Raw genomic sequence first — 133,486 nt, forward strand, 5'->3', positions numbered from 1 at the left:
CTGCCTGGGAAGAATAAACGGCTTGGAGAGCATCCCAGCAAAGACCTGCTTGCTGCTGCAACGTTTGCAAACACCGTGGAATAACCGGAAAGTGTCCTGGCCTGGAAAACACTCGCGATGGACCTGCGAGAACATTTGGAGAAAGAGGACACTGGACGCAGGTCCAGGCCGCATCCGTCCAAAGACCCTCAAAACCACAAGGCAGGTGCAGCTTAACTCACTGGGGTTTAGGAAGCACAGGAGGCTTGGGGCCACGGCCCCTCCCCCACACACCCCTGCCTGCTGGGGACCTGGTGGCAGAGCAGGCCTGCCCGAGACACGGAGGCAACAGAACACAGAACCCGGCAGCCCTTACTGCCACCAGGGCTCCTGGCCCAGCCAGGAGCCGCACAGTTCGCTCCCTCATTTCACCTGCCCAGCCAGGCCCACAGCAGCACCACGGCCACCAGGAAATGCCCGGAAGGAGGGAACGCTGGGGAGCCCTGCACAGCACCCCCCCCCCCGGCTCCTCATGGGGACCTCCAGGACTCTGCTGCCCGGGCAGAGAGGCCAGCCCCGTGAGGTCTGGACTCTGCACCACAGGGCTGCACAGCGTGGAAGAGGTGGGGCCCCCAGGGCCGCGGGTCCCACGAGCCCGGCCCAGGATGCCCACGTTCTGACCAGTAAGGAAACGGCGTGAAATCTTTTAAAAATTTTTTTTAAGTTTTATTTTTCAGACGGGGGAGGAGGGGCAGAGAAAGAGGGAGACAGAGGATCCAGAGCAGGCTCTGCGCTGACAGGAGTTAGAGCAGAGGCTCGAACCCACGAACTGTGAGATCATGACCTGAGCTGAAGTCAGAGCCACCCAGGCGCCCCAAGATCCTACTTTTTAAAAGAAAAAAGCATTTGAGGTCTTCAGGGTGAAAGGGAAAGTAAACAGCATCCTCCCTTGTGTCAAAATGAACCAAGCCCAGGAACAGCCTCACAGGACACCCCCCCAGGATGCGCTGGCCAGGCGGCACGCCCTGAGGGCAGACGGGCTGCTTTCTGGACGCAAGGACCCTTCTGCGGGTGAGAGGCTGAGCAGAGAAGGCTCCCAGAGGTGGAGGTGAGGGAGCCTTAAGGTTTTATCCTAAAGTCTGCACTCATTACAGCTGCATTTCCTGGTGTGGGCCGTTCTAAGCAGCGTTCTCAGATGGGTTCATAAGACGTCTTAAGACACGGATCCGTGAGACTTTCCATGAAAAGTAAAACACTCACTGGCTTGGGAATTCCGCCACCCTGCCCCCTTCTGGAGGGTCAGAGTTCATGCAGCCCATCAAAGCTCTGATAAGTCCTGCTGCAAGTCAATCTTCAACCTTGCCTATCTCCCCAGCTTCTTTGGCCAAAGAATCCCCTTCCCCTTTAGTAGCTATCATGCACCCAGAGCTCATAAGGCTGACTTTGGGTGGGGTAGCTGAAGAGTGTAACAGCACAGGGAGGGTCAGGCAGCATCTGGCCTCCTCATACCTTTGTCACCTTCCCACACGTAGTGCTGTGCCTTGGTGACGTCCCTTGGCTCCAGGCTGGACAGCACCCCCATTTCACCAGCGGAGGAGGGGTTAAGTGGCAGCGAATACCAAGCCCCGGAACGAAGTCTCGGGGGGGACAATCGGAGGTGGGATTCTCCCCAGCAGCGTGGACCGGATGCAGGAGGCAGGGGCCTCCAGGCGGGCTGCCTGGTGAAGGCGACAGAGCGCCACGGCCCCACCCCAGGCCGAGGGGACCCTGATGACGTGGCAGCTGTGAGGCCCATGGGGCCGGGCAGGCCCCACAGAGGACGCGACTCTCCCCACAGACAGGAGGGCAGAGGGAATGGATGGGGGCCCAATGGGGGGGCCCGCCGTGCCCAGGAGGGGCCCACCGTTGAGGGTCCTCTGACTGCCCGGCCGTCCTCAGATCAGGGGCTCAGTCTCCACCCAGGCATGACCCGCGGGCACCCCTGGAGCCCAAAGATGCCAGCAGCCAGAGCACCTCAAATTCTAGGAGGCTAACACCCTGTGACGGGCTCAGCTGTGTCCCCTCGAAGCACATGCTGAAGGCCCGACCCCCGAGCCCCAGAACATGACTACATCTGGAAATAGTGCCGTGAAAGAGATAATTAAGGCAAAGCAAGGTCACTAGAGCAACCCTGGGGCAAACTGACCGGTGTCCCTGTGAGAAGACGGGATGAGGACACACACACACACACACACACACACACACACACACACACAGACGGCCACGTGAGGTCACGAGGAGGACGGCGTCCACGCGCCCGGGAGAGGCCCCGGGAGGAGCCGGCCCCGCCCGCCGTGACCCGGGGGTGCAGCCTTTGGGGGGCACTGGCAGAATCGCACCTTTCCGTTGACTCGGCCGGTGGGAACCTGTTACGACGGCCCGAGCGGAGGCAGCCTGGGACCAGAACGGCAGGAGACCGGACTGTCATCATACTAAACGGGGAGAAACCCCCTGAGGTGCTGTTTCTTGCCCCATTTAGCGGCCGGCCACGTCCTCAGATGGCCCCTCGAATCCCACATTCGCGTCCCCGTTCCCTCGGGGGACAGTGTTGTGCAGGCACTAAACCCAACCCCTTCTCTGAGGAGCCCCCGGCCTCTTACAACCCAACACAGGAGCTGCACACCCCGATTCTGAGGCGGGAGCACCCCACCTCGGGCAGGAGGACCCAGCAAGGCCCTTGGGACATCGTAGACGGCAGAGCGTAGGTGCTGGGGAAGCTGCAGGGGCAAGTGGTCCAGCCACAGAGATTAGGGGCACTGAGGCCAGAGTGGGAGGGACGTCCCCAAACACTCCTTCCAGAGCGACCCGGCCCTCCTGAGTCCCCCTCAGCCCCTGCAGCTCCCACCCCTACAGAGGCTGAGGGGACCAGGCGAGGGGCAGCAGGAGGGACCAGCGGCCCCCACATCCTGAGAAGGCAAGAGGCTATCCAGGAGTCTTGAAAGACCGGGATGAGGTCAGGCCCTGCCCTGTCACGGCCCCGTCTCGGGGGGCTGTGCAGGAACAGGGCCCACCTACACCAGCCCCGGAGCCCCACTTCTCTCTGGAGGCCGGGCCCGCCCAGCTCGCGGGGAGATGCCCACCAGACAGGCCAGGCCCCTGCTGCCCGGCTGGAGCCGGGGCGTCTGCTACCCCGGCCACCCCTCCCGGGGGTGGCCCGGGTCCTGCAGGTGAGGACAGAGTACGGCAGGAGGGAGGTGCCCACGGCGGGCCAAGGCCAGTTCCTGACATCCCCAGCCCTGGGCGGGCAGCTAGGGTTGCTGGTGCCTCCTGTGGGAGCACCCCCACGGCCTCCCAGGGGCCACTGCTGAGCCAGGGGAGGCCTGCGGGACCAGGGCCCCGGGTCTCTCTGCGAGGTTTCGTCCATCCAGTTATCACCCCACTGCCTAGCCCGGGCTCGGCCAGCACTGCTCATGGCCCATCCCCTGCTCCTTGGTCCCTTGGGGAGCAGGTGGCCCCCTGGTTCCCAGGCCTGGGGGAGAAATGCAGGGAGGGAGGCTCCAGCAGCAGGCGCCTGGTGGGGTCCCCAACGTAGCTGAAATCGCACCCTGAAAATGACGGTGTTTCTCCAGCAGGCCCCAAGCTACACAGCAAGCCACCACCCGCGTCACAGACGGCGCCTGGCTGACAGGGCTCCAGCAAAGGCCGATGGATGAGGAAGCGGAGGGCTGACACAGGGGGTGGGGGGCACTGGCCACGGACCCCACCGCCCACGGGGGCCACCAGTACAGCCTGCCCCGGGAGCACAGCTTGGGGGCCCTTCCCTCCCCTGCACCTTGGCCAAGCAAGGTGTCTGTGACCCCCTGCATGTGAGAATCACCTGGAAGAGGGGTTCAGACCTGCATTTCTGCCCCACCCAAGCCCCAGAGGATCAGGACCTCAGGGCTGGGTGGCCTGCGTGCAGCTGGGGGCTGGGGCCCCGACCGTCCCCTCCTTCCCCACGGTATGGGACGGACTCAGCTCGAGGCTGGGGCAGGAAGGAGACGGGCTGATGCCCAGGCCCCTGCCCCCAGGCCTCTGCCCCGCAGAGCTGCTACCTGACTCCATGCAGGACAGACAGAGGCCCTGAAGGTCCAGGAAGAGCTGGGACGGCAGGGGTGGAGCCGGGGCCCCTCCTCAACTCTGGCTGTGTGCCGGCTCATCGGCCCCACAGCTCCTGTTCCACGGCGGGGAGCGCACACTCCCAGGAGCAGCAAAGCGGGGCACGGGCACAGAACCCCCCTGCCTCCTGCAGGGCCACCGTGTCCCACGTGAGTCCTGTCAGGGCTCGGGCCAGGACACTCCTGGAGGCCACCGGCCCTTCCCTGCCGCGAGGCCAGCTCTGGGGAGGAGGCCACAGACCCGTTTCTGAGGGACAAGGCCACCTCACCCCCACACCAGGGCCTGGGCCCGGAGGGACAATGGAGCAGAGTCTCCTTGAATGAGCTGCTTTGGGGCACAGATGCCTGAGGCGGAGGCCGAGCCTCGGGCAAGGGGAGCCCCGTCCCCACCAGAGCCTGCAGGGCCCTGGACACGCCCCATCCCCACCATGTGGCCCCGGCCCTGCCCAGGCTGAAGTCTATTTCCAGGGGACGGACTGGCCGAGCCCAGAGCCGAGCCCAACCCGGCCCCATCCCCACCTGACCCAGGCCCGGCCAGCTAGACCCCAGGCACCCACACGACAGCCCCCAGCGCTCAGGCTGCCACCCACGGGGCCTTTGCACGTGCAGAGCTGCTCCCCAACACGGCAGCTGCCGGGCTCGGGCCCCAGCACCTGGATGGCCTCCAGCAGCCTCCTGTTTCCCTTCCCTCCTGGGAGACGGGCTATTCCCGCTGCTTCCGGAAAGCCTGTTTGTTGTTTGGCTCACGGAAACACCATCTGATTAAACAGACTCCGCCCTGGGCTCCCAGTCTGAGGCTGCGGGCACCCAGGGCCCACCAGCAGGCAGGAAGCATGGTGGCTGCCTGGGTGTAGGCACCTGACATACTCACTGGGGCTGGGACAGGTGTCAGGGATGAGACAGGTGTGGGGACAAGATGGATGGGGGGGCAGGGCGGGGGGGCAGGGCGGGAGGGCGGGCGCTCACATAGCCCGCGCGGGTTCCAGGTAGGGCTAGGTTCCACGAAAACGTCCTTGAGTCCCAGGAGAGGTGCGGGGGCAGTTTGGGGGGGGGGGGTGGGGCAGGGGAACGAGCGAGGCCAGGATGAAGCCCCAGAGACATGGGTGAGGACCTCCGCGGGCTTGGGGAGGGAAAGAGATGGGGAGCGGCCGGACAGGGGACAGTGGTGACCAGGAGGGGCTGGCCAGGGGCGAGGGGTAACCAGGTGCTGCCGGGCCGCAGCCTGGCAGAGCTGGGGCTCAGGACAGGGGGTGGACAGCAGGCGGACAGCAGGCCGTGGGAAGCGTCTGGCTGGCCTCCACCGGGTGGGCCCAGGGCCTGTGTCTCAGAGAGCCACTGAGCCGGGTGGGAGGGGTGACACAGGGAGGTGGAGGTGAGGGGGCCATCTCACGCTGGCTCTGGGGAGCCGGTGACTCGGGCCTCGGGCTCTGCTCGCGGGTGAGGAGATCCAGCCTTGCCTGCCTCAGTTTCCCCCTCTGCGGTGCAGGGCCACAATGGCACCTACTTTGGGGGGGTTGGGAGGGCTCCGTGAGCTAACCCCTGCCCAGTCGAGGCCCGGAGCCTGGCACCCGCCCGGGGAGCGGACCGCCCTATCCCCCTTACCAACAGCCACGGCCACGGCTGGAAAGAGCGGCCAGGGATGATGGCCCCCTTCCCAGCTGACGGTAAGACCCCAAGACCCCAAGAGCGGGCGTAGCCGCGGCCTCCACTGCTCGGGGCCCAGGAGGCCTGCTTGAGAGCGGCAGCCGAGATGCTCGCAGAGGCCCGTGGAGCGCGCGGCGCGGCTGGCCCGAGGCCACGCTCACGTTTTCTTAGGTGAGCACAGTGGAGACAAAATGCAAATGTTATCACGAGGCCAAGTCCTGTTTCGCGGCCGTCTTGCTATTTCCACCCACACAGCTCTGCCTTCGTTCCGAGTGGCTGCTGGTCTTTCTGCTGACGGCCTCCAGCGGGGCAGAGTGAAGGCGGGCCTTGCTCGCGTCCGGCTGGGAGAGGGGCCACGTGCACGCACGGGGGTCCCTCCGCCAGCATCCCCCCGACAACTCCACAGGGCCCCTGCTTTCTCTCCAGGAAGGGGATGTGGCTGAGCAACCCAGCTCCGGGGGTTGGGCGGGAAGAGAGATGCGCTGTTTCCTTCGGCGTCGGGGGTCTTGGTCTAGGGGGCTGCTGTGTGGCCCACAGACTCCCGAGGCCCCTAGAGAGCTGTGTCTGTGATCAGTTCTCCTGGACAGGACTCCCCTGGCGTGGCTGAGCTGGGTGCTCTTGGGCACCAGGCCCTGGCCTCAGACCCCCACCCAGCTGGCCCTGAACAGGGGTGCAGAGGCACCTTCCTGGTCCACAGGCCCCACTCTGGCTCCTCTAACATTCCCACGCTCGGATGTCAGGGGCTCTGGCTGTCTTCCCAGGTCGCCATGAGATCACTTAGCCATGGAAGATGATCCCTTTGGGACAGCCAGGGCCCTTGACCTGCTGTACCACCCTGGGAGCCCAGCTCCCTGTGGCTCAGTTCGGAATCCTTCTCCTTGGTAGAAAGGGCAGAGGGCAAGAAACAAGTGCCCCACTGTCTGGCCCCAGCAGCATCTCAGGGACCAGAGAGGTCCCGGCTGGTGCACCCCCAGTCTCAGCGGAAGGGGGATGGGGGAGAGGGCAGCAGGGACAGGAGGGGGAGGGGAGAGGCAGGGCAGGGATGGAGGGGAAGGAGAGGAGGGGAAGGGGGGCCGCCAGAGTTCCTGAGGCCATCACACAGAGGCCACTGAGAGCAGTGTAACCAGGAAGGACCCCTGCAGGGCCTGTCACCACGGTAGTGGAGGCCGGAGGAGGGGGGAGGAGAGGGCTGAGTGAGGCACAGGCCGGGTCACCACGGTCACTGGAGGGGCTGACCTGACAGCACAGGAGGGGCTCACTTTCCTGACGGCCACTGGGCTCACAGAGGATCCCCGAGATTCCCCTCGGGGGTCGTTCTTGGACTCCGTCTCTCTGTCCTGTTGTTTCCCATTCAGCAGACCGGCCACTCCTGTTCTCATGGTTCCCGTGTCCCTCCTGCTTCCTCCCGCTCCGTCTTCCTTCCCTTCTCCACAGTCTGGAACTGAATGTTACTCCACGTATCGTTTTTTACCGGTCTCTCGATTGTGTTGAACCATTCAGGGCGGTCAGCTGTCCTCCGAGTGCACCTCTGGCTGCCTTCTGGAGGCTTCACTGTGTTCTGTGCGCCTCTTTTCCAGACGGGCGCTCAGGCGGTGTTGCCTGCTCTCGGGCTCCGAGGTCCGTCACGGCACAACTGGGCCGGTTCCCGCCGGCCCCGCTGCGCCTGAGAGAAGTGGCCGCGGGAGGGCTGGCTGTGTGCGCGTCTGGCCTGTCGTACACGGCTCGCTGCCACACACACCTGTCCTTTCCCGGCACTTGCGGCGTCGTCTCCCGACCCCAGGAGCCACCGAGCACCACTCCCCACGTCCCTTCCTCGGTCCTCTCGGCAGGACCCAGACGGCAGGCGTACCAGCCACAGGACAGAAGAGCCAGCGCCTTCCGCCACCATCGCGGGTCGGGCCCAGGGCTCCGGTCCCTGTGGCCTGTACACGGGGACCCAGGCTGCCGGACAGGCCCCCGTCTGCAGCCACGCCCGTCATACCGGAACGGCGCACCACGCGCGGACTCTGGGAGCGTCCCCCAAAGTCGTGTGCGCTCCCGACGCCACGTCGAGTCCCCGGCTGTGCCCAAGTCCAGGGGCAGGGGGCGCGGGCCCACCGCCAAGCTGGGGAGAGGCGGGACCGGGTTCGGACAGGGTGCGCCCGCCACAGTGCCCCAGGCTTTGGGCTGGGCCGTGCTCTTGCGGCAGGGGCGTCCCTGCAGGGGGGTGCTCCTGGCAGAGCCCACACGGCCAACGCGTGTGCCCAGGCTTCCTTCTGAGAGCCGGCCACCCACCTGGTCCCTGGGCCTCCCCCGAAAGAGGCCACGGGCACACACTCCTCCGTGGGCCCCTCAGCATCCCCGTCCCGGGGCTGCCCGCCCCCCACAACTCTCCCTCCCCGGCCCTTCTCTCCCGAGCACACCTTTTGAACACAGTTGACAGTCAAGGCTGAGGGAAGCACGAAGGACGCCAGGAGGGCTCTGAGCACGTGACAGATTAATGTCTGTCCCGGCGGGGGAGGGACACCTGGGCATCTGCCATCTGCCATAGTGGCGACACGCCCCCCCATGAAGCAGGTTTGCTCACAGAGGACGAGGAGACGCTGGCAGGCTTCAAGGGCCAGGTAGGAGGGGCGGGCCTGTCCGTTAGGGGCTGTGAAGGACACACCCACATCAGGACCCCAGACAGGGGTGGTGGCCTCAGCACAGCGCCTGCTCCTTCTGGAAGGTTGGGACCAGGACATCCGAGGGGCCGAACAGGCCGGGGTCCCGCTGGGCCCGACGTGGCCTCTGGCGCAGAACCTCAGGACCCCCTCCCCAGGAGGAGGGCGGGACCGGGCCGTCACCCAGGCTGCGGGAGCCCGGCGGGGACTGCAGGGAGCTGGGCACCGCTGGTGGGAGCAGGGCAGGCAGGGGGGGTCCGGCCTCGGGGGGCCACGGGCTCAGGCCAGGGCAAAGGCAGGGGGGTGGAGAGAACACACGTGCCTCCCCCGCTGCCACCCCTGCCCGGTCCAGAGAGCTGAAGCTAGGAGACCCCATGGAAACCTTCCTTGAGACCCGCGGGGAAACCTCACGGTTCAGAGGTCGCGCCGCCCCTCTCGCTCCCCGGCTGCTCAGTAAAACCCCAGCAACCAAAACACAGCCCGAGCCAAGCACGTGACCCCAGGAATGCAAAGCCGGCAGCATGAGGAAAATTAATCACTCTGCTCGCCACCACCCCCCCCCCCCCGCAGGAAAAATAACAACAAAATAACAAAACACATGACTTTCTCAACAGGAGCCAAGAAGGAATTCAGTGAAATTCACCTCTTTTTGATAAAAGTGTTCCAGAATTAGGAATGCTACGGCTCTTGAGCCCAGCCCAGGAAGTTACGCACATCACAGCGAACATATACAGACGAGCTCTGAGTTTGCGCCTAAAAGCATGTAATCCGCACACACATATACATGTGCGTATACACACACGTGCACACGTGAGCACGCGTGAACAGAGGCACCAGTCCTCACACATGCGCACACACGTGTGCACACAGTCCCACACACACCCCACAGCAGCTACGTTTTTCCAGACGATGGCCAGGCCCCCAAGTGGGGCTAGGGTCAGGACCTCCCCAGGTCTCGCAGGCCGATGCCCCTGCCCGGGTCGCCCACAGGACGTGTCCCTGGTCAGTAGCAGCAGCATCTCCTGGGTGGAAAGAGGTGTCCCAGTCCTGCCTGGGGTCCAAATCTGAACTTGCCTCCCTCCACCCCAGGGAGCACTGAGGAGTTCGGGGCACATGGCCCTGCAGCAGGGTCAGGGCCGTCAGGTCAGCACCGTGACTGCCCCTCAGCCCCAGCCAACGTCACGCACCAGTCAGGACCCTTGTCCGAGCGGGGCCAGAACCGCAGGGTCCTCCGACAGCTTCTGGCCCACACGCAGGAAGACAGCAGTGCCCTGACATCTAAAGCGGGAGCCTTGTAGCTGGGCGGTCCCCTAAGCAGCCCCCTGCTGGGGTCCTCCCCAGGCAGCCCTACTCTCTTCCAGAAAAGGGGATCCCACGTGCTCCCAGGGTTAGGCCTGCCCAATATGTGCGGCCCTAGCCCAGCCCTGTGTCCCAAGAGAAGCCCCCACCCAGGCCTGTGCTGTCAGGAAGGACAGCCACCTCCAGGTTCCAGCCAGCTCCAAGGAAGGAACAGGGGTGTGGAGAGAGGAGCTTGAGAGGACTGGACAGCTGGCCAACCACTCCTCCGGGCACTTACAACCATCCAGGGACGAGGTCTGACTGGTCCCGGCCTCCACTCCCCCCTTTCAATAGAAGTCCTCAAGTGTCCCAGGCCCGTCCCACCACCGCAGCCCAGGCCTTGGGACAGGTGAGGCAAGTGTCCCCAGGGCACAGGAGCTCCACTCAGTGCCCAGCCCGGGTCACGGCACTTAGGAGGGCTCAGCCTCTGGCTGGTGCTGCCCTGCAGTGGCCTCGTGGGTCTAGGGGCACAGGGGGACCTGGATCTTTGGGGACAGAGGGCAGACCGTAGCAAATTCTAGAACCTCAAGACAACCAACCCCTCCCAAACACATCCCTCCCCGGCACACCCCTCCCCTTCTCCCCAGATATCCTCCCCCCTGCACACCCCTCCCCTTCCCTACACGCCTCTCCCCAAGGCACTCACACAGGAGGAAGACTCCCCCCTCCTGTCACCCTCGAGCACAGAGGGGCCACCAAGCTAGTGGGCCCGGCACCTGTATCTTGACAGAGAGTGTCAGGAGGGTGTCAGCTCCCGCCAGCTGAACTCACATCCCCTCCTCACTCACACTTGCCACCGTCCCCTCCCCAAGTGCTCCCACTGCTTGGAAGGCAGCCAGCCCCTCCCCTGGAGACCTCCGGTGGCCCCAGGGACCCCACGGAGCTTACAGCGGACCATGCCCGTCCCCAGCAGACCAAGCTTCCTGTGTGCCGGTGTGTGGAACTGCCCACAGACTCGGGCAGAAGGGCTGGCGGGGTGAATGAGAGCTGGGGGTGAACCCCGCCAGGTGGCAGGCCAGAGGACACGGGGCTCATCAGTATGTTGGGTGGCACTTGGGTCAGCAGACCAGGGCCCTGGGGGCGTCTGCAGAAGGCAGTGGAAAGGCTGTTCACACAGGAGCCCAGAGCCCGAGAGCCGACCAGGGCAGATTCTCTAATCAAACACCGTTATGTAATTAGAGTCCGCTCCCAACGTAGGAGACCGGAGGTGGGACCAGAGGTGGGAATAATTACCGCTGTGTAAGAAACCCAGACACCAGAGCAGGGAGCAGGGCGCCGTCCCTCCCAGGGCACCCGAGCCCTGTGCTTGGGAACCGAACCCGAACTGAGGGCAGAGGTCAGAGGCAGGGGTGGGGTCCCGGGGTGGCAGGAGCTCTGCAGCGGATACCCCAGCTCCAGCTGCAGCCCCAACCACGGGGTCACTGCCCTCTCTGGGCCTCAGTTTCCCTCGGCAGAGGAGGTCCCGAGTCAGGGCTCAGCTTGCCTGTGACCAGAGGAACAAGAAGGGACAAGGCCTGGCAAGAGGCCCTGCAGACTCTTGGCCCAGGAGCAACCAAAAGACACATCTGAATTCAAAGACACCAGTAATCTCTGATTTTCTCCCAAGGACCCGGCAAATGACATTTCCCGATCTCAGCAGAGCCTCGAGAAACACAAGCCAACGTCAGGAACACGTGTCTAATTAGCACTTTACCCTACGTTATTTTAGGGCCTTTAGAAGAAAATGCAGTTGATGGAGTCTGACTTCAAAACAAGGACGCTGTTCACGTAGGCCGAGGGCCTGGGGTCCAGAAGCAGGAGACTCGCTGCCCCGGGGAACGCGACATCAGAGAAAGGGCCGGAAGGCTGGCGTCCTGCTATCTCCACAAGCCAGCCAGCTCTCCCGATAGCCTGGAGACACGCGGCGACGGCAGCACCCTGGAAAGCCCGGGTCACGGGGTGGCGGCCACCAACCCACTGGGGCCAAGCAGGGGCTGAGCCCCCACATCGCAGCACAGTGACATCAGCCCAGGCGGCCGTCACGGGTGCCATGGCTGCGCCAAGAACGTTCCAAAAGCAGTTTGCTAAACACCTGACTTCCAGGCAACACAGGACCCTGCCAGGCACGGCTGCCGGCGCCTGACTCACCACCCCGGCAGAGGCTGCCAGCACCAACGCCCTTCCGTGCCCAAGACAAAGGCCCCGAAGCACCACCGAGGCCTGCGACCGCACGCAAGCTGGCAGAGAGGCTTCGGGGCCGGTGTCAGGCACATGCGTCACCGTCTGCCCAGGACCAGACCCGGGCCCATCCTGGCGAGCTCCTTGCAGACGGCGCCCCGGCCCATCCTGACACACTCCCTGTAGACAGGGCCCAGCAATCTGCAGTCCAGCGATCCACGTACCCGAGAATGACCCGAGTAGGAGCTGGCCCTGGTGGCCTGCTTGCGGCGGTCTCACAGACCCTGGGGGCCACGCATTCACACCGACCCCTTCCTCCTCACCGCCCCCCGCCCCGGAGTAGGCCAGCAGGGTTGCAAAGAAGGCACAGTGAGGGACACGGAGGGGATGTGCTGCGGGCACTTGTGAGTCGGGGTCCTGAGGAAACCCGCCCCCCCCCCCGCAGCTGGACACCACGTGGAGACCCTGGGCTTAGTCACCTGGGCCCACACAGGCCCACCGCGTCCTGCCCCTCACACATCCACTCAGACATTCATTCACCCGATGTGCTGCCACTAGGCTGCACAGCCCCGGGTGACGCCGACCCAAGCGGTCAGGGCAAACGCTGCCCTGGAGTTTCGATCCCCGGGAAAGAAAGCACAGAGAACACGAGGGGGAAACACGGGGCAGAGCACGTGCAGGAAGGGAGAACACAGCGTGGCATGGGGTGGCGTGGCATGGAGGGGGACCCTCTCCACCACATAAGGAAGCCCAGCCCGCACGCAGCTCCTGCTCAGAGCTCTGCTGTCCCCTCTCCTGTGTCAACACCCCGCCCCAGTCTCCCCACGCCCAGCGCTCCCCCGCCCCACCTCACGAGCGGTGTTGGACTCTGGACGTGCACCCTCTATTCAGCTGGGGGTTCTGAGAACCCTGGTGCCCAGACCAGCCTCCTGGCCGAGTGCACCTCCACAGATTCACGTCTTCCTGGAGCCTCAGAACGTAACTGTATTTGGAAATGGAATCTGTGCAATGAGTTAATTAAGCTGAGATCATTCTGGAGGAGGGTGGGCCCCGACCCACGGTGCATGTGAAGGCAGAGACAAGGAGAGTCCCTGGGCGGCCACCAGCCTAGAGACGCCGGAGTCACTGGCAAACCGCAGATACTGGAAAAGGCAAAGAAGTCCCCCCACGTGGAGGTCTCTGGAGCAGCATGGCCCTGCCAGCACCGACCCGACTTCCAGCCTCCCAGGAGAGAATAGGCTTCTGGAGCTTGAAGTCACGTGTCTGGTAATCTGTTACCTAGGAAACAAATTCAGCGGGTGCTTCAGGCAAGAGTCCAGCCTGGCCCAGACTTGTGGGGAAAACACCCGGCTGTATGTGTTTGGGGAACGTTCGTTATTCGGCGATTACAGCAGTTGGTAACTGATACACATGTCCACCAAAAGAATGGGACAGCAACTGTAGCAACAAGAAGGGAAGAGAAAGAGGGGGGTGTTTAATGGGGAAGGCAGATCCAGGTGGGTCACGGGAGTGCAAAAGGGGGTCTTGAAGATTTCTGGCTGGGGGCCAGGGGAGGTAACGGTCCCTTGGCCTCCTCACCAGGGAAAGCTTCAGAGGTGAGCCTGGGGACAGGGCAGGCAGGGCCCATCAGGGAAAAGGGACAGTCAGGGGCTTGGAGAGGAGCCCTTGGACTCAGAGGGACAAGGCCTACAACGGGCTCACTGCTCCAGCCTGGCACTGTGCTTAGGCGGCATGTTCTCTGTCCCCTCCCCCACTGGTTCTGGTGCTGTGCACCTGGACAATAGGCACGGGGGGGTAGGGACACGGGCCAGCTCTGTGGGGCCCACGGTGCGCCTAGTTAAGGACACAGTCCCCAGCCAGCGCTCCGCGAGGGCCCTGAAGGCAGGTCCCAGAGCCGTCGGCCCAAGCGCCCGAAGCGCACAGGGTTTAAGATGCACAAACAGTACTGGTCTATTCCGTGTCTCCACCTAAACTCACCACCCAGTAACTCACGCCCGTTGCAACACATGGCAGAGCGGTGGCTGGAAGCTTCCCGTCCCGCTCAGGCCAGGCGTCCGGCCACACCCGGGGGGCCACACCCAGGGGGGCGCCTGCAGGACTGGAGCTCCCGTTTCCAACCCCACGAGCCCCAGATCATCTGAGCAGCAGCCGTCATTGGGGTCCGGTACTCTGCTCGGGAGGGGGGGTTGTCCCCACACGTTTGAGGTTTCTCAGCCCATTTCCTTGGGGTGAGTCCTGAGGTCGGCCGAAGGGGCAGCGTACGGACCTCACCTCCTCGCGGGGAGCCCACCCAGCCTCCCTCCGGCCTCTCCCTTACCCACAGCTCGTGCTCTCAGAGCGGCCGAGGGGGAGGGCCTGATAAGGGCACGAGGGGGCGAGCAGGCCCAGCCGTGGTCAGACGGGACTTGCTGCGGGACCAGGACGGAGATTTTCTCCTCAGACAACACGTAAGAAGAGCCTTGCGGCCACTGTCACCAAACGCAGACAACACAGAAAGGCGTGATGGGGAAACGCCCAGGCATCCGCGCCATCTCCCGGGCGGCCAGTGCCCCACTCTTTTTCCCAGCAGTGATTTTATTGCAGAAACGAGTTTGTCACAAATACCACTTTGTAAACAGCTTGTCTCACTTACGGAGAATTGGTTTCTGTGCTGAGAACAAGACCGTACCGTCCCTTAGGGCCTGGCGGTCCTGGCGACATGACCACGCTGACCTCTGGCTGAGGGGACTCGGCTGCCACCTGCAGCCTCTGTGGTCTTATCTGTCCCTTCTGTGTCCCATCCCTGTGATGTGTCCACACCGTGTGCTCTTGTGCAGAGAAGGGGTCCAGGATCCGATTCCATTCAGCCATCCGTTCCTGGACAGGCTCGGCGGACACTGCTGAGGTGTCTGTGTGTCGTGAGCACGGCGGCCACGCCACTAGAGGTCAGGGACAGATCAGCCACAGGGCCCAGACTGGCCTGGCGCCCGGACGCAGAGGCAGCACGCCCAGGCTGTCGCCCGCCTGTGAGGGGCACTGGTACCCAGGCCCCGTCCTGGGCCCAGAGCTGCCGCCGCGGGGGCCCAGGCCTCTGAGCCGCACATCCACGAGCTCGGGCCCTCTGGCCAGAAGAGCAGCCCCCTCCACATCCTCGAATCAAGGGTTTAAGTCTGATTTCCCACAGTCCGGCCTCCAAACCCCAGGCTTCTCACAATAAATACCCATCCTGCTCTCGGGTCAGCCGCCACAGGGCGGGACCAGGCCTGTGCCCCATGTCCAGGCTGACGGACAGCAGCGGCCCTGCTCCCCTTAACCACAAGAGCAGGTGGAGGGGAGCAACCTGGGCTCGGGGCCACAGCGGGGAGAGGGCCGGGGGAGCGGCACGGAGACAAAACGGGAGAAGCAGACGGGAGATGTTCCATCCGAGCCCCCGGAAACCGGGAGGGCGGCAAGCGCCCCCGAAGCACGGAGCAACGTGGCCGCGTCTCGGGATCCTGACGCCTGCCGGGCGGTAGGTCGTGCCATCCCAGTCGGCCGGCCCAGAAAAGCCCAAGAGCAGCCTGGAAGGAAGCCCACAGGCCCACTGCCCGAGGTCACGCCACAGCTCATCCTCACGGTGGGCACTGCCGCCGGGTTCAAGGCGATGACGGCAGGGGCGGGTCCTCGGGGCTCACGGCACGCCTCCAGACCGGTCAGAGCTGGCCGCCGCCGTGCAGCTGCATCTGCTGGGCCAGCTGCTGCCCGATGGCCAGCAGGGGGCTGGCCCTGTAGGACGGACTGGCCAGCAGCTCCCGAAACCGGGCCCTTTCTTCCTCGCTGAAAGAACGGAGATCAGAGCGGGTCAGCGAACCCCCACACACCTCGGTGTGGGGTGCTAGGGACGGGCGCCGGCACCGCCTCCCCTCAGCCACTCCATACTCAGGCACCTCGGGCGGGGCTGGACACTGGAGCGGGCGGGCCAGGCCAGGGGTTACCCCGGGACAGAGCACCTGGGGCCTAAGGGTCACCACGGGGAGGTGGCGGGGGGGGGGGGGGGGGGGTGGCGGCACTAGGAGGGACTGTACGTGCCCATGGGTCCGGGACACCGGCCCCTCCTCCAGGGAGTGGGCTCTGGGCCCCCATCCCAGCCTTCGTGGGGAGCTGTGACTCAAAGCAGGAGGAAGCTGACAAACGTGGGGAGGCAGAGCCTGCCCGCGGCCTGCACAGGCGGCCTTACATAAGAGGCGCCCTCCCCCTCCCCGCAGCTCTGCTGAATCCGCAGTCACGGAGGAGCGGGAGCTCCACACCCGCCAGCCCGAGACCGGCCCTTCTCGCAGAGGGCGCCGTGGCGACAGAGGTGCGATGGGAGACGGGACGGCTTCCTCCGGGGGTGGGGGTCCGGGGCCCCCCCGAGTCCAGGTGGTGGCTGCCGCCCTCCCCCCCGCCGGTCTCTGAGCCCAGCCAGCCCCTCTCAGATGCGCCAGGGCCAGCTCGAGTCTGGTGGGCATCCTTGGGGGACGTCACCTCTGCACGGAAACTAAGGGGACCCGGTCCGAAACCTCAGGATGGCAGTTCCAGAAACAGTCTGGGCGGGGGGGGATGTGTCGCAGCAGGGGCCGCCCGGCCTGGGGCAGGTGGGGGCACAGGACAGGCAAGGCCAAACCTCAAGGTGCCTTCCTGGCTGTCGTCAGGGAGACCGCCCCCTCTGGACCGACTGCCCAAGCCAGGTGTCCGCTCCCGATGCCCGGGATGGCCGGGGGCCCTGGGCTCCAACGGGGACCCCCTAAGGGCTGGCAGCGCTGGTTCTGGTAGCTTCCGCTCCCTTTGCTGCCCACGGAAGGGGCTCCCAGCCCAGCTGGAAACAGGCTGCTGCACGCCAAGCAGTCCGCGGTGCCCGAGCGGACCCGGGCCGGACACCGGACAGCACGGGGGGCATGACGGGAGGAGGGGGTGGGAGCGGCGGGGCCCCATTTGGGGGTGGGCCCTACTCACAGGAGCTGGAGCCTCTGCGCGGCACTCATGCGGCTCAACTCGGCGGGCCGGGGCCTCCTGCTCACCCTCACCCTGTTGGGGACACAGAGAAGCAGGTCAGCGTGGGGACCCTGGACCCCTTCTCACCGTGGGACTCCCCACAGGACCCAGCGCAGCCCACCTCCCTGGAGAGCCGGTACCAAGAGACACGTCTACGTGGCGGGCGGCAAGAAGGGCGAGAAAACCAGAGCCCGGGAGCCAACACCTAAATTTAGCCTCTAGACCAGAAGGCCTCATTCCTTATTCATGTTTTCTGATAAAATATGAATGAAAGACCTGTCTCCTGAGCCTAAGAGAGCACCTGCACCCGCCTCTCCTCTCACTCACGCTGACTCGAGTGCCCGCTCTCAGGCAGGGCCGCCAAGACGGCCACGTGCATCCCCAAGGGCCCGTCCCAGACTCCGAGCCTACGGCCAGGCTTTCCCGAGTCACCCTCTGCCCCAGGCCACCTCGGTTCTGCTCCTCTCGCTGCTGACCCTGCATTCACCCGGGAGCAGACCCCTCGCAGAACAGGCTGGCATCCCAGGCCTTGGGCCACCCAAGGTCTGTAAAATGGTAAAATCCACTGATGCTTCCCACAGCCCTCCAGCTCTGCCAGCAGAGACACATCTGGGAGTCCCCTCGGTGTCCGTGGGCCAGGTGACCCCCCTAGCAAGGTGGGAGGCCAAGACGGTCACCGAGCCTCAGGGCACGGCTAGGACCCCGGTAAGCAGCTCCCGGGGGGAGGCTCCCGTCCTGCGGACAAAGGCAGACAGGGTGAATCCCCAAGGCCATCGGGGTGAGCAGAGCCAACACCCCAGCACAAACCCAGCCAACCCCCCAGTCCTGTCCCCTCTGTCCAGACAGGTCCCGGCCTTGGTCTGCTTTGAAATGACCAAGGCAGAGAGCTCGTAGAAGGGCAGACACTCACTCGTGGCCTCCGAGCTTGGTTCTGGCTGCAGACCGAGCACGGCAGATGGTGGCTGGACTGAGACCACCCCCACCCCCGGCGGGAATGCCGTGCGGCTCAGAGCACACAGCCTGGCTCGCTGCTCAGGTACCCGCACAGGTGACCCCAGCCTCACCAGCACTGGAGGCAGTGGCTCTGGACATCGGCTGACCCAGCATAAACCTTGGGAAAACCACTGTAGCCCTGAAGCCTCAGTTTCCCTGTCGAACAGGCAAATGCTTTCCTGGCAAACTCCGGGTAGCCAGGCCCGCAGTCCCAAGGCGGGTGACCCCCGGCACGTCCACCCTCACCGCTGTCACTCCCCTGCCACGGGTGAGCCCACAGGGCACGCCCGGCCCCCAGGGGCCTCGGAAACCAAGTGTGTGGAAGAAACACCAAACGACACCGGTGGGAACACGCAGACTCCTGCGTAAACCCACAGCCCGGCGAGCGAACCCGAATCCACCCGGCGGGGCGGGGGGGGGGGGGGGGGGGGGCCAGTGGAGCCGTGCTGCCACCTCTAGCCAGCTCTCCAGCAGCAGCCACCAGCCGGGGGCCGCTCCAGGGTAGCGGCGGCAGCAGCCTCAAGACGTGGCCAAGGCCACCCGGACCCGACGGGAGTCCCGCGGATGGGCAGCCTCGCCCCTGTGCCCGCTGGCCCAGTGGCTCGGCTGCATGGGGCTCCCCACCCGGTTCGTCAGAACGGAAAAGACGACCTTCACCTGACACTCTCTTGCCCAGAGAACTGATTTCTAGAGAAGCTAACCTTCCCAAGGAGCAGCAGGACTGTCGACCGTCCGTGTGCTGGAGCCCTCTGTGGTGCCCACGCGGATGGAGGCTGGGACACGGCCAGGGATAGGCATGCTCCAAAAGCCCCGAGCCCCGGGCTCCCTGCCGCCATCGCCCCGGGAGGCCACATCACGGATGTGGAACAAGCTTGGAGTGGCCCGGGGCCTCGGTCAGGGTGTCCCAGTGGGTGCCTGGGGACCCCTGCGTTCAGGTCTGGGTGTCCAGGGTGCCAAGGCCATCCCCACACCACGTCCTGTCCGACCCAGACTCTGGGACTTGCCCAGAGAGTGGGGACAAGAGCAGTCACGGAGCCATCTGTGCCGTCCACACCCTCTGAAGTCACCCACCGGGGGGACCTAACCCCAGCAGCACGGCCTCCTCCCGGGCTCCGAGGAATCCGGCCACAGAAGGCCAGGAAGAGGCCCGGACACTTCCTGTGATGAATGCGGATGGGCTGGGCCTGCTCTTGGCGAGATGGGGCTGGGGGCTCCCGGCCAGGCACAACCGGGCGGGAGGGAGTACAGGGACCCAAGGCAAAGCTTGCGGCTGCGGGGGTGATGGCCACCCGACTCCTTGCCGGACCGAATGCTCTAGGTGCTTCCATCCCAGGAGGTGGCCTGGGAGCTTCCGGCTCTACAGCCAAGTGGCCCTGAGCACACGGCCTGACGCCCCCCGCCCTCAAGCCTGTGAGCGGGGAGGGGACAGCAGAGGGACCGGCTTCTCTAGAGCACGCAGAGCAGGGCAGCAGGAAGCGCTACCGGGACGTGTGCGTCTCGGACGGGGTACCAGAGGCAGGGGGCACGGTGCCAGGCTGCGTCTCTGGGGAGTGAAGCAGAGGGCACACGGGGAACAGAGCCCAGCAGCGGTACAGGAGGGACACCCCGCCCCCCATGCAGCAGCCCTCCTGGCGAAGCCGTTGAGACCTAAACGGCCGGCAGGCGCCCCTCCTCGACATGCTGGCCAAGGGAGGCCCCACCACCTGCTGACCTCACGGCTGGGTCCGTGGAAGCAAGCGTTTCTGCATCAACAACCGGGCCAGGCCTCTCTGGGGCCTTTGCCTGCCTACCCCTCCCCTCCACCATTTCTTCTCCCGCTCTGGCCCCCGGCCCGGCCTCGCAGCCTCAAGCTCCCGAGGCAGCCGCACACAGACACTCACCCTGCAGAATGCGGCCGCCGGCCACCGGCCTCCAGCTCCAGCAGCTCAGGGAGGGCGTCCTTCAGGGGCTGCAGGTCCCCCACCACCACCGTGGCCCTCCGTCTCCGCTCTGCCTTGCGCTTCTGCTCGGCCAGCTTTGTGGCTTCGATCTCTGGGGAAGAGGAGACGTGAGGTCAGTGAGAGAAGCAGAGAATGAAGGCTGGGCAGCTTCCTTCCTGCCGGCACCCCGGGAGCCCGGGGGCAGGCCGGCACCCCGTCACAGAGGCACAATTCCTGATGGCAGAATGACGAGACTGAGCTGCAGGCACGGAGGCCTTCTCCTTCTGAAAAGGGACACTAGCACGGCGGCCTGTGCCTTTTGGGGGCAGGAGCAGGGATGTGCGGTCAGAAGCGGGCAAACGGACAAGGATTTAAACAGTGAGTCACCTACGGCAGGGCCACATCTCCTGTGCTCTCCAAGTGCCTCTCGGGACCAGGAGGGAGGAAGTGCGTCCCCATGTAGGGGAGTTGATATAGTGGGGCCCCAGGAAGCCTCTGCACAGAAGTCGTTTCTAGAAACTGCAAGCACCCTCCTGCCAGGGACAAGCACTAAGGGAGGCTCCGTCCACAGACACAGGAGCCGGCCCCCTCCGAGCCCACGGCACCAGGGCAGCGCCTCGCACCCCAAAGTCCCTCGGCTGTCCGGGGCCAGCTCTGAAGAGCCCACCCCGCCTGCTCCAAAGTCAGAGACACGCAAGCTGCCCCCAACCGGGGTCCCAGAGAGCCCAGGGGGCCCTGGGGAGTGAGGCTGCTCTCCCTGCCCCGAAGAGCTGGGCTCCGGGGGACAAGGATGGCCGCCCCTCAACGCTCCGGACCGTCAGGATCACAAGGGGACAGGTCGGTACTTCCCATCCTGCCAGGGAGAGGATAAACAATTTACTGAGGTCCCATCTAACCAGGCGCCGCTTCTCTGGGAGGCAAACATCCTAGGACGGCTGCAAAGGCCAGGGCGGGCGTGCTGACAGACCGGTGCCGGGACCGAGGGCAGCAGGGCACAGGCCCGAGGCTCCGGGGAAGACACCTACACACGGCTGCGCAGACGTTAGCAAATCCAAGCGGAAGTGCTTTAAATTAGTAACACGTGTTAACTAGCTGGAGCGTGTCCGAGGCGCACAAGGGTGATTCGACGCAGGGACGTCTGCCAGGGGGTCTGCAGCGGTCTGCTTCAACAGAAAGGCCACCATCGCTATAAGAAATGCCAAAAGGAAGATGCAAGAATTTACTATCCTGGGGACACCTGGGCGGCTCAGTCGGTTAAGCGTCCGACTTCAGCTCAGGTCACGATCTCGCAGTGTGTGGGTTCAAGCCCCGCGTCGGGCTCTGTGCGGGCAGCTAGGAGCCTGGAGCCCGCTTCCGATTCTGTGTCTCCCTCTCTCTCTCTGCTCCTCCTCCGCTCACTCTCTCCCTTTTTCTCAAAAATAAACATTAAAAAGTTTTTATTAAATTAAACAAAAAAGAACTCACTATCCACTCACCGTAAAAGTTATAATACAGCCATGAACGGAAGGACATTCTCTAATTTGGCAGGAGATTATCTACCAGAAACCTCATATTCTCTGGCAAAACATCAGAAGCCCCACACCAATCCGTCATGGGCAGTTCAGCACCTAGGGAGGGTGGGCGGCAGTGAGAACCCATAGGGCAGAGCTCGGCGGGCCCAATCAACCCACCAAACTAATTCCAAATCTTATTTTTTAAAAAAAATTTTTTTTAATGTTTATTTTTTTTTTGAGACAGACAGAGGCAGAATGCAAGTGGGTTAGGGGCAGAGAGAGAGGGAGACACAGAATCCAAAGCAGGCTCCAGGCCCCAAGCTGTCAGCACAGAGCCCGACATGGGGCTTGAACTCACGAGCCATGAGCCGAAGTCGGACCTGAGCCGAAGTCGGATGCCCAACCAACTGAGCCACTCAGGCGTCCCCTAGATTTTTTTTTTTTTTTTTTTTTTTTAATTTTAAGAGAGACAGAGAGAGAGCAGGTGTGCACACTCACACAAACAGTTGAGGGGCAGAGAGAGACAGACAGAAAATCCCAAGCAGGCTCAGCGTGGAGCCCAATGCAGGGCTTGATCTCAACCAGGAGATCATGACCTGAGCCAAAATCAGGAGTCGGATGCTCAACCAACTGAGCAACCCAAGCACCCCCAAATCTCGTTTTTAAAAGAACTGAATGGTAAGAGTAGCCAAACGTTTTTTAAAAGAACAAGCAACAAGACAGTGGGCCTCCCGGACACTGAAGCAAACTGTGAAGTGACAGAAATCCCAACAGTGTGGCGTCACCGGGCAGGTGTGAAGGGGCAGCCTTCCACCTGCTGTCCCAAAAACTAAGCAACAACGAAACACGACAAATAAAACAGAAACGTAAAGCCAGAAAACACAGGCGCCAGGCACTGATGTACACGCGTGCACACACATACACACGCACGAACACACACACACACACCCCAGGTAAATACAAAAATGTGTGCGACTTTAATCTTGCACCACCAGCCGGCGATTACCCCCGTATGGAACTTGGCAGTGAATGCGGTCTTCGGCTTTGCCCGTGTTACCTAAACAGCTCTGTAACTTTTCCACGTGGGGCTGAAACATTACCTTATCCTCAGATTTGGGTGCCCTTTCATTCCAGCCCAGGGGCTCAGGGAGTGAGAACAGTGAATTTAAGGGGGTGTCAGTTCCGTGCCAACCGGCTCAGCACAGGCGCTCCAGGCCGGCAGCTCTCGGCAGGGGCGACCTCGCCGCCGTCCCCACGGTCCCCGCCCAGCCGGCTCTCCCCTGCTTCTGCGCTGAGCCCCAGGGTCGCTCCCGTCTCCCAGCCAGAGACGGGGCCGCACAGGGAGGGAGGCAGAGGTGCCCCCCCGGAGTGTCCTCCGAGGCCTGGACCCTGCCATGCCCTCTTCTGGCGTCGAAGCCACCCTTCTCCCTTCCAGGCAGGCGGGTCGGGGCCTCCCCTCCCCTCACGGGCTCCGACATCTTTGTACCTAGGCTGGAGATAGCCCCCTTGGCGGACTTCTCTCCAAGTAAACCCTTCTGGGGGTGCTGGGCCTGACAGACCACACGCTGATGCCTGTCCCCCAGGAACAGTCTCACAGCCGGCCCACTCATAAGCAAAGACGGACAGGGAAAGGTCCATTCTACCAACTATGTGGTCTAGAGCAGCAAGTTGTGAGTGTTTTGGGGGTAGGTAGGAGGCTCCTCCTGCCCCTACCGCTCCCCCCTGGCTGGCTCTGGAAGGTTCCCAGAGACTGTCACTCCTTTATCCTAAATGGTTTAATTGAAAACTAGCCTGATGGGGCACCTGGGTGGCTCAGTCGGTTGAGCATCCGACTCTTGGTTTTGGCTCAGATCACTCAGGGTCATGGGATGGAGCTCCGCACTGGGCTCCGCGCCGAGTGGAGCCTGCTTGAGATTCCCTCTCTCTGCCCCTCGCATGCACGCTCTCTAAAATAAAAATTTTTAAATCATTGGGGCGCCTGGGTGGCTCAGTCGGTTAAGTGTCCGACTCGATTTTGGCTCAGGTCACGACCTCACAGTTTGGTGGGTTCGAGTAACGTGGAGCCTGCGTGGGATTCATTCTCTCTCTCTCTCTCTCTCTCTCTCTCTCTCTCTCTGCCCCTCCCCCACTCGCGCGGTCTGTCTCTCAAATCAATAAACTTGTCAGGAGAATGAACAGGAAAGTCACAGTCTGGAAGAAAATCCGCAACACGTGTACCTGACCCAGGGCTGGCCTCCCGGACGTAAGAACAATTCTTGGAGCTCAGGAACAGAAGGCAAAGAGCCTCACGAAACCACACACGACCGGACATGCCGTGCAAGCGGGAGCGGCCGGTGAAACGCCCGGTGGCGGTAAGGCGCGCCAACGCCACGAGGAGCGGCTGACACCCTGCCTGGCACTCGGACGCCGCTGCGCCCTGGCAGAGCCGTGGCGCAGGCGGAACGCGCCTCCGCGGCCGGTGGGAGCGTAAGTGTACAACCACTCTAGGAAACGTCTGGCAGCTGCTTATTAAACTAAACATACACCTGCCCTATGACCCCGCGTTCCATTCCCAACTACTCATCCCAGAGAAACGAAAACATATTCCACAAAAAGACCTGTGAAGAATGTTCACAGCCTTTTTCACGGTAGCTAAAAAGAGAAAAAGACCAGGTGTCCGTCTGTAGGAAAGTGGGTAGCAAAGAGTACATCCAGATAAAGAAATCCTTCTCGGCGACAGAAGGGCACGGGCCATAGCTGTGCTCAGCAGAGAGGACTCTCAAAAACACCACGTGAAGCAAAGAAATCCAGACACGAAGAGAGTATCCTGTATTCGCTTGTTACTTCTACGAGATTCCACGTACGTGACGTCTAGAGCAGTAAAATCTAGTGAGACTCCAAAGAAATGAGACAGGGGTCACCTGCAGGGTAGTCGAGAATGCGGAGCGAGGGGACTGCGTGGGAAGGCGCACGGGGACTCGCCGGTGACGGTGGCCTTCTGTGTCTCAAAGGGACTCTGGTTGCACACGTGTGCGCAGTGGTCACAAATCGCTGCCTGGCACTTCACTGCACCCAATTTCACCTCAAAATAAAAATGAAAAACCATCAACAGACGCTGAACCGTAGAACTATTTGGGAGAAAGCGTGCTGACGTCTGCCACTCAGGAATGTGCACAGAATGAGGGTGGTGGACAGACGAGCAGACGTGGGAAAAAAGAAGTGTCCACGTAAAACCGAGGTGGTGGTTTCAGGTTTCCCCGAAACATTCCCCCTGCTCTTGCGTGACATTTTTCATGACAGAATACTAGGTAAGACCGAGTGGGGTGACGTGGGCACCACCACAGCCCGCCGTTCCTGAACAAAACTGTAAGACAAACGAGCTAAGTAACTCAAACTCAAAGAAAGAAAGAACAGTGTGTTAAAACAACAGAAACTGAGAATTCAGACCCAGAGAAAGTAGAAGTAACACGCGAATACAGGAACTGACTCCCGGGACGGAAGAGATGGAAGACGGGTGCAAACACAGGACAGCGAACAGGGGCTCTGATGACGAGGGGCCTGCAGCCCTTTGCTAGTGAGGGCAGAGATCGGATTAGAGAAGATGTTTTACGGGAAACTACAGGTGGCCAAGACTGACCCAAGCAGTGAGACAAAGACACCGACCAGCACGGGAAGAAAATTTTAAACATCAGCTCAACGCTGCAGCCCAGACACGTGCAGGGTCCCAGTGGCCACCGTCTAACAGTTTTCCAAATCTGGTACGCAGAGGATATCTGTACGTCTCCGTGCCAAGAACCGTGACAAAGAAAATCAATGAATGAATCGCTTCCTTAAGGAACTTCCCCAAAGTGACCAAAAAGTAAAATAACTGTGGGAGAAACAGGCAAATTTCTCTAGAAAATTTAAGAAGTATATTTTCTTTAAAACCTTCAAGGAGGGGCGCCTGTATGGCTCAGGCTGTTAAGCATCCAACTCTTGATTTCGGCTCAAGCCCTGATCCCAGGGTCAAGGGTCCAAGCCCCACTTCAGGGTCCCGGTGACAGCACAGAGCCTGCTCCGCCCTGCTCTGCTTCTATCTCTCTGCCCCTCCCCCACACACGTGTGTGTCCAGACACATGCGCTCTCTCTCTCTCAAAATAAACAAAAGATACTTCCAACGAAAACTAACTTTAACCACGAGAGAATACACAGGGTATCACAAATTATTTTCAAAAGTCAACAGAATCATACTCAAAAGGTGCGATAAGAAACAAATTGCAAAGCAATCCTCACAAGAAAACCTTCAGAAGAGCATCAGTGAGCACTCGGCATCACGAAAAATAACCCCGTCTTCCAAAAGGCGACTGGTGGGCAGAGAGGCACCGGGTGCGGCGAGGCGGCCGCTGGAGGCCCTCAGAGAGAAGGACCGCGCGGCCGCGGCCCGCAGAAAAGTCCGGAAGGTCACCACTGGCAGGAAGGTGACCTCACGGACACCCTGAGTGGCTCTGAGGTGACACACTCACGACACGCAGGATCGCTTGCGTGCTGACGAGCCGACGCCGCGAGGAGCCCAGAGCGGCAGGTGCAGGGAGGACGGGGACCGTCTGGGGGAGGGCATCAAGCCGGGAGGCGAGGGAGGTACTTACTCTGCAGCCACCTCTCACGCCTCAGCTTCAGTTTCTCCTTCTTGGGCAAAATGGCCCGGGCGTCCGCACCTGGGACAGAGCACATGGGGTGAGTGGAGCGCGTGTCGGGAGGGAGCCCTGCAGCAGTGTCCCTCTGAGGCCCGCAGGCGGGCCTCAGCAGCAAACCCTCCCGCCCTGACTCCGGGATGGCCTCCAGGACGGGCCACCATGTGGCCGTGAGGCCCAGAGATGCCACACAGCTCACGAGCAGACACGCACTTTCTGGCCAGGCAGAAGCCTGTGCCCCCGAGCCGCACAGGCCCCACTGTCTGGAATTTCTCTGCACAGGCGCTGCTCAAAGCCAAGGGGTCTCAGGGGAGTCCAGTCTAGGCAAGAGGTGGTCCCACATCTTGTCACCAAATCCAGCCACCGTAGTGAGAAAAACCCACTTCTCTTCACACAGCGCCTCCTCTGGGGGCCAGCTGTCCCCTCCCCTGCACTCGCTCCTGCTCCCCCAGCTCCGGGCCTGCCGGCTGTCCCACCGCATGAAGACTTCGCCCAGCCTGGCCTCCCCTCCCTCGTCCCCCAGGAGGGCCTGCACATCCCCTTTCTGTGGGCTACACTGTGTCCCCCAAATTCACGTGTTCAAGTCTTAATCCCCAGGACCTCAGAACGCACCCGTATTTGAAGACACATCTTCAATGAGGCGACTGAGGGAGAAGGTAGGGTGACCCCAGTCCAACGTGCCTGGTGTCCTCCTAGGAGATCAGGACACAGACAAGCACAGGGACGATGACGAGAAGACTCGAGAAAGATGGCCATCTGTGCGCCCAGGAGAGGGGTCCCAGGGGGAGCCAGCCAGCCCTCCCAGCATCTCAACCTCCACACCGCGAGGGAGTAGATGCTCGGCGTCTGGGCGGCCTGGGTGCGGTGTCTGCTCCAGCCGTCGGAGCCACACGCGCGGCCTCCTTCCCGGGAACAACGCAAAGCACCGCGTTGCCACCACCAGCCGTGCGGGAGGCCCGCCTGCCCACGCCCCCCAGGAGCTGCGAAGCCAGCCCTGGAGTTGCCAGGCGCCGAGGCGGTGGCAGGACGGCCCACGAAGGAAGGGGGCAGAGCTGTGACACTCCCTCACTAATTGCCTGAAGAAACCTGCTGCCCTTTAGGGCACATCTCTGGCAACAACCCTACGAACTGGCCCCGTTTCACAGGACAGAAAACCCAGGCTCAGAGGAACGCTCACAGAACTATGAGTGCGACCGGAAGGGAGCGTGACAGCTGAGCCCATCGGGCCAGCACCCTGGGGACCACAGTCCTGGAGGGTCCCGGAGACACAAGACTGGAATAAACCCTGAGCCACATGGGCACAGGTGAAGCTTCGCAGAGAGCTCAGAAATCACACACGGCCCTGGCTGCAGGACACAAGGCTTCCCGGGTCCGTCTTGCTGACCCCAGGGAGGCCCTCTCCTCCTCGGCAGGTGGACGGGATGGGGGCAAGACAGAGGAGCCCCTGCCCCCAAAGCTACATGCGGGGGCGGGGGGGGGGGGCGGGTGGTGGCAGAGCTGACACCACTGGGGCCTGTGCCACGCTGACCAGACGTGAACTCCCAGCTAGACGAAGATGGCCAGCCCGTGTCGGCAGAAGCCACGTGTAGCCCCGAGGATGTGCCTGCTGGCGCGTCACGCGGGGCTGGGACTCCCCTTCTCCAGGCCCTTCCTCCTCTAAGGGCAGGAAATGGGCGGGGCCGGGACTTCACCCGGGCCACAGGACACCCCCCAGAGGAGGGACCTCTCACTGGGTACCGAGCCCCTCAGCCTCCGCATCCTCGAGTGAACAGTGGGGCGGAGAGCAGGTAACTCTCGGCACGATCCGTAGATTTACGACACAAAGCCCGAGAGATCGTTGTCGCCCTTTTGAAACTCTTCCGACCAGGGAGAGGAGGGCTGCCTGACCTGGGGGCAGCAGCAAAGCGCCACTGCCAGGCTCCGGGAGCAGAGAGGACACGGTCTGCCGGCTCTCTGCCCCACGGCAGGGCTGCGGCGTGTGGAAACGTGGGCTGGAGGGCGCCGGGCCAGACAACGCCCCACGCTGCAGCCAGGGTCTCTGCCTCGGGCCTGCTCTAAACACAGAGCGGCCTCCAGGCTGGCTCCACTGCCTTGGCCTCAACGGGCCTCCCCAGGGACAACGCGGCGGAGCCCGGGGCCTGCTCCACACGGGGCCAGTGCTGTGGGACACGCACATCTCCCAATTTATCTCCACTCCACGCAGATTTTCCTGCTATGACAGCAGATCCCTGATGCCACTGCCACAACAGTCCAGAAACAAGCTCTGTCTGGAGGAAGGAGGTGCACCGGTCAGACAGACTTGTCACCTCAGGAACGTGCACAAACCCCGTAGCCCGAGACTCCCGGGAGAATTTAATCCCTTCTCCAAGACTAAGACCCTGCACGCCGTGGCCTTGTGTCGAAACTCCCGGACGTGCTGGAGCTGACCTACTTTTCTCTTCACCGCCCTGACCCCTCACTCCCCTGGGGAGCAGAGGCCCTGTGACTTGTCAGTCACCCTCAGCAGCTCAGAATGGGGTGGGTGTGAGAGGGTGAACAGAGGGGCTGCACGGTGTGGACGCCCAGGACCAACACTGCTCCAACCAGCAGCCCCCATCCGTGTTGCGCCCGGCACCGTACCCACCATGGGGTCCGGCCGCCAGGCGCGAGCCTGATGCGAGGCAGGGAGGGCATCTGTGCAGCCTCGTGCAGGCGTCAGGGGCCTCTGAGGGTGGGGGGTAAGAGGTCCACACGTCCCACTGCCATGTCAAGCCACAAACGGGGTAATGACGGTGCCCACTGTGGGGTCAGGGGGCATCTGTTTGGGGCAGGAGCCTGGGCAGCGGAGGCCAAGTGACCCGCACATCCAACAGGCGAAGGCAAGAGGGTGGCCTCCCAGGGAAGCATCTGACGGCGGGGCATGTAGGCAGCTCGCCCTCAAAGGCTCAGGGAGACACCTTCCCCGCACTCCTACAACTTGCCGTAATTTGAAATAACTTGGAAATAAAAACAAGTCTATGACCAGGGAGGACTGACTGACTCGTGGCCACGCTGCATCGGGGCCCCCACCCTGCTCTGCCCCAGGAGCCTCCGCCCGGCAGCCCCTCCCCGTGCACCGGAGAAACGGGAACCAGACACACGGGCCCTGTGAGATGGCCGAGCGTGTGGGCAGTGAGGTCCCACAGAAGCCATCCGGAAGCACTGGCAGAGGGCCCCACGCGCCCAGGAGGGACACAGATGCTGCCGCACTGGGCACGGGCGGCAGGCACCGGGACAGGCGCCACAAGCCCTGCTCACCTCAGTGTCCCTGCCGGGCCCCCCCACCCAGGGCATCCAGAGGGTTCCAGAAGCCCAAACCCCCAAGGACCGGACGAAGTCCGCGTTCTGCACTGAGGCTACAGCCTGGAAAGAGACCGATAAGAGGGCGGGCGCAGGGGCCGGTGGGCCAGGTGGACGGGCCCTGAGGAGAAGCCGCGAAAGCACAGGCTTCACAGAGAAGGTGGGATCTGGGGCGTCAGGGCTGCCTGCGCAGCCAGAGCCCGAGACCAGGCGAGGCAAGACGGCTGCCCAGGTGCACCTCGGGGTCCCTGGACGCAGTCGGAGCTGGAGCAGAGGCCACCTTGGAGGGTGTCTCTCGGGACTGTAGGAAGAGAGGTCCTGGCAGGGGCGGGGGACCTGGCTCCGTGCCAGCCTTGTTAACGGAGATTCTCAAACACACGCAGAGGAGGGACACTGCGGAGAACCACGAGCGCTCCAGCTGCCCCCACTCCCACCCACCTCGGTCACTTATGGCAAACCCCAGACACACCCTCTCCGGCACCGGCTCTGACCCCTGCGCCCAGGTCCCTGCGGTTGGTGTCTGCCCATCAGAGTGTCCCCGGGGCCTGAGCCAACAGCTGTGAAAGGGGACGCCCCTGAACGCTGGCACCACGGTCCGTGGGGGACGCACCCCAGGAGGACAGGCTGAGATGGGTCAGAGGATGCCCAGGGGGACACAGAGGTGGCCTGTCCGGTCCACTAACCCCTGAAGCCCTCACCTCTCTCCATTCCTAGCACCAAGCCCCTGCCACGGCCCCACACCGGGATCCCCTGGGCTCAACGCTGGACAGGCCGCCCTCACCCCTCTGGGTAAGGACACCTCTTCCAGGCGGACGGGAATCCCAGTCAGGCCAACGGTGGCCCCACGGCATTGCTGAACTGGGTTCTCCTCAAGGACACACTGACAAGGCCTCTGCCACAGGGGCCAGCGACCCAGGGCACCAGTTCACACCCCCTAGGAACTCCTGCTCCAGATAGAGCCCCAGAGAGCCCCCCGAGGTCTGCTCTGCTATGGCTCACGGTTACCCCCACCTCACCTCTGTCAGCCTCACTCCTGTGCCGGCGGAGGTTAGAGGGTGAGGCCCTATGGCTGTGCTGTTTCACTGAGGGAGACGCTGAGGCCCAGGGGCAGAGCCTGCCCTGAACCACGCGAAGAGAGGCCAACGAGCACGTGCCGTACCAAGGCCAACAGGCCCGAGTGCGGCGTGGGCGTGGGTGGCCCCGGTTCTGATCCTCGTGGCGGGTTAAGCAGACCAAACCTCCAGTCGCCTTCTCCGTGCAGAAGCTCTGTGTGACCCACGACGGCACAAACACCAGCCTCAGGAAAATGGGGCTGGGTGAGATCACGCCGGCCTCTCTGGTGTCCAGTAGGGGGGTTAAAAGTACCGTATGCAAACCTGGGCCCCAGTCCCTTCCAGAGCCACGATCCTGGGTGTGCCCTGACCTCCAGAAGCACCCCCGCCAGAGTCAATGCTACAGCTGCCTGTCCGAGGGGGAGAGGTGTCCAGCAGCATTTCTGACGCATGACAAAGGGACGGCAACTGTGCACTCTGGGGCACGTCGCCCCAGCCCGGGTGCCCACCCGAGCTCACTCCGGCAGGTGCTGGGAACACCAAGGCTTGGGAGGCCTGGCTGGCCCAGGGCGTCCTCGGGACCCAGTGAGCAGTTCACACCCATCCCAAGGCTCGGAGCAATTCTCCGGAACCTAAAAACAATACTTACAACAACCAACCCACCGACCATGCTGAGCACAGGAGGCCTCCTGGCCAGGGGGGTCGCCTCCCCAGCCTCAAGGCAGCAAGCTCAGGCACAGACACCACGACTGCGGGCGTCCCGGAGAGAAAGCGCGGGCACAAACGCAGGGACGGGCTGCTCTGACGGGAAAGGCTGACGGTAAGACGCACCCTCCTCTGGCGAGACACGGCTCTTCGGGGGAGCGGCACAGCAGTCTCCTCGTCTGTAAGAGGGGCACCGCCTCTGCGGCACACCGGCCTCGTGGGGCCAAGTGCAAAGTCACCAGGGCTCAGCGAGGAGCCCGTGTGGCCAGCCCAGCCACGCCCACATGCCTGCACCCCAGTGGCCCGCCTCCGACACAGCCTGCTGCCCGTGCGGGACATGCGGAAGACGGGCCCTGGGCTCCTGGTGTTGAGTCCGGGGAGGACACGGTTGATGCGTTCTCACAGGGCTTCTGCTCTCATGGAATTGGGAGGAGAGTCAATACATAACTAGTTTTCCTGTAAACGACATCAGGAAGCTATTGTCACGGCACCAATGAACGTGCGCAAACGCTCGGGCACAGGCAGCTGCAGGTGTCAGAACCGCTTCTGAGGCAGGTCGGTGAGACTAACCCCGTGGACAAGGCCATCTCGGGACACCGACACTCCCACACCTAAGACACAGATTTGGGGGAAAAACAGGGGAATCAGTCCCGTCCTTCCGTACATCAAAATAAGGTCCCAACTGATTAGATACATAAATAAAAAACAAAACCATAAAAGTACTGCAAAAACACAAATGAGTACAAAACACAAAGAAAACACCGATTTGACTATGCACAAATTAAAAACTTCTGCAACAAGTTATGTGAACAAACTCAAAAAGCATGAGTGACAGGGGACACCTATACATAACAAAACAGGCCTCTTCCTTCCTATGTAAATAGCTCTCCTGAATCAATAAAAAAAACAAACAGCCTAAAAAATAAGGTGCAGGAAAAGGCTGCTTATACGGAAACATGGTTAATGGAACTTCTAAGGAAGCGCACGGTTTACAAACCTGCCCCCACTGCTCCCCCTTCACGTGAGCAGAGACTTAGGTCAGCACCAGCCGGCTCCAACCGGAGGCAGAGGCCCACTCAGGTGCCAAGCAGGAGCTCCCACGGGGCAGCGTCTTGAGAAAGCCATGAGGCGACGTCTATTGACGTTCATTGTTTTATAGGCTCCTTGTGTCCAATCCCCAGTCACCCCAGTCCGAGGCAGCACCAACACCTGGGGCCACACGCAGGGCCTTGGGATGCAGACCCGGGAGCAAAGGGGCCATCTAGCTCCCAAAACTGTTCACTGGTTTTTTAAATGTCTGTGCATCTGACTCAGCAATTCCACTGCTACATTTTTGTCTACAAAGACATTCACCGGCATCCACAAAGATGGGGGACCCGACATCCCCTCACATGACAACCCCAATAGCCTTGCAGAGGAACGAGGTCGCCTCGTGCTGATGGGCAACCATGCCCGGCACTCAGGGAAGTGAGGGGCCAGGGCCGGCCATGAGCGCACACGGGGTGGGAACAAAGCCTGCGGTGCGGACGGCTGCGAGGAGTCCCCGCACTGAGTCTCCACACTAGCATGTGCCACGCTCCCAACCCACTAGGGAGGGCAGTGGCATGACACCTACTCTAGGAAGGGAGCCACTGGTGGGCGAGCGCCGTGGGCTCTCCCAGAGGGAGGGGACTGGCCCAGCACCAGGCGGCCAGAGATGCAGCCACGCAGGGAAGGCCCGTGCTCCGAACCACGGCAAGGCTGGGGCAGGTGGTCACCTATGGATGGTGCAGCTAGATTTCTTCCCCTTCCTTTCTCTCTCTTCTTCGTGACTTACACTGCACCCCCATAAGGAGACAGACTTAAAAAAAAAAAAAAAAAAAAAAGCAAAGATACCAAAAAAAATTGGGGACAAATTGCTCTAATCAGAGACAACGTGTGGGGAGAAGAGTGGCAAGATTATTAACCAAAGAGGCCGCGTCAACATATTTACAAAAACACACCCACCAAGTTTTACTGCTAAAGCACCCTTTTTGTTAATGAAAAACCTCTCCAGTGATGAACTCCCAGAGGCCACAAACCGTTGTGTGCGTCAAAAGGGCAGATTCAACACCCTTAGGACCAACTTCTAACGTGAAGACGCAGGATAACCCGGCTGTCCCTGCTTTCAGAACTGAAGACCGATGGGCAGCCGCTGGTTTCGGTTCTGCAGCCGCAAAGGGGGCCCCGCCAGACCACCGGGCGGGACCGGGACCCAGGGGCAGAGGGGCTGGGGCTGTCTTGACGTGCTCTCCTCGGGGCAGACTGTCCCACCCCCGGCATGACCAGAGTACCTCCTGGCTGCTCTCCCGCAACCCCTCACCTCTGCCAAGCTGGCCCATGTCCATCACGAACTCCAAGCCACTGGCAGGAGGAACCAGGTGGGGGAAACCCTCCAGATAACAAGGCGCCAGAGGGACAGTGAGCAGGACGGCTGGATTCCAAGTATGGAGGCAAACAGCTCACAGCCACGAGCCCCTTTCTCTCAGGGAAGGAGGCCTACAGACAGCACCCCTACAGTCCAACCTGCGCCAGGCGGTGCCTCCGCCCTGGGACGCTCAGGCCGAGGTCAGTCTCCCTCGGGCAGGGGCTGAAGAAAGGGGACATCGGGCGAGCTGCCCCGAGGGCCACCCAAGCAGCATGCACACAACATGCTCTGGCCTCCCCTCCACGGTGTACCAGGCACCGGCATGATCCTGAAGTGGGGCAAGGACAGGCCCTGCTGGGGGCTCCCCGCCAGAGACCACACGCGCCCTCCCTGACCGCGGCCACCACCGAGCCCGCACAGCGGTCGGGGGGAAAGTCACGGGCAGACAGACAAGCGCAGGCCACACTCAGGTTCAGCCGTCCCACGTTTATGTGACAGGGCCTCCCTCTGAGCGGTAGGGACGTGAGGACCCATCAACTGGGAAGAGGCCAGGAGGCCCCACCTCACAGATTTTGCCGAGCACCCTGCGGTGGGCCATGGAAAACAGCAGACAGGGTGCAGGTGCCCAAAGGGAGGCGGCTGCCGGGCCCGCGGGCACTGAGCCCCGATAGCGCAGGACCATGTGAAGGAATGGCCTCCTCGCAGCCACCAAGGACACGAGTGACAGCACACGGCCACGGCGGGGGCTGCTGTCGGGCTCCACGTGCAGCAGAAAGGCACCGAGAACCTTAAATAGCTCCCTGCCACCGCGTCCAGAGGGCCGGGGTTAGAAACAGCAGCCACGTGCTCAGCAGCATCTCCCAACCCGTCCTCTCCAGCCCGACACAGCTGTAGCCCAGGGGGAGCGGCACCCTTCGTGACCCAATGACCCCCACACGGCCATACAACCCCACGCGCCCAATCGGGTCCAAAGACCACCGCTGGTGGACAGCGCTGGAAAGACAGCGGCCCTCCTCGGAAGGAAGGTTCTGGAGTGGCGGGAGAGGAGCGAAGGCTCTCAGGAGCACCCAAGGACCTGCCTGCAACTGGGCCCAACTCTTCTGACAAAGAGCCCCAGGACACAATTCCAGAAATCCCCACGCCCACGGCAGACAGCCCTGAGGGGCACCATCCCTCCACACAGGCTGGCCGCCTCTCTGCATGGCCAGGAAGGCCTCCCGCTTGTGTGCGGACGACCGGACAAAGGCATCCCGCCAACCTCACGGGGGGCACCCAGGACCATCCCCAGATGGACATTCCCCCAGGAAGCCCGCCCCGCAAGGTGGGGACCCTGTCCGGACAAAGAGCGGCGAGGCAAGCTCGGCCGAGGGGCCCGCTGGCCCCTTCCTGAAATGGGCCAGGCAACATCAGCTCTAACCAAGTCAGTCCGTGTGCACGGGGAGGACACTCAGGGAGGTCACAAATGCAACACCCCACACGGGGACAGAGGGACAGCGGTCCCTGGCGGCAGATATAGACTTGAGTCTTTCCTGTAATACACAGTACTTTTCCGATCACGAAGCACTACCTTTCACAAAAGCAGTTTCGGGGGAAGCCAGCCCCTACCTTCCAACCCTCGGCCAGGGCTCGGCGCGGACGCTCGGTGTGGACTCGGGGCGTCTGTTCACGCGTCGGCCCGGCCTCCGTGGAGCCAACGGCTCGAAGAACAGGACGAAGGAGCGCCATCCACAGCCCGGCCCTTCCTGCTCCCCTCAGATCCCAGAGCAGGCCCAGATCTGCTTTCTCCCCCCACCTCTCATTGCCCCCGCCTCCGGTGCATGGAGAGGTCCGCTGCAGCAAGATGATGGCCCCCGAAACGGCTGCACCCCACCACCCGCCCACACGTCTAAGAAGTCCTAAGAAGGTTCAATCCAACAAGCTACTTCGGTCTGATGAACCCTCAGCCCGCCATGCTGCCAACGGGCGCCACCACCACAGGCTCCAGGAGAGAGGAGGCGGGGTCGCCATGAGCCTCCTTGTCACCTGCGGGGGCCACGCTCTGCCATCAGAGCTCTGCAAGGATGAACTCACAGGGTCCCCCAGCAGCCCTCTTGCAGATGAGGGAGCCAGTCACAGACGGCCTCCGGCCACCAGCGACAAAGCGGCAGGCAGGATGTGACCGGGCAGACTGGCTCCTGACCACCTGCCAAGACAGCAGAGGGAGTTTCTGAAGCACGTGCTGCCCGGGACAAACGCTCCGGCGCTACAGACGGCTCACTAGACGGAGAAAACCGCCAACACCGACCGGAGGCCGTGCGGAAACGCTCCCGGGCAGGGCCGGCCGTGGGCCACAGCAGGCCAACCCCGCAGCACGCCCACCGCACGCCCACCCACGAGAACGCCAGGCTAAGAGGACAGCAATCCACAGCTCCCCGACTGGAAGAGCTCAGCCCCCAGATCCCCCAGGACGACCAAGAGCATCCGACACGGGCGGGTCCTCACGCCAGCACTGCTCCTTCCACAGGAAGCAGCTCGGTGCCGGTCGGGGCGGGACGAGTACAGAGCTATCGAGGGTCCCAGGCAAGTGCAGGCACCGCCCCTCACCAGTGCCGTGTGCAAGCGCCCCCGGGGCTTGCGGCTGTCCCAGACTAGACCTGGGCCCTCAGCCAGCAGGCACACCAAGGCCCTGCAGCGTGGCTCCTCGTGGCCTGGCTGTGGAGTGGGGTGTGGCCCCTCGGTCCTGGTCCTCCTTCCCACAGACAGGCGGGACCTCGGACCTCAGTCCTGCAGGGTGGCTGCCCGGTTCACTGCCAACGGTCCCCCTTCGTTGTGCTGGGGGTGGACACAGCTGCGCGCTGACTTACCTGAGTCTACCCCGAGCCAAGCCAGAGACCGCTCATGGGAGGGTGGAGGGGCTCCTCGCTCAGAGGGGCTGTGACCATCCTCGGGGCCCTGGACCCGGTGAGAGTTGTGACCAGCGGGGCCTATACCCTGCCGCGGCTCACGCTGACCCTTGGAGCCCAGGCATGCCGGGGGTGCCCCACGTGGGCTGGGCAGCCCTGCTGGCATTTGGATCACCAGTGCTGGGCAACATCAGGAGGAAGGGCTCAGGCTGAGGCTCTGAGAGAGGGACCCCAAGAGACGGCCTGGAGCTGGGCAGGGAGAACCCTGGCAGGAGGGTCGCTCCAGCCTCCCAGGGTCTGGCCGGGGCCTGCCCGCTGCTCACTGAGCCCGTGCCTGGCGGGCTTCGGCGTTCAGCAGACGCTCACCACACTACACCTACCCTGCTCTGGCCCAACAGAGACACCTCCAAGCACCAGGCCCCCCACCTGCACGGATCTCAGCCCCCACGGTGCTCAGGGTGGGTGGGACGGGCACGGAGGCTCTCGCTGCTCAGCCTGACACAGCCGCGTTCCCCAAGCACAGGAGCTGGATGGGCGGAGGACGAGCTGCAGCCACTCTGGGGTGCTGCTGTGCCCCCCCTCCTCGGCACCTCATCCCTCTCAGCACACACTGCGCACACAAGTCCTCGCACGGCCAGGCCACGCCGCCCACGGGCATCGGCCACGTCCTCCCGTGGCTGGCCTCCCACGAAGAGCCAGTCCAGAGACGGGAAGAAGGTACCAGAAATGAAGTGGCCTTGGCTTGTCCCAAAGTGGGGAAGAAGGACAAAGTACACCCACGCTCCTCCTCCCAAATCCCTGACGACAGAGGGAGCAGGAAGCAGGCCCCGTGCCCCAAGGCCTCGCACCCAGGCCCTCTCAAGACCATCCGGGGAGGGCCCTTCCAGGCCACCTCCTTGACCTCGCCCTTCCCTGCTTCCTGTTGTTAAAAAGAACAGGCTGGAGGCAGACGGAGGCGAGAACAGCCGACAGGGGGCCCCTTCCTGCCCTACCACGTGAGACTGCGGGCCAGCCACCCTCCAGCAGCCAGCAGGCCCAGAGCAGAAGACCGTGCCTCCCAGTCGTCCACCTGCTCCTGCTCCGTGCACAGACCTTCGGGCCCTGCAGGTCAGGACGCCCCTGAAGGCAGTGGGCGCACTCCCTGGGGTGGGTGGAGGCGCTCCCGCCCAGGGCCTACACCCCCAACAAGGAACCAAAGAAAGGCCTAGGCGACAGCAAAGGGGCTCACAGCCAGCAGCCTGCAGCCACCTCCAACGGGCGGACAGCATGCACCGCCTACTGAAGAGCTCCGGGGTGCCTCCACTGTGGGCTTCAAGATGGCACGAAGGCCACGGGGGAACCAGACACCCCCTCAGCCAAAGCAGTCCCCAGGAGGCCACCAGCAAGGCCCCCACGTTCCTGGCCTGGGCCCAGGCCCAGAGAGCAAGAACCCCCTCTCCTTGCACGTTTCACATTCGAGGTGGCACGGGGAGAAGCAATGAAACTTTCTGGGTGGGTTTTGTCACACCCTCCCTCACACTAGAGGAGGAGGGAAAAGTCTTCGGAGGGGGAGCTTTACAAACTCCCTGAAGACGGCCCCTGGAAAGCCCTGGGAATCCGTGCTGGGAGCTCCTCACCCCCGCGGCAGGACCGGCCTCTCGGAATCGGGCTTGGCCTGAAAAGAGACGCAGCTCTGCCGCCCTCTGGTGAACAGGCTTCACGCCTGCACCTGCTCCCAACTGAAAGCCAAGGTCACAGCACTGCAGCCACGGAGGCGGAAGATGAAGAGGACGGGCACACGTGCTCCGTGTGGGCTTCCCCTGCTCCGGGGGTCCCCGCAGCAACGTCCCTCCACCGCAGCCCGGGGCCGGCCTGGTCCCAGCGCCACCTCCCTACCCTCTCCCGCCACAGCCTCGTCAGCCCCCAGAGTGCCTCCTGGCAGCCTGCGCGCCGGCCCAGCGTGTCCACCGTGCTCGGCAGTGATGCTGACATTCTCCCCTCCCACAGCCCTGGCCAGGCCCATCCTCCTCCAGGCCTGCCCCAGCCTGCCTGCCTCGCTGGGCTTGAGTCCCGGGGCCGGCACTGCCCGGCTCAGGCCCCGGACCGAGTACTGGCCCGACACCCTGGGTGCTTGTGTGAGAACACACTGCACTTGTCTCCTGCGACTTTGCAGCACAGAGAACGACACAGCTAGAAACAGGAAGGGCACAGGGTGTCCCGTGCCAGGGAAGGACGCGGGAGCTGGACGCTCACCCCAGACCTGCCCTGGGCCCTCAAAGATGGATGCAGAGGAGCTTCGAAGCCACTTCACACCCAGACCCACGAGCCCACAGACCCCGACCCCCAGGGCAGAGCCAAGTTCCCCCGGGGATGGGGGGGCTGTCTGCAGCAGGAACTAGGGGTGGCCTGTGGCTCTACACCACATCCTCCTGCCCCCATGGGGCGCCACAGGGGCCACAGGCCACCACACAGAGCCCAGGGGGTCCCCCACAGGGAGCTCAGCACCCCTGCCTGGAATGGAAGGTGGGCCCAAGGAGGGACAGACTCGGCTCCCCGGCCAGCAGGGCTCCCAAAGGCTCTACGTACAAACAGGAAAGACGCCACCAGCAAAGCACCCACGGGGCCAAACAGGCCCCTTGTGTGTGAGCACAAGTCCGCACAAGGGGAGGAGGAGCACGGGTGTGCACGTGGGGCAAGGGGGGCCACAGGCGTGCACGTGGTGGGGACGTACAACAGGCATCTGTCCGCGCAAGGGGATGGACCTACAAGCAGGCCAGAGCTCCTCCCCGAGCAGGCTCGGCCACCTCCGGACCACACACCCCTGCACGGGGTGGCCTCATGGCCAGAGGCAGACAGCAGTTCTATTTGTGACTCAGCTCAGGGTGAGGACTCGTGGGAGAGACGCGTCTGCGCTAATCCAGGCCGACAGACACCCTGGGCCTCACGACCCAGCAGGTGACTGAGCCGCAGCTGAGTCCTCAGATGCCACCTTCCACAGGACCTGCACCTGCCCTGGGCCAGCAGCCCCAGCTCACACCAGGGGAGCCACACGGCCCATCGTCTCCCCGTGGGACCCAGGGCACCGGCCGGTGGGGAGGCGAGGTGACCCAGGCCAAGATGGAAGAGCCGCTGGCAAAGAGGGAGGCGCGGTGGGGAGAGGCTGGAACACTGCCACCTGTCACCAGAGGCGGCCGGACACCGCGGGCCAACAGGGAGGAGCTGTGCCTTCTGCAGCGTTGAGCCGGGCACGGACTAAAACCAAGCAGGGTGTCCGGGCTGCTAACACCTCCCGCCTGCTAACCCACCTTCACCAAAACAGGCCAAACAGGACAAAAACAGTACTACATGTACCGTCTGCAGATAAGCAACCGAGGCCCAGAGCAGACCCAGTGCCCCCGCTGAGAGCTGCCAGCTCTCCAGGCTCCGGTGCCCACGCTCGGAACCCTCAGCAGCCCCGCCCCAGGCTACCTGCCCATCTCAGGGTCCCCAGGACCCCTGCCTCCCCCGGAGGCCCTCACGGCTCTGCCCAACACACCCCATGCTCTGAGCTCCACACCCACAGTCCAGGCCCTCTCCTTCTGTAAATGTTTAATTTTCTGTATATTTTTAGGACATTTTGATATCCTAAAAAAACACCTTTCCGGCTGGGGGGTAGCCAATTCCCATCTTCAGCCTCCTAACCACACTGGCGCGTCTGCCCACGTGGCCCTGGGTGCTGTGTCCCCGTCTCCAGGACCTGAGAGTACAGCACACTCTTTCCTGAGCTGCTCTCGTCTCTTCTTGTGACCACAACTGACTGCCCAGCTCATAAAGAAAACAAAGTACTTTCCTTCCTTCTCTCCTCCCCTCCTCCTGGCCACCTCCCTTATGGTTTTCAGGTCTCCATCACCCAGACTTTTAGCGTTCCCTTTGCTGAAAGTAACATCTTGCTCTTTCTGGGTGGCCGTGCTCCCTGAGCAGCCAATGCCACCTACGGTGGTCCGGAATGTTCTAAAAAGCCCTCAGACTCAGTGCAAAGGCAAGAAGTAACCGAGTTCTGTCTGCTGAGCAGAAGACTTGCTCAGTGAGTGCAAGGTCCCAGATCTGCCGGCAGGTCAGCTAACACACCAAGGTGCTGCCGCGGCAGGGGCTCCCAGGGAGGCCCCCACAGGACTGCAGTGGCTGCTAGGACCCAATCAGGAGATGGCAGGGACTTGGCCATACATAGCCAGTAACCGGGAGGACCAGTCTGGGATCCAGGATCTTCAAGAGGAGACCAGAAAAGATGGGAGGGGCTTCTGAGCTCCTATAAAGGCCAAGCGGGAGCCACTAGGCTACTGGCCGGTATGCACTGGAGAGTGATGAAAACCAGGTTCAACAGGGCTGGGTGGGGTCCCAGGGCCGCTGGTGCTGGCTGCGGATACCCCTAAGGTGGGAACTCAGCCTCAGCCGGTCTCCCTGTGCAGGAGAGGCGGAGAGGCGAGGGAGGAGAGAAGTGGGGAGAGAGGGGAGCAGACCGTGCCCTGCAGGGAACCGGGCCAGCAGTGCCAGAGGGAGGCCCTGCCGTCACCCCACTCCCAGGTGGGGCCACATCATCTGAGCTCAGCAAAGGGAGAGTCCAGCCCCTACACTGTCACACCCCCCAACCCTGCACCATCCGTGAAGGGGACAAGGTGCGCCGGCCCCTCAGACACGGGAGCGCTGCCTGGCCGGCACGGCTAACGGAGCCCCACGCGACTCCTAGGCAGGCCGCGGGGCACACCTGCCCGGCAAATGCCACGCTCACCTGACAGACCAAGTGAACAGATGCTCCAAAATCCAGCAGCCAACGATGCGGATCATCAGGGTCCCATGCCGGTCTACACCTGCACTAACGCTCCGTCCCCACTACTCCCTCTGAACCTTCAGGGCACAGGCGTACGGACGGCTTCTCCCACTCTCTGCCCTGGGTCTCCACCTGGGGCCGGCCCCTCACAGAGATCCCGCTACAGGCAGGCCGGGAGCAGGCACAGGACTCAGGGTCCCCGTGCCCACAGACAGCCCGGCTGACCTCTCCCCTGCAGCGCCCACCTCTCAGGGAAGTAGGAATCTGTGTGCCCTGCGCTTCAGTGGACACGGCTCCCACTGAGATGTCGGTCAGCTGCCACAGGAACAAAAGCCACACATTCCACGGCTACTTTTCGCCACGCCTCTGGGTGGAGGGGAGACGTCAAAGGGCCACGGCAAGTGGCAAGAGCCTGGCGCTCATCATCAGACAACAGATCTGTCCGGGTTCGGCCACTCCAGGCTGAGCCTCTGCTACCTTGGGCTGCACACAGCCACAGCTATGCAGCCACAAACACGACACTCACTCACAAGGACCACCGGGTGGAGCAAACGAGAAGGTGAGAGCGTGGGCCAAGCAGCCCCGTCCCCCGCCTGGCCGCCTGCCCACTCGGCAGAGCGCTTGGCCTGTGCAGGGAGAGACCCGGTGCCCCAAGAGGCAGGCGGCATGCCGGCCCAGACCAATACGACCAAACAGGCAGAGCCCATCCCAGGGCAGAAGGCCAACAGCTTCACAACCACTGGGGGAGGTGGGACAGGCTGGAGGAGAGGCCACAGGGTGGCATGCGGGGGAAGACATCTGTCAGCTCTGGAAGAGTAACGTCAATTTAAAAAAACTCCTGAAGACGGGGCACCTGGATGGCTCAGCCAGTCAAGCATCCGACGCCTGACCTTGGCTCGAATCATGATTTCACGGTTCCGGAGTTCGAGCTCCACGATGACAGTGTGGAGCCTGCTTGGGATCCGCTCTCTCTCCCTCTCTTTCCGCCCCTTCTCTGCTCACGCTCTCTCTCTCAAAAGTAAACAAACATTAAAAAAAAATTTTAGGGGCGCCTGGGTGGCTCAGTCGGTTGAGCGTCCGACTTCAGCTGGGGTCATGATTTCGCAGCTAGTGAGTTCGAGTCCCACGTCGGGCTCTGTGCTGACAGCTCAGAGCCTGGAGCCTGTTTCGGATTCTGTGTCTCCCTCTCTCTCTGTCCCAACCCACTCGCATTCTGTCTCTCTCAAAAATAAACGTTAAAAAAAATAAAAGTTTAAAAATAAAAAAAAATAAAAAAAATTTTAATAAAAAATAATAAATATATAAATAAAAAACAAGCAACGTATAGGTTAACCTGAAATTTGCCCCAGCCCACACGTGAGCACATTAAACCCAGCCTGGCACGGTGCTACAAACACCCAGACCTTAGCCGCACATTCTCACCTCTCCTGATGGAAGCAACGCTCCTTGTGTCTGGGTTCAGCTTCTGCACCAAGGCACTGGGGTCTATCTTGGTCCCGGCAAAAACATCAGTGTTCATGAAAGCCCATTCCTAAGAAGGAAAGAAGACGTGAGACTTCCCTGTGGCTCCAGAATGCAAACGTAAGGCCGGACACAAAGCAGGGGGAGCCCTCTGGGGGCCTTCAGAAGAGCAAGGCTGGGCCAGCTCCTGCTCAGAGGGCCTAGGAGAGGTAACCCTCGCCCCCCCCCCCCCGAAGCTGAGCCCGGGGGCCAGTGGGAGCTCAGACCCTGGGGCCCTAAGGCAGCACGTCTTCCCGCCCCCCTCAAACCACCAAATGGGCTTGGCTCTTGGCGTGCAGACCGTCTCAGACTCGGGACTGGCAGCGACTAGAAACACGAGCTCCACATTCAGAAGCACTGGGACAGGAAGCAGATTCCCTTCCGAACCTGCACCACCTCATTCTTCCATAGCACTCTCCCCCATTTCACAGCCACTGCTCCCCCTCAATCGTCTCCCCCCAGGTCAGCTTCCGACACAAGATCAGCCCCACACGGAGACTTCAAAACCCTCCCAGTCACTGCCAGTCACACTCTGCTGAGCCCACCTCCCAGGCCCACCTGACTCATTTCGGGTCCAGCTCCAGGACAGGGACCCCAGAGGGACTGGAGCACTGACCCCCAGGGGAGCCACAGACCAAGACAGGACTGGGGTGAAGCAGAAACTGGCCCAAGGTGTGGGCTTGGCCTGCAGCCCGGAGCTCGCACAGAACACCTGCGAGAGAAGCCCAGACTCGCTCCTCGGGAGTTCGCAGGGTGGGAGGGAAAGTCAGTAAATAAGAGACAGAAAACTCACAGGGGCAATGCTGGAGCCTAGGAGCGGCTGGGAGCACCACGCAGGGAAGGCCAGCGCGGCAGAGTCCTCCCGCCAAGGAGGAGCCACAGGAGACTAGGGGCAGGGTGCACACGGCCAATCCCCGCTTCTTTCTGCACAGCCATTCAGACCCCGTTCACAGTGGTACTCCACATCCAACTGCTTCAAGGTTTCGGAACTCAACACGACAGGCGTCGATGCTGCGTTGTTAAACGTCTTCGGAGGACCACAGTGTCGTTACGTGGCTAGGAACTAGTAGTCCACCTACTCCGTGTTAGAGCTCAACAGCTATACCCTTCGTTCTACAAGTTCCATCTGTTGCTTTTTTCTTCTCGTCTGCCTAGTCTCAACGTTTTCTTTCCTCACTTCTCTTACTTCTACACTTTGAACGTACTTATTTCACAGTCTCCATCTGATAATTCCATTTTCTGCCCTCACGGCCTCTAATTCTGATGCAGACTCTCACTCACGGTGGGCTGTTTCCCTTGAACTTTGGCTGTGTCCTGAGCTCAGGAGGATTTTGCCCACCGTGAGAATCCCACCTGGCCTGGCTGGCACAGGGATTAAGAGCCAGGGCTATATGGAACCTCTGCCAGATGGGCAGGGAGAGGGGTGTGGCAGACTGTCTCCCAACAACCATTTAACTGAAGAAAACTAAAAGTCTCATCAAGAACAGAAAGAATTTATTGGGGCGCCCGGGTGGCTCAGTGACTTAGGCACCCAGCTCTTGATTTCGGCTCAGGTCATGATCTCAGGGTCGTGGGATCGAGCCCCATGTCAGGCTCTGTGCTGAGCATGGAGTCTGCCTGTGACTCTCTCTCTCTCTCTCTCTCTCTCTACCCCGCCTCCCCCCATACCCCCCATCCTGCTCTCTCTCAAAATAAATAAACATTAAAAAAAAAAAAAAAAAAGAACAGAATCTATGGCTTAAGAGCTATGCCCTGTTATCCACCCCCACCTTACAGAAACTCCCTTGGGAGCTCTACTCCTGGCTCCCCAGCTCCCAGCTGCCAACGAAGCCCCCACCTTGTGCCACAGGCACTAGTCCAAGAAGGTGAGCCAGACGGTGGGGATCCCTTCTCCCACCCCGCCCCCACCTGTTGGACAGAAGCACCACCTGAGGCCGGGGAGGCTGAGAACAGCGATTCTCACCCCTCATCCCAGCTTCTCTAGGCCACAGGTACTAGCAAGCCAAGAAGATGACGCGGGACCACCCCCAGCGCCCGCTTGTAGAGAGGGGTGTCAACAGGGAGAAGCTGAGGCTGTCCCTGCCCCCCTCCTCGTGTGGGCACAGAGGTCCTGCCAGAGGCGGGACTTTATCTGGAATGCACTGTGGGGACTCACAAGTCTAGGGCGTCGTTGAAAACACTGGAGATCCAGGCAGACGGTGGGGGCGCTCCGTAGCTCCAAAACACCAGCAGCAACAAGGTAAGCACATAGCAGAGCAAGCGGAAGTTTAGCAGAGGCCACATCAGAAAGAGAGGCAAGTGCCCTGTGGGTGACGGTCAACGCTGGAGGTCTAGGCTGCCCCTCAAGGGCAATCAGAACCGTATGGGGCACACGAGAAAGTGTTCCCCAAACCAAACACAACACGGGGCAGAGGCCGACCGGCACAGGGACCTAGGCGCAGCCTCCGAGCAGACGCTGGCTCAGCAACAAGCCGCTGTGGCCCTGGGGCAACTCCCAGCGGCAGCAGCTGGAGGCTGCATGAAGCTCAAGGCTGTGCGGGGCCAGGAGTATCACAGCGAGTCTCCAAGCTGCTAGTCCCTGCTGGGAAGCAGATCAAAAATGTAAACTCCCTGAACTGTGACCGCAGCCCGGAGCCACACACGTACATCCAGTGGTAAGAAGCAAACACCTAATGGGACACAGGGGCTCAAGCACAATCTTGACCAGTAAGTGGCTCAGACAAACCCACCTGGTCAGGCTAAAAGACAAAAACAAAAGAGCATAAGCAGGGAGATGAGAGGCTGCACGCAGACCTCACATAGTTCAGAGCCAGGCCAATAAACAAGTAAAACGACCAGGCAACACCCCCCTCCCCCCGCCCAGTGCTACCATACATCACTAGGAAGATTAATAAAGGGAGTCAGGGGACCAGCAGGGGGAGCTGCAGCCCTCCTCAAAGTCAACTTGCAGGCCCAATGGGAAGAGACACACTTGACCTTAGACCTTGCAGGTGGATAGCCTCTCCTATCCCAGCTGGAGGAAGAAAGGCTTTCTGTACCCCCACCCCGCCCCCACCACAACTCAGCCAACAAGAAGCGGAAGGACACAGAGAAAAAGAACAGAGCCCTACGAAAGGAAATACGAAAGAAGAGGCCTTACAGAAAAATGAAGAGAAACAGCCTCGCAGGAAAACGAATGGTCTTAGAGCACCATACTCATGCCTACGGGTGTCCCCGGTAAGTACCAGAGAGACAGAGAGGCAGAAAAATATCCAAAGAAATAATAGCTGAAAACTTGCTGAATTTGAGGAAAACACTAACTGATACGTGCAAGAAGCTCAAAGACTCCAAGTAGGATAAAGAAACTCCACACAGAGTAAGTACAAAGAGAACTACACTGAGACACGACAGAGTCATGTTTACAGGCAACGAGAACCACCTGAAAGGAGTAAGATGAACAAGGACCCCCGACCTACAGGGAACCCCAATACGACGGACAGCTGACCTCACACACAATGGAGACCAGAACATGTGGGATCACATTTCAATGTGCGGAAAGACAAAGTCAGCCAAGAATCTTACATCCAGCAAAACCATCTTTCAAAGATGAACGTAAAATAAAGAGAATCCCACATAAACTGAAGCCGAGACCATCTGTCGCTAGCGGACCTGCCTTCTGAGAAACATTAAGGAAGTGTTTTAGGCTGAAAAGGAATGTTACCAGACAATAATCCAAAACAAAACAAGAAGCCTGTTACAGGTAAACATACAGCTAATTACAAAAGATAATTGTAAGAACCTAAGGTCGGGTTGTAACACGTACAGACACAGCCTGCAGAACAGTAACAGCACAGCAAGGGGATGAGAGGGAGGGAGTTACACAGCACAAAGGTCCTACCTTTCTCTGCACCGAAGAGACAGAAACACCTATATCATAAGCCCCACATCAATTGCTAAAGGACATGAAGTGACAAAGGTTCTCTTCATGACCAAACTCTGCTTAACCTCCCTCAGTCCCCATGCAATCTTGTCTGCCGTGCTCCGCGAGCCCCTCAGTTGACTTTTCACATTACCAAAAGCACGAGCAACCAAGGAAAAGAAGCTGGACCTTATAAAAAATGAAAACTTGTGCTTCCAAGGATATCAAAAAAAAGAAAATAAAAAAAGACACCACCTCACAGAACTAGAAAAAAAAAATATGCAAACCACGTATATCTGGTAGGTGTTTAGCATCCAGGATATAGAAAGAACTCTCACAACTCAACAACAAAACACACAATTTCAAAATGGGCAAAGGACTTGAACGGACATTTCTCCAAAAAAAGATCTACAAATAGACAACAAGCTCATGAAAAGATGATCCACATTATTGGCCCTCAGGGAAATGCAAGTCAAAGCCATGAAATACCACCTCGCGTCCATCAGAATGGCCGTAATCAAAAACATGGCCAATAACAAGTATTGGTAAGGATTCAGAGAAAGTGAAACCCTCATATGTTACCGAAGAGAATGTAAAACGGCGCGGCCACCGTGTTAAACACAAAGTTCCATACGACCCGGCAACTCCACTCCCAAAGTCCACACCAGTATCGTCCACGATGGCCCAAAATTAGAAACCACCTTTCCACCAACTTGGGAACGATGAAGATAACGTGGTGTGGCAGAGTAGCAACCACACAGTGGAGTGTTTCCACCCATAAGAAAAATGAAACCAACACACTGCTCTAGAAACAAGGATGAGCCTCAGAAAAAACTACCTGAAAGAAGCCAGACACACAAGGCCACAGCCGGTACTGCACCATATCCGAAAAGTCAGCGCGGTCAAACCTGCACACAACGGATGCCACCCGCAGCGGCCGCTCAGGAGTCCAGACTTAGCCAGGGCAGCGGCCACATTCTCCTCCCCGACACCGGCCCTGGGCGCCAGCATTTGCGTGTCAACCCCGCCCAGGAGCCCCGTGGACACCCACGCACACAAAACGGATTTTGGACACAAACAGCCGCACGCAAACAGGAAGTGGACTCCTCGTGGCCAGAACGATTGATAGTAAGTAAGGATTTCTAGGGGCGCCTGGGGGGCTCCATCGGTCCAGCCTGAGACTTCGGCACAGGTCTCGAGGTCACGGTTCCAGTTGGAGCCCCGCATGGGGCTCTGTGCTGACAATGCAGAGCCTGCTTGAGAGTCTCTCTCTGCCCCTCCCCCACTGGCCCTTTTTCTCTCTCTCTCAAAAATAAACTTAAAATAACTACACAAACATTAAAAAAATAAGTACAGGGTTTCTTTTTGGGGTGATGAAAATGTTCTGAAATGTGTAGGGACCACCGAACTACGTTGTGAACCTAACACTAAAGAACGCCCACTGAACGGGACACTTCACAGGAACGAGTTTTGGGACACGTGAATGACACGGGGTTATTCCAACACGGTGTTCGTAAGGGCCAGATCGCGTGTTAAAACGGCAGCTCCGTCCTCAGCAGCTGAGCGTCCCTGGTCGGAACGGAGGTCAGGGCCGTAGGGAAGAACAAACCAGGCTGTTCGCGCTCGCATTCCGCTCCCCGGGGCCCCGCCAGCCCCCCATTGCCAGGCGGCGGGCTAAGCGCGTGCACGCGCCCGCGGGCCCGCCCACGTTACAACACGTGGTCGGCCGGCCCACCACCACCGGCAGGAGGAAGCGCCGAGGCGAGCGGGCTAGAACCCGGACGAACCCCGAAAATATCACTGAGCGAGGGAGGGGGCCGCGCAGGGCCGGGTGCGATGGGCGTGCCCGCCGCAGGGTCCCCTCGGACCTCGGTGCTCAGCCACACCGCCCCGGGGTCCGCGGAGGCCACTCACCTTCGCCCCGACTCCGCCGGCCGAAGCCTGCGCGGGGGCCGCCTCCCGGGCCGGGGGCGCGGGGCCGGGCGCCACCGGCCCCGCGGGCCTCACCGCCGCCTGGTGCACCCGGGCCCGCAGCCCCCTCACTTTCCCCATGCTCCCGCGACACCCCCGGCCGGCCGGAAACCGTCTGCGCGCGCCGCACCGCCGGCCGGAAGCTGGTCCCGCGCGCCCCCGACCGGGCGGAAACCAGAGCCGGGAGGCGGAGATCCGCGCTCTCCCCGCCGGCGCCGCGCATGCGCCCGGGGCAGGTGTGGGCATTCGCGGGAATCCAGGCGGCCTCGCTAGCACCTGGGAGAATGACGGGTACCGCCGGGTCGGGGACCAAGCACGTTGAAAATACACCAGTGTGTTGGGGTGCCTGACCCAGTCTGTTCAGTGTGGGACTCTTGCTTTCTGCTCAGGTCATGATCTCCCGGTTTGTGGGATCGAGCCCCAGGCTTTGTACTGACAGCTGCTTGGGATTCTCTCTCCCTCTCTCTGCCCACGCTCTCTCTCAAAAATAAGTAAATAAACATTTAAAAAAAAAATACATGAGTATGTTTGCTACACAGCCCTTGTGCCCTCCAAAGGCACCGTGGGAGCAAAACGAGAGTCAGGACAGGGCGAGGGGAGGGAGGGGGGACTAAAGTCGGGAACTGAGAGGGAATATGGTTGAATCTAAGGGCACCCCAACAACCCTTGATTTAGCTAGTCCATTTGTCTTAATTAACTTTGATTAACTTAATTAAGTTAATTAACTCTAATTGAACATTTATTTCGTGTTCACCTTTTTCTACATGGTTTCGTTTACTCCCCAGAACGATTCCTTGAGACTGGTGTAACTCGACCATTTAAATGCAAAGCGATGCCAGATCGCAGGCTGGGAAGCTCCGGGACCAGGACCTGAGTGAGTCCTGCCCTTCTGACAGGCACCATCTGCTTTCTGAGCTCAGGGGCTCCCACGTATCCAACCCGGACGGTGCATTCAGGAAAACAACCTCTGGGTGGGTGTGACGCCCATCCTCAAGGAGCCCACTGTGCTGTTGGAGACACAAAGCCGACGAATCTAGAGCAAAGTATAGCACAAACCAGGCTACGGATGGGGCCACACAGGAGTCCAGACTCAGCCAGAGCAGTGGCCACACTCTGTTTCCCCCTTTTTCCCCCCCAACACTGAGAAGGTCCTGGGTGCTCACACTCACCACTCAACCCTGTCCAGGAGCCCGGTGGAAATCCACCCACACGAAATGGATTTCGGAGAGGATTTTGCTGTAGGCAAAGCTAGGTGCCATTTCTCAGGAAGGACACAGAGGTACTCACGCAGCGAGGGTTGGACACATGACCACATGGGCCGCTTAAGGCCAAGATGACAGGATCTGTGATTTACTCAAGGCCACATAACCAGCTGGAATTCATATCCACTTATATATTCCAGGCTTTACTGAGGATATGATACTCTAGAAAAGGCAAAACCGTGGCAAGTGGACACGTCCTACTTGGGTTGATAGCAGGTCCCGTTCAGGGTGGTCTCTGGCCATGCCATGCGGGAGCCAACCTATCCAATTCCAGAACGTTCCAACAGTGAATGAGGCCATTTGTAGATGAAGAAGGCACCTCAGAGACATCAGACCAGAACACACAGGGGTGACTTCACAGCACGGACCCAGTCTGAAGCCACAGAGAAATGTGTCACTGGAAGAAACCCCAGAAGCCCTTCTCAGGCTTGGCGTTCCCCACTCTGTAAAAGCCGTCCTGCTATTACCTGCCCGGTGGCCAGCGTGGATGTCTGACCAGCATCCGCCAGACCAGGCTGGTCTAAAGGAGAACCCAGCTTCCTTTAGCTAGAACCTCTTGCCCGGCTGTGAACAGCACTGGTTGTACTTCTGGATGCAGTGGGTGTCAGTCAGCCCCGCAGATGGCTTTCCAGAATGTGGAGAAGGTGGCACCCACAACCCAGTCCATACCCATCCAGCAGCACCTACGACTTCTTTCAGAGGGTGTCACGAGAGAAGCCTTGTTCTCTGGTGCCGTGCCACAGTGCAGGTCCACAGCTGTGCCATGACATAATACGAGAGTGCAGAGGTGATTACTGAGGTCGTGCGAATGCAAAGATGAGCTCATTGATAAGAGTGCATCGGCACAGATGAAACTCAGCGGGCACCCGGAGGATCGTGCCGCTTGGCAGTCCGTGCAGGGAGGGAGGGAACGTTGCAGCAGGAGCTCCGTTCTAAGGGTTCCGGCATTGATGACCGAATCGCTAACCCACCGGTATCCTCTACATCCAACCCGCCTCCTCTCCTGAGCCGTTGGGAGGCAGGGAGGCCAAGGTTGGGCTCCCGTCTCCAGGGACACAGTCCCTTGTCTAACCCAGTGGTGATCTTAGCACCCGGCCAGCTCAAGGCCTGAGGGACAGCTTCAATTTTAGGGTTTGCTTTTTGCCTCTTCTGTGCAATGCAAGCGTTCTCGATAAAGGGAAAACAAAGTCCAACAAAATGAATCAGTTGGGAGTCTTTGAAAGTCCTGGGGCCCCTTCTCTCTCCGTCTGTCCCATGGTCCCTCTGGATGCCCTCGTCCTATTCGTGCTTTCCACACCCTATCCTGCTATCCTGACATTGCCATCTGCAGCTGGATCTCTCCATCTCCACCTGAAAATGTAGTGAAAATCTCAAAACCGAATTCTTGCTTCTGATCCCAATCTGTCCCTGCCCCAGCAGTATGTCTGCCTTCCAACGAACGCTACCCACGCAGCTGCCCGAGCCAAAAAGCGAGGTGTCATCTTCTCTGGCTCCCCCTCTCCCTGCCACATTCAACCCAACAGCCCCCTTCTCTCTACCCCAAGTCCCCCACCCCCTCCCCGGGGCTCCTGCCTCTAGCCCTGCTCTCCGTCTCTGCTTGCAGCACCCCTACCTCCCCAGAGGGGCCCCCAGGCCGCGACCTCCGCTCAAAGGCCACCCTGGCCCGCCCTCCCCGCCGCTCCGCCCTTCCCACGGCTCAGCCGCGTCTCCGCCCGCCCCCTCCCTGCGGGACCCGGAGTCTCTGCTTTCTCGCCGACTCGTTCTTTCGTCGCCTGAGGGCGCTCGCGGGGCGTCGGGGTTTCCGGGCGGAGCCGGGCTGGCCGCCGGGCGCAGACGCGGGGCTGCGGGGACGCGCTTCCCCAGGACCCGCCCTTGGGCAGCGGCCTCAAGACCTCGGGGCGCCGGGGCCGGTGGGGGGGGGGGCCTCGGGAGGTGCAGGCGGCCCCGCCGCTCCTCGGTGTCCCCCGGGCCCTCGCGGAGGGACTTCCTGGCGAAGCAGCCGGTTTCCCAGACCCCCGGAAGCTGCGCTGAGAGCGGCCCCTTGCAGCTTGGCGCGCGCAGTCACGGCCCTGGGACATGGACTCCAAACCCTGCCCTCGCCACGTGCCCAGGGTCAGGACGTCCTTCCTGGGGTGGTCACGGGGGTGGCCACCAGCCTCCCGGCGGCAGCGCCCCGCCCCGCCAACCAGGTCCTCCAGCTCCTCTCCCCATGCACTCGTCTCCCTTCAGCCCTGCCTGGCTGGATTGGGGAGGGGGGTGTCTCAGGATGCTGGGGCCTCACTCAGGGAAGGAAGATCCGGGTCGCACGCACCCAGGGAGGTGGCCAGGCATCGGAGTGACTTAGGCAAGGTAGGCACTGATGTGGAGAACAAAGGCTAAAGAAGAAAATTAAACTGCCTTATAACTTCGAGCCATTGACAAGTACTTGGGACGGGCAGAGTGACCTCCCTCTGGGAGCTTAGATGCCTCTATGTTAATTCTTTGCTGGGGTAAAAGGCAACCTTAGTTTGACATTAGCCCAACCTCCAGGATCCTGTAAAAACCCCTTGGAAACTTCCTTTATCTCTAACACACACACACACACACACACACACACACACGCACACACACACACCTACCAAAGGTATAGGTTAGCCATCTTCCTCCAAGCATATGGCCCCTGGTATACATCTGAAAGGTCTCCTGAGTAAGGTTTTACTAGACAGTAAATGACCTTTTCCTAACAGCAGCAAGCCCCTCAAGGTCCTGAAACCTTGCTTCCAAATCCGTAGAGACTACCCTGTCCCTGACCCCCTCCCAACTTGAAAGTATATGATCAGTCACCCCTCACAGCCCCAGTGCAGCTCTTCCTGCCCACGGGTCCTGTCCCCGTGCTTTAAAAAAACTACCTTTTTTGCACCGAAGACACCTCAAGAATTCTTCCTTGACCCCAACATTTTCTTTTTTTTTTTAATGTTTTATTTCTTTTTGAGAGTGCGCATGAGTGGGGGAGGGGCAGAGAGAAGGGGACAGAGGATCTGAAGCGGGCTCTGCGCTGACAGCAGGGGGCCCAATGTGGGGCTTGAACTCACGACCCATGAGATCATGACCTGCACCGAAGTCAGACACTCAACAACTGAGCCACCCAGGCGACCACCCCCCCCCCCCGACAGTTTCGCATCAGGAACGTCTGAGCCTGTTTACCCATCTCTACAATGGGGCTGCCAGCATAGGGTTCTTGAGGAGACCGGCAGAGCCCCAGGAAGCACCTGCCCGCAGCGCACTCCGTAGATTCCAGTGGCCCATAGAAGATAGGCTGCAAACGCGTCCTGCTTCTCAGCTCAGGTTGGGGCGTGGGGACTCTTGGTGTCGGGGGTGGGCTTGGCAGGGGCAAAACCCTGCGTCTGACCCCAGCCCTTCCTGCCCGACCTGGGTGCTTGGGGTGACAGGCTGAGAGGGCAGCTCCCTTTCCCCCTCCTCCATCTTCGGGACCCTTCCTAGCATCCGGGACTAGCATGGGACACCCTGCTACAGGGCGGGCGGCTGAGACGTACCCCGCTCTGCACACGGTGGGCTGGATCCTCCAGCTACAAATTGGAAGACTAAGGCAGGCTCCGAGTCCCGCCGTCCTCTGCCTGGCCTGGTTCCCCGAGAGGCCTTTCCTGGAGACCCAGGGGGCACGGCCGGAGGGTGGCTGCGTCAGGGCGATGGGGGTCACGTCGGCACTCGTGCACAGCTGCCCCTCGGTCGTACTGCCCGACAGAGGTGACTCCGTCCTGGCGACCCTGGCCCCAGGCGGGTGGGCACCTGACACACTGGGCGGAGAGCAGAGAGCTGGGTTCCTGGTGGCCTCCACCCCGTGACCTTTGGCTTTGCTTCAGGGACCTCTGGAGTTAAAATGGCCGGTTTGAATCTGCAGGGCCTTTGTCGTCTGAGCATCTCCATAACCAGACGAATTTCCAGGAGTGGGGCACTGGCGCCTCCTCTTGGCTCCTGGACGGCGCGGCAGGTCCCTGACCTGGGCGCCTGTGGGCGCAGCTTCCCGGGGTGGGAACCGTGCCCAGGAACGCCACAGGAAGCTCAAACAGGCTGGGGCCGTGGAGTTCCCGAATTTGGAAACTCTTTGGGCAAAAATGTGTCCGACTCACTGCGTGATGCCGGGGTCGAGTGCAGGAAGTGGTGACGGAGGGGGCGGGAGGAAGAGGCCCAGGGAAGGCGCGATTTCCAGGCCCGCTCTGCTCTGCTCTGCTCTGCTCTGCTCTGCCCCGAGGGGAAGCAGTGCCGCCCAGGCCCTCCGGGGGCGGCCCCAGGGCCCCGCGCCCCAAACCCTCCAGCTCCGGTTCTGGCTTCTCCTTCCACCCTCTCTCCTTCCCCCTCCCTGGCCTAGGCAGCCGCTAGGTTCTCTGCCTTTGTTTCATGGTCTGAGTAACGTAATTTACACTTAATAGTCTTTTCTGGTTGTAAAATTAATACATGGCTGTTGTAAACAATTTAGAAAATAGAGAAAACTATTTTAAACAGTTAAAATCCCTTTGATCCCCTTGCCCAGAGGTGCCTCCTGCCGCCTTTTCCGGCGGCTCTCCGGGTCTTGCCTTTTTTGACTTGGAATTTTCTTTTTTTTTTTTAATTTTTTTTTAACGTTTTATTTATTTTTTTGAGACAGAGAGAGACAGAGCATGAACGGGGGAGGGTCAGAGAGAGAGAAACACAGAATCCGAAACAGGCTCCAGGCTCTGAGCTGTCAGCACAGAGCCCGACGCGGGGCTCGAACTCATGGACCGCGAGATCATGACCTGAGCTCAAGTCAGCCGCCCAAACGACTGAGCCACCCAGGCGCCCCTGACTTGGAATTTTCATTGTTGCTCAAGTGCGGAAAGGGTTAGGTCTCCCTGGTGCCATGCAGCACACAGCCTAGGGGCTCCGCCCGGCCCGGCCTGCAGCCCATGTGACCTTCAGCGGGCAATTCCCCTCGGGGATGGGGTCACACCTGGGTCAGGGCCAGTGTTCCCTCCCCCTGCTCCACCTCACTGTCACCCCACTCAGCCAGCTCCTGGGTGCCTTGCCAGAATGAGATCTCCCTCTCTCCTACTGTCTGTCATTCATCAGCCCCCAGTGGGCTGGGCACCTGGCCCTGACACCTGCCCTGCCCCCATCTTTCCAGGCTCTTCTGAGAGCTTCAGGTACTTCATCTCAGCGTCCTGAGAGGCGGACCCTTCACCCCCACTGTACAGATAGAAAAGACACCTTTCAGGAACTGGGCGACGGCCATGCAGCCACCAGCCCCGCGGGGACCCGGGACTGCAGCCCAGGCTTCCCAGAGCCCAGACATGTGGGCCACAACTGCTCCCCTGCCCGGCGGCCTCCAGAAGCAAGACTGACCCGGGGGCCCCACGAGGGAGAGGTGCCACTATTCCCTTGAGGGACAGAACAGGAAGGAGGAAGAAGACTGCTCCCCAGCCTGCAAGGTCTCCCCAGGTGAAGAAGGGTGAGATCTTTCCGGACAGGTCCTTCTGGGCTCTCGACTGGGGCCCACAACCAAAGGGGAGGGACAGGAAGCAGGTGGACAGAAATGGAGCACTTCATTGGAGTGCTCCCAATGGAGACTGGGAAAGAGGCTCCCAGCCCCAGCCGGATGCCCACAAGGGTGATGTGGACCCAGGTGGGGCAGGCACACAATGGATCACCACCTCTGGGGCGTGGGGGGAGTTGGGGAGCCACTTGAGATGCCTCATTCTCCCCTGTGGAAGAGGAGGAAACTGGAAACCGGTGGGAGAGGCCAGGGGAGAAGCTTTCTTCGGAGAGAAAAAGGGCCCCTAGGGTTCACTTCAGCTTCAGGTGCTCCCGGTTCTGTCCCCCACCCCCCCACCCCCCCCACCCCCGCTCTGATGTTCTCGTCAGCCTCCTCCCCAGCACCAAGTGCCTTCTGGGTGCAGGCCTGGTGGGGGCCTGAGGCTCAGAGTCCGGTCTGGGCTGTGTCCCCTGCTGATGATCACACCACCACAGTGTGTGTTAGTGGGACACGCAGGCCCCACCCCAGGCCAGGATCTGGATCCAGCAGGCTGGGCGCGGACCAGTGGGTCTGCATTCCTGACAGGCACCCAGCCGAGCACCTAGGCCGGGATTTCCAGGTCCTGGGTGTAGTCCCTCCTCTCCCACCCACTGTCCTCTGTCCCCAGAGAGTCACTGGTCTAGAGCAGGGTTCTGCCTGTTTTTGGGTGCAGCTAAGCTCATTTACATACAGATGGTCTGTGGCTGCTCAGATGCCACAGGGGTCGAGCTTCTGCTGCAGCCGTGCGACCAGCAAAACCAAAGTCATGCAGGACCTGCTCCTCAGTCACCTTCTCGGGGCCAGGCGCTGTTCTGTGTCCCCACTGGCCTGGAACTCACCCAGGGATGTAAGGCCAGTGATCACCGTCCTCACTGGCCAGCAAGGGGCCTAGGGCCAGAAGGGGCCGCTTGTCACCCAGCCACACAGCTAGGCAGCCACCGGGTCCTTGTCCCTCACCTCTACACAACTGACATGACACATTTGTGGGGGAGACGGCATTCGGGTTGGACCCTTTAGGATGGGAAATGCAGGGGCAGGTAGGGAGGGCTTCAGAACTGACCATTCAGGAGAGATAACACAGGTGAGTTCAGGGATGAGACAGGTCATTACACTTGGCTAACGCATGAAGTCCTGGTGGCGGAGGGAAATGGAAGCTTTCTGGTGTGCCGTGCCTGGGTGGCTCAGTCAGTTGAGCCTTCGTGGTTCATGAGTTCAAGCCCCGCGTTGGGTTCTGCACTGACAGTGCGGAGCCTGCTTGCGTTTCTTTCTCTCTCTCTCTCTCTCTCTCTCTCTCTCTCTCTCTCTCTCTCTCCCCCCAAAATAAATAAATAAGCTTTTAGAAAAAAATAAAAGAAAGTGAGCCTGCTAGAAATCTTCCCAGGGAGCCTGGCTGGAAAGAGGTGTGAGAAAGTTTCTCACATGTTCCTCCAAAATCTCAGCCTGCCCTGAAAGCCATCTTCTGGGGCAGGGCAGGGGCAGGGGCAGGTGCTGCCATGCCCAGTGGCCCTGGAGGCCTCGGTGGCCGTGCCTTTCTCTGTATCCTTCCTTCATGCTCTCAACATTCAGGGAAGCCAGGTTCTCATTTGCACTGCATTTCCAGGAGGAAATGGAGGAAAGAATTTAATTCCTATCTATTACATGCAAAGAAACCAATGCAGAAAAAGCAAATTGTTTCCCCCCAGGTTCAAAAGTTAAAAGGTAGAAGCAGAAAATTCAACAAGAAAAAATTTCAGATATAGACACTCCCCTCAAAAAAAAACACCAAAAACCAAAACAAAAAAAACAACAAAAACCCCTGCTATAATTGTATTGGAAGCTCCATATCGCTGGGAACTTGTCTCTGTCATCTTTTTATGATTTGCTACTTTACATTTATTGGGCACCTGCTGTGTGTGCCTGGCCCTTTGTGGGATGCTTTCACATGTCTTCATTTGTCCTCACAATGAAGGGAAGGGGTGAGGGAAACTGAGACCCAGAGAAGGAAAGGGATTGAGTGTCGAGAGACTACTACCACTCCCAGTGGCTTGTCTGTTGGACCCCAAGTGAAAACTGCTCTCTTAGCTCAGCATCCATGCCCCCAAACTAGGCCCCTGGGGCAAGAGGAGCTTAGAAGGCAATCATGAAAACTGAGTCAATTAACATAGGGTCAGAAGGTGCAAAGTTGCTTTGACAAAGGCAGCACAGACTTTTGGTGGGCACACGCTACTAAAGATGTCCACAACTGGCTATATTTGGCATTGGTAGAAACCATAAACTGAACAGGAAATGGCAATTTGATAAGCATCATAAGGAGAGGAATGACCCTGGGACCTGGGTTAGGGCTAGGTGGCCCTTTGACCTGGAGCCCCATAGGTCAGCCTGGTATTCGTAGCGAAAGGAGAAATTAGATTCTAGGGGCCTGGGAAGGCATTATGGCCTGTTGTGGTGATGAGGATGTTAGCTCCTCACACCCCTGCCCATCCCTCACATCTCTGTAGAACAATAAACAGTTTCATTTTTCATCCAGGCTCAGTACTTTTATTATTCTAACCATGTAAATGTGCACTGCTGAGCCAAGTGGACATTCTATAATTACATCTTCTTCTTTATGCAACTTTCTGGTTTTCCCCCAGCGTTGATCATTGCTTAACTTTTTCTGGCTCAATTTCCTTTGAATTTAGAGCCAAACTCTTCTGCCCTCCAACAGGTTCTCGGCGTCAAGCCTGTTGGTTAATCTTTCTGTTCTGATGAGTGTTGAGCAGCCCCCTCAAGCTGTCCTTCTTTTAGGTGAGTTAGGAAACCAGGAATGCTTCCCCATGGAGGGAAGCTTGACATGAAGGTAGTAGTTGGGTGGTAAGTGGGGATGAGGGTACCTAGGCCAGCATTCAGGACAGTAGGTGGCTAGAAATGACTCTAACCTCTCAAATACCTTCCTACTTTCTATGCTCACCTGGCTGCCCCAGCACCTATGTGGCCTGGATTACAGTAAGTATCTCCATTGCCCTGGCAGAGTGACTTTTTGCCCGTTTGTAAGGATCTGTGGGAGATCCAGTGAGAGAACTATCTGGAGCACTTATGAGGGCAAACACTGTTTTCCGCTCTGTTCTGCCCACCCCCACTGGAGCGTGCTTGCCTCCAGCCTCTGCAGCTGTCTCTGCTGGCTCCTCCACCCCCTGCCTTCCCCACAAAAGGAGCAACAGCTGAATCAACATTGCAGAAGGAAGTTACTGGTGGGAAGAAATTAAAAAGAAAACAAAAGCAAGGATGGGGGAAAGGTCAGGAAAAGGCAAGAGCTGGGCCAGAAGGAAGTTGGCAAAGGAGTGCAAGATAGGGGGGTGTGAGCTGGGAAAGAGTCATCACAATCATGCTGTTGACCCGAGTGCCATCATGACACCCTCCGAGGGCCAAGCTTGCTTTCTGCCTTTTGAGTGCTGGGCGGTTCTTTCTCTGGTGCCTCCTCTGATGGGTGGGCCCCAGTTCTCACATCTTGCTCATCACACCCACACAGCATCATAGGCTGTGGTGCCTGAGCCTCCAACCTTCTCCCAGCATCAGCTAAAATGCTGCAGCCCTGCCTGGGATTCACCATAAAAGGAGCCCGGAACCCTTTGCCTCACATTCTCCATCAATAAAACATTTCTTAATCTTCAAACTCTCAAAAAGGAGCCCCCTCTGGTCCTCTTGGTGCTGTGTATCGTGGGGATGCTGCTGGGTGGGAAGTGGGGCTGGGGGTGCCCAGGCCAGTAAGGGGATGGAAACATCCTTCCTCTCATCTCTCCCTCCTTTCTACATCACTTGACTGTCCCCTGCCCCCAACCCCATGCCAGGACCACTTTGGCAGATCCCTACTCGTTCTGCCTTATACCACTGTGACATGCTTGTCCCTGTCATTCTGGAGGGCACAGGCTGTGTGCTCAGTGTTAGGCCAGCCACCACGTCCTCAAAGAGCACCTGAGGAGAAAAAGTTGACTTACTGGAAGGTTTGGTGAAAGTGACTGCAAGTGGAATGTATTGGCTGACTTAGGGGAGAAGATTATTCCCAGAATTCTGTTGTCTCATCCCTGGCTTCAGCTTTCTCCGAAATACAAAGCCTCATCTCCTCTCTTGTGCTCGCGCCCCGCAAAGGCCTCCAGGGTTTAGGTCATCAAGTCCTTGGTTTCACACTGTTATTCTTTTTTTTTTTTTTAACGTTTATTTCTGAAAGAGAGAGAGACAGAGGGCAAGTAGGGGAGGGGCGGAGAGAGGGAGACACAGAATCCGAAACAGGCTCCGTGCTGTTGGCACAGAGCCCGATGCGGGACTTGAACTCACGACCCGAGCTGAAGTCAGACGCTTAACCGACCGAGCCACCCCGGTGCCCCTTACACTGTTATTCCTGAATGGAGAAACTCCTTCACACGAACCCCAGGACTCCCCGTCTGCCGCTTTCCTGCCGGAGTCGCTGGCACCAGGCCCTGCTCTCAAATGCTCTGCGGTGCTGGAGACTGGACGCGCCATGGTTTATGTAGCCACTTCCCCGTCACCAGATGTAACTCAATTACATTTTATACCGATCATGTCCCCATAAAGACACGAACACCTTGTAGTCCCGGTTGTGGCTGTCAGGAAAGGGTGCTTCTGAGATGAGCACGTTACATGTACGTTATACATGTAAATACGTCGTGCCATTGCCTCTCATTACCTCACCATCTTTAATCAGTTTTTGCAAATTTGCCCTTGTGGGAAATAGTATCTCGTTATCTTCGCAGTGCCCGCTGAGTCTCTGTTTTGCTGGCTTTCTGTACCTCCCCCTGGCTTTCTTCGCTTGGCAAAATGCTTGGGATTCGTTCATGTCATTGAATTTCTTTTTTTTTTCTTTTTTTAATTTGAAAGAGACAGAGCATGAATGGGGGAGAGGAGCAAAGACAGAGGAAGAGAGAGAATCTTAAGCAGGCTCCACACCCAGTGCAGAGCCCAACGCAGGGCCCCATCTCACAATGCTGGGATCATGACCTGAGCCACAATCAAGGATTGGTTGCTCAACCGACTGAGCCACCCAGGCGCCCATGTCATTGAATTTCTAACATGTGCATCAAATACCATAAATTTCCCTCAAGGCACTGCTGTACCTACATTCTGTGGATATGATATGTGGTATTTCATTTGATTCCATTCAAAATATTTTCCAATTTTTTTGAAAAAAATTTTTTAACGTTTATTTATTATTGAGAGACAGAGAGAGACAGAGCATGACTGGGGGAGGGGCAGAGAGAGAGGGAGACACAGAATCCCAAGCAGGCTCCAGGCTCTGAGCTGTCAGCACAGAGCCCGACGTGGGGCTCGAACTCACAAACTGCGAGACCGTGACCTGAGCCGAAGTCGGAAGCTTAACTGACTGAGCCACCCAGGTGCCCCAAAATATTTTCTAACTTACCTTGAGGCTTCCATTTCACCCACAGATTAGTCAGGAGTCTGTTGTTTCTGGGCACCTGGGTGGCTCGGTCGGTAAGCATCCAACTCTTGATTTCAGCTCAGGTCATGATCACAGGGTCATGGGATTGACCCCATGTTGGGCTCCATGCTGAGCGTGGAACCTGCTTGGGATTCTCTCTCTCTCCCTCTGCCCCTCTCCCCAACTTGTGTTCTCTCTCTTAAAAAGAAAAGAAAAAGAAGTGTGTTGTTTCTTTGGAGATTTTTCTAAATCTTTCTGGTGCTTATTTTCTGGTTTAATTCCAGTAAAGCTAGAGAACATACTGGGCACGATTTCACTTCTCTTCAATGTGTTCACATCTCTCTTATGGCCCAGGAGACAGTTTTCCTGGGTGAATATGACACACATACATCCGCGACTGCTGGCTGGAACGTCTTCGGTCCTGGCTGATGGTGTTCTCAGATCTGTGTGCTCGCTGCACTTATCTGCACCCATCGTGGAGCCCAATGCAGGGCTTGAACTTGCAACCCTAAGATCAAGACCTGAGCTGAGGTCAAATGCTGGATGCTTCACTGACTGAGCCACCCAGGCGCCCCTGTCTGCTTTTTATAACTGAGCGCTGAGAGGGGCATTGAAAGCTCCAGCTGTAAGTGGGCGATCACCTCTTTCCTCTCAGCTCTCTAACGTTTCTTCGTGTATTGTGAGCCCTGGTGTTAGATGTGTGCCTGTTTACAATCCTTACATCTCACTGGGTTGACCCTTTATCGTTAAGTAAAGCCCCACCGCACAACTGGTGGTTTTCTACTTTGCTTGACAGGCACATCGTCCTTCCCGTTTTCTTCCGATTCGCATTTCCATGGTACAGCTCCCCCTCCCTTCTTCTCTCCCCACCCACAGCATCACACTCAGAGTGCGTTTCTTACAGCCGGCAGAGCTGGGACGTGTTTCAGAAACCCTATCTGCTGCTGTTGGCCTTGTCATCATTATATTTAGGCCATTTACGCTTAATGTAATTATTGGAATGGTTGGATTTGGATCCATTGTTTACATTTTTGTTTTGTTTGTTCTCTTTGTTTTCCACTTTCCTTTCCTTCTCCTGCTTTCTTTTGGATCGTAGGAGTGTTTCTAGCTTTGCATTTTAATTTATCAGCTGGCTTCCTAAGTATTCCACTGGCTGCTCTAGAACTTATAATATGTGCCTTATACACTGCATTATCTACTCAAAAATTAGTATTTTACCACATCTGGGGGAATGTGGTAGAACTTAAAAACCATGCAGATTCCTTTACTGCCCTCCTTTTGCTGGTGTGTCACATATTTTGTATCTTACACGCATGGAACCCTCACCAGACAATGTTATACAGCTGGCCACTGAATAACACAAATGTGAATGGTGTGAGTCCATCTATGTGCAGATTTTTTTTTCAACGTTTATTTATTTTTTGGGGGACAGAGAGAGACGGAGCATGAACGGAGGAGGGGCAGAGAGAGAGGGAGACACAGAATCGGAAACAGGCTCCAGGCTCTGAGCCATCAGCCCAGAGCCTGACGCGGGGCTCGAACTCACGGACCACGAGATCGTGACCTGGCTGAAGTCGGACGCTTAACCGACTGCGCCACCCAGGCGCCCCTAGATTTTAAGAATAAATACAGTATAGCACTGTAAATGCATTTCCTCTTCCTGATGATTTTCTTAATAACATTGTCTTTTCTCTGGCTTACTTTATTGTAAGAATACAGTATATGAAACATATAACCTACAAATATGTGTTAATCGACTTGATCGACTAAGTCAAAAGTCATACATGGATTTTTACTTTTGGGGTGGCAGTCAGCACCCCGAACCCCTGCATTTTTCAGGAGTCAACTGTAATTTTTTTTCTTTCTTTCTTTCTTTCTTTCTTTCTTTCTTTCTTTCTTTCTTTCTTTCTTTCTTTCTTTCTTTCCTTTTTAGAGAGAGAGGGAGACCCAGAATCCAAAGCAGGCACCAGGCTCTGAGCTATCAGCACAGAGCCTGACGTGAACTTCAAACCCATGAACTGCAAGTCAGATGCTCAACCAACTGAGCCACCCAGGCGCCCCGAGGAGTCAACTGTAATTTTTATCAACATATTTTAAAGACCTTAAGAAGAGAAAAGTAACCTCCAAATACAAAAATTGTATTTACACAGATATTTCCCATTTCTGTTGCTCTGTCTTTATTCCTAAATGTCCACATTTCTGGTACCATTTCCCTCTGAAGTCTTAAGATTGCTTTTAGAGCTTACCTGCTGGGGACTAATTTTCTTGCTTTGCCTCTGTATGACAATGTCCTTACCTCTCCCTCTTTCGTGGGGAATGTGCTGCCGTGGAATCCAAGGCTAACAGCCCTCTCCTTTGAGCTCTGTGCCACTGTCTTCTGCCTCTGTGGTTTCTGGTGAGAAATTTATGGCTACTCAATACTTGTTCCCCTGCGTGTAATGTGTCATTTTTCTCTGCATGGTTTTGAGAATTTTCTCTTTATCTTTGGTTTTCCGCAGTTTGAGTGTGATGTGTTTAGGCTTGATTTTCTTTGAGTTTATCCTGTTTGAGGTTTACTGGACTTCTTGAATCTGTAAACTTATATTTTTCAGCAAATTTGGGAAGTTTTCAGCCATTATTTCCTCAAATGCTCTTTCTGTCAACTTTTCACTCCTGTCCCTCTGGGACCCCAACAATGCAGATGTTGGAACTCTCGATGGCATCCTGCAGGCGTCTGGTCTCTGTCTTTGCCAATCTCTTTTTTCCTCTTTGTCATTCATACTGGTCTTCAAGTTCACTCTCCTTCTGTCCGGTACCATTTTCCTAGCAAGCTCATTCGGTGAATTTTTATATCTGTTATTGTGTTTCTAAACGTAAATACCCATTTTACTCTTTTTCATAGTTTTTAAATCTCTGCTGAAAAATTTTCACCTTTGTTTTTGTTTCCAGAGTGCTTTCCTTACTTAATGGAGCATATTTATGGTAGTTGACTTCAATGCTTTATTTGATCATTTCAATATGGTGGTCATCTCAGAGTTGGCATTGTTTACTATCTTTCACCTTACAAGTTCTTGCAGTTTTCTTTGGTATTATTGTTGTTTGAGTACTTTCGGATTGTATTTTACACATTTTCAATATTGCTTAATTCTGGATCCTATGACAATCTTCTCCAACATTGCTCATTTTGTTTTTGCTGGCAGGTCAGCTTGATTAGGGCAGAGCACAAATTCAGACCCACTTCCTGTGGGCTCTGCTTCCCGCATGAGTTTAGTTCTCAGGCTTTGTAGTGCTATTTGGACCCATCTCACACTTGCATGCCCCTGGGTCCAGTCTTCGACCTTGGGAGTGGTCTGCACCATGACTCAATTCTCAAAGCCTTTCCACACATGTCCAACCGAGGGGTGAGTCTGGAACTTGATACAAAGCTTTATGGGATCTCTTTCTTGACCTCCTTCTTATCGCCCACGTGCTCTGGCCTCCAGAGGCCTCCTTCCCTGCTCCTCTGGCCGTCAAGCAGGAGTTGTGACCCTCACCCCCTGCCTCGTATGTCCTGTGCCTGCGTCACTCTGGGCCACAGTGAGGACAGCAGTAGCTTCTGCTGTTATAGCTGATGCTCCCACCTTCCTGGGAGCCCAGGTTTCGGGCAGGAGTTTGCCTCTGGGGCGAGACCGAGATGAAGAAAATGAAGCGGGACATCTTCCCCTCCTCTCTGCACCCATCAAGGCACTGCTTTCCCAGTCCAGGGGCCAGAGAGGAGGGCTTCTCTTGGCCACGCGCACCGTGTTGTTCTGGGGTGCAGAACACCTTGAGCTAAGCCAGGGGTCCTGGGCGGGGGGCAGGACATTCCCCTCCTATCAGCCTTTCATCAGGTTTTGATTTCTCACCCCAATCTGTCGGAAAATTGCTCTATTTTACCCTGTGTGATAGCGTTAGCTGCGACGAGTGGTAGAGACGGGGTGGAGCGTGCCTGCTTTGTCTCAGCCGGGGCTGGAAGCCGCTGGTGGCTTTTTTCTCCTAAATACTCTCCATTTTGTTTTATTTCCTACAGCTTCATTAGGGTAGAATTTACATACCAATATTCACTAATCGTAAGTGTAAACTGTGATGATTTTAGCAACTTTACGGGGTTGTGAAATCATCACCACAGCTCAATTTTAGCACATTTCCATTACCCCACAGGCTCCTCTAGCTCATGGGTAACCACTCCCTGTCAGTTCCTTTTTAAGAAAATGAAATATCTCAAGACTACAGAAAAGCGTGAAGACCGGCATCACCAACACCCACGTACCCACCATCTGAGTCTGTCAGATCTTAACATTTGGCCTTACTTTGCCCAGTAGTTTTTCTTCTCAAAAATATAAAACTGGGGCACCTGGGTGGCTGAGTCGGTGAAGCGTCTGACTTTGGCTTGGGTCATGATCTTGCGGTCTGTGGGTTCGAGCCCCGCATTGGGCTCCGTGCTGCCAGCTCAGAGCCTGGAGCCTGTTTCTAATTCTGTCTGTCTGTCTCTCTCCCTTTCTCTCTGCCCCTCCCCCCACTTGCACTCCGTCTCTCTTTCTCTCTCAAAAATAAACATTAAACAATTAAAAGCAAAAAAAAAAAAAAACTATATAAAACTGAAAGCCTCCGCACTCCGTTCCAGGACCACTGCCCCCTGGGCCCTCAGAGGGGCTGGTGAGCAGGTGTATTGCATCCCACCACACACATCCTTCTGCAACTCGTGCGTTAAAGAACCTCAGTGTCAAGGTTTTGAATGGCGTCCTGTGGATACATACAGCTCCAGATTAATAGTTACCTCGCTGCTTATTCTCTCCCTGCGTGAGCCCGCCACAGCGTGCTGCCGATTCCACACCAGATTTGCCTCCAGTTTCTCAGGGGGCGGCGTTTTCCATCGATGCTGTCCTCTGGTTAGCATCTTCTTATACTGTGTCCCTGAACTTGGCCCCCTGTGACTTCTGTGCTTTAGAACATGTTGAGATTTGGGGCGCCTGGGTGGCTCGTCGGTTAAGCATCCAACTCTTGGTTTCAGTTCAGGTCATGATCTCGAGGTTCGTGGGTTCGAGCCCCACCTCTGGCTCTGCGCTGCTGGTGTGGAGCCTGCTTGGGCTTCTCTCCCTCTCTGCCTCTCTCTCTGCCCCTCCCCTGCTATCTCTCTCTCTCTCTCTCTCTCAAAATTAAAAAGAAAATGTTGAGATTTCCTTTGTGGCTTAATACACGATGTGTTTGTCAATTAGGGAGAAGGGCTTCCATTCCCCAAATCCTCCGTAGGCCTGACTTGCATTTCTGTTTCATGTGTTCATTTCTGAGACAGGTGTGTTCAAGATGTTCACTGCATCTGCTTATGTATCTGTCAGTTTCGTTCTATGTATTTCGCAGCTATTTTGTTCAGCCCAGGAAGACCTGCGACTGCTTTCTACGTGCATTACAAACTCCGTGCCCCCATCGTTCCTTAAGCACTGAATGCTTTTGGCCTTGAGTTGTATCTCTTGAGACCATTTAAAAAGATTTTTTTTGACACTTATTTAGTTTTGAGAGACAGAGAGAGACAGAACGTGAGCGGAGGAGGGGCAGAGAGAGAGGGAGACACAGAATCGGAAGCAGCTCCAGGGCTCAAAGTCACCGAGCGTGAGATCACGACCTGAGCCGAAGTTGGACACGCAGACTGAGCCTCCCCAGTGCCCCTTAAGAAGGCTTTTGGATGGCTCTCAGATATGACATGAAATATTTCTTATCAAACTGTCCATTGACGAGTGTGAGAAGCGGCAGTGGCCCCCCCGATCTCCCGTTCCGGTCCCGTAGGATTTTTGTTTCGGATCGTCGATACTTTCACCACTGTTTATAAAACCAATAGTTATGTAGGCTTCATCATTTCTGCGAATTTCTTTGCTCACTTCTGTGGGCTCACCGCGTACCCCTGCCGGGTTTATTCGACGGAGAGCGTCTTCTGCGCAGAGCGTAGGGAGCTAGGTGTCGGAGTCCTGGCTCATCTGAACATGCCTGGTTTCGTTTCTTTGGGGACCTAATCCGTTCGTGTCTCTTCTCCTCCCCGCCGTCCCCCCTCCCAGCCCCCCACCTCGTGGTATTTTCTTGCCCTCTGTTCTGTCCTTCGAGGGCATCAGAAGCCTCCTAGGGCACGCAGCGGCCTCTCGCCCGGCCGGTCGGGACCCGGAGCCCCTGTCACTGGCACGTGTCCCTCTCTGTCCACGGGCCGCCGCTCCTGGGCTCTGGGGCTCCGATGGGTGTGGGCATCGGCACCGCGTGTCTCCGTCTTCCAGCCTCCGTGCCGACGCCGGTCCTGCACTGCCCACCGGCTCACTCTCACCCTGTCATTCTGCTCCTCGGTCCCTGTCGTGCTTTTTATTTCCACGACCGAGGTCTGGGTCCCCGGCACCTCTCCCTCTCGCCTCTCCTATGAGTGCAGTCTGCGGGCCGGGCCCCTGCCCCTGGGTGCGAGTCCGAGGTCCTCCGTCCCTGCAGGGCACGGCCACGGCCTCGCCCAGGGGCGGACCCTCGGGGCCACCACACTGGTCCGCGGTGTGCTCCCCCCTCTCGCTGCCCCTCGCCGGTGGTGCGTGTGCAGGGCAGGGCGAGTGGGCTTGGGCCGGCTTCCTGGGACACCCCCACAGGGAGCCCGTGCAGAGCTCGAGGGCTGGGGTCTGATGGGCCACCTGTGGTGCAATCAGCCACTTGCAACTACTTCCTCCAAAGCAGTGGGAACAGGAAGCACTGTGCCCTCACCGCCGTCGGGGCTCGCGGGCCGTCTTCGCCGCGCGACAGCCCAGCCCGGTAAAGAGCGGAGCCCCCTCCCTGCCCAGCCGGGACACCCCACCGAGATCGCCAGGGCATCAGCGAGGTGAGGGGACGGGGGACAGGGGTCGCTTTCCTAAAGGGGGACCGGTTGGGCCCCGCGGCTCTTCCCCGGAGGAGCGGCCCAGCCCTGCGGGGAGGCCCTGGTCCCCGCCACCCACCCTGGGCTCGTCCACTCCAGCCAGGGGGAGCGCTGTGCCCCCCGTGGTCAGAGCCACAGAGAGGCGGGGATGGCTGTAACTGGGGACAGGACCCAGGCGGGAGGACGGGGCACAGCTCTGGGCCTCGGTCGCTGGGTCTAGGGGCTCTCGATAAACCACACGCACTTCCTGAGCCCCCGACACGGGGGCTGCGAGGCGGTGGAGCCTGGAGGAGGCTGGGGGGCAGGCGAGACCCCCCCCCGGAGGGGCCGGGCCGCGGGAGTGCTGGCGGGCCTCTGCTCGCCTCCCTTTTCCTGCCCGAGACCCTCCTCTCCACGCCTCTGAGGCTGGCTGTGGTGGTCTCTCCTCCCCCGGTGTGTGCGATGAGTGTGGGCGAGAGCAGGGGTGCCTGTGGGTGAGAGGGGGCACACGTGTGTGCGTGTGTGAGAGCATTGTATGAGCAAATGTGTGTGTTTATATAAGTATTTGAGTGTGAGGCGTGTATGTGTTGCACGTGAGGTATGTGAGAGTGTGTTGTGTGTCAGGTGTGTGGAGGTGTGGGGGATGTGGGTGCGCGTTGTGTGTATACTTGTGTGTGAGTGCATATGTGTACGGGCGTGTGTAGGTGTGTGGGTGTGTGCAGGTGTGCGTTGTGTGTGTACTTGTGTGTGAGTGTGCGTGTGTGTATGAAGGTGTGTATGGGTGTGGGGGTGCATGTAGGTGTGCGTTGTGTGTACCTGTGTGTGAGTGTGCGTGTGTGTCTGGGCATGTGTAGGTGTGCATGGTGTGTACTTATGTGTGAGTGTGCAGTGTGTATGGGGGTGTGTAGGTGGTGTGTGTGTGTGTAGGTGTGCATTACGTGTGTACTTGTGTGTGTGTGTACGTGTGTATGGGTGTGGGGGTGCATGTAGGTGTGCGTTGTGTGTACTTGTGTGTGAGTGTGCATGTGTGTATGGGCGTGTGTGGGTGTATAGGTGTGCATTGTGTGTGTGCTTGCGTGTGAGTGTGCATGTGTGTATGGGCGTGTGTGGGTGTATAGGTGTGCATTGTGTGTGTGCTTGCGTGTGAGTGTGCATGTGTGTATGGGCGTGTGTGGGTGTATAGGTGTGCATTGTGTGTGTGCTTGCGTGTGAGTGTGCATGTGTGTATGGGCGTGTGTGGGTGTGTAGGTGTGCATTGTGTGCGTGCTTGCGTGTGAGTGTGCATGTGTGTGTGAGTGTGTAGGTGTGTGTGGACGTGGGGGTGCGTGGGGGTGTGCACCGTGTGTGTGCTTGTAAGCGTGCATGTGTGTAGGTGTGCATGGGTGTGGGGGGGTGTAGGTGTGTGTAGGTGTGCATGTGGTGCGTGTGCATTTTCCTGCTGAGGGGTCCACCGCTTCTCTCGGACCGTCAGAGGTCTGCGAGCTCGGGCCGAATGCTGTGAAGGTGTCGTGTGAGAGCTGAGTTTTGGAGGACAGACATAGGTGTGTGACTAAACCTCCCACAGCCGGGCTCCTAGGGGCCTCTCCAGAGGCCTCCTGGGAGTGGGGGGCCTGGAGCCGCGTCTGGACCCCGGGGTCCCCCTGGATCCCGGCCGACACCGCCCTTCGGTCCCCTGGTCTCACCTCGTCCTGGCTCCCGTCCTCTTCCCCCAACCCAGGGCTGGGGTCCTGCTCTGCCATCCCCGGCTGGGCTCCCCTCCTTTGGGGGCACCTGGGACCCCGAGTGGGCGAGGAGGAGGGGCAGCCAGGGGCGGGGTGGGAGGCGGGGGGACCCCAGGCTCTGGTGGCAGCAGCCGAGCCCACACCTCAGTGCTACATCCCAGGCAGGCACAGGGTCTCCCTCTGTGGGCACCTGATGTCCAGGTGACTGAGGGTTGTGCTGACTCCAGTGGCCCATGTGGGGTTTCTGTGAGGTTAGGGATCAGCTCCGCCGGGGAGAGGACCGGGTGGGAGGGCTGGGGGAGGGGGCGGCTCAGGATGCGAGAAGGTAGAGTAAAGCATTTCCCGAAGGCTCAGCCTCTGGCCTCTGTAGAAACCTGGGTGGGGCTCCCTGCCCTACAGTCGTGGCCGTGGCCGTGGCCGTGGCCGGCCTGCCCTGTACGGCAGCAGGAGGCCCAGGGCAAATTACGGTCATCACCTGGGGGTTTCACGAGAGACAGGAACACTGACCACGGGCCTTGCAGACTGTTCCGAGGATGCCGCCTGCTCTCCGGGGATGGGAGGGACCCGTGTGCACCCTGGAGGAGGCCCCCCACCCGTGACAAGGGCCACCGGTGGTTCAGACTCCAACTGACTCCACAATCGAATGTATAATTCAAACCCCACTTCCCGGGGGGGTCAGGGAGCCCGCAGAGCCCGGCTTCTGCGTGAGCCCCCGGCCCGGGTCCCCGGCGCGGCACAGACGGACAGAAACGTGGCCCGTTGGGATATATCCACTTTTTCTTTTTTCCACGAACCTTGAGTTGCCCTGAACAGGCGCTTGCCCACTTTCGCCGCTGTGCGGGGCCCACAGGGTGGCCTTCATGGGCCGTTGTCCAGCTGCACAGGTGGACGGGAAGCCCGGCTCTTTGGGTTGGCTGCTTGGCTGCTAGCCAGCCGCACGTTGTCAAATGTTTGTCATCCGGCTGTGACGACTGCCCACCACCTTTCTTGGGACATTTGCCTCTTTATCACCGACTTTTTAAGTTTATTTATCTTGAGAGAGAGAGGGAGAGAGAGAAAATCCCACGTGGGCTCCACATGGTCAGTTCAGAACCCGACGCGGGGCCTGATCTCATGAACCGTGAGATCATGACCCGTTTTGAGTCTGTCTTCTTGGTATTTCCTTCCTTAGTTTTATGCTCAGAAGGTTTCCTGACTCAGAGATACACTCTTCTGGTTCTGTTATCATTTTATGTCCCCAAATTCCACGGAGTTTACACAGCCTCTGGTGTGAAGGAGGCCCCTTCCTGGGGAACCCCCACCTCTGCTCATCCCCTTTGAAGGCTGGGGTGCAACCCACTCCCTGTCTCTGACTCAGCCCCGGGCCACGGGCCAAGGTCACCCCGCCCCCCCCAGCAGCACCGCTGCCATCTTGACCCTTCTTCCCCAAGCTGCTTGGCGATCATCATACCAAGGTCGTTGCCTTTTCCCAGGAAGCAGGTCCGATCTGTCGATTTTCGCTTTTTTGTTCGCTTTTCCCATTCATGACTTCGGCCCTCATCTGTGTATGTCCTGCCTCCCTTACCAAAGCTTTCCTGCTCTTTCCCCCGCCGCTGCATTTCCGTCCCCGTACGTGCACCTGTCCTCACCTGCAACCAAAGCACATCGGGCAACTGTTTTCATGTCCCATCCTGCACAGAGGGTTTTCACCGCACAGAGGTGGGATTGCACAGAGGATGTTGTCTGTAAATATAATTTTGACTTCTTCTCTGACCTGAGAGGTGTTTAGCGCATTGTTTCAAAATTTCTTTTTTTAATGGTTTTTTATTTATTTTTAATGTTTATTTATTTTTGAGAGAAAGAGAGAGAGAGAGAGAGAGAGCACAAGAGCAGGGGAGGGGCAGAGAGAGAGGGAGACACAGAATCCGAAGCAGGCTCCAGGCTCTGAGCTGTCAGCACAGAGCTCGATGCAGGGCAGGAACCCACGAACCGTGAGATCACGTCCTGAGCCGGAGTCGGACGCTCAACCGACAGCCATCCAGGTGCCCAAAGTTTTATTTATTTAAGTAATCTCTGCAGCCAGCGTGGGGCTGGAACTCACGACCCTGAGGTCAAGAGTCGCATGCTCTCCTGACTGAGCCAGCCAGGCGCCCCTGAGCTCTTTAAAATGTCTAGTTGATACGTGGGAGGGTGTCTCGTCTTCTTCCACATGCTGAGAAACTGGCCCTTGCAATGTGTGCCGTCAGACTTCGCGGGATGAGGTGGGCAACGGTCGACGTGCCTCGCGGACACTTTTGTAGGGCTGGGGGTCCAGGGAGCATATGGGCCCTGCGTCCTCTGGCCTCACTGCCCTTTCTGTGCCCTGGGTCTGTCGGGAGCCTCCGTGTTCAGCAGGTGGTGGCTCCAGCCGCCCCCGCGGAAGCCAGCTTCTGTCCATTCTGTGTTTTTATAGAACGCAGAAACGACTCCATATCCACACTCTGCCTTTTGGTTTAAAAAGGCTGGTGCCTGTTTCAGATCCCTGGTAGACATGGGCTTTTTCACCATGAAACAGCTTTGAGTCCGCAGGCTCCGGGGGTGAGTACTGCGTGAGGGCGGGGGGGGGGGGGGGGGGGCTGCCTCCCATCTTTGAACTTCCTCGCCAGAGCCTTCCCCCTCGCCTGCCCTCCGTCACCTGATTCGGGCCCGTAAACCCAGGTCAGTGGGTTTTGTGACCCCACAGGCCTGAGCCGTTCTGATGGCTAGTGAGCCCTGGGGACCTAGAGTGGCCTAATGTGAGGGTTTGCACTTTTGCAAAACCTCCATCTTTTGATGTGATGTGGGCCGGGAGGGAACGGTCAAGAAAGAATTCTTAAGAAGTTTTCTGTGCAAGAAGGTGGTTTTATTAAAGCATGGGCACAGGGGCACCTGGGTGGCGCAGTCGGTTAAGCGTCCGACTTCAGCCAGGTCACGATCTCGCGGTCCGTGAGTTCGAGCCCCGCGTCAGGCTCTGGGCTGATGGCTCAGAGCCTGGAGCCTGTTTCCGACTCTGTGTCTCCCTCTCTCTCTGCCCCTCCCCCGTTCATGCTCTGTCTCTCTCTGTCCCAAAAATAAACATTGAAAAGAAAAAAAAAAAAAAAGCACGGGCACAGGACCGTGGGCAGAAAGAGGGGTACTGGGGGCGTCAGGAACAATTGGTTATATACTTTTAAGTTGGGTGGGTAGAGATAGAGGAAGTTTCCGAAGGGATTTTCTTCTTCATTTTTTAAGTGCTTATTTATTTTTGAGAGAGAAACAGTGTACGAGTAGGAGAGGGGCAGGGAGAGAGGGAGACACAAAATCCAAAGCAGGCTCCAGGTTCCAGACTGTCAGCACAGAGCCCGATGGGGGGCTCGAACCCACGGACCGTGAGATGATGACCTGAGCCGAAGTCGGGACGCTCAACCGACCGAGCCACACAGGCACCCCCACACTTTTTTTGCCTTGTTTTCCGCCTCCTCTTTGACGGGAAACCTGATCTGACACCAGCTTACTGTCCTGAGTCAGACACTGTGCACTCCCTCGGCATGCTGCCCGAAGTTTTTTTCTTTCTAATGTTTCTGCTTTTTCTTGTCTTTTACCAAATATGGGTTATGTTTGTGTGTGAGAGATTGGGGAGGAATGTATCGTGTTGTTCTTCTGATGCTCCCTGCCCTCTCACCTGGCGGTTAAGGGCTTTACTCTTGCCAAAGGAGACCCTGGTCAGCTGCGTCCACTGGGTGCCTCGGGGCCCGGGTCTCTGGGTCTGGGGGCGGCTGACCCTGCCCGTGACTCGGGAGTCACCACTTCCTGCAGTTTGGACCCAGGCTGTGCCAGCAGCCTCCTCGAGGGCAGAGTCCTCACAGCCGTGGAGGGCCTGGGGTAGCTCAAGCTGCCTAGACTTCGGGTTTTGCACCGGAGGGGCCGCGCTCGGGTCCGGGTCCGGGGAGGTGAGGCCTGGGGGCTGCTGGAGCAGGGTGCCCACGCCTCAGGACTCCTGGCTGGGCCCTGGAGCCTGGGGTCCCCCTCCTTGCCCTGCTCAGCCGGGGCCTCCCACTTGCCCTCCAGCTTCCGAGCCAGGGTCCTTACGAGTCGGGTGCCCATGGGTGCCGGGTGCTGGGGTGCACTGGAGTGCTCTCCAAGCCTGCCCCCACCCAGAGCTGCGGTCTCACAGGAAGCCGAGGCAGTGTGCCAGGGCGGCCATCAGGGCTCGGGCACCCACACCCTGGGCTGTAGCGGGAGCCGGGCTGCAGGACTGCGCTCAGAGGGGGCCCGGTCTGTGTGGTTCCAGGATGCTGGTCTCAGGCGAGGCCCGGCCTCTGAGGGCCAGTCCTGCCTGCCGGGCAGGTGCACCGCCGCCCCGCCCCCTGAGGCCCAGGGAGGAGGGGGCTCCACCCGCCGCCACCCGCCCCCACCCGCCCGAGGCTGAGAGGAGGGCTGGCTGCAGTCCAGAGCCACCCTGTGTCTGGGGGACACGCGGGTCCTCCGTGGCCGCCCCCATCTCCTGCAGGCCAGGATCGCGTGGAGAGAGGGCAGCCACGGCCCCCACCCGGCTTCCTGTGGTCACCGTCAGGACATCACAGCCTGTGGGCCGTCTTACCGTAATCAAGGCTCCCTCCCTCTCTGTGGGAGGAGTGTGTGGGGAAAACGGGAACCCAGGTTTACATCCTGCCGCTGCTCGGGTCTCCGTTTCCCACGCGAGGACCCCAGGAGCTGTCGTGCTGGTTGTTGTGAATGTTTGGGGTCCAGTCTGTGGCCACAGGAGAGCACGTGCCCCTTCCCCGGGGCTGTGGCACGGGCTTGCCCTGCGGGAGCGCAGGCATGGTTGGGCACTTGGGGAGGGCCTCCACCCTCCGCTTGGAGCGGCCTCTTTAGGGGGCCGCTACCCACAGGCCGAATGTGCCTGGGGCGGTGGCCAGGTCAGCCCCGGGCTGGTCTGCACCGGCGGTCAGCTGTGGAATTTTGGAGGGGCCAGATGGAAACTGGGACCGGCCTCGCCTGAGCCCCACGCACCCACAGTGGGAGACAAGGGGCTTTCTTGCGTGAACGGGCTTGGCCGGAGTGAACTGAAAACTGCCGCCCGGGCCCATGTGGCCACTGCTATGACCCAGGAAGCCACAGGGCCACGTGGCTTCTGCAATTTGACCCTGAACAGGAAGGATGGAGTGTTCTGTTTTGACACTTATGGGTCCTGATCATAATATTGGTGGGGACCAGGGAGCAGGGGCACCTCCAAAAAGATGGGAACTTGAGACTGGACGAGGCTAATACACACAGGAACCCCACCACGGGAGCAGGGGAGCCCCGGCTGGTTCTCCTTCACCCAGAGCCTCTAGGTGCAGAGACACAGGTTACAGGGGTGCAAACGGGGGCCCACCTACAGGCCGCATCTGAGCCCAGCAGGCAAGGCAGGGGCCTCTGCTGGCCCCGAGGTCGCCCTCCTGGCCGGCCACCACCAGGCAGTGTCAGGGGGCAGGGAGCCCCAGGGCCTCAGAGGCCTGCCCTCGGGAGACGAGCTGGCCTTCACGTGACGTTCTGGGTGGGGAGTATTGATCTTTTAATGTTTATTCATTTTTGAGAGACAGAGCGTGAGCCGGGGAGGGGCAGAGAGAGAAGGAGACACAGAATCCGAGGCAGGCTCTAGGCACTGAACCGTCAGCACAGAGCCCGACGCGGGGCTCGAACTCACTCACAGACTGTGAGATCATGACCTGAGCTGAAGTCGGACGCCCGACCGAGCCATCCAGGCGCCCCTGGATATTTGCTTCTGGCAGAATGCGACCCCCTTCTTGCCTGCTACCTCCGGATTCCTGGCTCCCCTACACCTTGTTTGCCTTCTTGGTCTGGTGGAAAGACCACAGCCAGCTGAGGATTTCGGAGACCTGGGGGCATCGGTGCTTTGGGCCCAGCCGGGATCCGGCAGCCCCCAACCCGGGGCGCCTTCAGGGGAGGGTGGCATCCTGGCGAGGGAGGTGTTGCCCATCGGGCGGTGGGTTAGAAGGCGCCGGGTCCGCCTTGAGGAACCAGAATGAGAACCTGAACACCCGTCCTCAGCCTTGCCCCAACGACCTTGCATCTGGGAACATCAGGTGCTGGGTGTTTAAGGACGGCAGGTGTGCGTCAGGAAACACGGAATGCTGGCGGCCTAGGGCTGTGGACTCGGACAAGGCAGCAGTGGGCTCCGTAGCACCCACTTCCCCTCCCGCAGGGGTGTCTGAGCAGGGCGGCTGGCTAGGCTGGCTCCCGGCAGGTGCTCCCATCATACTGGTTCTGCAGCTGCCAGGAGGCCCCGGGCCAGCCCAGGCTCTGCTCTGAGATCGGCACTCAGTTCACTGAGGACTCGGGCACACGATGGCCGCAGCCCCCATCCACAGGTGCAGCCTCACACATGCAGTGTGCAGTGTGTGTGTGTGTGTGTGTGTGTGTGTGTGTGATGTGTGCAGCGGGGGGGGGGGGGGTCCCGGGTGTGCGCCTGCGTGCACTCATGTCCCTGGAGGGAGGCCCACTCCCTGCTCCTCCCTGGAGGCTGGTGGGCTCAGCAGTGAGCCCCACGCCGCTCAGGCCTCCTTTCCTGCTGCCAGCACAGCCCACCTCGGGCACTCAGCAGGCGCGGCCCGCGTCGGCCTCTCCCGGGGGCTGGCCACCCCGGGGCAGCGGGCACAGGGCCCTCGGGCGCCGCGTCTGTGGGCCAGCCAGCCAGAGAGTCTGGAGAGTCTGGGGTCCGAGGCCCCGTCACTGAGACCCCTTCCCTCCCCAGGACATGCTGCCCCAGCACTTGCCGCTCCTCACCCTGGTGGGTCTGCTCGCCCTCTGGTCCGGTGAGTTCCGCACAGGCAGGGCCATGCGGTCCGTGCTGGGGGGGGGGGGGGGGAGGGGGGGAGAAGAAAGGGGCCCCCCCCTGCATCCTCCAGGGCCGAGTTCCAGCCTTGGAGGGGCGGCGCCCCTGGGAAAAAGTCCCAGGAACGGGCCTCAGTCTCCCCGCACTCCCCCTCCCGCGAAGCCTGGTTTCCTCCCACGCCCCTGGTGCTCCGGCTGCCCCTCCTCCCCCACCCACCCCCTGACCCGCACCCTTCTCCGCCGCCCCGAGTGCCCGTGGCTCCGTGCGGGGTTGGCCAGCGCAGGCCACCGCCGCTCACGGAGCCGCCTCATCTTGCCCCCAGCCCTCGGCCAGAAGTGTCCCAAGTTCAAGGTCAGCAACTGCCGGGACTGTGTGGAGTCGGGCCCCGGCTGCGCCTGGTGCCAGAAGCTGGTAAGAGCTGCCTCAGGCTGCGCCTGCCGAGGGCCCCCGCGCCTGGCCTGCCCTTCCCGCCTTCCCCCCCCCAACCCCCCGCCGGGCGCCCTCTCTCTGCCTCTGGAGCTGCCGGCACCCAGGGGCGCCCACCCCTCTGTTTCCTGGGGGACGTGGGGGGGGGGGCAGGCGCAGCCCAGGGGCACGGGACTGTCAGAGGGACACGCAGACTTGGCCCCACCCCGGGGCAGCCCCAGGGGAGGCGGGCCCCTGCTCTGTGCCCCCTGCCCGGGCATGAGCCCTGACCACAGACCACAGACCACGAGGAGACACACGGGGAAGTGGACACAGCCTTCAGGGGAGAAGTTGTGGGCGGTTCTGTGTCGGGACCTTAACTCCTCCGCTGCGTTTTTTTGTTTTTATGTTTTACCCATGACAAGACCTCCAGGGCACAGTCCCTAAATTGACAGCTCCTGTCCCAAGCCCACCCTCCTCCTAGAGAGAACCCCTCCCTTGAGGGACCCTCAGCTCCTGACCACATCCTCCTCCCCTGGGACGCCCCCAGCTCCTGACCGTGCCCTCCCGCCCTGGGGGACCCCCGGATCCCGACCATGCCCTCCCGCCCTGGGGGACCCCTAGACCCTGACCGTGCCCTCCCGCCCTGGGGGACCCCTAGACCCTGACCGTGCCCTCCCGCCCTGGGGGACCCCTAGACTCTGACCGTGCCCTCCCGCCCTGGGGGACCCCTAGACTCTGACCGTGTCCTCCCGCCCTGGGGGACCCCCAGCTCCTGACCGTGCCCTCCCGCCCTGGGGGACCCCTAGACTCTGACCGTGCCCTCCCGCCCTGGGGGACCCCTAGACTCTGACCGTGCCCTCCCGCCCTGGGGGACCCCCGGATCCTGACCGTCTCCTCCCGCCCTGGGGGACCCCTGGATCCTGACCGTGCCCTCCCACCTCGGGGGACCCCCGGATCCTGACCGTGCCCTCCCACCCTGGGGGACCCTTAATTCTTCATACTTCAAGGGTCCTTAACCACGATGCATCCCCCTAGAGAACCACAAAACTCTTTTCCAAGGCTCCACACTGCCCGTGGCACCTCATCACCTCTGCACACTCTACACAAAGTTTGCCAGTTGTTCCAATAATGCCTTCGATGGCATCTCCCTCTGTCTGTGTGGTGACCCAGGGTCACGCTCTGCACATAGGCGTTCTGTCCCCCTAGTTGCCTCCAATCCAGGGCGCCCCTCGCTCTGCGTCATCACGTCATTGACATTTCTCCGGAGTTCAGGGGAGCAGGTGTGTGCAAGCCCTCAGCGTGGGCTTGCCCGGCCTCCCCTCCGATTGGGCCCAGAGCGTGCGTTTTGGCCGGAGCCCTGCCCGGGACTCGTGCCGTCACCGCGTCCCAACACTGGTGATGCCAGTGTGGACCGCCCAGCCGAGGGGGCGACTGCCCGGCGTCTCTGCCATGATGTCATTATTCACTCCTTGCGGTTAGTAAGTAATTGTGGGGAGATGCACCGAGGCCAGGAGACATTCTGCTCCCCGTCAGGCTCACACCCGCTCAGGCTGGCACCCGTAGGTGATTCGGGCACGAATCACTTATCACTTGGAGGGCTGCCAAGTGGTGGCGTCCACTTCACGGACTCCCGCAATGGCTCCTACAGTCTCTTCTCTCTCATCAGTGTGGACCCCGTAGATTTTTATTTTATTCAATAGCTTTACAATCTATCGCCGTCATTCTGAGGCTCACATGGTTTCACGTTTGGCCGCTGGGACCCTCCCCCCCCCCCCCCCCCCCCCCCCGCCTTGGCCTGTGCCCTCTCACTTTTTTGAGCACTTTCTTACTCCAGAACAGCCAGACGCTCCAGGCCCAGCCGCACTGCCCGGGCCCCAAGGGTGGGATCAGACATTGCTCCGAAGGTTCTGGTTCCCTTTCTCGAGAAGCCTCCGGACAGCTGCAGGCCCTGTCCTCCTTTTCTCAGCCCTACGAGGCGGGGGCAGCGGCTTCAGAGTTGCCAGCCCGCAGCTCGGCCACCAGCAGCCTACAGAGAAGTGGGGTGTGGTGGGGTCTCTCTGCTCGGATGCGGCACGGCCACAGCCCGGGGGCGAAACCTCTGCCAGCCAGTTGGATTTCTCCCTTCCCTTTCGTGGGCTCGTTCCGTTCCTTGGGGATACAGCCGGCCTCGCTTCCTTCCACGGGGACCACGTTTGGGACTCTGTCTGTTCCCGTGGATTTCGCTTTGTGTCTCAAGTACTTCACGCACCGACAGAGCTCCAAAGGGACAGACGGGCAGCCCAGGAAGCGCCAGCCCTCGTGGCCCCTCCGTGGCCCCGGCTGTACCGGGCCGGCCTCCCGCGTGGCCGCCTTACCCTTCCTGAGCCTCCTTCTGTGAAAGGAGCAGAGAGCCGCACACGTGTCTTTAGCGTGTCCTCCCTTGGTGCCACCAAACGCGGGCCCTTCTCCTGCCCCGTGCTGTCAGAACCCAGGGGTCTTCGTGGGGTCATGAGGACACTGCCCTGGACCCAGGGCTCCCCGGGTGCCACGTGCCTTTTCTCAGGGCAGAGCCTCCGATGAAGGCTGCTGAAGGGCGTGGACACCCCTGGCCGGGTGCTCCCGGCTCTGGGGCTGCTGAGGGACCCCGCCATGGGCCAGCCTGGGGCTGGAGACATCGGTCTTTCCGTCATCTCTGCTGCCGGAGGCAGTGGAAGGCAGACGGCTGGTTCCCAGACCGGGGGGACGTAGGAGCCCCACGGAGAGGCCACTGGAAGGCAGGTGTCCCCGGCTGCCCAGCCTCCCGCCCACCCCACCCCCACAAGGACACCTGTCTTGAATCCCAGGTGGGAATAAGGCAGGTCAGCCTCCTCCAGTGACCCCGAGGGCCAGTCTCATGCAGCACCCACAGTGTGGCCCCCACATTTTCTCCACCCTCCTCCTGACTCCTGACCCCCGGTCCCACCCCCAGAACTTCACCGGGCTGGGAGAGCCAGACTCCGTTCGCTGCGACACCCGGGAGCAGCTGCTATTGAAAGGATGTGCAGCTGACGACATCATAGACCCCGGGAGCCTGGCCGAGACCCACGACGACCAGGAGGGCGTCCAGAAGCAGCTGTCCCCACAGAAAGTGACACTCTACCTGAGACCAGGTAGGCGTGGCCTCGGCCACAGATGAGCAGCATGTGTGTCGGTTGCTCTGGGTGCCAGGGCCGACCGATGGCACAAGTGTCCATGTGCCAGGTCAGACAGCAAGGTGGGCAGGAATCCAAGGACGGTTGGAAACCCCAAGGATGGAGTCTGAGCACCCCCGTGGCCCCATTCCCTCTGCCTGCAGGAGGGCGCCCCCACACCCACCACCTGTGGCTATGTGCCTCTGCTCTGCATCCTTTCCAAAAGGGAGAAGCAACCATCTGGGAAACACTCTTCTGTCCCACTCTCAGAATGCCAGGTGCTCTTGGCAGAGCAAAGGCTCTGATAAGTCCTGTAGCCAAGGAACTCGAGTGACTGTTTAAATCAGTGTTGCTCAAACTGACTTGACCGCAGAACCCTGTCAGTGCCCTTTGGGAAGGTGGCTGTGGTGGAAGGAGCAGGACCATGCAGTGGACAGGCCAGGGCAGGACGGGGTGGAGTCTGTCCCTCAGCCTCACCTCTGTGATGGCAGTCCTGCAGGGAGCTGGGGGCTGGAAGCGGGACAGAGAGACAACTCAGTCACTCCGTCCCTGATCTTTGGTGATTTATTGAGCATCTGCTATGTGACAGGGCGCCCTAGGTCTGGGACAAATAAGCCAGCAATTACATGAGAACGTGTTGTGACTCAGACAGGGGCCAGAGGGGACGTGATCGGGAAGGGGGCCTGCACCGGGATGGCTGGGTTTGCCCCGTGCTGGGGGTGCAGAGCGTGGCTTGCAGGGACAGCCAGGTAGACGTGCATCTCGACAGCGCCTGATGAACGAGCGCTCAGCGGTGTGCGTGTGTCCGAATGCCCCATCTAGCTGGGCGCCCTGTGACTCGTCCACGGGCCACGGAGAAGGGGGCAATAGTGAACATTTCGGGACCTGCGGGGGGCAGGTCAGTGCCCCTGAGATGCCTTCTCTCTGCCCCGTCCCTACCGACAGGTCAGGCGGCTGCCTTCAACGTGACCTTCCGGCGGGCCAAGGGCTACCCCATCGACCTGTACTACCTGATGGACCTCTCCTACTCCATGCTGGACGACCTCATCAACGTCAAGAAGCTGGGGGGTGATCTGCTCCGGGCTCTCAACGAAATCACCGAGTCGGGCCGCATCGGTGAGGCTCCCCCCCCTCAGTCCTGGCTGGCCCTTGCTGCCCCAGGCCTCTGCCAGGCAGGGCACTGGGGGGGCTTGCCAGGGCCCCACGCAGGCCACCCCGGGGGCCACCCCCGGGCGCTGTCAACGCCATCCGGCCCTCCACCTCCTCTCCTTCCTTCTCCTTTGTTTTCTGATATGTTCAAAAAACAAAACCTCTACCGTGCTACTCATTAAAAAAACGAAAAGTCAGCAGAGTAGGCCGGCCGCACAGCAGTCACGCCGGCAAAGACAGAAGCCGGCAAACTGTCAGAGTCCTGACCTGCACCAACACACTTGCCACGTGCGAGTCTCGGGCACACACGTGCGTAAGGCAAAGGAGACGCCTGACTCCCCCGCCTGCCTCCTCCCGAGCCGTGTGCAGGGACGCACGGGCACACCCTCCATCCGTGCACATGCGCTCACACACCATGCGTGCACGTGCTCACACTCGTACACGATCACACTCGTGCACACGTGCCCTGCTGCGCAGTAGGAAAATAGAGGCTCCAGGGCGGGCTTCCCGCCCACCCCACTCGTCCCGCCCACCCCTCAGGCTTCGGGTCCTTCGTGGACAAGACGGTGCTCCCCTTCGTGAACACGCACCCCGAGAAGCTGAAGAACCCGTGCCCCAACAAAGAGAAGGAGTGCCAGGCGCCGTTCGCCTTCAGGCACGTGCTGAAGCTCACCAACAACTCCCACCAGTTCCAGACCGAGGTGGGGAAGCAGCTCATTTCCGGAAACCTGGACGCCCCCGAGGGCGGCCTGGACGCCATGATGCAGGTCGCCGCTTGCCCGGTGAGGCCCCGCCCAGCCCGGGTCCCCACAGCCCTCCCAGGGGAGGCCCCTTCCAGCCCGGGTCCCCAGAAACCCCCAAGGGGAGGCCCCGCCCAGCCCCCCCCCCCCCCGTTCCCAGACTCCACCCAAGGGGAGGCCCCGCCCAGATCCCCAGACCCCACCCGAAGGGAGGCCCCGCCCAGACCGGGTCCCCAGACCTCCCCGGGGGAGGCCCCGCCCAGCCCTGGTTCCCAGACTCCACCCAAGGGGAAGCCCCGCCCCTGTCCCCAGACCCCACCCAAGGGGAGGCCCCGACCAGCCTTGCTCCCCAGAACGCCCCCAAACCCAGGGAAAGGGAGCATCCCCTGCCAGGCGTCCCCAGGCATGTGCGCTAAGTGGCCGTGTCTGCCGTCCCTGGCCCCAGCAGGCCTCCCCCTGCCCCCTGCTGACCCCGGCCTTCCGCCTGCTGGTCATGATGTAAATGCACGACTCGACTCGGAGGATTCCAATCTCCCAGTGTCTCCTGCTGCACCCCAGACGCACATTTCCATTTCCGCGTGCTGTCCTGTGGACGACACGGGCCGCTAACGTCCCCGGGCTTGCCCTGTCCCTTTGCGTGTCCTCAGGTTCTGTCATCTTTTGTGTCTGCCACGTTTTTACATGGTAGTAAACATTTCCGCGAGTGTTTTCTCTCCTTCTGTGGGGTATTTCCCAGTCCCTGGTCTGAACCGCCACCGCGTCCTGTGCGTGGGCGCGGCCATCGGGAGGTTGTCCCGCAGACACCTCAGGAGCAGGCCACGGTGCTAGAATTCGGCCTGGACACGGGGACCCCGAGCCCCGCGGCCGGTCCCGGCGGAGGTGCTGTGTGAGAGGAGCCGCCTGGCTCCGGCCCCCACGCTGCGCTCTGCCCACTGGGGAAACCGAGGCCGCTAACTCTGCTGTGTTCTCAGGAGGAAATCGGCTGGCGCAATGTCACTCGGCTGCTGGTGTTCGCCACGGACGACGGCTTCCACTTTGCGGGTGACGGGAAGCTGGGCGCCATCCTGACCCCCAATGACGGCCGCTGTCACCTGGAGGACAACATGTACAAAAGGAGCAATGAATTTGTACGTGGCCTTCTGGTCCTGGGAGGAAGTGGGCAGGGCGGGGGGGGGGGGGGGGGGGGTTGGGAGGGAAGGCCCACCTGGGCTCCGCCCCAGGGGAGCAGGGAGGCAGCGCTAGGGGTCCAGGGGGCTGGCGCAAGGGGGCCACACCTCAGGCGGGGACAGCTCCTCGTGGGGCACGCCGCCCCTCAGCACGGAGAAGCTGGGCATCCTCTGGTCTGGAAAGGTCAGCACCTGTCACAGGAACTTGCCCTCACCTGCAGTGGATCGAACTGCACCATGGAATCGTCCGGGGGTGGGAGGCTGGGCCTCTGGGCCCCAGGTGGGAGCGGCCGGATAGCCTGGTGGTGTGTCCCTGACCCCCGGGACCGGCTGACCAGGCGTCTGTCTCCCCACCAGGACTACCCGTCGGTGGGCCAGCTGGCTCACAAACTGGCTGAAAGTAACATCCAGCCCATCTTCGCCGTGACCAGGAGAATGGTGAAAACCTATGAGGTCGGTGGCATCGGGTCCTGAGCAGCAGGGCGGGCACGGGCATGTGAGTGGTGCTGGCACCCTGCGTCTCTACGGGCTGAGCTGCGCTTGGGCGGGCGACAGGCGACGGCAGGCGGGGGTGCCCACTCTGGGCTCTGTGCGGTTGGAGGAAGGAAGAAGGATGTTCTCTGTTGGTGAAATCCAGTCACCATGTTTCCATTTTTGCTACAACATAGAAAGTCTTTCTGCAGAGCAGAGGCTTCCTTCTTGTTTTATGTCCCAATACGTTTGAGCGTGAGCGGTTCACGCATTTATCAGGCACATATGGGCAAGTGCAGGACCTCAGGCCGGCGGGATTTCACCAGGAAGCACCCCCGAATACTCTGCAGAGCCCTGGGCCCCCCGCCAGAGCTGCCCCGCCACTCAGAAGCCAACTCTCTCGCACACTGACACTTCCTTCTCTGCTTTGGGAACCCTGGGTCTGTCCTGATTTCACGGAATTACTGTTCTTGTTCCATTCTTCTAGAACATGGGGAACTTTCTGTTCCTGGGGCAGTTTCTCTTCCGTCCTTCCTGCCCTCGGTCCGGCACCGTGTTTGTTTTGCGTGTGCACACAGCCGGCTTGAGCCGGGTTGGCCTCCTCTCCGCTCTGCTGGGCTGGGAGAGCACCTGCCAGCCCCTCCCCCTCCGTGGGAGGCGTGGGGCGCTGGGGAGGGGGCGGCGCAGAGTCAGCAGCTCCTGCTGTCAGTTCTCCAGACTCCAAAGGAGGACAGGACCCTGCAGGGGACACAGAGGAGCGGGAGGGGCAGGTGTCTAGGAGCCGTCCTGGGGCAGGCGGGCAGTGGAAGCCTGCCCGACCACAGGGACAGTGGCTCCGTGCAGGGCCGATGGCCGGGGGCTTCGTAACAGAAGATTGCCCACCTGTGCTGGCTGCGTGAGCATGGGCAGGTCGGGACCTGGAGGCCATTTTACCAGACGCAGCAGGTCCCAGTAATTTGCTATTGGGGCAGGACAGTGTGGTGATGGAGTAGAAGCTGAAGCAGGAGATTTGAATCCCAAACCCACTAGCACGAACAGTGCCCTGGCAGATCTGAGCCTGTTTCCTGACCCTGACTCATGGGGCTCTGGGTGAGGGACATCGAGGTGACCCAGAGCCTGTGAGGAGAGCATTTGTGGCACTGTCCTTGGTACACCCGCACCAGAGTGGAGGCAGGTCAGAGGACAGGAGCCCGGCTTCCCGGAGTCACGGTGGGGTCCCGCCCCAGGGGTGAAGGGGAGAGGGCAGCAGAGGCCAGAGGGCGTTGGTGGCCAGGCTGTGAGAGTCCTTGTGGGCTCCGTGGAGGTGACTGGAGTCTCTCGGGGGAGTTACGGGAGGGCGTTGGGTCAGAGAAGTGACTCAACCATCAGTTCTGTAAGTGAGCCATGATGCAATCTTCCGGGAAAGGTAGTGTGAGGGGAAGGAGGGAACACAGAGCTGTCTGGGCGGTCCAGGTGTGCCACGCTGCCCACGTGCAGGTGCCACGGGACCAGCTGACCCGGGTCCTACTGGAGCCCGTTATTACAGTCCTACTTAACAGTCTTTTTATAAAAAAAATGTTTAAGTTCATTTATGTATTTTGAGAGAGAGAGAGAGAGCATGAGTAGGGGAGGGGCAGCGAGGGAGAGGATCCCCAGCAGGCTCCACGCTGTCAGTGCAGAGCCTGAAAAGGGGCCCGAACTCACGAACCGCGAGATCATGACCTGAGCCGGAGTCGGACACTTAACCGACTGTGCCACCCAGGCGCCCCCACACAGTCGTTATTAAAATTAAATTATATCAACACATTAAAATGCTCAGAACCGATCCCTTCCTGGTGGTTTTGGCACGTCCTACGACTCTGTGCCCTTGGTTGTTTGCACCTGATACAGCCGCATGGTGGGGACACTCTCACGGCGGTGAGGCGCGCTCTTCCCAGCTCTGCGTTCAGGGACGTCACGAGCTTCAACTCGGCCGAGGAGGCGTGTTCACAGCGAGGAAATTGGCAAGTGCTCAGCTTCTGAGCCACTGACCACATGCTGTCTTAACTGAACGCGATAAGATATCTGGTGGGGGACTCTCTGGGCCATTTTACGAGCAAGAAGGAAACTGGGGTGTTATGGAACCATGGGCTTCCGTGGCCCCAGGGCTGCAGCTGTGACCGCGTGGTCTGTTTACCTAACAGAAACTCACCGAGGTCATCCCCAAGTCAGCGGTGGGGGAGCTGTCAGAGGATTCCAGCAACGTGGTGCAGCTCATTAAGAACGCCTACAATGTGAGTCCCCCTGGCACTCAGCCGGGGTCCCTGGGGCTGTCGCAGGCACCCCGCCCTCCCTGCTGCAGGTCAGCAGAAGGGTGGGCCCAACAGAAGTGCCCTGCCCCCTGGGGCCACCGTCAGGCCTCCTGGGCAAGGGGCAACGGGCAAGAGCCCGGCTCTTCCCGAAGGGCAGCCATGCCCTCCCTGGGGATGGAGCGGCTTGTCCCATGCCCGAACCTCGCCTCCCCGATATGGAGCCCCCTTGTAGGCCAAAGTTCCTGGTGGCGAGAGCACCCGATGAGGGTGTCGAGTTACAGCCCTGTTGAGGGGGTTCTGTGTGCTCCATGTACCCTTGCAGAGCCCCTAACCCCCAGAGCAGTACCTCTTGAGCACCAGCCGCTGCCCAGTGTTTCTGTCTACACACCGATGGCACGGTCACCTGTCCCCGCTCACTCACTCTGACTCTGTTCCTCTCTCTCCCTCTCTGTCCCTGTCTGTCTCCCACTCCCTTAAATGGGTTTCCCAGCTCCTACCCTGTGCCAGGCACTGGGCACTCAGGGGTGGGCGGGACTGTCAAGTCCCCGTTCTCATGGCTGCGTCTGTCCCCATCTGTGCCCTCCTGGCCTCTCGCGGGGCCATGGCGTTGGTAACCTCGTTCGCACCTGCACGGGGCACAGGACCTAGAGCCTCCCCAGCTCTCAGCGGGCATGTGGGGGGAGGAGGGAGGGGTGAGAAATGGAGAGGCCTCAGAGCCATTGGCCAGGACGGGCCCGGGGACAGCGGGAGGAAGCTCCCTAATCTGTAGCCGTTTTTTGCTGGCAGAAACTCTCCTCCAGGGTCTTTCTGGACCACAACACTGTCCCCAACACCCTGAAAGTCACCTATGACTCCTTCTGCAGTAATGGAGTATCACAGGTGGACCAGCCCAGAGGGGACTGTGACGGAGTCCAGATCAACGTCCCGGTGAGGCCCCATTCCGACTGTCGGGAAGGTTCTCTCCCAGGGACAGCTAGGAGTGCACCCAGGCACACGGGGCAAGCACAGGGACAAGCAGGGGGTATCACCCTCGGCACACTGCTCAACACAGGGCTCCCGGGTGCAGGAGGACAGAGGGGGATGGCAGCGCCCCCTGGGGCAAGATGCTGGGCAGTGCGTCCAGCAAGGAGCAGAGTTCCTTTCCACACACCTCAAGTCTGGTCCGGTTTCCTGATTTGTGTGTGCGTGTGTGTGCTGTGTGTATATGTGTGTGGTGTGTGTATATATGTGCGCTGTGTGCTGTGTGTTTTGCGAAGATACTAAAGCATGGGCAACACAGATGATTAAAGACATTGATATTTAAGTTATTTCCATAATATTTTGAATTTATTATGACCATGAGAATTAAATTTTCCCTTTTTCTGGCTGTGAACTAATATTCAGCAAAATACTGCTTTTATGGCAGTTTTAAATGTGACATTGGAATTCCTTCAGATATGTTTCTCGCTAAATGTCGCACATAAATTTTTGCTGAAGTATCTCCCCTCACACTGGGTGGACCCACACAGGGATTTATTCAATCTTATGATTGGTGATTGCTTCTTATATATTTTTCCTGATACTTCTGCTCTACCTTCGTGGCCCCAGTGGCAATTCATTTAAGTTGGTCTGGGCCGTGCCTTGCTTTTGACAAGCCGGTGCCCCCCTGAGCTCTGTGCTGGCTGCCCACGCAGGGAGGGTGGTGGGGCTTTGTGCTGTCACACCCGGTTCCTGCGGGGCCTGTATTCGGGGTCAGAGCACAAGTCCATACCCAGGATCTAGGGCCTCCTGTGGGATTCTGGCATCCTAGCATACCAGACATAAGGAGAAAATATACGTCCTTTTAAGTCATGTAATCTCCTTATTAACACGTGTGTGATAAAAAAATTCTAGAGAGCCCCCCCCCCCCCCGCCCCAGCCCGAGTCCAAGCGGGAAGGGATGGGCGCGGGGGGGGGGGGGGGGGGGCAGGGCAGGCTGGGCGGGGCTCGGGTGAAGGAGTGGGCGGGGCTCGGGTGAGGGGATGGGCGGGGCTAGGGTGAGGGGATGGGCGGGGCTCGGGTGAAGGAATGGGCGGGGCTAGGGTGAAGGGATGGGCGGGGCTAGGGTGAGGGGATCGGCGGGGCTCGGGTGAAGGGAGGCGAGGAGGAGCTCGGGTGAAGGGATGGGCGCGGGGATCGGGACGGGCTGGCGGGGCTCGGGACGGGCTGGCGGGGCTCTGGTGGGCCTGCTGCCCCCACGTTCTGGCACCGCGGACGCCGGCTCTCCCGACGCCCTCTCTCTTTTCTCATGTCAAGTCCCAAGTCCTGGAGAATCGCAAGGTGTCTCGTGTTCTTCCCTCTAACGTCCTCTGGCTCCGGGGCCCCTGCAAGGGCCCCTACAAGGGCTGGTACTCTCCAGGCCTGGGACCAAGCACACACCCCTTGCCTACTCGGGCCTGGCCCCGGGACAAACCCCTACGTCCAGGCGAGGGCGAGGACACGGGAGCGGGGTGGGAGCCTGGTGTCCCGGCCTTGCCTGAGCCCTGCTCATCTCCACCGCAGATCACCTTCCAGGTGAAGGTCACGGCCACAGAGTGCATCCATGAGCAGTCCTTTGTCATCCGGGCCCTGGGCTTCACGGACACGGTGACCGTTCACGTCCTTCCCCAGTGCGAGTGCCAGTGCAGGGACATGAGCCAGAACCGCGGCCTCTGTGGTGACAGGGGCTCCATGGAGTGTGGCATCTGCAGGTGAAGTGGTGCGGGCAGGTGTGGGGCAGGTGTGGCCCAGGGCCGCAGCTCTGGGAGAAGGGGGCCTGACCCGGGGCCCCTCCCGCTGCAGGTGCGACGCCGGCTACATCGGGAAGAACTGTGAATGCCAGACGCAGGGCCGGAGCAGTCAGGAGCTGGAGGGCAGCTGCCGGAGGGACAACAACTCCCTCATCTGCTCGGGGCTGGGGGACTGCCTGTGCGGGCAGTGCGTGTGCCACCAGAGCGACATCCCCAACAAGAGTATCTTCGGGCGCTTCTGCGAGTGCGACAATGTCAACTGCGAGCGCTATGATGGCCTGGTCTGCGGGGGCAAGGGTGAGCAGGGGTGAGGGAGAGCTGGGGTGAGGGGGAGCGGGGACGCGGACGGAGGGACGGGTGGACCCGGGTAGAGCCAGGTAATCGGGGCCGAGGATGGGACGGGGGAAAGGGGGAGGCGCGGACCCGGGGGGGGGGGGATCCGGGTGAGTGGGGGGGGGCGTGGACGGGAGGACCCAGTGAGCCCCATGCAGCCGCCTGGGGCTAAGCAGGTACGGACAAACAGGTGGACGGATGGACGGGTGCGGGCCGGATGGGCGGGGCCGAGTCTCGGCTGCTGTCCTGCAGAGCGGGGCACCTGTTCCTGCGGCAAGTGCTCCTGCAACCCGGGCTTCGAGGGCTCCGCGTGCCAGTGTGACAGGTCCACCCGGGGCTGCCTGAACCCCGACGGCTTTGAGTGCAACGGGCGCGGCCGCTGTGTCTGCAACGTGTGTGAGTGTGACACCGGCTACCAGCCGCCCCTGTGCCTGGAGTGCCTGGGCTGCCCGTCGCCCTGCGGCCGCTACTTGTGAGTGCCCCGCCCCGCCTGCACCCATGCTGCTCTCCGGCTCCCGGGTCCCTGCAGCTCTGCCCCCGGACTCCTCCGGGAGCCCCTTCCTCCTCCCCGAAGACTTCACCCGTGTCCCCCCACCCGGGGGCCCTCCTGGCGCCTGAGTCCTCGTGCACCTGCGCTCAGCCCCACGCTCCTCTCCTCCGCAGGTCGTGCGCCCAGTGCCTGAAATTTGACCCGAGCCACTCGGGGAGTAACTGTACCTCGGTGTGCGGGAATGTGGGCCTGCTGAACAAGCCCCCGGAAAAGGGGCGCACGTGCAAGGAGCGGGACGTGGACGGCTGCTGGATCACCTACACGCTGCGGCAGCGGGTTGGCAGGGACAGCTATGACATTTACGTGGATGACAGCCGAGGTGAGACTTCCGGGGTGGCCACGATGTCTCCCCACTTAGAAGGCCGGCCTGGGGGGGGTTGGCGAGTGTCCACAGCTGTGGTCCTCCTGGACCGGCCCCTCCCTGCCTCACCGGTGACACCTGAGAGGCGGTGCTCCGAGCCAGGGGACGGTTCTCAGGCTGGTTACCTCCTACTTGACAGCTGACTGGGGCTTGGAGCTGTGGGTCCCGAGAACTGGGCGAGGGACAGCTGTGTGAGGACCCCTGCGGGCTTTTGGATATCCCCGCGCTGAGATCTCAGCCCTGGAGGGGGTCAGCTTTCTAAATGCTGCCTGCAGTCTGTCGCTGCAGCCCAGGGCCATCCCTGGCCCAGTAATGGCTAAGGACACGAGGACGCCAATCCTGTTCTTGTGGGGTCTCACCTTCCAAGGGGATGGAGACACACTGGGCCAACACCTGAAATGCCAGTACCCGAGACAGCGCAGGACTGTGATCAGGGTCAAGAGGTGCAAAGACGGGAGGGGGGCGGTGCCCCAGAGGTCAGAGGTCAGAAGGTCTCTGGGAAGAGGACCCTTGCAGCTGAGACCGCAGGATGAGGGCAGCCACACAAAGCAAAGTGAAGGCTGGGGGGTCAGAGGCCCTTGGCGCTGGGTCTTTACGGGCCCCGGTGAGTCCCAGGAGGCATTTGGGTCTCTCTCCAAACATACCAAGAGGCTGTTGGCAGTTTTCAGAAGAGTGAGGGACAACTCTGAGCTGCATTTTCGGACGCGGACCCACAAAGGGCCTCTGCGTGACGCAGGCACCGAGGCGCTGACAAGGATAGGTGTGGAGGTGGCGGGGGTGTGGGGACAGAGCCTGCACTTGAGTGGAGCATGAGGACGGGGTCGGGAGCAGCGGATGGTGTGTGGGGGTCGGGTCAGGTTTTAGGGGGCACATTGGGTGACGGTGACAAAGCACGTGTGGGTGTTGGGACTTAGGGACACCGATGCCCCTTGGGGTACGTTCTGGGGTGGCCCCCAGGGGCATTCAGGGCACACTGACGCTCAGCACCCCACTCCTTTCCTGCTCAGAGAGGTTGAGGGGACAGACAGAGGCTGGGGGGCCGAGGCGCTCAGGCGAATGCAGCAGGTGTGGGCAAGCCATCCGCCAGTGCCCAGGTGGGACTGAGACCCGCACCCAGCTCCCCTCCCCGCGGTGGGAACCCCAGAGGGGCAGGTGGGGCTCAGGCCCTCTGTGTGGCCTGGAGCTCACAGCCTGAGTCTGGGGCTGCGGGTTCCGGCCTGCCAGGGTGGACACCTCTCGCCAGGTTTCTTTGATGGGCAGATTTGGGTCACACGTGGTTTTGTGCACCCTTGGCTAAGTTGTTTAATCTCTGTAGGACGCCGAGGCCCGCTAGAAAGGTCAGGATGATGGAGCACATGAAAACACGGGCACCCAGGATCAGGCAAATAAGGGCCCTGTTCCCCGGGTCAGGGGCTGAGGCCTGACACACTGCAGCCCAGAGCCCTGGAGGAGGAGGGTGGGGGCCCCAGGACGCTGCCATTGGTTTCCTCAGGAATGCTTTCACTAGGCGAGTCCTCCTCCCTAACTTCTGCTACCGGGTGTGTCGGGGGCCTCAGGCACCGCACCTGCCTGAGTACTGACTCAGTCTCAGTAGGTTCTGGTGACGGGGCCACCGGCTGTCCATGGTGGCAGCTGGCTCAGGAGGCTGGTGTCCTGTCCAGGCTGCCCTGGCTACTGGCGTCCTGGCCCCACTTTCTTCCCGTGTGAACGAGGGGCCTTTAAGTTTCGTCCAGAACCGCAGGGCCTGGTCTGTGCCCTGCCCTGCCCCTTCCCTGGCCGGGGCCTGGGGCTGCGGTTCACTCCCCCACCTGTTGCCTTGATGGTGAGCCCAGGGGTGGGAAAGCTGTGTCCCCCTAAGCACTGGACCGTGTCCTGGGGCAGGGCACACGTGGGGCCTGAGACACTCATGAGCGCGTACTTCTCCCTTGCCTCAGAGTGTGCGACGGGCCCCCAAGTTGCCCCCATCGTGGGGGGCATCGTGGCGGGGGTCGTACTCATCGGCATCCTCCTGCTGGGCATCTGGAAGGCTCTGACCCACGTGAGTGACCTCAGGGAGTACAGGCGATTTGAGAAGGAGAAGCTCAAGTCCCAGTGGAACAATGTGAGTGGCTGTCCTGGGGGTCAGGCCCCCCCCGCCCCTGTGACGTCTGCCCACCTGTCCCCGAAGCTCATCCTTAGAGCTGGGACTGTGGGAAGGCCACCCCCACTCCTGGCTCCTTCTCCTGCGCTGATGAGTCGCGTTGCTTTTCCCACCAGGACAACCCCCTTTTCAAGAGCGCCACCACGACAGTCATGAACCCAAAGTTTGCTGAGAGTTAAGAGCACTTGGTGAAGACAATGGTGTCTGAACCGACCAGATGGGACCACCCCCGAATCACATCTCCTCCATCGGGTCCTCCACAGACACAGCTTATGATGCGTGAACGTTTCACCCATTAACCAAAAATCCACTGTTTTTTTCCGCTCTCAGAACAATAGATATGGCCAGGTGACAACAGGGACCCATCAGAAGGAACCGCCTCCCCCTTCTGATGTGTCTGACCTTTTCGGTAGAGACTGGAAGAAGGAATTGCTTGGGTCTTTCAAGGTCAGATACGTTTTCCCGCATAAAAGAGTGGTGGGCTCATTAAAGGCAGCACAAAATTTATTTATACTTGAACTTCTCAGGGTGTAAGGTTCCGTCCCATTGAGTATACTGTTTTTCAGTCACGTGTGTAGAAACAATTAATAAAACTTCAGAAGAGACTATCTGTGGGCTCTGTGCACACTTGAAGGATACGAGTCGACTGTGGGTCGTGCTGTGGGCGTCTGTTCTCTTTCCTACTTCCTCACCTGCTGGCCTGTGTCCATGGCCCTCTCTGCCCCTGTCCCTGCCCCACCTCCTAAGCCTTCAGGGGCCATGTGGGGAGCTGGGAGATGAGCGTCTCCCCCCCCCCCCCCAGCTGTCTGCACCTGCTCCTGGGGGTGGGGCAGCGGAAGGCAAGCCGAGAGGAGCGTTTGTGTCTCGCGGGCTGGGCAGGGCTGACCTGGAAGTCCTGCCCGCCCAGCGCCACACGACCGAGTGAAACGGCCCGGTGTCGCGGGATCACTGTGCGTGTCGGCACCCAGCGGTGGTGCCCTGGACGCGCGAGTTCCCGCCAGTTGGCACAGGTCGGCAGGCTGGGTGTGGGCCAGGGTCGGAGCAGCGTAGGACACAGAGCTTAGAGCAAGGTTTAAAGACGTGAAGCCGAGCCCCTCGCACGCTGACCTTCGGCTGCCAGCAGTCCTCGCTGCTGGTGGTTCCTTCTGCCCCTCCCCCTCTCCCGCCAGGGCGTGGGCCCCACGCCGGGCCGCTCCAGCATCTCCTGCCCGTTTGTGCCTCTGGGCCTCATGCCAGCCCCGGCGACAGCCGTCCTCCTCCTCCGGGGCGCACGCCTCCCCTTCCCCAGGCCGCGCCTGACGGCCCACCCCATCCAGGTCCCCTAGAAATCGGCCAGAATCGCGTGTCCCACTCCAGACCGGCCCTATTCACACGGCGCGTTTGAAACAGAATAGCAAAGTCACCTTTTCCCACACGAGGGGCGCCACATCCTTCCGGGCCTAGGAAAAAAGAGCCAGGCTTTATTCTACTCCTCCGAACTGTTAAAAATCCAGTTGAACAAAATGGAATTGTGGTCACCCCCGGGCTCCCCGCCCTATGAATGTTGGTGGCCCTGCCTGCCCAGTCGCTGTGACCTCAACGGCGCCCCTGTGTGAGTCGAGCCCATCTCACACGTGGCCTGCCTGCCCAAGGTCCTTCCTCTCAAGCCTGGTCACATCCGAGGGACATTGGGCATCTTTCCACCAAACTGCTCTTCCTCGGGGTCCCTTCCCTGTGCACTGTGTCTACACACACTGGGTGGCAATCTCCCTTCCCCTTCTTACAACCAGGGCTGGAATTCTTTCATGGTGCCCTGTGTCCCCTCCATCCCCAGACCTCCAGCTGGGGTTCCCACTCACTCTAAAGGTACACACCTGTCTATGGGAAAAATTGTCGAGAAATAACTTCCAGGGGCGCCCGGGTGGCTCAGTCAGTTAAGCATCCGACTTTGGCTCAGGTCATGATCTCATGGTTTACGAGTTCAAGACCCGCATCGGGCTCTCTGCTGTCAGCACAGAACCCCCTTCAGATCCTCTGTCCCCCCGTCTCTGCCCTTCCCCTGCTTGTGCTCACTCTCAAAAATAAATAAACTTTTTTTTCTTTTAAAGAAAGAGCTTCCAGGGGCGCGTGGGTGGCGCAGTCAGTTGAGGTCCGACTTTGGCTCAGGTCATGATCTCGTGGTTCGTGAGTTCGAGTCCTGCGTCAGGCTCGTGCTGACAACTCAGAGCCTGGAGCCTGTTTGGATTCTGTCTCTCTCTCTCTCTCTCTCTCTCCCCCTCCCCTGCTCATGCTCTGCCTCTCTCTGTCTCTCCAAAACAAATAAATGTTAAAAAAAAATTAAAAAAAAAAGAAAGAAAGAGCTTCCAGTTTTGGGACTGTTCTTTTTCACCTTCCTATTTATAGACGGCTTTGAGACTCAAGACCAAAACCATACATCATTTATCTAAGCAACTTGATGTCTGTTTCTAGAATATGCATGCACTTCAATGAGCTGACATCTAGTGGGTTTTGTTCTATCCCTTTTCAGTGGAAGGGATACCATGAGAGTGTACCCTGGGTGTGTTTTGGCCGTTTCTCCTTCACCAGATCAGTCTTGGCATCCACGCGACCTGTCTCAAAACTAGGACGCTGATAACCCCACAGGTCAGGTAGGGCCTAGCCCTCCCCCAACCACCTTCCGGGGTGGCTCAGAGCAGGGAGTGAGCCCGGCTTCCAGCTTTTGGGGGTCTGTGTGGTAAACAGTGCAGAACTGTGCAAAGCAAGCCCACCAGCCCAGATCCAGAGTTTGGGGCTCCCGGACACGGGCCGGTGGCTGATCCAGAATTCGGGGCTCCCGGACACAAGTCGGTGGCTGGTCCAGAGCAGCGGGTGGCAAACACGGGGTGAGAAGAGAGGGAAGGTGTCAGAATGACCTGGGTGCAAGCCCACGGCTTCTCTAAAGACCTGATTTACGAGGTGGGGGGGCAGTTTAGATTTCTTTCTCAGTCAGCACGACTGTAGGGAAAGTCTGTTTGGACCCAGAGCCTGATTTACAGCCCGCCGCCCCTGCACCGGGCGCCTGCTCTGGGAATGACTACGCTAGAGGAAGACCATCTCGTCCTTGACGTACTGATCAACTTTCCTGCTCCCCATGTTCCTTTACGACAAAACCCGTGACTCCTGCCTACACGCTGCTCTACGATCTCCCGAGCTTTCACAGGATGTCAAAAAGGATACAAATGTGGGGGCACCTGGGGGGCTCCATCGGTTAAGCCTCCAACTCTTGGTTTCGGCCCAGGTCGTGATCTCACAGTTTGTAAGATCGAGCCCCACATCAGGCTCTGTGCTGACAGTGCGCAGCCTGCTTGGGATTCTCTCTCTCTCTCTCTCTCTCTCTCTCTCTCTCTGCCCTACCCTCCCTCAGGTGCTCTCACTCTCTCAGGATAAATAAACATTTAAAAAAGGTATATAACTCTGGTAAAAACTGTTCATTCTCCGGAGCACTTCCTTCCCTATGAAGACCGTGTTTCCTGGACAGCTGTCCCAACCTGGGCTCAAGAAAACTCTCTTTCTTTCTTTTAGAGATTCTCAAGTTTTGTTCACTTTTGTTCACACCAAGTATCCCGGTGGGCCTGGGATGTCCTGGCCTTGACCCTGAAAGTCCTCCCTCCCAGGAAATCATGCAGTCCAGGCAAACCTGGATGGTTGGCCACCTCTGACATGGGTGTTTCTTCCACACCATCGAGCGAGTGACTCAGTTCTCTGAGGACACTGACTGCATGTCCCACAAATCGAACTTGATTCTGATACCAGATACCTGGACGTGGCATCAGATGCCACAGGTGAGGGGCTCAGTCCCACGGAACTGCTTCCCGGCCTTCAGATGCAATTCCAGGTTGTCACCTGTGCTTCAGGTAATTGGCTACAGATCAGAGATCCATTTAATTTGCTAGGGTGGTTCACAGAACTCACAACAGCTTCCGCTCTGGATTACCGGCTTATTGCAAAGGATGTGAACGAACAGCCAGATGGAGAGACATGTACCAGGAACGGGGGAGGGGTGTGGGGCTTCTGCATCCTGGGGGCCACTCTCCCCACACCTCCACACGGTCCCGGACCCAGAAGTTCCCCAAACCCCAGTCCTTTGGGGTTTTTATGGAGGCTTCATTACACAGGCATGATTAACTTGTTGGCCACTAGTGACTATCCAACCTCCAGCCCCTCCCCGCTCCTCTCTCCTCCATCAGTGGGGTGGGATTGAAAATTCCAGCCTCTGCTCACAAGGTTGGTCCCCAGGCTTTGGTGCTTTCCAAAAGTCCCCTCTTTAACAGAAACTCAGATGCACTTGAAAGGATTGTTATAAGTAACAAAAGATACCTTCATCACTCTTGCTATCCAGGAAATTCCAAGGGTTTTAGGAGCTCTGTGCCAGGAACATTAAGACCAAATGTCAATTTTTGATCCTATCCTATATCCCCACGACCCTAGCACCCCCCACCCTGCCACAGACCTGCACCCATGGGGGGCACCTGGCTTTGGGTTCCTGACTTCTATTGCAAATGCTAACTGTGTGAGGGCCTCTTGCTGTATATGACCTGGGACACTTTACTAGGGCAGGTGGGGGAACTAGAAAGGTCCATGCTGGCAGCACTGGCAGCTCAGGGGGCTCAGCCTGGCCTGCACCTGCGGAGTGTCAAACATCAGTGTCCCTCTCAGGCTCGGGCTTCATTGCTGGCGGGGGGGAGACCGCCTGCAGCACGGCCTGTAAGTGTGCCCCAGCCGTGTCAGTGCGCAGCAGGCCAGGTGGAGACTCGGTGACCCGGAGCCCCGCTTCTCAAAGGCTGTTTCCTCACCGCAGGCCCAACTTCACCTGCGCATTTGTTAGAGACGCAGACCCTCGGCCTGGCCGTAGACCTGCTGAGTCAGGGGCTCTGCGGTGAGCTTAACAGTCTGGCTTTGTCATGTTCTGCATGTGCTTCTGATGCATGATTGAGAAGCACTGGGCGAAACCGGAGGACGAGTCTAATCACGGACAGAACGGTGGGGTATGTGGGCGAGGAATACAGGTGTGTGCAGCGGGGAGGCCCCCTCGGGAGGGGTCGGCCCTGCTTGGGCGCCTTCTCTGGCAGGGCCGGCTGAAGCCAGGCCTGAGCTGATACCCCGAGGCAGTTTCTGGAAACACGGACTGTAGAATTGGTTGCCCTCAGGCCCTGTCCTGGTTGTGACATATTCCCGATAGTTTTCCAACGATCCTCTTGAGAACTTCGCACCTTGTGCTCATGGGATGGAGAGGAGCTGGAGGGGACTCGGTTGAAGCCCCGCCTCCAAGTCTAGCCCTGCCTCTGGCTGGCGGCGTGGCCTTGAAAAAGCTGTTTCCTGTCTTGTCAAATTATGGGTGGAGGGTCACTAGAGCCCCCTCTGCCCGCTTCTGAGGACTCTGAGAGGCTGACACAGAAAAACACTTTAAGAATCGAGACCGCTCACAGGGGATGGCTGACCAGAGTGTTCCGGGTCTCACGCCTCAGTCCAGGCCCCACACGGCAGGAACCAGGACCAGCTCCAAAACCCAAGCAGGTAAGAGCCCCTTGTAGCTCTCTCTGGAGTCGCCGCACGTCCAGGTGCGTGTTCTGTAACATCCCTTGATCCAGCCATGGAAAATGGGCTCTGTCCATCCCTCCCTCCGCCCCAGAGGCCCTCGGAGCCCCTGCCTATCCAAGAGCTCCTAAGATCCCTCCAAGGCCATCCAAAGTCCCAGGCCCTCAAGTGCTCCCTGTGTCCTCAGCTGATCACAAAGATCTAATGTGTTACCTGCTTCAGGTAGTAGCTTTGCTCTTTTTTTACAGGGCCTTTTGGAAGTAATTCCTTAACTTACTAAGAGGAATGTACTCTTTTTCTTTAATGTTTATTAATTTTTGAGAGAGAGAGAGAGAGAGCATGTGCATGTGCACCAGCATCATCTGGGGAGGGGCAGAGAGAGAGGGAGAAAGAGAATCCCAAGCAGGCTTTGCACTGTCAGCACAGAGCCCAACACACAGCTCAGTCTTAGGAACCATGAGATCTTGACCTGAGCTCAAACCAGGAGTCAAATATCCAACCCACCAAGCCACCTAGGTGCCCCAAGAGGAATGTACTCTTGATGACAAATAATATCAGATGGCAGGCACACTGACCACAAATAAAAACAACTCTGGTGAAAATGCCCAGCAAGCCACTCCCATATGCACAACTCCAGGGTGGGGACCCTGGAAATGTGGAATCACCATGGCTCTGGATTCCACCCAATGACCAGTCTGGTGTTGGAGGACAGCCTTTCCCATCGTGCAGGATTTGACCATCACTTCCCCTAAATTGATGCCGTTGTGACTGTGTGGTCTGATTCTTTGGCTATCTTTCTTGGAAAAATCATACGCTCTTTTTAAAAATTTTTTTTAAGTTTATTTATTTGTTTTGAGAGCGCGTGCACACGAGCCAGGGAGGGGCAGAGAGAAGGCGAGACAGAATCCCAAGCAGGCTCCACGCCATCAGCACGGAGCCTGATGTGGGGCTGGAATCCATGAGCTGTGAGATGATGACCTGAGCTGAGATCAAGAGTCGCAGACTCAACCGACTGTGCCACCCGGGCGCCCCAGTCATACGCTTTTAATTGCACGTGGCCAAGAGGAGTCATTCTGTTTCTCTGAAAAGTTATCGCGGGTGTGCTTCTCCTGATGCTGCTTGAGTCTCTCCTGGAAGCTTAAAGCTCCTTGACAACTGAATGCAATTGAAGTAACGCTGCCACTTCCTCCCCGCTTTCAAAACAGGAAATGGACTCTAGATGCCAAGTATTTTTTGAACATCCACGTTGTTGAGATGTTGCAGAACACAGTTGGGTTTTAAAATGCTACTGCTGGGTATTAAAAAAAAAATGCTATTGCTGGGGCGCCTGGGTCGTTCAGTTGTTGGTTAAGCACTCAACGTTTGATCTCAGCTCAGCTCTTGATCTCAGGGTCATGAGCTCAAACCCCACGTTGCGCTCCACGCTGGGTGTGACGCCTCCTTAAAAAACATGCCAGTGCTGATGGCACCGTTTCAAATGCAGCAGTGTCCACGGAGTCTTGGTTTACAAACGTCCAATGTCCTTCGACCATCATTAAATTGTTTGTTGTGTGTTTGCGTTGTTAGGACGAAAACGTGTTGGTTTCTGGGGCCATATATTTAAACCCAGGTAGGTGTTATTCCATTTCCAGTGGAAATGGAGCTTTTAAACGTCTGTTTACCTAAACAGCAGATCCAAGTGGAGATATTTGGAGGTATTTGCAGTAGAAGTGGGTCAGTTTACTACAGTTAAGGGGCCTTTGCTGCCTTACCCGTACAGGAATCCTTGTCACTTCATGAAAAGTCTGAACAAAGTTGAAGACATACTCATTAAAACATTCAACGCTGGCATCGACACGATGTCACGGGCCCGTGGTCTTCATCCTTTCATCCTCCTCGCCGCAGACCGAGACCAGCACCATGGGCACCCAGGCTAACTTGGGTCTGCCCTGAAGTGGAAGATGGGAAGAGCTAACGCTGAGGCTGTGGGTCCTCCCCGTGTGTGATCTTGTGATCTCATGATGGTCAGTACTGCTGTGAGCTCACAGAGACTGACTACCTGGGGGGGGGGGGGGGTCATAGAGGTAGAACCTGGCCAGGTTCATTGCTAGCCCTTGATGCACCTCTTTCTTCTAGCCCTGAGACCTTGGCCAGTTATCCACCCCCTCTGGGTGCTTTTCCATGACGGAATGACGGGACAGAGATGATGGGGTGCTGCCTTTGGTCCTTGCACACAGAAGGAGGCACAAATACACAATTACCAACTACTCTTTTGATTGAGAACAGTGCTTGCACCCCGGCCCTGGAGGTTAAGGGCAAGCTAAACTCTAAGGGCTGTGGGCCCCCCATTCCGGGGGGGGGGGGGGAGGCATGGAAGCTTCCAGGCCACACGTTGGTCTTGATCCTCACGTTAGACTGTGGAGCTCGCCGGAGTTGCCGCCGAGGCAGGTGTGGGGCAGCAGTGCCACATGCCTGCGAACAGAACAGCGTGGGGGCCAGGAACAGCAGGCTGGCGGGTGGCCCACCGTGGGCCCCGTCACGAGCCCTCCCCCCCCACCGGGGCCTGGGGGAGACGGCGGTGCATGGCCCGCTTCCCCGGACACCAGCCACGTCCTCCTCCACTTTGGTCACGGAAACAGTCTGCAGAGCGAGCGTCCTCCTGCAGTACGTATCCCTCCTCGAGCAGGCTCCCGAGAAGGCACCACGAGGACCAAGGCTCTGTCGGGGTGTGGAGACGGGGAGCGGGCCCAGATGCGTCTCCGCGACCACACGGGGCGAAGCCCGAGGCTTCTCTCAGGTGACAGCTTCACTGCGAGCTGTTCTCTGTGAGCAAAGGTCCCGTCCAGTGCAGCCCGGGCGCGGGTACCAGCCTGGCACCGACGGCGGCACTACCGGGCCCCGAGGCCACCGCACCGGACTTCCGCACGGCTTTAGGGTCCAGCCCACCGTGCCCCCGAAGCTCCTGAACGCCCCTTGAGGCCGCGCACGCGCAGAAACGCAGCGAGCCCGGCCCAGACTGCCGCTTTTCAGCCGCGCACGCGCACGCGCACGCGCACGGAGTTCCGCCCCCGCCGCTCCGGAAAGCGGGGAACACAAGCCGCGGGGGGCAGGCCGGAGGGCTGGGGGCGGGGCGAACAGGGAATCGCGGCTGCGCACTCGCCCCTGCCGCTCGCCCCGCCCACTTCCGGCGTGCTGCTCTTTCAGGGGGAGACTGACTAGCCTGTCCGCGGAGGTGGAGCGCGTAAGGCTGACGTCTGACGGACCGACGACCGACGAAAGGGGCCGCAGCCACCATGGCGTTCGGCGGCACTCGCGGGCTCGTGCCCCGCTGGGAGCTGCCTGTTGGCGTGGCCGCGCTGCTGCTGCTGCTCTTTTCGGTGACCGCCGCTCAGGAGCCGTCCGTAGCGGGTGAGGGGCTCGGGGCAGCTGAGAGTTTCTGGGCGGGGCTGGGAGGTGGAGAGGGCGTGGGGGGGGGGTGGGTCCCGGGGCGGGGGAGGAGGTGGAGGGGGCGCTGCGTCCCCGGGCGGGGCGGAGAGAGGAAGTGGAGGGGGCGGGGGTCCCGGGGCTGAGGAGGAAGTGGAGGTGGAGGGGGCCCCGTGGCGGGGAGGTGGAGGGGTGGGGGGTCCTGCGGCGTGGCGGGGAGGTGGAGGGGGCGGGGAGTCCCGGGGCAGGGCGGGGGAAGAAGTGGAGGGGGCGGGGGTCCATGGGCGGGGCTGGGGAGGCGGGGGAGGGGGCGCGGGGTCCCGGGGTCCCGGGACAGGGAGGTGGAGGGGGCCCGGGGTCTCTGCCGCGCCCAGTCGCTGCCCCAGGCTGCTGCGGCCTTCCCGTTGGTCTAGCTGCAGCGGGGGCGCCGGGAGGGGGGGCAGACCGGCCTTTTGTCTTGGTTCGGTCGCGGGGCGGTGTCAGCGGGACCCGCAGGATCATCCTGAGTACTTTGCCCTCCCTCTTAGTCTCACTCGACCCTCTCTGCCGAGCTGGCGGTTAGTTTCTGAGTCAGGAAGTGGAGCTTAACCTGCTGGAGCCCCAGCGCTGGTCGGTAGCCGGTGTCCAGGGGCCAGGCCCCTTGAGGCGTGGGTGCCGGGCACTGGTGTGGCGCCTGGGGCCCCACTCCCCTCGGGAAGGAGTACTCGAGTTACTGCATGGCTCAGTGGAGGCAGGAGAGCTGTAGTACCGGCCGCTTTGAAGGGGCTGACTCTGCTTCTGCACTCAACAGACCTGGGGTGGGGGTACTTCCTTGGTTTATCTCCCGTTCTTATCAGCTGCCCTGCCAGGTGCTGGGACAGCGGTGGTGACCAAGAAACCCTGAGTGCTGGGTGGGTGGGTGAGAGGCTGCTAGGGAAGGAAATGTATGGCCTAGGGCCACGCTGAGGTCTCAGAAGATTCCAGAAATGGAGTATTGCCGGAGGCTGTCCTCCTGCCGGCCAGTGGAGGGGGGTCGGTCCTCCGACTCAGCCTCTGGGCCTGGTGGCAGGTCAGGGAAACATTTAAGCTGGGGTGTGTCAGAAGTGTTGCGCTGGCTGCTGTGTGGGGGGTACCCGTGTGATCACTGGTGGTGGTGGTGGGGTCACCGGTAGGCCTCTGGACCTGTTTCCAGGGCTCCGCAAGCAGGACTGACTTGGGGCCAGTATTATCCCGGCTTGTTGAGTTTTGCTGTGATTCCAGTACAGGACTGGTTTTCTTCTGATCTACTTCCAAATGTGTGTGTGCCTGTGACACTTGGGACGTAGCTCTCTGGACGTTCGTAAGGAGGCAGTGGAAACGCGGTGCGCAGAGCTCTTCTGGTCGGGATTGGGTTCCAAGCGCAGACGTGGAGTGGGTACCTGTTACCACACCGGAATGGATAACCTGCCAGAGACGGGTCTTTCTCAGGGGCTGGCGGGTGTGTGTCCGCGTAATTGGAGGGGGCGGGTCAGGAGTGCCCCGAAGTGACGTGTTTGACCGCTCTGCTTTTTAACTGCCCTGGCGTGCTGAGATGAGTGGCGGTGTCCTTTGGTGACTTTCATTAGTTTTTTAATTAGGGAATTCGATCAGAACGGTTGCCACGTGGCACTGCACTTACTGTCGGTTCAGCCGCCCCTCCGCCCTTGAGCTCACGGTGGTTACGCGTCCCGTGGACTCGCCCCGGGTCCTCCGGTCCTTGGGTCCTCGGGGGAAGGTGGCGGACTGTTGCTTCTCCTGCAGCAACTCCTTCACGCGGGAGGAGCGGTGTGCCGGGAGGGTTTCCCACTCAGGTACCCTCGGGTCTCGTTTGCCTTTCCTCGGACGGGGGCACTGTTGGGGCGCTGAGGTCCCCCCTTCCCCAGAGCACGCGCTGCTTACCGCCCGTCGCCCTGTAGGGTGTGACTGTGGCGTTCACATCACTGGTCCCCCTGCGAGGCTATCAGGGCGCTTCGGAGAAACAGCCGGCAGGGGGTCTGCAGCTGTGGGGAAGGATGTGTCGTGAGGGGTGGGCTCGCGTGGCTGTGGAGGCTGGGAGGTCCCGGGACCTGTGTCTGCAAGTCGGAGCCCCGGGGAGGCTGCCCGGGTTTCTCCATGTCGGAGGGCCCGGGAACCGGGAGCCCCGGTGTCTGAGGGCAGGAGAAAGTGGTCGTCCCAGCTTCGGCAGAAAGAGTAAATTCACGGTGGCTCTGCTTTTGTTCTGTGGGGGCCCCTCTGTGGGCTGGGTGCTGCCCACTGGCCACGGTGAGGACTGTCTTCACTATTGAGCCAGCCGATTCGAATGCCGATCTCCTCTGAAACACCCACCCAGACACACCCAGAAATGTCTGCCAGCTGTCTGGGCACCTGAGCCCCGTCAAGGTGACACGTAAGTCAACCACGACAGGCGTGCAGATTCACCGAATGCATCACAGAGGTCCCACGCTGACAGTTCCTAACGTCCCACTGTGTGTTTGGCGGCATGGAGACGTTAGGGACCCAGGATGCTCTGAAGGTCTTTAGAGCGAAACTCCTAAATTTACAGAAGCCTCCGTGGCCCTGTGGAGCCCACCTCGTGTGGGGGGTGATACTCCATCCCCGCGTCTCCTCCGTACCTCGGAGCCGCTTGAAGGATACAAAGGAGCTCAGCCGTGGCCTGTGCAGGTCGGGGGTGGGAGCCCGCCCTGACTGCTCCTTGCGAACGGCACAGGACTGGGGGGGGGACGCGCTTCCTCACCTGCCCATCTCTCGCCGAGAACCACGACGTTTGAAACCAGTTGTAAGGGCCTTCCAGTGTGTACACAGGTGGTGCATATTATTTGTATGTTCAGACGGTGCCCAACTTACAAGGGTTCGGCTTAGGATTTTCGACTGTAAGCGGTGCCAAAGGATGTGCGTTCAGTAAACACGGTGCCTGGAGTTTCCACACGCCGTGTCACCCCGGGGCTGGGTGGCCACGCGGTCCCCGCACACCGACGACCGTTCTGGGCCCACACGGTCTGCTTGTCACTTCAGTACAGTATTCGGTCAACTACTCGAGACGTCCACCCTCCTTGTAAAACAGGCTGTGGGCCAGGCGGCTGTGCCCGTCCGCAGGCTAACGGAAGTGTTGTAGGGTTTCGAGAGAGACCAGGGAATTACACGGAGTTTTGATAGGATATTTCCCCCTTTGAATGGGTTTCTGGGGACGAAACCCCATCATAAGTTGAGGAAGACGTGTACCAGGCCGCTCAGCTCTTCTCTGTTGGGACAGGAAGGTGACCAGGACTTTCGTCTAAATGACTTTTCCACCCCTGATTCTCAAGTGACACGGATGGCATAGGTGCTCTCTGTCGCCGTGCAGAGGGGGCACAGTGTCCGATGAGGGGATTGTTGTGCCGGGGGCCGGCCAGGTGCCGCCCTCCTGCCTGTGTGTGACGCGGGCTCAGTAAATGCGTACTTGCTCGTTTCTTTATGTTTACAGGACAGATCTCGTCACACCCCTGCTAGTGTGTGCCTTTGTGTATGTAATCGGTGGCCTCACCCGGAACTTTAGGGAAGTACGTGAAACCGGGCCACGGGTTAGTGTATCCTGACAGAAAGACCTTTTTATCAGAGTGAGTGACGCCCAAAGGTTTCTAATCGTTGGTAAACAGACTCTCAGTGGGGGACTTGTGGAACGGGCGTGTTCACACACAGCGCTGGACTCCGGAAGCAGGAGGCCGTGGTGCTGGTCTGTGGCCATCAGCACGTGGTCTGTGTCCCGTGACCGAGAAGTTCAGCCCCCGCCGTCCGCAGCGGCAGCAAGTGGGGTATTTTCTTTGCCAGCCGTGCAAGACGGTGAGGTGTTTCGTAAGGGAGAGAACAGAACGACCTTTTCCCGGTGCCGGCTCTTTTCGGGAAGACTGTCCAGTGTAGGTGTCTCTGCTTGTGTTGAACGTCTGCCCGGTTGGTGGTCGTGGCGGGGGCAGGCAGAGGGCTGGTCTCCGTTGACTCCTACGGGTCTGTGGTCCCAACACCGTGGGATGGGTGAGGTTTACAGTGTGTATCTCGGGGTGTAGTTCACATGAGTCCAGCTCTCAAAAAGACTTTACAAACGAAAATAGAAAAAAAGTTCCCGTACCCGACCCCCCTGCTCCCTGTGGCCACTCGATTAAGATTGACAAGAGGTACGTCTTTTCTCGTAAAATTTTTTGACAAGGACTTGAGGGGCGCCTGGGTGGCTCGGTCCGTTGAGCGTCCTACTTGATTTCTGCTCGGGTCGTGATCCCAGGGTCATGAGTTGGGGAGCCCTGCGTGGGGCTCCCCGCCGAGCACGGAGCCTGCGTGGAATTCTCTTTCTCCCTCTCTGCCCCTCCCCTGTGCGCGTGCTTTGCTCTCGCTAAAGGAAAGAAAAAAGGACTTGAGTGGGCGTGACAGGCAGTCGTGCAGATTTTCACGGTGGCTCCCTGCCTGCCTGTTTAGAAAAGATCGAAGCTGCCGAAACCTTGAAGGAATAAATCGCACAGCAAACTCCGCATGCCTTTCTGTTGTCAGCATTTCCATGCTTGCCTTGCGCTCCCTCCGCGTCTGCTTGTTCTCCCCCCTCCAGACCGCCCGAGGGTCCGTCAGGGTCCGTTGTCCTGCGGCCCTCCCCCTTCCCCCCTCGCCCCTCATTCTCTGCGGTGGGCCTCCTGTGCGCCATGGGACTATGAGGGTCAAAATCAGACAGTTGGCATCGACAGGACTCGTGAGTACTTGGAGACGTAACGTAGGGCGTGTGTGTACCCGGTGTACCCGTCATACCAGTAGTGTCATTCCGTCCCCTGCCCGCGTCCAGGACCGTGCGGGGCTTCTGGCCACCATGTCTCCCCACCCACCCAGCACTGCTCCCCAGTCTGTTCCCAGAAAACGACTCTGTAGAAGGAGCCCCAGTTGGCCTTGCCTGGTGTCCTCTGCTTGGATTCCAGTGCCTTTGACAGACTCCACCACACGTGGCTGTGTCCTTCCCCCTGCACCCCTGGGGGCGCCTGCTGCCACTGTCCCGTCGTCCTGTCATTGTACTGCCGATACTCTGGGCACTTGTAAGGTGCACTTTGTCTTCATAAGCGATGAAACTGGGGAGGCGCTCTGAGACCGTAAGTGTCTTGTCACCTCACGAGCGCGCGCGGTGGTCTTGGCGTCCAGATTTCCCACGGTGATGGCAGAACCGCAGGCGTTCAAACCCCCTGCTTCTGCTTCTGCTAGTTGGCCTTCTCCGTACTTACTCCACGTCCGGGTGAAATCCTGGAGTGTTCAAGAGGCTGGAGTCCGTGGCTGTCAATCCCTTTGATTTTAAATTGTCCCTGTTTGGCAAGGAGGACTCCCTCCCCCCTGCCCCCCCCCCCCCCCACTGGCCTTCAAGCCGGCCTTTGGGTCCTTTAGGTATTTTGTTATCCGCTACTAAGTTGGTGCCACTTTGTGATGCCGCAGTCTGTCCGGGGCTGATTCTGTCCTCTCTGTGCCCCACTTCTGGGATCAGCTGCTTCTCCGAGGAGCCCTGGCCCCCTTCCTGGGGAACCGTGTCTAGACACTGAGGCCCCCCCGCTGCCTGGCCCTTTGGCGGACGGACAGAGGGAGTGCTTGGATGTGGCGGCCGAGTCCCTGGCCCTGGCACAGCCGGCCCGCCTCCCGGCTCCAGGGCACGGGGTTTCTGAGACAGGCGCTGCTGTTCCTGTCCCTGTCCTGGCGCCTCTGCGACCCCGCCTCAGAGTGGCGCTGGCAGAGATCGAGGTGTTCTGTGACCTGTCTGTTTCTTTACCTCCGTGGAGCTAAGTTATGTCTGTTCTTTTTTTTTTCTTTTTCTTTTTATATTATTTTGTATTTGATAGCACACGAGAGAGACGGGGAGAGACAGAGAGAGAATCCCAAGCAGGTTCCACACACAGCACGCCCAACGTGAGGCTCGATCCCATGGCCCTGGGATCGTGACCTGAGCAAAAACCGCGAGTCAGGTGCTCGGTCGATTGAGCCCCCCGGGCGCCCTGAGTCTGTCGTTCTGAGGACAGTAGTTGGAAGTCAGCTTTAGGGTAAAGCCAATGGCGTGCCAGCGGAAAGACGGCCGTGGGATGGCCCGTGACAAGCGGGCTTTCATTTTAAACAAAGTGGGGTCGTGCTTAGCACGTGGAAGGTAGAAGGGTTAGGCTTCACGCGCCTGAGAGTCCCGCTTCGTGGACGTCATGAGCACGCGTGTGACTGAAACGGGAGCTCCTCCCCTGGGCGGACGGGGTCACGCGTCACGAGCGCATTCACACCACGCGCGGGAGAGTGGGAAGACCCGACGGCGAGCGCTCCCTTGCACGCCCGCCACGTGGGTGTCGGCTGTTCACGTCTGGCTGGGTCTCCTCCGTCGTGGGGCCCGTCCCGGACCCTCTGGTAAGCTCGGCGAAGCCCACTGGTAAGCTCGGCGAAGCCCACGGCAGACATCCTGCGCTCGTCCCGGTACCTCCCCGCGCGCGTCGTGACCTGGAGCTTCACGTTTGTCTTTTCCTTTGGAGACAGATCTTCCGTGTGGTGAAACACGGGAGTCTTACGTGTGCCGTTGGGTGAGTGACGCCCACGTGACCCCCGTCACGCTCCAGCACGCGCCCATCTCTCCGGGAGGTTCAGGCCGCCGCCGTCCCTTTCCCGGTGCAGATGAGTTCGCCGGCTTCAGAACCGCACGCCCGTGGAATCCGGCGGGTGGTCGTCCGTGTCCGGTGTCCGTCGGTCTACGTGACGTGGTGCAGGCTCCGTGTTCCGTGCGCGCGGCACACTCCTCGTGGCCGAGCGCCGTTCCGTCGCCACCGGTGTGCCCACCTTCTGTACGCGCGCATCTGGCTGTCGTCGGCTTCCCTGGCACCGTAAAGTGGGCACGTGTTCCCAGCGTCTTGAGTGAAGCGCTTGGGTGCGTGGCTGAGGTTGAGCCACCTCGCCTCCCGCCGCCGCGGCCGACAGTCCCCTGGGGCTCCGCCTCCGCGGACTTGGCCCCATCAGCCCTTCTAATCTCAGTTTCCCCGGCGCCTGCAAAGTGGTCGCTCCTTATGACTGTGGGGTGCGGTTCCGGTGGCTCACGGGGTGGCACGGACCTCTCCTTGGAGTAAGCGTGTGCGCTCAGCTGTGGGTGCGGAACACGGCAGCTGCTTGAGAGGGTTTGGACATTTTTCCCCCGGCTGCGAGTTCCGGGGCTGTTGGCTGGGTGGGGTGTGATCCCTCCCTGCCGTGAAGAGCGGCTGGAGCCGGCGGATTCCGGGGGGGCTTCTCCCTCAGGTCTGGGCGGGACTGGCGGGGACCGAGGCCTGGCTTTAGTCCCGTGGGCCTGGCATTGCTGTGGCCTTTGGTTCCAGAGACTGTGCCGATGAGCCAGCGGGCCTGGGCCAGTTGGGTGCGTGCTGCGCACCCACTTCCGCTCCTCTTCCCCGAAGGTACTGCCGTTGTGCCCCGAGGCCCCTTTCTCCGCACGACCCCTTGCAAATGGGACCCTGGGGCTGCGTGTGCACGCTCCCTGGTGGCCGGCCTGCAGCAAGGCTGGGAAACTCCCGCTGTTGCACCTGGGAGGCTGGCTGCTCGTCTCCGTGGTTCAGAGCGCAGACTGCGTGCCTCCCTGGCCGCCTGGGCCGGTGTTTCCAGTGAGCGGTTCTCAGTGACCTGTTTGTCCTTTCCCCGCAGCTTGTTCTCAGAACACAAACAGGACCTGTGAGGAGTGCCTGAAAAACGTCTCTGTAAGTAGACACCCCCACTCTCCACGACGGGGTGGGGGGGTCTTGTGGGTGTTAAAGGTTCTGCCGTCTGGGGTTTGTGGAGATAGTTTCTGCAATGGGTGTCGAATGCCATTTTAGTCTTTCTCAGGGGTAGTGAGCCTTCTCGTGAGAACCGCAGATACCACCTGAGCGTCATTAACACGCACGCTTAGCTCCTGACCAGGTGTCTGGGCTCATGAACTGGGTTGGGCCCCACAGCTGGGAACACGTGTGAGTGGGCAGGAGGCCTCATTGAGGCTGGTGGGCTTGGGGGGGGGCGGTGTTCAGAAGCAGGATGGGGGAGTGGAGGGCAAGGGGAACGGAGAAGGATGGGCACTGGGCTGGGCGTCCTTTAGCGTCTAATCTGCAACTGTGAACCCGTGGCCCGTGCTTTCGTGTCGATGCCACTAGAGCGTAGAGGCCTGTTGGGGACGGGGACCGTGACTCTGTTTTGCACATGGAACCCCAAGACGGGTCCGGGAGTGTCCTGCGAGTTCCCAGAGGCCCCGCCTGCCGTGGTGCTCAGCCAGGGCTGGGGAGTCTGCTTCCCCAACCGGCCTGCCCACAGGAATGAGGGCCGTCCACGCACCGTGGGCCCCCCAGTCCTCACAGTGTGTCCCGCGTTCTCCATCAGTTGTCCTGGGTTGGGGTGGATGCTCCTCCCTGGGCTTTTCACCTGGGAACGGGGAAGGGTGAGGGCAAGGAGAGATGTGGGCCCTCAGCCCGGAGGGCCTGGTGTCCTGGGCTCAGACTGACCAGCTCACCAGAATTACCGGGAAGACTGGGAGCCAGGATGCTCCCGTGCTGACCCTGCGTGACCTCGAGCAGGAGGGCAGCCGCCCCGTAGCAGGCCCGGTGCTCTTGGCGGTCTCCTCCAGGTGGACCATCCTGGGATCTGACACGCAGGCACGTGTGCGGCTGGCCGTCGGGGACCAGCAGAAAGGCACGCCGGAGAAAGTTCGCCACCGTGTGGGGCCCGTCAGTGTCCCTCTGCCCATCCCGTGTGGCTCCCCAAGCAGTCCCTGGGCTTTGACGCCTTTGTCTGGGACCGTAGGGGAAGCTGCCTCCAGTCGGGTTTTACGAGGATGGTTTAGAGCCACGCAGCCTGTCCTCCCTTTCCTGGCAGCGGGGAACCCTGCGAGGCAGGTCAGTACAGACGGGCCGGGTGGTTTCTGCCCCAGGATGCTGGCCACGCTTTCAGAAGAGAACTTGCTGACCACCTGGCAGCGTGTCGGATCGTAGGGTCTGAGTGGACCCTTGTGTCTGCTGGTTAAAGACTGAAGGCTGTTGCTACTGCAGCCTCAGACCTTACTGTGGGTAACCCTGAACTTGCTCACCTGTCTGCGCGTTTTCCTGGTGGCGCGGCTTTTTAGCGGCAGATGTCACTGTCGAAGTCCTCCCGGCCGCAAAGGAGCCTGGTGTCCTGCCTCGCTCTGGCTTCAGGAGTACGCACTTGGCGGCATCGTCCGGTCCAGCCCGCCCTTCTGTGGGAGGACGTTGTGGGGGCACACGCACCCCCATCTCAGCAGGCGGGCGGGCGGTAAGCCTGAAGGTGTGGGCCCGCTCTGGATGCAGACGGGTCCGGTCAGAAATGCAGGGCGCAGGGGCTGCGGGAGGCCTGCCCACACGGGTCCTCGGGCGCACGCGGGTTTCCGGAAGGACAAGTAAGGGCCTGGGAGGCCGGAGGGGAGGCTGAGGGCACACTGCGTGCGTGCCCTGTCAGTGCCACCTGGATGGCTCACCGCGGGCATGTCACTGCAGTAATCTCAGGTCCTGGGAGGGACGCTTTGAGCCTTAGTTGCGTTGTCTTTAACGGCCAGTGCGGTCGGAGAGACCACGGGTAGGATCTTTGTACGGCGATTGCCAAGGTTGCAAAAGTCCACCAGCAAACGTGTAATGAGCGTGGTCCCGCCTGTCCTGCAGACGATCCGAGACGGTGTGTCGGGAAGGGAAGGAAGTAGGGGGGTGGGGCAGGTAGGCCCTGTGGAGGAGGTTGAGGGGCGTGTGTTTGGAGAAGAAGGTTCCGGGCACAGGGAGGAGGCCGTGCAAAGACCCCGGGCTGGAAGCCACCTGGCGGCTTCCAGGACTGCACGGAGGCCGAGAGGCTGGGCAGGGTGCCTGAAGGAAGAGGGTTTGAGTAACATCGGCCCTGGTGGGCAAGGCGGGGTGGAGCTGCTGTGGCGGGGTGAGGACCACGGCCTTCCGGTCAGCCACTGAGGGGGAGCAGACGGTGTGGCTGGGCTTGTATCCTGGACCGTCTGGTTCTTTGGTGTTTACGCTGCGTTTCTGGGGTTTGGCAAACATTCGTCTCTTTCAGTGCCTTTGGTGCAACACCAATAAGGCGTGCTTGGACTACCCCGTGACCAGGATCCTGCCACCCAGCTCCCTTTGTACGCTGAGCTCTGCACGCTGGGGCGTTTGCTGGGGTAAGTGTTCGTGTTCACGGAACTCTTGCAGAGTCAGTACTGTCTGGGGGAGTCTGGGTGTGCTCAGTTAGCATAAGCTGCCCGAACACGTGCTCCCTGCAGGAAGTCAGGAGGCCAGTGAGAATGCGTGCTTTCTGGGAGGGCAGCCAGGGGTCCCCGGGGTGCCGGAGGCCCACTTGCGAGGCGGAGGGAAGAGGGTCAGCTTGGGGACTGCGTCTTGCTGGCGTCTGTGTGCCTGGAGTCCTGCTAGGTCAGCACGGTCAGGTCCCTACGTTTCTCTGTCCCTTTCTGCCTGCGAGTGGTGGATTCTGTAGGCGCTCTCTCTTGGGGGACGTTAACCCTTTTTGAGACCCCACAGAGACCAGTCCTGGACCAGGGAGCCCTTGGCATTTTGAGCACGAACTGTTGAGGTGCTTTTATTTCTATTTTCTTTAGAAGGTGATTTGTTTAACGTTTATGCGTTTATTTAAAAAAAACTTTTTAACGTTTATTTTTTGAGAGCACACGCATGCGCACATATGAGTTGGGGAGGGGTGGAAAGAGAGGGAGACAGAGAATCTGAAGCAGGCTCCAGGCTCCCGAGCGGTCGGCACGGAGCCCGACGCGGGGCTCGAACTCATGGACTGCGAGATCATGACCTGAGCTGAAATCAACCGTTGACGCTTAACTGACTGAGCCACCCGGGTGCCCCCAAGGTGTTTTAAAGTTGAAGCATAACTTCTAATGATGTGCACACATGTTAAGTCTCCCTTCCTGTCCTCGGGTAACGTAAACACATACGTGTACGCACACACACGTACGTTCAGTGAATTTTCACACGAGTCCACAGGTAATCCGCACTCAGCAAAGCGTGTAGACCATTCCCAGCGCTCACAGCCTGTCCCTGTCGGGACTGTGGGCAGCCAGTGCACTGACCTGCCACCCCAGGGAGTGCTGCCCGCCCGCCCTTCACTTAAAGTAAGCGTGCTGGTCTGTCCGACTCCCCGTTCGGGGACATGTCTGAGACTCGTGCGCCACGCGTACCGCCTGCCTGTCTCACTGCTGCTTGGCGCCCTGTGCCCACTCTGCTGCCGGGGACGCCCGGGGTCCCCGTGCTGCTGCAGACGTGCTCGTGGGCGGCCCCCCACTCACTCCCGCTGGGCACATGCTGAGCAACGGAATGGCGGACTCATCGCCTTTCAAGAAGGGCTCCTTCAGGCGACCGGGGCTCCCGCTTGTCCCACATCCCTGCCAGGGCCTGGGGTAATCTGTCACCTTCATTTTCGTCCATCTGGCGGGTTTGAAGTGGCATCTCATTGTGGCTTTGATTTGCTCTTCGCTCATGACTGATGATATTGAACACCTTTCAGGTGGGGGCATTTTTGATCATTGGCCTGTGAAATGAAATTCCCACCTTAGGGCTGTGGGGCTGGCCGTACCCCTGACTCGGGACAGACAGAGCCACAGCGGGCCACAGCAGTTTGCGGTTCGTGGTGACTCAGCCTGGGGGAGGGGGACAGGAACTAGCCAGGGGTCGTGGGGGGCAGGCTCTGCCGTGCCCCTGGTTCCCGAGAGAGCACGTGCTTGGTTTAATTGACCCCGAGGGCCAGGGGGGCACGGGAGCCTGCTACTTGCCCATCGGGGATAAGTGGGAACCGCCGTGGGTCCCCGCATGCACTGCAGAGGATTGGGTAGGGTTATTTGGCCGAGGACCTTCTCTGTGGGAATAGAGTGGGGGTGGGGTGGGGCTCGTGCTATCTGGGGAGACTGGGGGCCCCCACACGTCAGGGAGCACCAGATCTAGACCTCGTGCTGTGGGTGCTTTACAATTCTTTCACCCACGTCTCGGCAGAATTCTTGTGGGGTTTTACCTGTGATGACTTTAAATCTGTGTTCGTTTGGGGGAAAATAAGATCTTTGCCATGTTAAACCGTCGTGCAGAAGCAGGGTTGGTGTTCATGCACGGAGGCCGTCTTTCCGTCCTCGAGTAGCACGCCACAGCCTTCCCGCGTAGGGCTGATGGGGACGGGGGTCCTTGGTACTTTCCTCCGTCACGACCAGATGTCTGTTTTTATTTTGTAACTGGTTTTAGCTGCTAGTCAGAAATGCTGTCTTGGAGGTGGGGGGGAGGGGGTAGATATATTTCAGAACCAGCTGTCTTACTGATCAGATTGGCTCTTAAAGTTCATTATTTTGAAGTTCTCTGGTCAGAAGATGATGCCATCTGCCAGCAAAGGTCTTTTCTTTTTACACCTGTTCCTGCTAATTTTTGTGATGCCGGCACTTCCAGAACAGGTCAGAGGAGGGAAGAAAACACACGATCTAAAGCCCAGAAGGCATTTCAGATGTAACACCTGTTTCTGTTTAAAGTAGTTGAACAGAGACGCCTGGGTGGCCCCATCGGTCAAGCCTGTGACTCTTGGTTTCTGCTCAAGGCATGATCTCGCAGCTCGTGGGTTCGAGCCCTGTGTCGGGCTCTGTGCTGGTGGTATGGAACCTCCTTGGGATTCTGTCTCCCCTGCTCTCTGCCCCTCCCCCGCTCACGCTTTCTGTCTCAAAAGTAAATAAACATAACAAAGAAAAGAAAGTAGTTGAACAAAGCACAGAGAGTGTGTGAGGCCAGCGGCCGGCCTGCATTGAACGTGAGGGTCTGTGCGGGCCTGAGTGGGGTCTGAAGGGCACCGGGCACTGGGGGTCGGCCTCCCTCTCCCACCTGGCAAGCCCCACCCGCCACCAACGGGAAACCGGGAAACGGGGGAGACTCGAGGGGACCAGCTCTGCGTGGCGGCCAGACTTTCTAACTTCAGTGCCAGGAATGCTCCACCATCGGGGGGGGGGGGGGGGGGGCGGGGGGCGGGGGGGAGTTTGCTCTTGAAGCCTCTTCCAGGGCTGACTTAAGTGGATGAGTGAAAACTCGAGTTCTCTGGTTTGAATTAAGTAGAAAAATAGGGACTGGTTTGGGTTTGTAAATCCTTAAAAGAAGTTGAAAGAATCGAGAACCTTGTTTTAACTACTTGTTTGCCTCGGAAGTTGGGTCTTGACAGGAAATGACAAAATCCTCCAGCAGCCTGTCCTCAAGCCCCGGGTGGGGCAGGGGCTGGGCCCGCGGGGCTCACAGGGTCTCCCCGGGGGCAGTCAGCACACTTGACCCTTGAACAACGTACACGTGAGGGGCACTGACCACCCCCCCCCCCCCACACGTCCTCGAAAATCCGCGCACAACTTTCGATTCCCTGAAAACGTAACGCATCATCTGTTGACGGAAGCCTTACGATCACGCAGGCAACCGATGAGCACCTGTGTTGTGTGTTGTGTTCTTCCGCACTGTGTCCTTGCAGCGACGTGGGGGAGGTGTTCGTAAGGAGATCTCAGGGAGAGGAGGTGCGCTTGAGTTCTGCCCCGTAGGTCTTGAAGATGCACGTGTTAGGGGACCCACGCAGTGTGAACCGTGTTCAAGGGCCAGCCATGTAGGGCCGTGGACTTGGATGTAAATAATCAGCTGAGCTGCACGGGGCTCCCCTTCCGTCTGGAGGAGTCCCTCAGGGCGGGCCCGCTTTGTTACCGTCTGTCAGGCTCGAAGCGTCTTCGGACCCTGTGGCCTGGGTCTGTGTGGTTGGCCGGTAAACTGTTCTTAAGTCGCACGAACATGCTGAGAGACCTAGGAGGGGCCCCTGCGCGGGCTGCGGCCTGCCTGTGGGGGAGGGGGTGGTCCCGCTCCCGTCCTGACCCCCGGCTCCCTCCCGCTGGGATTTGCAGTGAACTTCGAGGCGCTAATCATCACCCTGTCGGTGGTGGGGGGGGCCGTGCTGCTGGCCTTGGCCGCGTGCTGCTGCGCCTGTTGCTGCCGCAGGAAGAGGAGCCGGAAGCCGGATAAGGAAGAGGAGAAGGCCGCGCGGGAGCGCGAGGAGCGCAGGGTCCGGCAGGAGGAGAGGTGAGGTCCCCGTTGGCTCGGGAACCCGGCCTGCGCGGCCCTGGGAAACGACCCCCGCCGTGGGGTGCGCCCCTATGGGTTGTGGGACAGGGCGAGGGAGGCGGGTCTCCTGTCCCTGCCTGTGGAACGCGACGGTGGCCCGGAGAGGCACTGCCGCGTCAGGTCAGCTGCCGGCAGGGGCTGAGGCCCGGCGGGTTTTTGTGCTGTCCCCGCAACGTCGTGTGCCCCTAAGTAAAAACTAACGTTTGCGTGTTCCCAACCTCCCTCAGAATCTGACGTCAGGTTTTTCTCTACGTGAAAAATATTTTTAAAAAATGCAGTCTTGGATATTTGAATTTCTTTTGTTGAAACTCAGAATCAAAGGACGTGATGCTGAAACAGCCTCACGCTGCCTGGCCTGGCGGCCGGGCTTGTCCCCACCCTGGTCCCTGGTCTCTTCCCGGGAAAAGAGGACAGACCCCCACTCTCTCTGCTGAAGGTACATCATTTAACATTGTGTTATATTTTGGTGCTAAGTGAGATTTCTTTGTCTTTTTAGGAGAGCAGAAATGAAATCCAGACATGATGAAATCAGAAAAAAATATGGTAAGGATCGACTGACTGCCTCTTTTGTTTGGCTGGGAGTGGGTTCCGGGCCGTGAGACGTGACTGCAGGGTCTGGGCTGAGGCTTCCGGGAGGAGCCGTTGGTTCTAGACTGCGCGGTCCGGAAGGAGCTAACTCCAGGGAATGTCTGGAAAGGTGAAGCCTTAGGTGTTTACTCTCAGCCGGATTCCTGAGCGCCATTGGCTGATGAGGGGGCGGAACTTGACCGGTCGTGTGGCCTCCCCTGCGCCTGGTGCTCCCGGTGCTCCCGCACCTGACTGCGGGCCGCGCGCCTTTTAAAGGAGTTAGCCAGAGGTCTCCATGCCACCAAGTGATTCATCTGGTTTTGGGTTTTGTTTGGAGGGATTTTGGGGGGATACTAATGTTTTAGTCCGCGAGAACATTAAATCTGCTCCTGGGTTGAGTTGGTTCTCTGCTGATTCCCACGTCCGCGGCCATGCTGTTGTTTGGGGCTGTTGGGATTGCTAGAAATAGCCGCACTGTGCTCTCGCCGATGACTGCCACGGGGCCTCCAGCTCTGGGCCGCGGTGCTTTCGTGCACCTCATGGCCTGAGCAGTGTTTGCTGTGTGTCGGGTGCACCTGGCAGCTGGGCTCTGGGCTGAATCTGATTAGGAAAATTGCAAAATCTTTTCTTTCCTTTTTTTTTTTTTTTTTTTTTTATTGGAAAGTTCGTTTTGAGAGAGAGAGAAAATCCCAGGCAGGTTCTGCACTGTCCGGAGAGTCCAATGTGGGGCTCGATCCCACAGCCCTGAGATCACGACCTGAGCTGAAATCAACAGTTGGATGCTGAACCGTCCAAGCCACCGTGCCCCTCAAAATCTTTTCTAACTAACGCCCTCATTTTGGAGTTCTGTGTCTGTACAGGGAACACCCTGTTCTCGTGGTGTTTTCAGGTCCTGTGCACTAAAGCAGTGGGTCCTGGAGCCTCGGCTCCCTCTGGTGGGCTGCTGGCCGTGCGGTTGACTCGGCACCCCCACCCAGCACCGGCTGGCCCCTCCGTCCACGCAGGCCTCCTCTGACTGTCACGCCCTTGTGCGTGTCGCCTCAGGCTCGGGTCGACCCTGCCAGCCGCCAGGTGTGGGTTCCGGGGCCTGAGGCTGCCCTGACCGCCTCTCCCCCTGCCGTTGGGTCTCCTTGGTTGCAGGTGAGATGTTCAGCAGCTGCTAGAGCCTTCCCTCGTGTGCTCCCGCCCCTCGGCTCCCTCTGCTAGCTGGCCCATCAGGTCCCCGGTGCCCACAGCACTCACCCGGTGTCAGGTCCCCAGCCTAGGCAAGGGCGGACTCCCGCGTGGGTGACGTCGTGTCAGTGGTCGTGTCGGCACGGTGCCGTCTGTCCCCGGTGCCTCTTCCAGGCGCACGTTCGCGCCCAGTGAACGCCAGCTGTCCTTGGCACGGGCACCTTGCTTCACGATACTGAAGGGTTGAAAGGAACTTGTTGGCACCCGACTGACGTTTCCGTGAACGGCGAGGGAGACATGTTCGCGTGCACTCACACACAGACTCCACCGCGGCGCCCTTATCGCCAAGCACAAGTAGCATCTGAAGTCTGCCCCCGCTGCAGTGTCCCCCCCGCCCCGTGTGTGCGAGGCTGGGTGGCGCCTCGGGCCGGGGCTCCTGGCACAGGGCGTTCTCCGTGACCTTCAGCGAGGCCCTTCACTCCTCCGTTTTGGTGGTGTGCCAGGCCCTGAGCCGCCCTGAGGAAGCCAGCTTGTGCCTGTTTACATAAAGCCCACCTAGTGGACTGGACTTTGCAAAGACCCAGCCGCGTGGAAGAATTCCCGGGGGGTCCCCAGGGGGGAGACGGGCCAGGCACGCGTACTTGCATGGAGGAAACCCTTTTCTTGGTTTCAGAAGCCGTCTGGTTTCCTAATCACAACACAGTCTCCCCCCTTTAAACCAGAAGTAGAGCTGGGAGCTCTTCCATTCGTCCTGCTCCAACACGACTGTGTTCGGCATCTGGCACACGGGCTCCCTTTACCAGAACCACCGTGGGCTTCCTCCCAAGGCCGAGGCGACGGTCCTTCTCAGACGGGCCACCCTCCCGCCCCCGCACTGGCTGCCCTCCCGCCCCATGCTCCCCACCCCCCCCGTAGCGCATACACTTGGTGCAGCGGCTCCAGAAAAGTGTGGCGATACAGGTTTTTAAAGAGAGGGAGAGGCTGTGTGTTCAGAACTGCTAAGAGGAAACTCCTAGGCCTGAGCGTTTAGCACCAGAGATTTATTTTTACAACTGCGTTATATTAGCCACGTCAGAGCACTTGGTGGTGGTGAAGTGGACAGTCACCTCTTTGTTTCGTAGCCTTAATTCTAAGGACATTTAGGGTGCTTTGTTAATTTCTGTATATTAGCCAATCGCTGTGGGGAGAAATAATGGCTGTTTCTTCATTCCTCTTAGAATCAGCCAATAAGTTTTTATTTCTTTAGGTTTGCTTTTCTTAGAATGATTGTTTCTGGTAAATTTTATTTCAATTTTAAAGTCACCTGTGGTTTGACTTTCAAAAAGGTTAAGCGTAGGGGCGCCCGGGTGGCTCAGTCGGTTAAACATCTGGCTCTTGATCTCAGGTCATGATCTCACGGTTTGTGGGATCGAGCCCCTCCTTGGGATTCTCTCTCTCTCGCAAAATAGATAAATAAGTAGAAATAGTTACAAAAAAAAAAAAGGTGAAGCGTGGTGCTTGAACCTGCTCGGAACACCCTTTTTCTTAGAGCCACAGTGTTCACGAAACACTGAATTGTGTTGTGTCCTTGGACTTCGTTTCCTGCCCTGTGAGCACATTTATAACCAGGTCTGTTTTGTTCCAGGTCTGTTTAAAGAGGAAAACCCGTATGCCAGGTTTGAGAACAACTGAGCCACGTGCCCAGCAGTCCCCGCACGGCTCCAGGGAGCACGGCGCCGCCGCCCTGCAGACCCGCGGGCTTCTGTTCCCTCTTCTGTATCTGTATTTAGTCACTGCAGACACGAAGCTTTTCAGGGGGGTCGGTCGGTTGTGTTGTTACTTCCAGGAGGCAAAGCCCACATCCTGCTACCCTTCTCCGCTGGCGAAGCCAACCGCGGACGGGGCAGCCGGCCTCCGTCCCGCCTTCTGTCCTCGCGTCCCTGTGCCTGACGGCGCGCTGTGCGCGCACGGCGGGGGAGGAAGGGCCCCTGTCACCCCGCCGCCCTCCATCACCCGGCCGGCGGCTGTGCGCCCTGCGTGGCAGCCCCCCGGGGAGCCGGGCGCCCAGACGCAGTCTGCCGGGCCGTGCCTTCTGACCCCAGCCGCTCTGAGCAGCGTCCGGGAGAACTTAAATTCACCTTAAATCTGTGTTTTGTTCTGTTCCGTTTCATTCCGTTTCAAATAAGTCTTGGATTTCATTCCTCCACCAAAGGTGTTTCACCAAGAAATTTTTCTGTCAAAATTCAGACCGCTTACTGGACAATTTTTAAATTTTAATTTGTATTTTTACCGGAACACCAAGATTTTTTTCCAGTGAAAACTTGAATAACAGATGAAGCGTTAGAGCCCCCTGCAGGGGCAGCAGCAGGTGCTCTGGGCCGTGGGCCTGGAGGGGCCATCACTGCCCCGCTCCCTTTTCAGCCCTGGTGACGGCCGGCGCCGGGTCCTGTGTGTAGCCACACCAGGCTCTCCCTAGTTAGGCTGTCAGCAGCATGGTCACACAGGGACCACGGGGTCCCCAGGCTGTCCCCGAGGAGGAGGGGACCATGCCCCGTGGGCCCCTCTGCGGGGCTCTGCCCACTGGGGGGTCGGGCAGGGTGTCCAGGGCCGGCCAGAGGTATTTCCACGTGCTACACGGAGACACTGCTGACTGTCCTGCTTGTCACACGACCCCTAGCTTGGAACTGCGCTCTTCTGGCTGGGACGCTGTCCGTGGCCTCCGGGTACACCCTGCGGTGCCTTCCGTTGGCCCCAGGCCTTTCAGAGCAAGATCTGTGGCTTCAGTAAATGACCACATCCTTCCTATCGGGGATGCAGACCGTGGAGTAGCTGTGTGAACTGCCTCTCTTCACTCTGAAAATAGTCCCGGTGGCCACTGCCACATTGCTTTGGATTAGGAAGACGTTTAGCTTCGGGGAGGTGGGTCGACAGGTGCAAAGACAAATGATGTGTTCCGCTTTCGCACTCGTGACGGTGCCGTCGGGGACTGCTCTCCAACGTGTCACGGAAAGTTCTCAATACAGGTCAGTGTGATCCAACACCCCACACCGCTCGACAGCCCCCCCGCCCCCCCCCCCAAGCCACGTCGGCCTGTGCTGTGAGGTGACCGTGCTGTCCTGCAATGTCCATAAGCTGAGACACTAACTGTACAAACTCTTGACTATCTCTTTCTGACTTCTTGGGCATTTGATAGCAATTTGAAGTATTACGAAACATTCCTAAGTATTTTATAGCAGCCTGCAGATTTTGACATTCTACTTTTATTCATAAGAAAAACTCTGTAGCAGACTCCAGCAGCCTTTGTGTTAATACAGTAATGTACGTGAGGTCACGCTGTGTTGTGAACGGTTGGGGCTGTGCCCTGTTCATACAGCGCATTTAGTCCCTTTGGGGTACCGAGGCCACACCAGTGCGTCTGGGAGGCTGTCCTGGTCCCCGCATTTTATAAGTAGTCCTAAGAGCACCACGTGTTGTAACCTCAAGGAGACCGTCAAGTTCAGAGTGCCTTAATCTTAACCAGTTTCCAATAAGTGGTTTAATACACGCTTTGTTGAATCCACTGTGTCCTCGTGTCTCATTTCTCCGTGGCGTTAGCATGATCACCTGGAGGGCGGCAGGTAGACTACAGAGAGATTCTGGCCCGCCCCGGGATCTGTGAGCAATCCCGGCTTTGGTGCCATGGCCCAGGGGGCGGCCGTGCTGTGTCCCCGGGTTGTCCTCCCCCTCCCCTGCTGGCCACCCCCAGCTGTCTGCTGTCCACGAGGCAGGTTTTCTGCCCCGCCCCACCAGCACCTTCCTTCTGCTCTGCTGGAATCAGATGCAAAGAACTCTGGGAGAAAGCAGTTCTGGCTTTGAGCTTCGTGTACTTGGCTCGGCTGTCGATAGAATCCCTCCCTCCTTCCCTTCCCCGGGGTGGGGGTTCCTCACTGCCCGGCTACTGGGGAGCACCCACCCCCCTTCCGAGTTGCTGCTGGGCTGGCTGAGCCTCTGGGAGTTCCTCTGTGCTGCGAAGTCAATGTTGTGCAGGTGACGTGTCCACTAGGGCCGTGGTCCCTGTGGGAAGTGTGAGCCCACCCATGTTGCTGTGCCGCAGCCACGCTCAGCCACAGGGCAACTCCAGGCTCTTCTGGGAAGTCTAGAACGGGGGAGTGTGAGGTCGAGATGTAGTCCTGGGGTGTCCCCGTGCCTGGCACGTCCCTAGGTGTCCAGTCCACTTGGGAAACTCACTGGTCTTGCACTCGTCAAAAACATTTGAGGAGGCGCTTGGGTGGCTCAGTCGGTTTAGCATCTGACTTCGGCTCAGGTCATGATCTCACATTTCATGAGTTCGAGCCACTCATTGGGCTCTGTGCTGACAGCTCAGAGCCTGGAGCCTGCTTCGGACTCTGTGTCTGTCTCTTTCTGCCGCTTCCCCACTCGTGCTCTTTCTCTCTCTCTCTCAAAAATAAATGTTAATTTTTTTTTAATAAAAAATAAACACCACGATTGGATGGGTGATCGGTGGCCACGTCCCACCAACTGGCTCTCGGTGTCCTTCCAGAGCCAGTCTGCGTCACGGGGCTCCTGGTCTGCTCCGTCAGCACGTGGATCCGTGCACGTGGCCGCCGCCTCCCCAGGGGCCTCGGAGCGCCTCGTCCCACCGTCTGCTTGGCAGGTGCTGGCTGTTTCCATTTCTGTCTGTCCGTGCTGCTTTGTGTGAGCTGTGGGTCAGTTTCCAGGAGTAGAATTCCGGATCACGGCATCCGTGATGCTTACAGAAGTGTTGGCAGGATCTGCTCATTACCCTCCAGACAGAGGACAGCCCCCTCGAGGAATCTGTGCCGTTTCGCAGGCTGGAGGTAAGCGGGCCCCGTGTGACTTTGCCCAGTCCTCACCTGAAAGTAGGTTACTCTGAGCAGTTGTCAGGCTGCGTGCCTGTGCGTGTGGTGCGGTCGGGGATGGACAGGCTGAGCCCAGGCCATGCTGGGGTGCTGGCGTCGACGTGGCTGCCAGGTCGGGTCCGCTGCTACAGGAGGTCTGGGGCTCCCTGCCCCCTCCGCCCATCCGCACCCCCCTTTCCGCCACACTGCCGCCCAGTGCCCTCCCGACTGCCCTGCTGTGCAGGCCACTGACCCCGGCGACCGCATCCCAGTCAGGCCGTGGCTGATTCGGTGGCGGTTCTTGGCGTCTACCCCACCGGGACCAGCAGGCGCCGGTGAGGCCCGGGACTCGTAGACAAACTCACGGTGGCCGGCACTTAGCAGATACCTGCATGTCTCATGGTCATCGCTGCCACCGGAGAGCCGTCTCTGGCCACGTGTTCGCTTCAAGGAGCCAAGGGATCTGGCGGCAGCCACAACTTTGGGGCTTACAGGGCCCCTGGTACAAAGGTGTCTGGCCAAGCCACTGGGGGCAGGGGGCACTGACTCCCCGCGTGGGTTGCTGGGAGCGGGTGAGGGCACAGTCTTGCCATGCCCCTCATCCCCAGTCCCACGCACTCTGCTGGGGACCCAGCCCCCAAAATGGTCTTGGAGTCCAGAGGATCTGCCCAAGTGTAAAAGTGGCTCGAGCTGCGTGGACTTGTGGCCCCAGCTGCTACGTTGGGTGGATGGCAGTGCGTCTGGTGCCTCCAAGTCCGGAGACGTGTCCCCGCTGGCAGGGCTCTCCCTGTGCCTCCGGCCCCGGTGGGCAGGAGCAGGGCAGCCAGCCTGACGAGGACGTGACACCGTCACCTCTCCTTGATGCCACTGCCGGGAGTCGGTCAGTGCGCAGGGCCTGGGCGTGCCCCTCCCCTCCCCGGGGCCACATCTGGCACGTCCAGGGTCAGGAGCTGCCATCCCGCGAGTGATTCCATCCCGCCATCTCTGCCGCTTCTCCTGGGAGCCGAGAGGAGGCTCCAGTGTGGATCCCTCCCGCACAGAGCAGACGCCGACCCCACGGAGGAGCCCGGGGGCGCCAGCGCGGCCTCGCGTACTTGATGGGTTTTCTGCTCGCAGAGCTGAAGAATGGTGCTTAGTTTGGTTTCGGACCAGCTGTCTCCTTTTAAGCCCCGAAACCGAAGAATAATCCCTCCCTACGGGTAAGTGACTAAACGCAGTCCGTATGACGTTCTTTTTTGTTTATTTGTTTTATTTATTTTTGAGAAAGCACGAGCAGGGTGGGGCAGAGATGGGGGGACAGAGGATCTGAAGTGGGCTCTGCGTGGACAGCAGTGAGCCCGATGTGGGGCTGGAACTCAGGAACCGCGAGATGGTGACCTGAGCCGAAGTCGCACACACGGCCGACTGAGCCCCCCAGGCGTCCCTGTCCTTGTAACATCAAGTCCTTTCACAGATTCTAGCTCCCCGTAAGTGTGAGGAGTTTTCTCAGAGAGTGCACACTGGGATGGGGTTTTGCAGGCGTTTGGGGTGAGGTTGGGATGCTGGCCAGGCTGGACGCATCACAATAATTGAATTTTTCTAAGAGGACGTTGTTTCCCGGCTGCCTCGTGTGCTCAGGATCGGCGAGCGCTGTCCCTGCCGCAGCTGCTGGCCGCTTGGCTGACCGCCTTCATGCTTCCTTTGGTCAGAGCCCTCTCTGGGGTCTCCAGTCTCCGGCCTCCTCCCCTCTCTTGGAACTTGATCTTATGCTTTCGAGGTTTTATAGGTATTTGTTCCTCTCATTCTACTCACAAGTGACCCACGATTGGCGGAATTAAGTCACTGAGTATCTCAGACAGGGCAGAGCACTGGAATTTTCTGTATCCCTAATAACAGCTTTGCCATTTTTCTTGTTTTCAGCATTTTTACAAAATCATGAGGGTCACCTCTGGCTACTCAGAGGGTCTCAGACACTCACGTGTAGAGGGCAAGGGGGGGGTGGGGGAGGGGTGCTGCCAGCCGGGATCCCAGTGGCAACTGGGACACGGGACAAAATCTGAAGATCAGTTAATTCAGCATAAAGCATAGTTGACTCGGTCAGGGTAAAGGGTACTCCACTCGGCTTAAAAAATTATTAACTAGGCAAAAGGTACGGCTAACTTGGTGTGAACAATAGTTAACCCAGTATAAAGAACTGTTCACTAGGCATAAAGAGTAGTAGCATAGTTGACCTAGTATAAAGAATTGTTAATTTGGTATGAAGAATAGAGGAGTTACCGCAGCGTGAGGGATGCCGTGTGCACCACAGACCGCTGCACGGCACCAGCGGGGGAGCTTGCCCCTCAGGGCTGGCACCTTACCCCTTGATGATGGGATCTTAGGAACCCAGAGTTCAGGGTGGGAGTGTAAGGTTGGGTGACTTCCTCAGGAGACCTGTGCCCGTCCCCAAGGAGGTTCCCACGGTGCTGCTCTCCCGGTTGACTGCCTCCCGGACACAGGCCCAGGGAGGAGGGGCAGGCAGGGGAGGTTGACCCAGCCCTCGAGAAGCCTGCGTGCTCAGCCCTGGGCTGGGATGGGGCAGCTCTGAACTCCAGGGGCCCAGGTGACATCCTGAGGACAAGCTGTTTCAGAGGGCCCAAGGGGAGCCTTGTCCTGGGCTCGGAAGATGCAGTGAACTTGGGTCAGGATCAGAGCGGGGCAGGCCAGGCACTGTGGTGGGGGCGGCTGGTGGCTGGTGCCCTCCTTCCCCTGGACAGTCTCTCCCAGGCCAGCAGTGACCCCGACTCCGCATTCCTCCTCTTCTGCGCCACTGCCTGACCCCATGTCCCGTGGCCTCTCACCACAGCCGGCCCAAGCCAGACCCTGTCCCCCACCCCACCCCACAGTGTGCAGAGAGCACTGTGGAGTCCGTCTCTGCTCTAGCCTGCACCTCCTCCTCTGCTGCTACTCTTGCCCTGCGGCCTCTCATCCACCCTGGCCTGAAGGGCATCTTCAGGCTGCAAACCTGATGGGGGGACCACTCAAACCTCCCACAGCTCCCTCCACACTGAGAATAAGACTCGAGGTCTTAGGGTGGCCGAGAAAGACTCCTGGGTCTCCCCATCTGCATCTCCCCACTCCGCCAGACACCGACGCCCTTGGTGCCTGGAACATACCAAGCCCGCTCCGTCTCAGCCTCTGCTCCCTGGAGCACCTAAAGCACCTTCCCAGGCATCCTGGCAGCTCCCACCCACACTCCCTCCCTCCATACCGTACACTTTCTCTGGCCGCCTACCTGAAGAACTGTCCTGTGCTACATACGATCTGTCCCCTGACTCAGGTCTACTCTTGTCCTTTTGGCCACCTAATGTAGCAGGGTTTAACTAGAGCAGTGGGACCAGTAGGATATCTGTCTGTCTACGCACCCATCCATCCATCCATCCATCCACCCACACACCCATCCACCATCCACCCACTATCTACCTATCTACCCCCTGCTACTTCTCATCCATTCATTCATCAATCCACCCACCCACCCATACATCCACCAATCTAGTCCACTCATCTACTCATCCACTCATCCATCCATCCTCCCACACATCCATCCATCCATCCACCCACTCATCCATCCATCTGTCCACTCATTCATCCCTCCATCCACTCACCCATCCACCCACCCACTCATTCATCCACCCATCCACCCACTCATCCATCCATCCATCCATCCACCCATCCCTCCATCCACTCATCCATCCATCCGTCCATCTACTCATCCGTCTATCCATCCACCCACTCATCCATCCATCCACTCATTCATCCCTCCACCTACTCATCCATCCCTCCACCTACTCATCCATCCCTCCACCTACTCATCCATCCCTCCATCCACTCATCCATCCCTCCATCCACTCATCTATCCATCCTTCCGTCCACTCATCCATCCATCCACCCACTCACCCATCCATCCATCCACTCATCCATCCACCCACCTACCCACTATCTACCTACCTACCCCCTACTACTTCCCATCCATTCATTCATCAACTCATCCACCCATCCACTCACCCATCCACCCACCCACTCGTTCATCCATCCATCCATCCATCCATCCATCCATCCATCCATCCACCCACTCATCCATTCATCCATCCATCCATCCATCCATCCATCCATCCATCCACTCATCCATCTACCCACCTACCCACTATCTACCTATCTACCCTCTACTACCTCCCATCCATTCATTCATCAACCCATCCATCCACCAACCCAGTCCACTCATCCACCCATCCACTCACCCATCCACCCACCCACTCGTTCATCCATCCATCCATCCATCCATCCACCCACTCACCCATCCATCTATTCATCCATCCATCCATCCATCCATCCACCCACTCATCCATCCACCCACCTACCCACTATCTACCTATCTACCCCCTACTACATCCCATCCATTCATTCATCAAACCATCCATCCACCAACCCAGTCCACTCATCCACCCATCCACTCACCCATCCACCCACCCACTCGTTTGTCCATCCATCCATCCATCCATCCCTCTCTCCACTCATCCATCCATCCATCCCTCTCTCCACTCATCCATCCATCCATCCATCCACCCATTCATCCATCCATCCACTCATTCATCCCTCCACCTACTCATCCATCCATCCACCCACTCATTCATCCCTCCACCCACTCATCCATCCACCCCTCCATCCACTCATCCATCCATCCATCCATCCACCCACTTGTCCATCTATCCATCCGCTCATCCATCCATCCATCCATCCATCCATCCACCCACCTTCTACCTATCTACCCCCTACTACCTCCTATCCATTCATTCATCAACCCATCCATCCACCGATCCAGTCCACTCATCCACCCATCCACTCACCCATCCATCCACCCACTCGTCCATCCATCCATCCACTCACTATTCACCCACCCATGCATCCATCAACCCACCTTCACCCATCCATCCATTCATTTCACAAATGCTTTTGTCATGAAGGAATTTTGGATTCTTATGTAGTCAAACATCAGACTTTTCCTTTATGGCTTTTGGGTGGCTCTATTTGGCCTTTCTTCATTCCAAAATTATGAAGCTACATTGCGTATGTTTTTTCGAGAGACTTTTTAATTTGGATTCTACATCTAAGTTTTTCATCTCTCTGGAATTTTCATTGGTGTAGGTGTAAAGTATGAATCCAATCGTATGTTTTTCCAAGTGGCTCCCCAGTGTCTCAGCATAACTCAGTCTGGGTCTGGAAAGAAGCCCCTCTTGGACTTGCTTCCTCTGGGGATGTGCACCCTCCTTCAGGCGCGTCAAAAACCCCAGGAGAGGGGAGAGGGATATGTGCTGCTGCAGGTGTGGGGGCAGGGCACAGACATGAGCGTTCCTCCGTTGTGGGGCCTGCCACCATCTGCCCACAATGCCTGGTGGGAGAGAACAGCTCTGCCTGTGACCTTCACCCCCAAGTCACCCCGATGGAATCTGCTTGGGTTAGTCCCAAGTCCCCAGTGCAGCCGGGGCCCATGGGACGGTGCTTGTGTTGGGCACTGCATGGACACATCTCCAGAACCTTCTAGGCCTGGTCAGGAACAGAGACAAAGAGTCTGGCTGGGGAATGCCAGGCGTCCAGGCAAGTCGGGACATACTGGGAGGGAGCAGGCCAGGGCAAGAAGGCAAGGGTTGTTCCAGAAGAGGCCTGTCAGAGGATGGCCACCTGTGTCTTCTCTAGGTATGACCACAGTCATCTGTGAGGCTTCCTGGAGGACCGTGGTGGCTGCCCTCTCTCCCGGCCCCTTTCAAAGGTGATAGAGCAGAGAAGACGAGGTCTGGAGGGCGGCTGGGTCAGAGGCTGCGACCAGGTGACCTGGGTGTGGGTGTCCAGGTGGGTGGCCGTCCTGAGGCGCTTACCCTGGCACATCATGGCCGGCTGGGCATTGAGAGACAGCAGGCGGCACTCAAGGGTAGACACTTGGGGCCCCGTGGCCCAGCTGATGGTTTGAGGACTGGCCACTCCAGTGAGAATTGTTGGGCTCTGGGCAAATGACCTGACCACTTGGCTGTTGAGTCCCACCTCTCTGGAACGACGCCAGCACCAGCTGGATGCCCACACGACGTCACCTGCTTGCGGCTTCTGGCCCAGTCTCTCCAGGGAGGTCTGTGAGTGATGTGGGCTGCGGCCAGTACACCTGCCTGTCCTTTTCCCCAAGGCCACCCCAGCATGGCTTCTCTGAGGGTGTCACAGTGGCCAGGAGCTGCGGTACAGCCGGACCCAGAGGTGCAGCCAGACCGGCAGCTAGCGCTGGCCGTGCCCCAGGCCCAGGGTAGCCCCTCCCTTGCTGTCCCGTGGGCCACGCCACACAGCCGGGTGGGCTTTGTTATCCCCGCGTGTTAGCACCACATCAAACACACAGTCCCTCAGTTTGCTTTGGCGAGGCTGGTTGGGAGAGGAAAGGGCTCCCCCGTGAAATCTCAGAGCAGTGGGAGGGGGTCCTCTTGGGGGTCTGTGGTCCCGCACTCCACGCCAGGACTGTGTTTCCTTTGGGTGAGCTGCAGAGTGACGCGGGAGCAGAACGGTTAGGGTTCCTTTTCAGCACACTGAGCGTGCTGCCCCAGGCCTCTGACAGCTAGAAGGACGTGACCCCTGCCTGGTGGGGGTGACACTGGTGCCCCTGGGCCTGGAGGGCAGAGCATCCGACCAGTGGGAGGTTCGAGCCTCAAGGGCTAAGGGAATCTGCCTTGCTGGGTCTGGACGTGCTCGGGACCTGCTGTCCCATTCTTCCTGGCCCCGAGGCATGTGCGCTTGGTGACCGGCCGATCAGGTAATACACGATCCATGATGGGCAGTTGCGGCAGGGACCCCTGTGCCAGATCAGGCAAGGAGCCGCTTTCCAAGTAGAGAATCGTCCACAGAGGGCGCAGCCTTCCTCCCAAGGACTAGACAGGGGCTGCGTGTGGTTCTTCTCTTGGGGCCTGCCAGAAGGCTCACAGGCTTCCTGTACCACGGGCTCTGCTGGGTCACCAGGCCCTGGGCGGGCAGCCCCAGCCTCTCCGTGCTTCAGGTGTTCCAGGACCCACTCAGTAGTGGTGGCCTTAAGGACGATCCCACACGTGGGTCTGAGCAGCACATCCACACGTGGACCACGTCACCTCTAAAACCCTAAAAGGCCCAGGTGTGCAGCACGCCCTTCACGGGGCCCAGCACATCGTGCAGTGACTGTCCTCTCTGGAGGGACAGCCTGATGTGTCCCGGCAGCCCCCTTCCCAGGAAGGCCCCCAGGCGGCATGACCCCGAGTGGGGCGGGGTTCAGCCCCCACCCTGGGGCACACAGGTACTAAGCTTCCAGCCTTCTCCCTATCCCCATCGGGCCTAATGAGCTTAGTGTGAGGTCACGGTCACCTCGGCCTGAGGACAGTGACAAAGTGGACCCGCCCTGAGGTCAAAGTGAAGGCATTCTGCTCCGCAGCCGCGCGAAGGCAAAGGCAGGATCTGGAGACACGGAAGCAGCCTGTGTCGGGCCAGCGGGTACAGCCCAGGGGCCGGGACCTCGGCGCCCTGGCTGCATCACCTCCACATAAGGGTTTGGTTCCTGCAGCCCGCCTGGCTTCAGCGGGTTGGGGGAGCACCAGCCTGCTTTGGCCACCACGACAAAGTGCCACAGTGGGGCGATTTGGACAGCGGGCGCTCATCTCTCATGGTGCTGGACGCAGGACGCCCCCAATGCAGGCGTGGGCAGGCCGGGTTCCTCCCGAGGCCGGTACATGGCCGTCTTCTCCCGTGTCCTCACACGGCCCCTCCTCTGTGCCCACATTCCTCCCATCTCTGTGTCCCAATGTCCTCTCGTTAGAAGAGCCCAGCCACCTGGGGTTAGGGCCCACCCCGACGGGCTCTTTTAACCTAACCACCTCGTTAAGGGCCCCGTCTCCAAATAAGGCCACATTCCCAGGTGCTGGTGTGAGGGCTTCCGCATTCAAGTTCCGGGGGTCACGCTTGAGTTCCTAGCGTCGGGGGAACACCGGGTCTCCCAAGCCTTGGATGGTGCCTCCCGGCGCCGCCTGCTCCCGGCAGCAGGTTCGCCAGGTCGTTAGTGGGGCGGGTGTGCAGGTCCCCGGGCCTCACTCTGCCCTCCTCCAGCCACAGATGTCCCTCCTGCGGCCCGGGGGGACACTGTCTGAGGCCCCTGGCTCCCACCCGGCCCGCTGTGAGCTGGATTCGGGGCAAGACCCTTTCTCCTCTGCCTCCGTAAGCCCACTCCAAGAAGAGGGCCTCTGTGGCCGAATGGGGCCTCTTCAGAGCCTGTATGGAATACCCCGGAAGGTCCAGGAACTCCCTCTGCTCCAGGACGCAGCAACCCTTGAAAATGGCCACAGGCGCCTCTGGAGAAGGTTTCAGGGCCAGTTCATGGTCTACACCTGTGTCCAAATTGCAGGGCCCTTCCTTACCAGCCCCAGGGACTGGGGAAGAGGTCAGGAGGCCCCATTATGGCGGCTAGAATTGTCCTACTGTAGCTTAGCTGTGTGCTGATGTTCTTCCTAGGCTCCCTGTGATCACTTAGCCCGCACGATACCCGTGGCTCAAAGAATTCTGATTCCCTCTCCCCCAGGTGACTTGCGGTGTGCTCTTTGCTGCCTCTCTGCGTCCAGCGTTGGGTGCTGACATCGGTACCTGGCGCACGGGGTCTCCTTCACCTGTGCACTTCTTAGCCGCTCGGTACACAGAGTGTCCTCACTGTGGCTCGGGAGAGGTGGGCAGGGTACACGTGATAGACCCGCTCCAGCTCTCAGCCCCGGGGCCTCAGGCGTTTCCTCCACACCCACACTGGTGATCCTCCATTGTCCCTGCACCTTAGGAATCATGCTTGTTTAGAGAGGGGCAGAGAGAGAGAGAGAGAATCTTTTTCTTAAGTTTGAGAGAGAGCGAGCGAGCAGGCGAGCGCACACACGTGAGCAGGGGAGGTGCAGAGAGAGGGGGAGAGAGAATCCCAATCCACTCACAGCGCGGAGCCTGATGCAGGGCTTAGTCCCACAAACCTGGAGATCGTGACCCGAGCTGCAATCAAGAGTTGGATGCTTAACTGAGCCCCTCAGGCGCCCTGAGACATTTTTAAGCCCATCGATGCCAGACTTCATGGGTGCAAGAGGGTAGCTTCCGAAATGCGCCTGGTGACTCAGGCACCGCCGAAGCAGGAGGGAGGGCGGCGTGGCCCAAGATATAGCAGATTGTCCTCACCAGGGGGCTGGAAGAGAATGCAGAATGCCAGCCCCTCCCCCTCCGGCCGCACCGGGACCTGGGGCTTGACCAGATTGCTGACGATTCGTCCGGGCAGCTTTGCCTGTCCAGCTCCCAAACACGAGCAGCAGCGGAATCACCCGGCGGGCTTGTGAAGACAGGCTGCCGGGCCCCGCCAGTTTCTGATCCAGCAGGTCTGGAAGGGGCCCAAGAAAGTGTATTTGTAACACGCTCCCAGGTGACGTGGATGCCGCTGGTCCAGGGACCAGATTTTGAGAACCACCGCTCTACAGAACGCAGAGGACGTTTGTCATTTCAAGCTAACTGACCACGGTGAAGTTCAAGATTCTGTGAGCGGGGGCGCCTGGTCAGTGAGCGACCGATTTCGGCTCAGGTCATGATCTCACGGTTCATGGGATTGAGCCCCACGTCAGGCTCTGTGCTGACAGCACGGAGCCTGCTTGGGATTCTCTCTCTCCCTCTCTGAGGAAGAGGGGGACAGAAGATCTGCACTGACAGCAGAGACCCATGCAGGGCTTGAACTCACAAACCACAAGATCGTGACCCGAGTGGAAAGCGGACGCTCGCCGACTGAGCCGCCCAGGCGCCCCTTCTTTTTTTAAACGTTCACTTATTTATGTTGGGAGAGAGAAGAGAGAGAGAGAAAGAGCACAAGTGAGGGAGGGGCAGAGAGAGGGAAGGAGGGAAAGAATCCCAAGCAGGCTGCACGCTCAGTGTGGAGCTGACACACGGCTGCATCTTGCGAACCGTGAGCTCCTGATCTGAGCCGTAACCAAGAGTCAGACACTGACGCGACTGAGCCACCCAGGCGCCCCAGGATGTTTTCTTTATGTTTGGTTTTTGCCAGCTTGGACAGGGCTGTCCCGGTGTGCCTGGTACACGTATAAATCCCAGGTGAGTTTTTTGAATCTGGACCTGTGCCATGATGTTTTCATTTTTAGAAAACCTGAGCCACTATTATTATTTTTTAAAGTTTCTTTAGAGAGAAACAGAGGGTGTGAGTGAAGGAGGGGCAGAGAAGGGGACAGAGCACCCGAAGTGGGCTCTGAGCCCAACAGCAGAGAGCCTGATGCGGGGCTCGAACTCCTGAAGTGTGCCATCATGACCTGAGCCAAGTCAGATGCTCAACTGAGTGAGCCACCCAGGCGCCCCCAGCCCTTATTTCTACAAATATTTCTTCTGCCCCTTTTCTCTTCTTCTGTTACTCCAGTGACACACATTAGACCGTGTGAAACAACTCATTCCAGGGCTTCTGTTTGCTGCGTTCTCTTGGGTTCTCAGGGGTTCCCACCTGTTTCCCTCTGTTTAGTTCGGGTGATTTCCACGCACTTATCTGGAAGTTCACGGCGTCTGTGTTGACTGCGTTCGTGAGCTGGTTGACAGCAACTTCTCCGTCACGCTGCTCTGTTTCCAGCATTTCCGTTGGACTCCCTCACAGCCTCCATCTTTGTGCTGGCATTCCCCACCTTTTCCTTCACGTCACTTACCTTTTGTGCCAGAGCCTTCACACAAATCCTGTTGGACAATCCTAGCTTCTAGGTCGTATCTGGATCTGGTTCTGCTGATTGTCGTGTCTTGATTGTGGGTGTTCTCCTTTGTGTGTGCGTCTTGTAGAACACCGATATTGCCCGCCGGACAACAGAGACTGAGGTTACTGGTATTTCTCTCTGGAAATGGGCATCCCTCCTCTGTTCGGCTGCCTCCGTAGCGGGTGAGTGAAGCAGGTGGGAGTCGAGTGAGTCTGGGCTCGGTGGCCGTTACGATTTCTTTAGTGTTCACCGACCTCAGATTTCTTTGGCATCCCCTGTGCTGCAGGATGAACTCAAGCTTGCTTCTTGGTGCTGTCCTGGCACAGGGTGTGTGTATGCGATGGGCAACGGGGAGACTCTATTGCCGAGGTCCGGCCCCATGTCCTTGGATCTTGGCTGGGACTTCTGTGGGGACCCCGTTTCCTTTCCAGGGACAGGAGACCTCCAGAGGGCCGGGCCCAGGATGTATTCTGACAATGTGGACAATGAAGGGACACCTTCAAAGACTTTAAGCTCAGATTTCTAGACCTAGAAAAATATCTTCCCAAACTGAAGGAGAGACGTGAGGTGCAGGCAGAGTGGGCGGCCGTCCAAGGACTCTGAGAGTCCCCGAGAGCAGGCAGATTGGAGGGGCCCGGACTCAAAGACGGGGAAGCTGCAATCCCAGCTCGCCGATAGTTTAAGGAAAGCTATGGTTTTATAGGTTTTCCAGCTTCTCGTTTTCAGACCGGGATAATTATTGTTCCAGCTTTCTGCGTCCTCAGTGGAACCCTTCCCCTGTATGATTTCTTACAACTTAACGATCCTCTCTTAGAGACCTAATATGTAATTAATCGTGTTGTTCAGATTCTCTACGCACTCGGTTTCTGCTATGTAGCGTGCATTCCACAAACCTCAGGAAAGCGGTCACAAGACAGCCTCCTGCACCCACCCCACCAGCGCCCCCAGGGGCTGGGCCTCCACTCACCAGACTCAGAAGGCTGTGATGGGGACTGGTAAGGGGAGAAGGGGGACGCAGCTAGGGGTGAAGCCTGGCTCCACCAGGAGATAAGTGGCATAGGAGAAGGCCTTCCACATGCCTCTGTCCATCCTCTGTCCCGGTGAAGGGCGCAGGCTCTGGGGTACGTGGGGGCTCGCTGAATGAACGCCTGCAAGCGGTCTCTAGCGGTGGCGCAGAGAGGCGGCTCAGCCTTGGGTCTCCTTCCTTCCCCTGCGGCTCCTCTTAACTGGACGCGTGGCTCCTCACCTTATCCAGGAGTGGGGCTGCCTTGTGAGGCAACACTCACTCACCAGGTCCCCTGTGGTCACCAGAGATGGTTCACCAGACTGGCCTTTGCTTCCTTTTCCTCTGAAAAACCGTGCTGCTCTAGCGAAACGAGTGGGCGTGCCTGGGCCCGGCCGGCTGAGCGCAAGCAGGCCAAGGACCAGGTCGATGGACGAGGGCACCGAGGAGGCGGAGAGGCCCTTCTCAGGCGCCAAGACAAAGTGTCCATCCTGGTTCCTGACCCCTGCCTGTGGGCGTTCCCCTGGGCGCCCCCGCGCTCCCGTGTGTGCCCTCGGAGCCCCTCGGTGCCTTGTGCTCGCCCCTCCCTTTCCCGTGCGCCCGGGGC

General features: G+C 59.5%; 3 protein-coding genes across 10 annotated transcripts; 2 read left to right on the plus strand and 1 right to left on the minus strand.

Annotated features, from left to right (window-relative positions):
* Positions 1–14,452: 14,452 nt before the first annotated feature.
* On the minus strand, positions 14,453–48,897 carry SLX9 (SLX9 ribosome biogenesis factor). 3 transcript variants are annotated; one of them, XM_027041431.2, is made up of 6 exons: positions 48,378–48,583; positions 42,488–42,596; positions 25,895–25,963; positions 19,759–19,909; positions 16,847–16,918; positions 14,453–15,691 (listed from the first exon to the last, which is right to left on the minus strand). In XM_027041431.2, exons 1-6 carry the CDS (start codon positions 48,513–48,515, stop codon positions 15,568–15,570), a joined length of 663 nt encoding a protein of 220 aa, XP_026897232.1. In that variant the 5' UTR covers positions 48,516–48,583; the 3' UTR covers positions 14,453–15,567. The 3 variants fall into 3 exon arrangements, with proteins under 3 accessions (XP_026897232.1, XP_053076433.1, XP_053076432.1); XM_053220458.1 differs by lacking the exons at positions 14,453–15,691; positions 16,847–16,918 and adding an exon at positions 21,273–21,404 and having other exon boundaries at positions 19,772–19,909; positions 48,378–48,897; XM_053220457.1 differs by lacking the exons at positions 14,453–15,691; positions 16,847–16,918; positions 19,759–19,909 and adding exons at positions 19,916–20,983; positions 21,273–21,404 and having other exon boundaries at positions 48,378–48,896.
* Positions 48,898–54,926: 6,029 nt separating this feature from the next.
* Positions 54,927–92,109, plus strand: ITGB2 (integrin subunit beta 2). 5 transcript variants are annotated; one of them, XM_053220454.1, is made up of 17 exons: positions 71,101–71,441; positions 71,633–71,757; positions 75,935–75,995; positions 76,338–76,426; positions 79,371–79,551; positions 80,518–80,688; positions 81,262–81,503; positions 82,433–82,588; positions 82,985–83,080; positions 85,261–85,350; positions 86,155–86,295; positions 87,889–88,076; positions 88,168–88,412; positions 88,701–88,920; positions 89,112–89,317; positions 91,294–91,460; positions 91,616–92,109. In XM_053220454.1, the coding sequence occupies exons 3-17, from the start codon at positions 75,938–75,940 to the stop codon at positions 91,676–91,678; spliced, it is 2,313 nt and encodes a 770-aa protein (XP_053076429.1). In that variant the 5' UTR covers positions 71,101–71,441; positions 71,633–71,757; positions 75,935–75,937; the 3' UTR covers positions 91,679–92,109. The 5 variants fall into 5 exon arrangements, with proteins under 5 accessions (XP_053076431.1, XP_026897234.1, XP_053076429.1 ...); XM_053220456.1 differs by lacking the exons at positions 71,101–71,441; positions 71,633–71,757 and adding an exon at positions 54,927–55,150; XM_027041433.2 differs by lacking the exons at positions 71,101–71,441; positions 71,633–71,757 and adding an exon at positions 67,198–67,465.
* A 7,568-nt stretch (positions 92,110–99,677) lies between these two features.
* PTTG1IP (PTTG1 interacting protein) lies at positions 99,678–119,819 on the plus strand. Of its 2 annotated transcripts, XM_053220459.1 has the most exons (7): positions 99,678–99,828; positions 100,236–100,439; positions 108,093–108,145; positions 110,481–110,589; positions 114,325–114,499; positions 115,038–115,084; positions 117,906–119,819. In XM_053220459.1, exons 2-7 carry the CDS (start codon positions 100,325–100,327, stop codon positions 117,950–117,952), a joined length of 546 nt encoding a protein of 181 aa, XP_053076434.1. In that variant the 5' UTR covers positions 99,678–99,828; positions 100,236–100,324; the 3' UTR covers positions 117,953–119,819. The 2 variants fall into 2 exon arrangements, with proteins under 2 accessions (XP_053076434.1, XP_014939368.1); XM_015083882.3 differs by lacking the exons at positions 99,678–99,828; positions 100,236–100,439 and adding an exon at positions 106,910–107,848.
* The last annotated feature ends 13,667 nt before the right edge of the window (positions 119,820–133,486 follow it).

The sequence above is a fragment of the Acinonyx jubatus genome, chromosome C2 (assembly GCF_027475565.1).
Source record: "Acinonyx jubatus isolate Ajub_Pintada_27869175 chromosome C2, VMU_Ajub_asm_v1.0, whole genome shotgun sequence".
Lineage (NCBI taxonomy): Eukaryota > Metazoa > Chordata > Mammalia > Carnivora > Felidae > Acinonyx > Acinonyx jubatus.

What these genes read in the sequence shown, in the direction of transcription:
- PTTG1IP (XM_053220459.1), top strand. Translation starts at nt 100,325, where the DNA reads ATGGCGTTCGGCGGCACTCGCGGGCTCGTGCCCCGCTGGGAGCTGCCT. An exon ending in AGGGTCCGGCAGGAGGAGAG is followed by an intron (nt 114,500 to 115,037) that starts GTGAGGTCCCCG and finishes TTGTCTTTTTAG; the next exon opens with GAGAGCAGAAATGAAATCCA. An exon ending in TGAAATCAGAAAAAAATATG is followed by an intron (nt 115,085 to 117,905) that starts GTAAGGATCGAC and finishes GTTTTGTTCCAG; the next exon opens with GTCTGTTTAAAGAGGAAAAC.
- ITGB2 (XM_053220456.1), top strand. Translation starts at nt 75,938, where the DNA reads ATGCTGCCCCAGCACTTGCCGCTCCTCACCCTGGTGGGTCTGCTCGCC. An exon ending in ATGGAGTGTGGCATCTGCAG is followed by an intron (nt 88,077 to 88,167) that starts GTGAAGTGGTGC and finishes CTCCCGCTGCAG; the next exon opens with GTGCGACGCCGGCTACATCG. An exon ending in TCAAGTCCCAGTGGAACAAT is followed by an intron (nt 91,461 to 91,615) that starts GTGAGTGGCTGT and finishes TTTTCCCACCAG; the next exon opens with GACAACCCCCTTTTCAAGAG.
- SLX9 (XM_027041431.2), bottom strand. Translation starts at nt 48,515, where the DNA reads ATGGGGAAAGTGAGGGGGCTGCGGGCCCGGGTGCACCAGGCGGCGGTG. An exon ending in CGGCGGCCGCATTCTGCAGG is followed by an intron (nt 16,919 to 19,758) that starts GTGAGTGTCTGT and finishes TGTCCCCAACAG; the next exon opens with GGTGAGGGTGAGCAGGAGGC. An exon ending in GCGCAGAGGCTCCAGCTCCT is followed by an intron (nt 15,692 to 16,846) that starts GTGAGTAGGGCC and finishes CCGTTCTTTCAG; the next exon opens with CGAGGAAGAAAGGGCCCGGT.